General features: G+C 38.5%; 1 protein-coding gene and 3 pseudogenes across 3 annotated transcripts; 3 read left to right on the top strand and 1 right to left on the bottom strand.

Annotated features, from left to right (window-relative positions):
* Positions 1–30,371: 30,371 nt before the first annotated feature.
* On the bottom strand, positions 30,372–30,993 carry LOC123815526 (annotated as a pseudogene).
* Positions 30,994–39,165: 8,172 nt separating this feature from the next.
* Positions 39,166–39,382, top strand: LOC123815527 (annotated as a pseudogene).
* Positions 39,383–48,029: 8,647 nt separating this feature from the next.
* On the top strand, positions 48,030–125,202 carry ZNF382 (zinc finger protein 382). Of its 3 annotated transcripts, none has more exons than XM_045833804.1 (5): positions 48,030–48,187; positions 53,467–53,539; positions 58,970–59,096; positions 60,161–60,256; positions 123,120–125,202. In XM_045833804.1, exons 2-5 carry the CDS (start codon positions 53,531–53,533, stop codon positions 124,541–124,543), a joined length of 1,656 nt encoding a protein of 551 aa, XP_045689760.1. In that variant the 5' UTR covers positions 48,030–48,187; positions 53,467–53,530; the 3' UTR covers positions 124,544–125,202. The 3 variants fall into 3 exon arrangements, with proteins under 3 accessions (XP_045689760.1, XP_045689761.1, XP_045689759.1); XM_045833805.1 differs by having other exon boundaries at positions 48,030–48,209; positions 53,529–53,539; XM_045833803.1 differs by having other exon boundaries at positions 48,030–48,209.
* LOC123815524 lies at positions 50,839–52,139 on the top strand (annotated as a pseudogene).
* Positions 125,203–136,129: the final 10,927 nt, after the last annotated feature.

The following is a 136,129-nucleotide window of genomic DNA, read 5'->3' as shown; positions in this document are numbered from 1 at the left end:
ATTGCCCTGCTTAAATTTTCACTGACATGTAACATATAGAGAGAGTGTCTATTCTACTAATGTAGGGTATTATCAGTCTTTTGAATCTATCAGTCCAGTGGAAATTGTGGTTTTTTAAATGAATTACCTATGCCTAGGTTTCACTAAATGTAATAAAATAAGAGCTTCTGAAGCAAAAAGCAGAATTTAAAGAGAAGTGGTTTTGTAGTTAAAGAAATGTGGATTCAAAACATAGCTTTGCCATTTATTTTGAGCATATATGATTTCTTTTCCTTCATTTTTAATAAAACTTTTGTACAACACACAGCACAGATCTTAAAATTCTAGTTCAATGATTTGTGTTATAAACCCTTGCCACCACTTTTTGATAAAAATACTTTTCAACATCCCAGAAGAGTGTCCCTCATGTCTCATTCCTTTCATTATACCTCAGAGTTAACTGTTATTTTGACCTCTATCACAATAGATACGTTTTGTCTGGTTTTGAACTTTTTATAAATGGAATCTCACTGTATGTACTTTGGTGTCTGGCCTCTTTTACTCAACATTGTATCTGTAAGAGTCATTCATATTGTTGCACTTAGCAGTTGACTGTCATTTAACATTGTTATATAGTATTTCTTTGTCTGAATATACCATACTTTATCCATTCTCCTGTTGTTGGAATATTTCGGTTGTTTCCAGTTTGGGGCCATTGTGAGGAAAGCTGCTATGAACATTCTTGTGCCAGTCTTTTGAAGTACCTATGAAATCAGAATTGGTGGGTTAGAAAGTATGCATATACTTAGCTTTAATAGATATTGCAAAATAGTATTTGAAAGTGATTGTTCTACTATACACTCAGCTACAGTGTATGAGAATTCCAGTTGTTCCACATCATCGGCATTATTATTGTCAGTCTTTGGAATTTTAACCATTTTACAGGGTGTGCAGTGGCACATTTAGATTTAATTTCATTCCCCTCATGCCCAATGATGCTGCAAACATCAGTTTTTATGGACAGTGCAATAATTCCTTTAGCCACAGAACTGGAATGAAAAAATTGAAGTAATTGATGTTTCATAATGAAAAGTAAGTATATAGTTTGCCATATAACACAACAACTGCAGTCTTGGCTGTTTATCCCAGAGAAATAAAAACTTATGTTTACACAAATGTCTATAGATGAATGTTTATAGCAGCTTTATTTGTAATAACCAAAAACTGGAACTAACCCATATGTCCTTCAACAGGTAAATGGTTAAACAAAATATATACACCATGGAAAAACACTCAGTAATGAAAAGGAATGAACCATTAAAACACAATAACTTACCGTATTTTGCCATGTTTAATGAACACTTTTCTGCCCAAATTTTTGAGGGAAAAATAAGGATACACATTATTCATGGGTATAATGATCATATACCATGGGTATAATAACTCCATTTATAATGTGCACAAAACATAGGCTTACATTATACACTGGAGCACATTATACATAGCAAAATATGGTAGGTGGAACTCAAAGGAATTATACTGAGTGAGAAAAAGCAAATCTCATAAAGATACAAACTGCATGATTCCATTTATATAACATTCTTAAAATGACAAAAATACAGATATGGAGAACAGATTAGAGGCTGCCAGGGACTGGGGGAGAAGGGGTGAAGAGTAGGTGATGTGACTATAAAAGGATAGCAAAAGGATTCTTGTAAATCATGTTCTGAATCATGATGGGGGTGGTCACATGACCTGTACCTGTGATAAAACTTCATAGAACTAAATATACACAGACATACACAAATGGGTGTATGTAAAACTGGAAATATGTGAATAAGTTCTGTATATTGTATCAATATCAATGTTTTGGGTCATGACATTGTATGGTTGTTTTACAAAAAGTTAGCATTGAGGGAAACTGGATGAAGGTGATATGGGAATCTCTATATTACTTCTTGCAATAGCATATATATTTAAAATGATCTCAAAATAAAAAGTTAAAATATAAACATATAGATGGAAGCAGTGGTTTGACATTTGGAAAAAAAATAAAATTTTATCCAGAACTCACATCATACCACAATGATAAACTCCAAATAGGTCAGGGATATAAACATGAAAAATGAAACCATATAGGTCCTAGAGGAAATCATGGGTAAATTCCTGTTTAATCTTAGTGTAAAAAAGAACTTTCTAACTATAACTTAGAACAAAAGAGGCCATAGAAGAAAATATTGAAAAATCTGATATATTCAAAGATTACACTACATTAAAAAATAAAGTCAAAAGATAACTTACAAATTGGGAGAAAATATTTGCAAGCTATTATCACAGATAAAGTGCTAATTGCTGCGACCAGGGAGGGGAAGAGGTCCCTGAGGAGGGGGGGCAATGGGAGATTAAGAAAGACACAGACAGTTTAAGGAAAAGTGGGGACCAGGTGGGACATTGTCCTCTGATGGAGAGACAATGACCCTGGACATGGTCTCCGTGTTTATTTTATAAGAGTTAGTTGGATAAAGCTCAAAGACAATTTACAGACTCAGGGAAAAACTGCAGGCATAATTGCTCCATTCCTGGCTGTCTAAATGATAAATATTTCTGCAAAAGTCACAGCCACATTTAGCTGAAGCTTGTGGTTAACTCTCCTTCTTAACCCCTGCAGGTCCTGGCTGTTGTTGCTGCTGGCTTGATCTGCCTTGCAGATGCAAGCAGTTGAGTGTGGCCTTGCAAGCACTCAACCTTAGCTTTGACACCAGCCTTCACCGTTCTCCATATCTCCCCCTTTTTTGTTTTCTATGGTGTCATAACCAAAAGCATTGGTGCCGCTGTAATCAACAGGGTTATGCTAGGCAGAGCAGGCTTCAAAGGACAAAATATACATTCTTTCTCAAGCCAGATTGGTTTCTGGGAGCTGTTCAACCAGCACAAGGCTGCAATTGCCTCTGGCATTGTTTTCAGGCTGAGTCAGGCAGGGGGAACAACCATGAAATTTGGAGACCTTTTACAGATAGAATTAGGACTCAGGCTATAACAACGCTGAGGGGTAAGGGTCTTTCTGCCCCTTCCCTATAGTTCCCTAAGTCCTTCCCTGATGGTCCCCTCCCAACTGTGCCTGTCTTAGGTTGCCCCTCCTCTGAGGAGTCTTACCAGGTCATTGGCTAATCAGTCATCTGCCTGGGCCAAGCAGGGGGAAGTGAGGGAGGCAGGGAACTCCTGCCAGGAGGATATGTTCTGTCTCCTTAGTGGCTCATAACCCCAAGGCCTATTCACTTAGCCTTAGCCATGGGACTCTTATATCCATTATTGAGGCTACAGTCTCTGAGCAGGATAGCTCCCAAGCAATGTCTATCCCTTTTTTATTTCCTAAATGCAGGCGATGAACTCCCAATCGAATTAACTGGAGTTCTCTTCAGAGTTGTTGGCAGACTGACGTTCCAGAATGGCCATCATTGCCACAAACATGGTCTCAGAATTCTTACATGCTCTTTGATGATGAACCATTCTGTCGGCCTCATGTACAAGCTTCTTTAATTGACTCCATGTGGGGAGTTTGGCTTCTCAAGTCAAGCATGGCAATTGAGGCATTGTTACAGACAGTGTCAGTCTCGGCCTCTTCATCTAGAGTTCCATCTAGTTCACTGGGTCCATGACAATGTCTCACTGCTCTCTCAGGCACCCAGAGGGGACGACCCACACCTTCTGGAAAGACACAAACATGTCCTCTTCCCTGCATTAATGCTCGATCTGGACTCTTCCACACACCGGTGTTTAAATCCTTCCAAAATACCAAACCTGTAGGTTTTGTTGTGGCCCCCCGGATGATGCTTCTCTGCTGCAGTTAGTCCTTTTTCTTCACAACTTAAAAAATTTAAGGTATAGAGGATTAAATTGAGGCATCTCTGGGGAGAGGAGGAGAGTATGTCTCCACCTTTTTGTTTTTCTGCTAACTGCTTTAGTGTATTATGGGATTATTCTACTATGGCCTGTCCTTGTGCATGGTAGGGGATACCAGCCTTATGCTGAATGTTATACTGACGGCAAAAGGACTGGAAGGCTGCACTGGTATAGGCAGGCCCATTATCAGTTTTTATTTCCTGGGGCTTACCTATGCTGGCAAAGGCATTGAAGCAGTAATTAATGACATGTTTTGTACTTTCTCCTGTTTGGCAGGTGGCAGTAATATACCAGGAGTAGGTATCAACACAAACTTGTACCCACTGGAGTTTACCAAATTCAGGAATATGGGTAACATCCATTTGCCAAATCCATAGACCATGGGGGTTAACCCCCTCGGAGGGCACTGGGGTGTGTATAACACACTGAGGACATTGTTTTACCACTCGATGGGCTTGTTCTCTGGTAAGATGGAATTGTTTACGCAGACTTTTGGCATTTTGATGAAATTGGGCATGAGATTGCTGTGCTTGTAAAAGGGAAGTTTGTTGTATGGAAGCAACTAAAAGTTGGTCAATAGCTTGATTACCTTGGGCTAAAGGTCCAGGCAAAGAAGAATGAGTGTGGATATGACCTATAAAACAAGGATAAGCACACTGTTGAATTAACTTTTGCAAAGTTTGAAATGGATGGGAAAGCTTCTTAGAGTTTATATTTCCCAATATAGCAGTTTCAGTAATAGTTGCCACTCCTGCAATATACTGGCTATCACTGTAAATATTTAAAGGTTGGGAGGGAAACTGATTTGGGGCCATGCATAAAGCTTGGATTTCAGCACGTTGTGCAGAGACATGATAAGTTTGTTAAACTGAGGACCCCTGTGAGCTATAGAAGCCTGCAAGGCCACTACTAGAGCTGTCAGTAAAAACAGTCAAGGCATTAGCAATGAGTTTTTTAATTACAACCATAGGAAAAACAAAAGATGTGGTTATAGCAAGCTGTCTTAATTTATCCTGAGGGTGATGATTATCAGTTTGTCCTGGAAAATTTGCTAAGGCTATTTGCCAATTTGGGGAATTTTCCCATAACTGTCCTTGCTGAGTTAAGGTAAAAGGAACACTAATCTTTGCTGGTTCTTGGCCAACAAGCTGTTTGAGTCTGTAACGGGCCTTGGCAAGAAGGCTAGCCACAGCATCTAGATAGGGAGTGAGAGATTTAGATGGAGAGTGGGTTAAATATACCCACTCAATAATGCCTGTTGGTTGCCAAAGTGTGGGTGATAGGAAAAATTATAACCCAAATAGTAAGTTGCATCAACCCCAGAGGGCTGAGCCTGCTAAATTGCTTCCTGAACTAGAGTAAGGGCAGAACGAGCCTCAAGTGTAAGAGGTCGGGCTGAGGTGGGTTGGGGATTTCCTTTAAGTATGTCAAACAAAGGGCTAAGCTGACCTGTAGTAAGTTTAAGTGAGGGTCATATCCATTTGATATCTCCAATAATTTTTGAAAGTCATTGAGTATAAGCAATCTATTTGAATTTGAACCTTTTGAGGTTTTACTGTACACCCATCAATGAGCTGACCTAAATATTGAAAAGGGGCCTGATGTTGGACCTTCTCAGGGGCTATAATTAATCCATGATCCCTAAGGCACACTTTTAAGTCTCCAAAAATTTGTAGTAAAATTGTGGAGTTTGAACGTGCTATCAAAATATCATCCATATAATGTATAAACAGTTGGATACTGTTCCCTAATTGGGAAGATGGCCCTGTCTACAAATTTTTGACATAAAGCAGGACTATTAGCCATGCCTTGTGGGAGCAGTAGTGCTGCAGGGGTGCTTGGTAATTTATTGAGGGTACTGAAAATGCAAATTGTTCCCAGTCATCAGGGTGTAATGGAATAGTAAAGAAGGCATCTTTTAAGTCAAGTACAAACAAGTGAAAATCCCATAGTATGGCAGTGGGAGAGGGCAGGCCAGGCTGCAATGACCCCATGATTTGCATGGTTTTATTGACCTCTCGCAGGTCTTTGGACAAACGCCGTTTTCCTGATCTTTTGAGGATAACAAAAATAGGAGTATTCCAGGGGCTCATAGTTTCTTGAATGTGCCCTGCCTGTAATTGTTCTTGGACCAGCATCTAAGCTGCTAGCAATTTGTCTCCTGTTAGGGGTCATAGATCAACCCACCCAGGCTTATCAGAAAACCAGGTAATCTTATCAGCTATCTAATGGGCTGGAGATACAACCAAGGAGCCAATGGAAAAGGCTGAGAGCTGGATCCTGGAAATCCTAGCCCCTAGCCCCTGGTGACCTGGATTTCCTTGGGCCAGTATAGGCTGCACATGTCCTTGCAGATGTTTGCCAAGACCTATGACTGGCAAATATCCTTGGTTTAATATCATTTGTGTAACAGCAGCTTCAGGGCTTGAGAGCAACACTCCCATATCTGAGAGAATATCTCAACCCCATAAGTTGACAAGAAGATCTGGCAGAATATAAGGCTGAAACAATCCTGCTTGTCCCTCTGGGTTCTTCCATTTTAATACATGAGAACTCCTAAGAGGGGAATGAACTGACCCTACTCCTTGTAAGGCAGCAGACACCTTTTCCATGGGCCAGCTAGAAGGCCAGTGCCATTGAGCAATTACTGAAACATCAGCCCCTGTATCTAAAAGGCCATGGAAAGGTTTTCCATCAACCTGAAGTCGGAGCTCTGGTCATTCCCTCTTGATAAGCTGTGATCAGTAAACTGTGTCAGATGACCAAGTCCCTTATCTCCTCTCAGAGCATCCATTAACACCTGTCCCTGTTTGTTATAAGGGAGCAAAATGAGCTGAGAAATCCGGGTCTCTGGCAGCACCTGCACAATGTTAGAGGCCTGCGCTAAAACTCTAATTTCCACTGTAAAATCTTCATCAATAACTCCTGGTAATACCTGAAACCCTTTCATGGTAAGACTACTACGGCCTAAAACAAGTCCCACTGTTCCCAGCAGGAGCAGGTTGCACACTCCCATGGGGATGGCCTGTGGCCCCATCTCTAGGGTTAATACATGTCTGGAGGTGGGATGGAAGTCCAGTCCTGCATTGTCTGGGGTAGCTCAGAAGAGTTGAATGCTGGGCTTGTCTTGTTGCCACCCTGTGGAAGTGGTACAGGTTGGGCAAGGGAGAGTGCCCCCACTGTTTGCTGAGGCCGGGGTGGGCCCCTCTGGCTGTTTCCTGCCTGGGAAGAAAGGGGTGCACCACTAATGTCAGTTTGGGGCTTGCATTCACTGGCCCAGTGCTTCCCTCGCTGGCATCAAGGGCTCTTTGCCAGACACTAGGCCCCTACCACCAGCTGCCCTTTTTGGCACTGGTTGCTTTTGAGGGCAGTCTCTTGCAAAATGTCCAGGCCGCTGACATTGAAAACAAGTTCCTTTCCTGTTTTTGCCCCCCACAAAAACATATTTTAGGATAGCAGCCAAAGTGACTCCCTGAACATAAGATGGGTCAATATCAGCACAGATGTGAATGAAATCAGAAACAGTGCCAGTTGTCTGGTACAGGTGGAGGGTAGTTTGACATGTTTTGTTAGCATTTTCAAAAGCCAATTGCTTAACCAGAATATTACCAGCTCCTGAGTCCCCGATTATTCTACAGACTGCCTATTAAAGTCGAGATATAAAGTCCTGATATGGTTCTTCTGGCCCTGCCTGATCTTATTTAGATCCCCAGTCTTTTGTCCTTTAGTAGGTAGCCATCGCCATGCCCTAGTGACACAAATAGTGGCCTGCTGATAACCTTGCAAATTATATGTCAACTGCTGAACGAGAGGCTCATAAGCCCCCGTGCCAGTAAGCATGTCAAAGGTAATGGCCACATTATGAGCACAGTTGCGATCAGCCTGCTGACTACTCTCCTCAAACCAATCTGATTTCCACATCAGATAATCTCCGCCACTCAAGCATGCTTTAGCAAGGATTGTCTAGTCCTTTGGGTCAAGGCCCCTGTTCCAATAGTTTCTAACAATGCAAATGGAGAAGTTGGCCTATACATGCTGCAAGCAGTTTTCAACTCTTTAAGAGTATTAAAAGACAAAGGGTATGAACTCTTTGAATTTGATTGGGGTCATTTGGATCAGGTCTCTCAATCACTGGGTAGAAGGCAAAACCTGTTACATCTTCACCTTCCTCACAAGCCTTCTGCAAATGCCCTTTGTAAGGCAGATGCCTCTCTGGGCACAACAATCTCAGACCTAGCCAGTCTTTTTTCTCAGTCCCTTAGGTTGGGTGCTGAGAGCCATGGGGGGTGACCTGATGACAGCGTCAAGGAGGCCCATGTCCTCTATGGACAGCACCGAAAGTTGGAGTACTAGTTCCTGCATATGGCAGTTTCAGGGTCTAGAAAATCATCTTCCTCCTTCTCAGAATTATCCGCCTCTTTCTCCCTCTCCATCTTCCGAGCCTCCTCCCCTAGCTTCCTAACATTATCTGGTGGAAGAGGCTCATCTTCATGCTCAGCCGGAGGTGACAACGGAGCCCTCCAAAGTTTTGGCAGGAGGAAGGTGTATCCCTCCGCTGTCGATGCTAAAGTATCTACTATAGGTTTCTTTATGTTCAGTTCTTCCTTTTGTGGATCGAGCACATCATGAACGAGAGCCCACAAAGTGAAAGTAAAAATGGGCATTTTTGCCGGCCCTTCTGCAGTATACCAATCCTGCAATTTTTCACCTATTTTTGTGCAGGTGGTTTCATTAACAGTTTCCTTATCTGGAAACCAATGGCAAGTCTGCTGGGCAAAGTCCAGGAACTGTTCTAATTGAGAGCTACGCACCTTAGCTCCCCTAGCTATAAGCACAGATTTAAGCATTTGCTCATAAAGCCACCTCCCCGCGGACCCTGCATTCCCCATGCTTTACACCTGGCTGAAAACTTAATGCTCTCCTTACCTCACTTCAAGACTTGTGGCCACACTCAGAAGCATCTCTGTGTCTCAGGTTAATGAGTTCCCCTGTACTCAGGTCCCTGTTCCAGGTGCCACCTGCTGTGACCAGTGCAGGGAGGAGGTTCCTGGGGTGTGTGGGTGAGGGGGTGGGGCATGACGGGAGATTAAGAAAGACAGACACAGACAGTTTAAGGAAAAATGGGGACCAGGTGGGACATTGTCCTCTGATGGAGAGACAATGACCCTGAACATGGCCTCCGTGTTTATTTTATAAGAGTTAGTTGGATAAAGCTCAAGGACAATTTACAGACTCAGGGAAAAACTGCAGACATAATTGCTCCATTCCCATGCTGTCTAAATGATACATATGTCTTCTGCAAAAGTTACAGCCGAATTCAGCTGAAGCTTGTGGTTAACTATCTCCTTAACCCCCTGCAGATGCAAGCAGTCAAGTGTGGTCTTGCCAAGCACTCAACCTTAGCTTTGACGCCAGCCTTCACTGTTCTTCATAGCTAATATTCCGGTATTTGCTCAGGCTGCCATAACAAAAATACCACAGGCTGGGTGGTTTAAACAACAGAAATTAATTTTCTCACTGTTCTCAGAAGCTGTAAGTCCAAGATTAAGGTAATGGCAAGGTTTGGCTTCTCCTGAGGTCTCTTCTCCTTGGCTTGCAGATAGCTGCCTATCTGCAGCTATTGTCCTCATTTGGCCTTTTCTGATTATGCAGAAATCCCTGCTTTTTCTCTCCCTATATGTCCTAATCTCTTATAAGGACACTACTTAGATAGGAAAAGGTTCATCCTAACACCTCATTTTAACTTAATTATCTCTTTAAAGGCCCTATCTTCAAATATAGTCATTCTAAGGAACTGAGGATTAGAGCTTCAGCACATGAATTTGGGAAGTGTGGGAGGGGGGAGGATTCAATCCATAGAATTCCTAATGTTAAAAGAACTTCATTTCACTATTTTTAGAAATATTGAATCATTTGGTTTGTTCATCTGAAACTAATATACTGTTATATGGCAATTATACCTCAATTAAAATAAAAAAAACTTTTAAAATTGAGGGAAAGACCAAAGGAAACCTTGACAGGAAAGAAAGGATAAAAGAAATGAACTGACAATTCACAAAAAAATATGTACAAATGAAACTTAAATGTATAAAAAGAGAAATTCAAGTTAAAATGATTCTGAGACTGTTTCACCTATCAGAATGATAACAATTAAACAGTATAACATTTTGATGGTAAGATGGGGTGTAAGGGGCAGAATGGCAACCTCAAAAAAGATAGGTTCACATCATAAGCCCTGGAACTTGTGAATGTTACTTTATTTGGAAAAACAGTCTTTGTAAATGTAATTAAGGATGCTGAGGTGGGGAGTTCATCGTGGATTGTTTTGGTGGACCCTAAATCCAATGACAGGTATCCTTGTAAGAGTGAAGCAGAGAGAGAGATTGGACAGGTGGCAATGTGGCCATGGAGGCAAATATTGGAGTCATAAGCCCTTGCCTGGTTGCTCAGTTGATTATGGCATTGTTTCCAATACTCTAAGGTTTGTGGGTTCAATCCCTGGTCAGGGCACATATAAGAAGTAATCAGTGAAGCATGAGTGGGTGGGACAAGTAAATCTCAGTCTCTCTCTGTCTTTCTCTCCTCCTCTCTCTTTCTTTCCCTCTCTCCCTCCCTTCTTCTCGCTCTCTAAAAATCAAGGTTAAAGAAAGGTTACCTTCTATGCTAAAACATAATTTAGAAATGGTAATTGGAGTCATAGGGCCACAGGTCAAGGAATAGCTACAGTCATGAGGAGCTGGAAGAGATTCTTTTCTAGGGTCTCTCAAAGGAGTCTGTCTGGCCCTGCAGACACCTTAATTTTGGATGTCTAGCCCCAGAACTGTGAGAGAGAATAAATATCTGTTGTTTTAAACTATGCAGTTTCAGGGGAAGACCTGAAATGTGTTCTGGGAAGACAAAGAAAGCCCAAGCTTATGAAGGCAAACATAATTTTTTCCTATTGGCTGTCTAACTGGGTGTGATGAATAGTTCAAAAGCACTGGTCAGGTGCAGGAGATGAGAGTCTGAGGTAAGCCTCTGCACAACAGGGAGGCAAATTCCAGGATGGGCTTCAATGGCAAGCACAGAAGTCCAAACCTCATCTGGGTGTGGATGTGCCTGAGCCCGACTTTTCTAATGGTGTCTTTTTTTATTGTTTTAATCGTTGTTCAAGTACAGTTTTCTCCCTTTTACTCCCATTCCAGCCCACCCACCCATCCCTCCCCACTTCCTTCCATTACTACCCTCCCCTTAGTTTTTGTCCATGTGTCCTTTAAATTTGTCCCTGTAAACCCTTCCCATTCTCCCCCTGAAATTCCCTCTTCTCTCCCCTGTGGTCACTGTCAGCCTGTCCTCTATTTCAGTGTCTTTGGTTATATTTTGCTTGTTTCTTTGTTTTGTTGATTAGGTTCCTGTTAAAGGTGAGATCATATGGTATTTGTCTTTCACTGCCTGGCTTATTTTGCTTACCATAATGCTTTCCAGCTCCATCCAAGCTGTTGCAAAGGGTAGGAACCTCTTTCTTTCTGCTGCATAGAATTTCATTGTGTAAATGCACCATAGTTTTTTATCTATTCATTTACTGATGGACATCCAGGTTGCTTCCAGCACTTGGCTATTGTAAATTGTGCTGCTATGAACATTGGGGTGCAAAGGTTCTTTTGTATTGGTGTTTTAGTGTTCTTAGGATATAGTCCCAGCAGTGGAATTGCAGGGTCAAAAGGCAGATCCAATTTTAGTTTTCTGAGGAAGTTCCATACTGTTTTCCATAGTGGTTGTACCAGTCTGCAGTCCCACCAACAGTGCACTAGGGTCCCCTTTTCTCCACAACCTCTCCAACACTTGTTGTTTGTTGCTTTGTTTATGATGGCCATTCTCACTGATGTGAAGTGGTATCTCATTGTGGTTTTAATTTGCATCTCTCTGATAACTAGCGATATTGAACATCGTTTCATGTGTCTTTGGATCCTCTGTATGTCCTCCTTGGAGAGGTGTCTGTTCAAGTCCTTTGCCCATTTTTTAATTGGGTTGCTTGTCTTAGAGTGGAGTCATGTAAGTTCTTTATATATTTTGGAGATTAAACCCTTGTCTGAGGTATCATTAGCAAATATGTTTTCTCATACAGTTGGTTCTCTTTTTATTTTCTAATGGTGTCTTGACTTCAATTTAGGGTCCCCTCAACATTGTTGACTCCATTTTCAGATAAATCTGTTCACAATGGAAATGAGTCTTTGGGAACTCAGGCTTGAGGGACTTCTTTTCTCTCCTCTGGCCTCTCAGAAAAGAGCTTCTGAAACATTTTAAACTTTTGACTTTTTACACCAGCTGAACTGCAATGGCTTTCCTCTTCTTGGAGCTTATTTAGTCATTGCTGTCTCCACTATTGAGAGCTTTCTCCTTCCTGCATGAGGAAATCACATATGGCTTAGAGATACAAAGTCCTATGTATATTTTTTAAAGATTTTTATTTATTTCTTTTTAGAGAGAGGGGAAGGGAAGGAGAGAGGGAAAAAACCAGCAATGTGTCATTGCCTTCCCCCCCGCCCACCCTACTGAGGACCTTCCCACAACCAAGGCATGTACCCTGACTGGGAATCAAACCATTGATCCTTTGGTTCACAGTCCGGTGCTCAACCCACTGAGCCACACCAGCTAGGGCGAGTCCTGTATATATTAACAACAGTAATTGTTACCTGTCTAACTTCTACCAAACCCTACTCTTCCCCAAATATCTAAACTATGTCACAACCTATGCTCACTTATAGGAACTAAGGCAAACTGCTCCTGAAAGTTAACTACAGCACCTATAGACAACTCAGTCACAGAACCAGCCTGCCCTGTATTACTGGAAGATGGTATTCAGAGCCCACCCCCCACTTCCAGGGACTGTTAGGAATTTGTCTTCATTAACATAGTAAAAATCACTCTTGGGGAAGAAATGTACATTGCTAGGCACAATTACTGTTCTGTACAAGGGAGCCATCAGAACTGCACTTACTCCAGCTCTCCTGATCCTGCCTAGTTTCTTTAACCCTGTCCTCCAACTCTAACCATAGAGAGAAGGTACCTTTCTAGCATGAGCTCACCCTTCTCCATTCCTTGATCAAAGAAAAAAGTTTCTGCTCTGCTTTATTGAACTTACTCTCCCCCTACTAGCACTAATGGCACTTGACAGAAGGACCTTGATTTGGGCCCTTGACCCTAAAAGGTCAGCAACAAAATAGCACTTGGTTCTGCTGGGGGGGCTATCAATCAGGGAAGAGGAATAAAATGGCCAGAGGAAGACAAAGTCATATTAAATGTCAAGCAAATGAAGCCTCAGTCATGTCAACCAATGGTTGGCATCATCTCAGTGTCAACAAGAATCCGCAATTTGGGGTGCAGTGAAGAAGGAAACCTTATTCAGTGCAAAACCATGCAATCATGATACAGTATGGCTATGAAAACAACATGGCTGTAGAATGGCTCTGGGGCTAGACAGCCCTGGGGCTAGGCCTCTCTCTCTGGGTAGTCAGCTTAGCTCATTTCCTCCATGGTCTGCTCTGCTCTGCTCCTTGCCAGTCTGCTTTGTGCTGTGTTGGTCTGCTATGTTCATGGTTCGCTTCACTCTGGTGAGACATCTTCAGTTTCAGCTCATCCAGGAAGATGCTGTGTTCCTTCCTCTTTGGGAAGAGAAAGTGCACTCTCTGAGCCAGAGCAGACCTGACTTATGTGGACAGAAGTCCTCATCCCTGGTCCTTTGTTGGTCCATCCTCATGCAAATGAGGACTCTGAATTCTCACTGTTTGGTCCAAAAGCACTGTCCAGATTGGTCAGAATAAAACCACCCTGATTGGTAGGAGCTGTGCAACTTCAATTGTAGGAGAAATCCTCAGTCCCCCTGGTTGAAATAGACTCTAGGAACTCATCAGTGCTGGCTTAGATGGCAGAAACACAGTGCAAAATGCTCACAGAACTGATTGAGCTTGGTTGAAAAATGAAAAAACAAATGAAAGATACCCATAATGGAATAAAGCACAATATTCAGGGAACCAACAGCAACAGGAAGGAAACCAGGGCACAAAACAATTTGGAACAAAAGAAAAAAATAAACATCCAGCTGGAACAGAATAAAGACACAAGAATTCAAAAAAGTGAAGAGACACTTACAAACCTCTGGGACAACCTGAAACATTCCAATCCGAATTATAGGGGTGCCAGAAGGAGAAGAACAACAGCAAGAAATTGAAAACTTATTTAAACAAATAATGAAGGAAAACTTCCCCAGTCTGCAAAGGAAATAGATTTCCAGGAAGCCCAGAGAGTCTCAAAGAAGTTGGACCCAAAGAGGAACACAACAGGGCACATCATCATAAAGTTACCCAAGATCAAAGATAAGGAGAGAATCTTAAAAGCAGCAAGAGGAAAGGAGAGAGTTACCTACAAAGCCCATAATGCTATCAGCTGATTTCTCAAAAGAAATCTTGCAGGCAAGAAGAGGCTGGAAAGAAGTATTTGAAGTCATGAAAGGCAAGGACCTACACCGAAGATTGCTCTATTTAGCAAAGTTCATTTAGAATGGAAGGGCAGATAATGTGCTTCCCAGATAAGGTCAAGTTAAAGGAGTTCATCATCACCAAGCCCTTATTATATGAAATGTTACAGGAACTTATCTTAGAAAAAGAATATAAAAAATATGAACAATAAAATGACAACAAACTCACAACTATCAACAAATGAATATAAAAGAAAAGAAAAACAACAAAAACTAAGCAAACAGCTAGAATAGGAACAGAATCAGAGAAATGGAGATCACATGGAGGGATTTCAGCAGGGGAGGAATTGGGGGAAGGTACAGGGAAGAAGAAGGATAATTGGTAGGCATAAATAAAATAGATGGGGAGATAAAAAATGGCATAGGAAACAGAAGTCAAAGAACTTATATGTACAACCCATGGATATGAACTAAGGTGCGGGGGGGAATGCTGGAAAGTTGGGGGATCAGGGTGGAGGGGGGGGAAGGGGGAAAATTGGGAAAACTAATAGCATAATCAATAAAGAATACTTAAACAATTTTAGAATATATGTTTTAAGGTATTTTATTAAAGGTAAATTCTTAAAAATAGTTGAAAAAATTCACTGCAAGTTGTTAGATTCATAGTTTAGCATTTTCTAAATACAATTGGCTATTGAAACTAGGCAGGTATGACTGAAAGTCTGGCAGACAACCTTGTTTGCTCCCAGGCTCCTTTCTCTTTGGACTACATTTTCATACACACAACACAAAGCCAAAATCACATAATCTACCCCTGTGTTCATCATCATCACACAACCTCAGAAAAAGCCACCTAGTAAAATGAACAAATAACAATCCCCCCAAACCACTACTCTTATGCCTACTTAGTCCTCATCTCCAGCAGTTATCTGAGGAGCTCACACATATCACTAAGAATCATAGAAACATAGCTATGATGGACCATGAACACAGCCTACTCTACATCGTACTCAAGGTCACACAAAATTTGAGCTCCAAGGAAGGCCTGGTGTCTCATAATTTTCTTTACTTCACTACTTCTGCCATTCCCCTTAGAAACACCTAGGGGAGAAGGGAAGAATGGCACTGAACACATCCAAAATAGTGTCTGAGATGATTAGGGGCTGCTTCTTGCCTGAAATGCACATATAAACTTTTAAAATTCCTTAGTTATGTTACTTCATTTAAAGTAAGAGTCATAATTTTTCAACAATGCTGAACATTTTTTTGCAAATCCTTTTACCCTCCTTATATACATACATATAGACTTATGTACATATGGTCCCCCCCCCCACAAAGATTAGACTACAATACACACAGTGTGGTACTTCCCTATTAAAAGATATTTAGATTTTTTTTCTGTATTCAAAGATAAACTTCAGCAGACTTTACAGTATGCTTCCAGATGTGATTCTTTAATTCTTACCAGTACGCTAAATTAAAGACTTAAGTATTTATTTTGCTCTGGAAATTTTTGTTTCTATGTATTTCTTCTTTTCCATCTGTGTTATTTTAGTCTCTATTTTTCACATTTCTGTTACACATACATTAGGTCTTTTGGGTCATTTTCTGTTTCCTTGATCTTTTCATAATGTCCATTTCTTTTTCCCTTTAAATTCAGTGAGAACCTAGGCTGGGTATGTCTGAGCAGGTGGGTTCACTCAGTCAAAAGCAGGATAAGTAGACAAACTTCGCAGACAATTTAGAGGTCGTGAATCACATACTCCCTGAAATCTCCCTTATTAATGTATATTAAATTCTGTATCAATAAAATAGTGAATATGTTGTGATTTTAAGTGTCCATAAACATCCTAAAAAAAAACAAAATATTAGGCCACAGTAAAGTACAAAAAATAGAAATTCTAAACAAAGTGCTTTGAACATGGTAAAATACCACTAAGATAGCAAGATCAGAAAAATAAAGTTACTCTTAGTGGCAGTTTGTAAAACCTGTCTTAATAATTTCTGGATCAGAGAAGAAATATAACCTAAAAATGAAGAATTTCTAATAATCAATGATAACACTGGATATTGGCACACATGGAATTTAGTTAAAGCAGGACTCTAAGGGAAAGGTCATAGCTTTAAATGCTTTGAACAAAAAAATAATGAAAATATGTAAGTTAAAAAAATTAGAAGGAAATATGGAAGGAATTCACAAAGATAAAATTTGTAACTAATATGACATATCGATAGGACAAATCACTACCCTTGAATCAGGAAAGGGAGAGCACAAATACAAAATGAAAAGGGGAAAATCCACAGAAACAAAGAAAACTTTAAAAAATCTTGAAAAATACTTTATTTGATTCTTTACAAATACAGTTTGTTTATCCATCCATATATATATACCATTTTCAGTTGCTCTTTATGTAAACATGTCTTTATTACACCATAATTTATAAAGTAAGTCAGAAAATGCACCCTTTTCCTCAATTTACCAGTGAAGTCATCTGTGGCAGAAAGAATAATGAGCACACCCCATAAAGATATCTATGTGCTAATCCTGGAATCTGTTCATGTATTATCTTACATAGGAAAGGAGATTCTTACGTGGCAAGCGAGATTTTGCAGATGTGAATAATGGTTTTGAGATGGGGAGATTATCTTGTATTATTCAAAGAGTCAGGGTCAGAAGGAGACTTGAGTATGGAATATGCATACTTCTGTCAGAGAAATATAACATTACTGACTTTAAGGATGGAGATAGGGGACCACCAGCCAAGAAATGTCAGTGGCTTCTAGAGCTTCCAGAAATATACCTTGATTTAGTCTAGTAAAACCTTATTGGATTTCTAACCTACAGAACATATGCTGTCCTAAGCTACTACATTTGTAGTGATTTGTTACAGTAATAGTAGAAAAATATTATACCATCTGAATTTGGAGTTTTCTTTATAGGGAGGTTTGTTTCCTTAATATGGAGCTTTTGGGGGGTTTATTTCCTTTTAAATCAGTGTAGTAAATTCTGTATTTCAAGGAATAAATTTATTTCAACTTAGATATCAAATTTATTGTCATAAAGTTGTTCGTAGTATTGCCTTAGTGCCCTTTTAATAATTGTCAGATCAATAATGATGCCCCCTTTTCAATTCCTGATATTGATATTTATGATTTCTTTTCTTGATCATTATGCTAGCAGTTTATCAATTTTATTGATCTTTTCAAAGAATAAGCTTTCAGCTCTATTGATTTTTTACTATAGTTTGCCCTTGTTATTTCAACGATAACTGGTCTTATTTATTCTTTCCTTCCTTTGGCATAATTTGGTAATTTTCTCTTCTTTTTTTTTATTAGCTTAAAATTAGCTACATTTACCCATGTGTTATTTAGAAGAGTGTTAACTTCCAAATGTTTGAAGACTTTCTCAGATCTTTCTGATGGTTCATTTTTAATTTAATTATTTTGTGGTCAGGGAATATACTCTGTAATTTCAGCCCTCTTGGATTTGTTGAGACTTTATGGACCAATATATGGACTGTCTTGGTGAATGCCCCACATGCAGTTAAAAAAAAAAGGTATAGTATTTGGGGGTAGAGTGTTTACCAGTTAGGTAAAGTTGCTTATAGTGGTGATTGAACTTTTCTCTATCTTTACTGATTTGGGGGGACATCAATTGGCCTATCAAGTGTGGAGAAAGGACTGGTCAGATCTCCAAATATAATTGTGAACTTCTCTATTATGGTAGTGTCAGTTTTGCTTTATGTATTTTGAAACACTTTAATTAGGTGCATGCATATTTAGGCTTGCTATGTCCTCTTGATTAACTGACCCCTTTATCATGAAATGTATCTGTTGGCAATATTCTTTTTCTTGGATTCTGTTCTCTTTATTAATATAACTCTTTCAGCTTTCTTTCAATGTTGTTTCATGGCATATCTTTTTTCAGTCCAATTATTTTTGGTTAATTGTGAATCATGTGGTTTAGTCCTACTTTTTTTTTTAAATCTAGTCAGATAATTTCTACCTTTCAGTCTCTAGACCAACAGTTGGCAAACTATGGCACACAAGCCAAATCCAAACCCAGCCTATTATTAAAAAATATATTTTATTGATTATGCTATTAGACTTGTCCCATTTTTGTCTCCCCTTTATTCTCCTCCACCCTGTACCACCCTCCCATCATCATTCCCCTACCTTAGTTCATGTCCATGGGTCATACATAAAGTTATTTGGCTTCTCCATTTCCCATACTAGTCTTAACCTTCCTATGTCTATTTTGTACCTACCATTTATGCTTCTTATTCCCTGTATTTTTCCCCCACTCTATACCCCTAACCCTCCATGTGATCACTATTTCTGTGAATCTGTTCCTATTCTAGTTGTTTGCTTAGGTTTTTTTGTTTTTTAGATTCAGTTGTTGATACTTGTGAGTTTGTTGTCATCTTACTGTTCCTATTTTTTATCTTCTTATTCTAAGTCCCTTTAACATTTCATGTAATAAGAGCTTGCTGATGATGAACTTCTGTAACTTGACCATATCTGAGAAGTACTTTATCTGCCCTTCCATTCTAAATGATAGCTTTGCTGGATAGAGTAATCTTGGATGTAAGTCCTTGCCTCGCATGACTTTGAATACTTCCTTCCAGCCTCTTCTTGCCTGTAAGGTTTCTTTTGAGAAATGAACTGACAGTCTTATGGGAAAGCCTTTGTAGGTAACTGTCTCCTTTTCTCTTGCTATTTTTAAGACTCTCTCCTTATCTTTAGTCTTGAGTAACATAAATATGATGTGCCTTGGTGTGTTCTTCCTTGGGTCCAACTTCGTTAGGATTCTCTGAACTTCCTGGACTTCCTGAGAGTCTATTTCCTTTGCCAGACTGGGGAAGTTCTCCATTATTTTTTCAAATAAGTTCTAATTTCTTGGTCTTCCTCTTCTCTTTCTGGCACCCCTATGATTCAGATGTTGGAACGTTTAAAGATGTCCTGGAAGTTTTTAAGCCTCTCATTTTTTTAAAATCTTGTTTCTTCATTCTGTTCTGGTTGAATGTTTCATTATTCCTTCTGGTCCACAGTGTTGATTTGAGTTCCAGTTTCCTTCCCATCAGTGTTGGTTCCCTGTACATTTTCCTTTATTTCACTTAGCATAGCCTTCATTTTTTCATCTAATTTGGGACCATATTCAACCAATTCTGTGAGCATCCAGACTACCAGTGTTTTGAACTGTGCATTGATAGGTTGGCTATCTGCTCATCATTTAGGTGTATTTTTTCTGGACCTTTGAACTACTCTTTCATGTGGGCCATTTTTTTTCCTCAGTGTAACTATTATGTAGTAAGGGGTGGAACCTTAGGTGTGTAGTTCTTTTGCATATGGCCATTATTAGTTTGAGGAATGCTGCCTCTATTCCCAGTTTGCTAAGTGTTTTTATCATAAATGGGTGCTATACCTTATTAAATGCTTTTTCCCCATCTATTGATATGACCATATGATTTTGTCTTTGTTTTTGTTTATATCATGTATTACATTTATTGACTTGTGAATATTTTACCATCCTTGCATCCCTGAGATGAATCACATTTGGTCATGGTGTATGATCTTTTTACTGTATTACTGGATGAAGTTTTCCTATATATTGTTGAGGATTTTAGCATCTGTGTTCATCAGCGATATTGCCCTGAAGATTTCTTTCTTTGTTGTTATCTTTACCTGGTTTTGGGATGAGGATGATGCTGGCTTCATAGAAAGAGTTTAGGAGTATTCCATCATTTTGTATTTTTTGGAATAGTCTGTGAAGGATAGGGGTTAGCTCTTCCTTAAATACTTTGTAGAATTCTCCTGTGAAACCAGTGCTTTTTTGTGTTGGGATTTTTTGATTACTGGTTCAATTGCATCAGCTGTTTTTGGTCTGTTCAGGCTCTCTACTTCTTCATTCAGTAATAGATTATATTTTTTTCTAGAAATTTGTCCATTTCACCTAAGTTTTCAAATTTCTTGGCGTATAGTTCTTTGTATTTCTGTGGTATGATTTGTAATCTCTCCTCTTTCATTTCTGATTGTGTTTATTTGGGTCCTCTCATTTTTGTTCATCATGAATCTGCTTATAGGCTTGTCAATTTTGTTTATCTTTTCAAAGAGCCAGCTCCTGGATTTATTGATCCTTAGAATTGTGTTTTTAATCTCTATGTTTAATTCTGCTCTGATCTTGGTTATTTCCTTCCTTTTACTTGCTCTGGGCTGTCTTTCTTGTTGTTTTTCCAGTTCTTGTAGATATAAAGTTAGGGTGTTTATTTGAAATGTTTCTGTGTTTTCTAGGTAGTCCTGTATTTCTATGAACTTCCCTCTCAGGACTGCCTTTGTTGTGTTCCATAATTTTTTAGTTGTTTTGAGTTCATTCTCATTTGTTTCCAGAAACTTTATTTCTCCTGTGATTTCATTCTTGAACCATTCATTTTTTAATAGTGTGCTATTCAATCTCCATCAGTTGGAGTGTTTTTTACTTTTTTCCTTGAGGTTAGTTTCTAGTTTCAGTCCATTATGGTCAGAGAAAATGCTTGATATCATTTCAGTTTTCTTGAATTTGTTGAGGCTTGTTTTGTGTCCTATCATGTGGTCTATCTTTAAAAATGTTCCATGTGCATTTGAAAAGAATGTGTATTTAGCTTCTTTGGGATGGAGGGCTCTATATATATCAGTTAAGTCCATTTGATCTAGGGCATAGTTCAATGCCACAATATCTTTGTTGATATTTTGTTTGGAAGATCAGTCAATTTTTGACAATGGGGTGATAAAGTCACCCACTATAGTTGTGTTGCTGTCAATATCTTTCTTGAAGTCCTCTAAGATTTTCTTTATGTATTTGGGTGCTCCTGTGTTGGGTGCATATATGTTTACAATGTTTATGTCTTCTTGGTGGATTCTTCCCTTGAGTGTTATGTAGCGACCTTCTGGGTCTCTCTTTATGGCCATTTTTTGGAAGTCTATTTTGTCTGATATAAGTATTGCCACCCTGGCTTTTTTTTCCTGTCTGTTTGCTTGGAAAATTTGTTTCCAGCCCTTCACTTTCAGTCGTGTAGATCTTTTGTTCTTAGGTGGCTCTGTTGTAGGCAGCATATATGTGGGTCATGCTTTCTTATCCATTCAGTTATTCTATGTATTTTGATTGGAGCATTTAATCCATTTATGTTTAAGTTTATTATTGATAGGTACTTATTCATTGCCATTTATGTGCCTGTGTTTCTCTCTGTCTCTCTGTTCCCTCCTTCCCTTTAGCATCTCTTGCAGAACTGGTTTGATGGAGGTGTATTCTTTTAGACTTCTTTTGTCTGGGAAGCTTCTTATTTGGCCTTCTATCTTGATTGAGAGCCTTTCTGGATAAAGTCGTCTTGGTTGCAGACCTCTGGTTCTCATTACTTGGAATATTTCTTGCCATTCCCTTCTGGCTTGGAGTGTTTCCATTTAGAAGTCAGCTGCTAGCCTTATTGGGGTTCCCTTGTATGTTACTTCCTGTTTCTCCCTTGCTGCCTTTAAGATTCTCTCTTTGTCTTGAAATTTTGCCATTTTAATTATGATGTGTCTTGAGGTGGGCATCTTTGGATTCCTCTTGATTGGGGCTCTCTGTGTTTCCTGGATTTGTGTGACTTTTTTTCTCATCAAATTAGGGAAATTTTCCATCATTACTTTTTCAAATAGGTTTTCTCTCCCTTGCTCTTCTTCTTCTCCTCTGGTATCCCCATTATATGGATATTATTACGTTTCATATTGTCCTGCAGTTCTCTTCATCCCTCTTCATTTTTCTCAGGCTTTTTTCCTTTTCTTGCTCTTTCTGAGTGTTTTTTTCTATTTTGTCCTCTAGCGCGCTGATCCGATCTTCTGCTTCATCAATCCTGCTTTTCATTCCTTCTACTGTGTTCTTCAGTTCAGAAATTGTATTCTTCATTTCCTCTTGGCCCTTGTTGATAGTTTCTATTTCCTTTTTCATTTTGATATTGTTTGCAGTAAGTTCTTTGTAGTTTCCCTGTAATTTCTCGTAGCTCATTGTGAGTTCATTGAGCTTCCTGATAACCATTGCTTTGAACTCAACATCTGATAGTTGAGTTGCCTCTATTTCATTTAGCATTCTTTCTGAGGCTTCCTTCTTTCCCTTCATTTGGGGATTGTTTCTTTGTTTTCTAATCATTCGTGACATTTTTCTTGTTAGCCTCTGTTTCTTAAATTGATCTGTTCTAGTTCCCTGGGTTTATGGTGTGAACTTCTGTGGTAGAATACCTGTGAGATTCAGTGGTGCAGTCTCTTTTGAGTATCCTGGTGTTCACAGCTTCCCCCTACTCTTTTTTGTAATCAGTTGGAAGTGTAAGGCAAAATGGTTTAGGACAGAAGGGAGTATTCTATCATATTTACAGTAGCAGCCAGTAGAGAAGAGATAGGAGATCCTTTAGATATGTATTTTGTTAACCGTGATCTTCCAACCCACTGGCCACTTTTTAGAAAGGATGGAAAGAAGATAAGACTCTTGTTGGGGAGGAAAGGATTGTGAGTTGGATCTAGAAAGCAGTGAGGCTGTGGGATGACAGATTCTGAGGTAGGGTGAGAGTAAAGAATAGTAGATAGGTGTAGTGTGTGAGAGAATAGAGTTAACCACTACAGTAATAGACTTCGGGAAACTGAAGTGGGCTGAGATGTGGGAGGGGTGTTGTGTAGTATTTACAATTATATGGAATAGGTCTTATTTACAGTAATATTAGAGCAACAATCATATGACAGAATCTATGAGATCTAGATAACAAGAATAGGGAGTATAGAACCTTAAGTAGTGTACTAATGGAACACAAATGAAAGACAGTAAATTAGCAATATGCTATGAAATAGATAACAGGGGAAACCTGTCAAACAATACAGTATAACCAGGCAAGCAAAGAAGACTATACAGAATGAAGAGGAATACCAAAATACTATTAAAATAAAAAATGTAAGAATAATGAAAAAAGGTAATACAAATATGCAATAACTTGCAGGTTCAAAAAAACAGGAAAAAAAAGCAGAAGATGGCATGAAGAAAAGATAAATTTGGAAAGGAAGGAATAACACTAAAGTGAAAGAAAGGGAAGCATAAGGAATTGAGAGATATAAAAATAATCAGAATTAAAAAATAAAGTTACTTTAAAAAAGATAAAATCAAACAATCTAACAAACAAACAAACAAACAAACATCTCTTGTTGGTTTCTAACTGGCCAAACCAGTTTTTCTGGTCTTGCTGGCTTCAGCAGACTGAGGGGCGATTGGAGTGGCTTTTCTACCTTCCCAGTCTGAACTCAGTCAGTCTCTCGAGTACTGTCCCCAGGGCTAGCCGTGCGGTCTCCCCAGAGCTGGTCTGGTGCCTCTCTGCAGGGTCCTGTGTGTGGGTCTGGGCTCTCCTGAGCACACTCTCTGGAGCTCACCAGTCTGGGCTCTGGTATCCTGCAGAGCACTGGCACCTTTTCCGGATTCACTGTGTGAGCTCTGGAGATCCTAAGGGGCACACACTTCCCTTGAGTTCACCACCGTGGGCTCCAGGATCCTGCAAAGCCCCCACACCTTTTCCGGATTCAGGGCTGTGGGGTCTGGTTGTTCCACAAAACCACACTATCTCTGGGTTGTGGGCACAGGTGCATGACCAGGCCACCCTGGGTCACACAGGCTGGGGCTCACAATCTTCCCAGGGCTATGTGTGGGTGCTCGCAGGCCTTGTGTGATTGTCTCTCAGTCCTCACTTCCCTCTCTGTGCCTTCAAGCAACGAGGCCTCCCCCGGTGCTGCTCAATCCTTGTTTGGCTGTGGAGGGAGTGGTCGACCCAGGTCTCCGGAGTGCCCTGAGGCAGACCCGGGAGCGCTGGGCCTGGGGGCTGCAACCTCCCTGGTCCCCACGCTGATCTCTGGGCCCTTATTATCCTGAAGCAGTCTCCTTAGTGTCTGGTTTTTCAATGTCTGCTATAATTTTTTATCTCCAATTTTCATAAATGTTGTCATATTGTTGGCCTTTTTCTCTGTTTCTCCGTAGATCGGTCAGTTTTTCTCCCGTTTTTAGGGAGAAGAGGAGTCTGCTGCCTCCTACCATGCTGCCATCTTCCAAGTCCCCTGTTCTATGGTTTATAATGTGCTTATTAAAAAACCTTATCAATGTCTTCCAATAATTGTTATACAACTTCACATATAATGCAAATTATATTACATTATGATAAAAATATATTACAACATGATAATTCCATTTCCCTTTGCCATCTTTTTTCCTATTGTCATGTATTTTATTTCTAAATATGTTTAAACCACACATACTTTTCTTTCTTTAAATGGTCAATTATATATTAAAGGAATTATGAAATAAAAAATATCTTTTTATATTTACTTGCAGATTTACTATTCTGGCACTCTTCAGTCCTCTGTGCATTGAAATTTTTACCTAGTATCAATTTTTTTTCTGTGCTTGAAGAACCTTCCTTAACATTTTTGTATTGACTAACACAGCTCTGGAGTAGAATCCTTTCAGGTTTACTGCCTCAAAAACAAGCCAGAAAAAAGAAAAACTACAACTTTATTTCACCTTATTATTTTTTAAAAGATTTTATTTATTTATTTTTAGATAGATGGGAAAGGAGGGAGAGAGGGAGAGAAACATCAATGTGTGGTTGCCTCTCACGTACCCCCTACTGGGGACCTGGCTTACTAGCAACCCAGGCATGAGCCCTGACTGGGAACAGAACTGGCAACTCTTTGATTCACAGGTTGGCACTCAGTCCTCTGAGGCACACCAGCCAGAGCTTCACCTTATTTTGAAAGGTTTTACTTGCATAAAGAATTATAGTTTTATTCCAACATTTTAAAGCTACTATTTTGTTGTCTTCTTATTCATTGTTATTAATAGGAATTAATCTTTTATTTTATCTTTTTATTGTTCTATTACAGCTGTCCCAATTTCCAACATCCCTGTTGTTCCCCCTGCCCCTCCAACTCCACCCATGCTCCCACAGTCATTCCCTACCCTGTTCTCCATGTCCATGGGTCATTTATACCTGTTTGTTGATTAGACCCTTGACCTTCTTTACCTCTTATCCTCCACCCCCACCCCTGTGTCACTGTCAGTCTGTTCCTTGTTTCCATGACTCCGGTTCTATTTTATTCATTTTTTATGCTATTCATTAGATTCCATTTCTAGGTGAGATCATGGCTTTTGTCTATGGCTTCCTGGCTTATTTCACTTAGCATAATACTCTCCAGTTCTATACATGCTGTCACCAAAAGGTAAGAGTTTGTTCTTTCTGTCTGCTGTGTAGTATTCCATTGTGTAAATATACCACAGTTTATAGATTGTTTCTAGCACTTGGCTATTGTAAATAATGCTGCTATGAAAATAGGGTGCATAGATTCTTTTGAATTGGTGTTTCAGGGTTCTTAGTAGTGGAAATGCTGGATGAAAAGGTAGTTCCATTTTTAGTTTTTTGAAGAAATTCTATACCATTTTCCACAGTGGCTGCACCAGTCTGTATTTCCACCAACAGTGCACTAGGGTTCCCTTCTCTTCACAACCTCTCCGACACTTGTTTGTTGATTTGTTTATGATGGCCATTCTGACTGGTGTGAAGTGGTATCTCATTGTGATTTTAATTTGCATCTTTCTGATGGCTAGTGATGTTAATCATTATTTCATATGACTCTGGGCCCTCTGTATGTCCTCCTTGGAGAAGTGTCTATTCTGGTCCTTTGCCCATTTTTTTAATTGAGTTGTTTGTCTTTTGGTGTTGAGTCATATGACTTCTTTGTGTATTTTGGAGGTAAAACCTTTGTCCAAGGTATGATTGGCAAATATGTTCCATAATGTTGGTTCCCTTTTCATTTTCCTGCTGTTTTCTTTAGCTGTGCAGAAGCTTTTTAATTTGATATAGTCCCATTTGTTTAGCCTTTCCTTTATTTCCTTGCCCTAGATGGTATATTGGCAAAAATATTTCTGTGTGGGAATCTGACATTGTGGGAGGTGCCCCATCCAGCAGAGCACCTCCTGGCTGCCTCAGATGAGAAATAAATTGTCCCAGACAAAATCTTGCTGTTCTGGCAACAAAGAGGGTGGCAATTCCCTCTAGTGGGGAATGCCCCAAGCCCTTTTCCCAAATGGCCTTTATTGGGAATGGTATGTTTATGTGTACACAGCATACATGCATAACTCATCAATCAATGTCAAAAGGCTATAGTCATACAAAAACAGGTATTATCTATAGATAACAATTGAAGGAATACAGAGATTTGTCATAGGTCAGAATCTGTTAGTCATGCTGATACTAGAGGGTCTTTAAGACATATTTCATGAGATAAGGAGTTTATTCCATATGCCTTGAACTGAAAAATCCAGTTTATATCAACAGAGCTATACAAAGCAAAGAAGAACAGACTTCAAAGGATGCAATGTATTTATCAGGCCTGATTCCCACAGGAACCCTTGACATTAGAGTTGGGTTATGTCTGCCACCTGCATTACTTGGTTTTTCAGGGAAACTTACTAGCCCCTTTCAGAACCTGCTCTCGCAGGGCTGCAGCAATCTCTGAAACCACACAGAGTGTCCCCAACATGACATTTTACTGCCTATTATTATCTCTAGGACTTTTATGGAGTTGATGCTTATGTTTAAATCTTTTATCCATTTTGAGTTTATTCTGGTATATGGTGTAAGTTGGTGGTTTAGTTTCATTTTTTTGATGTACCATTTCACTTCTGCTAATACATTTGTTGAAGAGGATATTTTTACTCTATTTTATACTCCTTCCCTCTTTGTCAAATATTAATTGACCATGGTGACATGGGTTTATTTCTGGGCTTTTTATTCTGTTGTATTGTTCTATGTTTCTATTCTTATGCCAGTACCAGACTCTTCTGATTACAGTGGCCTTGTGATATAGTTTGATATCAGGTATTGTGATCCATCCTACTTTGTTCTTCTTTCTCAAGGTTGCTAGCGATGTTCAGGGTCATTTATGGTTCCATATAAATTCTTGAAATATTTGTTCTAGACCTGTGAAATATGCCATTGGTATTAAATAGGGATTGAGTTTATCTATATTGCTTTGGGTAGTATGGACATAATAATGATGTTCATTCTTCCAATCCATGAACATAGTATATGCTTCTATTTATTTGTATCTTCCTTAATTTCTTTCTTCAGTGTCTGTACTTTTCTGAATACAATCTTTTACCTCCTTGTTTAAGTTTATTCCTAGGTACTTTTTTTTGTTGTCGCTATAGTAAATGGGATTCTTTCCCCCAGTTTCTCTTTCTGATATTTCATTGTTGGTGTACAACAGTGCCCTTGATTTCTGAGTATTGACTTTGTATCCTGCTATTTTGCCAAACTGACTTAGTAGGTCAAGTAGTATTTTGTTGGAGCTCATAGGGTTTTTTATGAACACTATCATGTTGTCTGCAAATAATGACAGTTTTATTTCATCCTTTCCAATTTGGACGCCTTTTATTTCTTTTTCTTTTCTGAGCACTGTGGCTCCATCTTCCAATACTATGTTGAGTAAAAGTGGTGAAAGAGGGCTCCCTTGTCTTATGTGTGATGTTAGGGGGAAAGGTTTTAATTTTTTCCCTTTCAGTATGATGTTGATTGTAGGTTTCTCATATGTGGCCTTTATTATGTTGCGGTATGGTCCCTCTCTTCCCACTTTGCTGAGTGTCTTTATTATAAGTGGGTGCTGTACTTTATCAAATGCTTTTTCAGCATCTATTGATATGATCATGTGGGTTTTATCTTTCATTTTGTTTATGTGGTGTATTATGTTTATTGATTTGTGAATATTATACCATCCTTGTATCCCTGGGATGAATCCCACTTGATTGTGGTGTATGATAATTTTAATGCATTGCTGGATCTGGTTTGGCAATATTTGTTTAGGATTTTAGCATATATGTTCATCGGTGTTATTGTCCGGTAGTTTTCTTTGTCTGGTTTGGGAATTAGGGTACTACTGATCTCATAAAATAAATTTAGGAGTCTTCACTTTCCTGAATTTTGTAGAATATTTTGAAAAAGTTAGGAGTTAGCTTATTTCTAACTCCTGTAAAATTCTTCTATGAAACCATCTGGCCCAGGTTTTTGTGTGCCAGGAGTTTTTGATTACTGCTTCAATTTCCCTAGTTGTTATAGATGTATTCTGTCTTTCTGCTTCTTCTTGATTCAGGTTTGGAGTATGATATGTTTCTAGAAATTTGTCCATTTCACCCAGGTTTTCAAATTTCTTGGCATATAGTCATTTGTAGTCATTTCTTATAATACTTTGTATTTTTGTGGTATCTGTTGTAATTTCTCTTTTTTTCATTATCATTGAATTTCTTTGGGTTTTATCCCTTTTTTCTTGATGAGTCTGGTTAAAGGCTTGCTGATTTTATCTTTTCAAAGAACCAGCTCCTGGATTTATTGATTCTTTTCATTTTTCTTTTAGTCTCTATGTCATTAAATTCTGCTCTGATCTGGATTATTTACTTCCTTCTACTTGCTCAGGGCTTTGTTTGTTTTTGTTCCCCTAATTCTTGTAGATGTTGAGTTAGGTTTTTTATTTAAATTTTTTCTATCTTTTTTTCTTTTGGTACACCTGTATTGCTCTGGACTTCCCTCTCAGAATTGCCTTCACTGTGTCCTGTGGGTTTTGGGGCTGTTGTGTATTCATTTTTATTTGTTTCTAGAATCTTCTTCTTCTGTGATCTCATTGTTAACCCATTCATTGACAGCATCTCATTCAGTCTCCATGAATTTGAACGTTTTTGAGATTTTTGCTTTGGTTGGTTTCTAGTTTTAAGCCATTATGATCTGAGAGGATGCTTGATATGTTTCAATATTCTTGAATTTATTTTGTTCTTTTTTATTTTATTTTAATCATTGTTCAAGTACAGTTTTCTCCCTTTTACTCCCAATCCAGGCACCCACCCAACCCACCCCACTTCCCTCCCATTACCACCCTCCCCCTAGTTTTTGCCCATGTGTCCTTAAAATTTGTTCCTGTAAACCCTTCCCATTCTCCCCTGAAATTCCCTCTTCTCTCCCCTGTGGTCACTGTCAGTCTGTCCTCTATTTCAGTGTCTTTGGTTATATTTTGCTTGTTTCTTTGTTTTGTTGATTAGGTTCCTGTTAAAGGTGAGATCATATGGTATTTGTCTTTCACTGCCTGGCTTATTTCATTTAGCATAATGCTTTCCAGCTCCATCCATACTGTTGCAAAGGGTAGAAACTCCTTCTTTCTTTCTGCTGCATAGAATTCCATTGTGTAAATGTACCATAGTTTTTTTATGTATTCATTTACTGATGGGCATCTAGGTTGCTTCCAGCACTTGGCTATTGTAAATTGTGCTGCTATGAACATCAGGGTGCAAAGGTTCTTTTGTATTGGTGTTTTAGTGTTCTTAGGATATAGTCCCAGCAGTGGAATTGCAGGGTCAAAAGGCAGATCCATTTTTAGTTTTCTGAGGAAGTTCCACACCACTTTCCATAGTGGTTGTACCAGTCTGCAGTCCCACCAACAGTGCACTAGGGTCCCCTTTTCTTCACAACCTCTCCAACACTTGTTGTTTGTTGCTTTGTTTATGATGGCCATTCTCACTGGTGTGAAGTGGTACCTCATTGTGGTTTCAATATTCTTGAATTTATTGAGGCTTGTTTTGTGTCGTACTATGTGGTCTATCTTGAAAATGTTCCATGAGCATTAGAAAAGAATGTATGTTTTGTTTCCTTGGATGAAAAATTATGGGTATATCAACTAAGTCCATTTGATCTAGAGTGTTGTTCCATGCCACATTATCATTGTTGATTCCTTTCTTGGAAGATCTAACCAGTAGATCTTTGCCCTACTGTGAGTGTGTTTCTGTTGATATCTTTATTGAAGTCCTCCAAGATTTTCCTATATACTAGGGTGCTCCTATTTTGGATGCATATATATTTACAATGGTAATCTTTTTTTTATATATTTCAATTTTTCTTTAAAAGGACTGAGTTGTGTACAGGGGGGTTAAATGCTTTATAGGCAAGAAAAAAACTGCACTAGAACCAATTTATTCATTATCATCATCTCCTTCATCTTTCTCCTCCTCATCCTCTTCATCTTCTTCATCTTCCTCCTCCTCCTTCTTATTCTTGCTTTTTTTCAGCCTTGACAACTCCCTTTTTTTGTAGCATCAGGCTTTCCTTTAGCTTGGTATGCAGCAATATCATTTTTATTATTCCTCCTTCAGCTTAGCAGCCTTCTTTTCATAAGGCTGCTTGTCATCTGTAGCAATGTTATTCCACATCTCTCCCAGCTTCTTTGCAACATCACCAATGGATAGGCCGGAATATTCTCCTTTGATTTTTGGGCAATACTCAGTACAAAGTAAGAAAAAGGCTGAATGAGGCCTCTTGGGTGTATGGGGGTCCTTGAACTTCTCCCCACTCTTTAGGAGGAATATAAGTTTTCATTTCTTTCATAATGGGCCTTGTCCCCCTTTGCCATGTCTTCAAATTTTCCTTTCTCTTTAGCAGGCATGGTCTTCCACTTCTCTGACTATTCTTAGAAAACTCTGAGAAGTTGACTGAAATATCTGGGTGCTTCTTCTTGTGCTCCTCCTGGCAAGTTTGCACAAAGAAATCATATGATGACATTTTACCTCTGGGCTTCTTAGGATCTCCTTTCCCCATGTTTAATTAATTTTCCTCAGCGAGCACAGTTACCCAGTGTCTGTCCAGCTTGCACTTGCCCTAGTGCTGTCTCTATGGAGCTCAGTGTACTGCAATGGCTATCTTCAATGGTTATATCTTCTTGATGTGTTGTTCCCTTAAGTATTATGAAGTGTCCTTTATCTCTTTTTATGGATTTTTTGGTCATCTGTTTTGTCTAATATAAGTACTGCTACCCCAGCTTTTTTTATGTCCATTTGATTAGAATATTTTTTTCTTCCATCTCTTTACTTTTAGTCTGTGTAGATCTTTTGTTCTAATGTGGTATATTGTAGATAGCGTAGATGCAGGTCCTGTTTTTTATTCATTCAGCTCCTCTATGTCTTTTGATTGGAGCATTTAGTCCATTTACATTTAAGATTATTATTGATAGGTACTTATACACTGCCATTTTTTCCCTTTGTACTTATGGTCTTCTCTCTCACTCTCTCTCCTTCTTCATGTTCTTAAAGCAGTCCTTTGGCATCTCTTGCAATGCTGGTTTGGTGGAGGTGTATTCTTTTAGCCTTTTTTGGGGGGGGCGGGTGTCTGGGAAACTCCTTATTTTGCCATTTATTTTAAATGACCATCTAGCTGGGTAGAATAGTACCTTTCTGGCTTGTAGTGTTTCTTTTGAGTAATCAGCTGATAGCCTTATCAGAGCACCCTTATATGTTACAAGCTGTTTCTTCCTTGCTTTGTTTAAGATTCTCTCTTTGTCTTCAAATTTAGCCATATTAATTAAGATGTGTCTTGTAGTATGCCTCTTTGGTTTCGTCTTAATTGGGACCCTTGTGCTTCCTGGAGTTGCATGACTTTTTCTCTCATCAAGTTAGGTAAGATTTCTGTCATAACTTTTTCAAATAGGTTTTCTATCCTTTGCTCCTCTTCTTACCTTCTGGTATCCCTATGATGCAGTTATTACGTTTCATGTTGTCCTTCAGCTATCCTTACACCATCTTCATTCTCTTTGAATCTTTTGTCATTCTGTTGTTCTGTCTGGGAATTTTTTTCTATCTCATCCTCTAGCTTCACTAAGTGGATCATCTGCTTCATCTAGCCTGTTTTTAATTCTTTCTATTGTGTTTTTCATTTTAGATATTGTATTCTTCATTTCCTCCTGCCTCCTTTTTTTAAAGAAAATATTTTATTCATTTATTTTTAGAGAGAGAAGAAATGAAGGAGAAAGGGAGAGAAACATCAATGTATGGTTGCCTCTCATGCACTGCCCATCGGCGATCTGGCCCACAACCCAGGCATGTGCCCCAGCTGGGTATTGATCCAGTGACTCTTCGGTCCACAGGCCAGCACTCAATCCACTTAGCCACACCAGACAGGGCTCCTCCTGGCTCTTATTGATACTTTCTATGTCTTTTTTTATTCTGGTATAGTTCACAGTAAATTTCTTGTATCTTTCCTGGAGTTCTCTGTAGTTCTTACTGAGCTCATTGAGCATCCCTATAAACATTATTTTGAAATCAAAATCTGATAGTTTGCTTGCCTCACCTTCATTTAGCACTCTTTCTGGGAATTCCTCCTTTCCTTTTGATTGTGGGTTCTTTGTCTCCCCATTTTAGGTCACTCTTGTTTGTTTTTGCTTGTTAGACAGCCTGCTTTGACTCACTGTCTTTTTGGTGTAACCTTCTGTGGTAGGAGACCTATGTGATTCTGTGGTACAGTCTCCTTGATTTCCTAAACTTGAAGCTCTTGGGATGCCCTTTATGCCATTTATTTGGGCTCTCTGGATGTAATTGGGTTTTGATTATTGTTGGGTGGTTCTTTGGTGGGTCCTTTCCCCCTGCTGGTTGACTGAGCATAACTCTACCCACTGCATCTTGTATGCTGTTGTGCAGGTCCTGCTAGAACAAAAACAAACAGTCTCAGAAACAAACCCACAGCCACAAAAATTAAGCACCTCCCACAACCACACTATCAACAGCAAATAAACCAGTATTAATAAAGGTATAAAGGGATTAATACTATTATAAAAAAGGAGAGTGAATATGAGATGACCTACTGAAAAAAAATGATTTTGAGAGGGTGGAGGGAGAAGCAATAATAACAGTAGGGACAATAATAACAGTAGGGAATAGGGACAAGGTGAAGAGAGAAAGAAAAGTTTTTTCGTCATCAATTAAAAAGCGAGGGAAGAAGGTAAAATGAAGTAAGAGAAGGGAAGCATATAGGATTAGGTTTCAATATAAATTTTAAGTTTTTTTTAAAAGTAGTGAGAGAGAAAATTTTTTTAAAAAGGAACCAAATTGGAGAAAAACATTCACCAGAGTGCTATCAACAATGAACAAAGATTAATACAGGTTGGAGGGGAATAATTGGGAGAAAAGAAGGAATGAAAAACTTAAGAGATATCTAGAGGAAAGACATATGATTTGAGATGACAGAGGGAAAAGTAATACTAAGAGTTAGGAAGGAAAACCTGGCTAAGAGAGGGAACCATTAAAATTTAATGTGAAAAATCCAGGGCAGGAGGAAGACAAAATGGAGTAGGAGAGGGGAATGGCAAAATTGGAGATTTGAAATACAAAAATAATGAAGATCTAGAAATAAAATTGGAGAAATGCAACAACAACAACCATATCCACAAAAACAAGTAAAGTTTGATAAAGATGGAGAGAGAATAAGGGTATTTTAAGAATGGGAAAAAGAATGTCAGTGACTAATAACAAGAAAAGTGGTTACAGGATAGCGTGGGGAAAAATAGTAAGAGCATAGAATGGAAACAAGTATAGCATGAGAGAAAATAAAATTTAAAATGAAAAGAAGAAGAGGAAAGAAGATAAAATGGAGTAAAAGGAGAGAGGAGGAAAAGATGGGATTTGAAATAAACTATAATATAAAAACTAGTGACTTAATAAGCACAAACTTGAAGGATGATAAATGAATGTCAAAAAGTTATGCAGGAGAGAAAATAATGCAAATCATGAAGAATACCATAGTGTAATTTATTTCACTAATTTTTATTTCTGGATCTGCCTCTGGTGATGTCAGATGGTTTCCCAGTCTGACCCTTGGCAGCCTGTTTGAGGCTACCAGTGATCCACAGTGTGTGTCTGTCCTCCTCCATTGTTAATCCAGTCAATCTGTAATCAGCATTCAGGATTAAGCACCACTGGGTGGGACAGAGTCCCTCATGGGGATGGGGCTATTACTTTGCCTTAGGCCAGTGGTGTCAAACTCATTTTCACCAGGGGCTACATTAGCCTCTAGGTTGCCTTCAAAGGGCCAAATATAATTTTAGGACTGTATAAATGTAACTACTCTTTAACTAGGGGAAAGGAGCTTAGTGCTGTTATGCCACATGGGAGATAGCTAACATACTCAAAAATGCCAAAATCAATAAAATTATTGGTGAAAATGAAAAATGTGTCTTTTATGTTACAGAAAAAAAAATGGACTTTTAGGCCAGCCCAATATATGGTATGTTGCCATTTGTATAATAATGTGAAAAATAATACATAGATATACACTTGTGTTTGCTTTAAAACAGTTGAAAGATATACAAGAAGCTTAAAATTGGACTTCTGGCCAAGATGGAGGTGTAGGTAGACACACTGTGCCTCCTCGCACAACCAAAATAAGGACAACAATTTAGAAACAAAAAACAACCACTATCAACAGAAAATTGAAATGTATGGAAGTCTGACAACCAAGGAGTTAAAGTAGACATATTCGTCCAGACTGGTAGGAGGGGTGGAGTTGGGTGGCCAGGCAGAGAAGGGTTGTAACAAAGTGGCGGCTGGCAGACCCCAGGTGGGCAAGGCACCAGCAGGCGGGCCCAACAAGGTGCCAGATTGTGGAGGGGGGCAGCACACAAGGTGGCTGGCAGACCAGATGGTCCCACATTCACACACAGATACACCACGTAAAACTGGGGAATGAGACATCGTGAAACCCAGGGTCCCAGTGCAAGGAAATAAAGCCTCAAAACACCAAATGAAAACACCTGTGGGGGTTGAGGTGCCAGGAGAAACTCCCAGCCTCACAGGAGAGTTCATTGGAGAGACCCACAGGGTGCTAGAACGTACACAAACCCACTCATATAGAAATCAGCAACAGAAGGGCCCAATTTGCTTGTGGGAAGTGGGGGAAGTGACTGAAATTCAGCAGAGAGTGGAACAAGCACCATTGTTCCCTCTCGGACCCCTCCCCTATATGCAGCATCGCAACCCAGCAATAGGTATTGCATTGAATCTGTAAATTGCTTTGGGTATTATGGACATTTTGATGATGTTAATCCTTCCGATCCATGCACATGGTATATATTTCCATTTGTTTGTATCTTCCTTGATTTCTTTCTTCAGTATTATGTAGTTTTCTGAGTACAGGTCTTTCACCTCCTTGGTTAGGTTTATTCCTAGGTATTTTGTTTTTCTTGTTGCTATATCAAATGGGATTTTTTTCTTTATTTTTGCTTATGATGTTTCATTGTTGTTGGCATACAAAAATGCCTTTGATTTCTGGATATTGACTTTATATCCCACTGTTTTGTTCTGAAAGTTATATTCTAAGAACTTTGCATTTAACATTAAATATGTCTGAGAATAACTGTCACAGGAAGCTTCTTTTTCCTTTTAGAAAAACAAGGAAAACTTGCCCTGGCTGGCGTAGCTCAGTGGATTGAGCGCGGGCTGTGAACCAGGTATTGCAGGTTTGATTCCCAGTCAGGGCACATGCCTGGGTTGCAGGCCATAACCCCCAGCAACCACACATTGATGTCTCTCTCTGTCTCTCTCACTCTCTCCCTCTTCCCACTCTAAAAATAAAATAAATAAAATCTTTTAAAAAATGTTTAAAAAAAACAAGGAAAACTTATGTAAATTTAAATATCATTTTATCACCTATTTGTTAGTTTCTTATTGAGTTCATCTGAATATGAGTATTTTAATCCTTTCTCCTGTAGACCTCACTTATCAAGTACCGTTTTTGTCCTATATTTTTTTATTATTTTTAATCAATTCTGCATCACAGTATTCAGAATCAAAGTATTTGTATACTTTAATATTGATCTCATCTCTATTTCTTTTCCTATAACCAGGACTTTGTATTTCTAAGCCAGCTGTCATTTCCTCATTGAAGCAAGGGAAGGAGCCCTGGGTGTTTGTGAGGAAAGTGAAAGGAGGCTGGTATCCAGATGAGTGAGTAGTGATCAGGAAGCAGGAAACTATTGCAAAGACTAGGCCACCTAGTCAGAATGGTGGACTGAAAAGGTTGTTTTAGACTGAAAATATGATTCAGAACTTATTACAGCTCTGGCCAGTGTGGCTCAGTTGGCTGTAGCATTGTCCCATAAACTGAAAGCTTGTGGGTTTGATTCCCAATCAGGGCACATGTCTAGGATGTGGGTTTGGCCCCCAGGTGGGGGCACGTGTGAGAGGCAACTAATTGATGTTTCTTACATTGATGTTTCTCTCCCTTTCTCTCTACCTCCCCCATCTCTAAAAATCAATAAGCATGTCCATGGATGAGGATTAAAAAATAAATTACAATGTTACAGTAATCCAACAATATATACTAGCATAAAGACAGACACCTAGATCAGTGAAATAGAATAGAAAGGCCAAAAATAAACTCTCAGATGCCTATTACCAAATGATTTTAGACTAGAATGACAAGACCACTTAGTAGGGGAAAGGGCTGTATCCTTAACAAATGGTGATGGTAAAACTGGTAACCATGTGTAAATGAATAAAGTTGGATTCTCAACTTATGTCATATACAAAATGTAACTCAAAATGGATCAAAGAACCAAATTTAATACTCAAAACTAGGAAACGACTAGAAGAAAACATGAGAAAGATTCATGACATTGGATCTAGCAGTGATTTCTGGGATATGACACCAAGGCAAAAGTAATAGAAGCAAAAATGCGAGTACAACAAACTTAAAAACGTATTGTTTCGGCCAAGATGGAGATACAGGTAGAAACACTGTGCCTCCTTGCAAAACCAAAAGAAGGACAACAACAAATTTTAAAACAAAAGTCAACCAGAACTGACAGAAGATTGAACTGTATGGAAGTCCACCAACCAAGCAGTTACAGAAGAAAAATTTATCCATACTGGTAGGAGGGTCAGAGACTGGTAGCTGGGTGGAGAGGACTCTCAGTAAGCCATTGGCTGGAAAACCGGGGTGGGTGAGGCAATGGCTGACAGATCAGGCAGTCCCACATTCACATGCCAATAAACTGGAAGGAACAACTGTGGAGTGAGACAGACCGCACAACCCAGGATTCCAGTATGGGGAAATAAAGCCTCAAAGCCTCTGACTGAAAACGTGTGGGTGTTGAGGTGGCAGGAACTCCCATCATCACAGGAGAGTTTATTGGAGAGACACACAGGGTACTAGAGCATACACAAAACCCAGGAACATCCACTCACCCAGGAATCAGCACCAGAAGGGCCCAATTTACTTGTGGGTAGCCAAGGAAGTGACTGAAAACTGGCACAGAGCAAAGCAAGTGGCACTGTTCCCTCTTGAAGCCCTTCCTCACAAAGTCACAAAGCACGACATGGGTTGCCCTGCCCTGGTGAACACCCAAGGCTCTGCCCCTTACTACATTGTAACAGGCCCACCGAGACAGAAAAAAAAAATTTACCCAAATGAAAGAACAGATCAAAGCTCAAAAAAATATACAACTAAGCAATGAACAGATAGCCAACCTCTCAGATGCACTGTTCAAAACACTGGTAATCAGGATGCTCACAGAATTGGTTGAATACGGTCGCAAATTAGAAGAAAAAATGAAGGCTATGAAAAGTGCAATAAAGTAAAATGCACAGGGAACCAACAATGACGGGAATGAAACCAGGACTCAAATCAACAGTTTGGAGCAGAAGGAAGAAAGAAACATTCAACAAGCAAACAGAATAAAGAAACAAGAATTCAAAAAATATGAGGAAGGCTTAGGAACCTCCAGGACATCTTTAAATGTTCCAACATCCAAATCATAGGGGTGTCAGAAGGAGAAGAGGAAGACCAAGAAATTGAAAACTTATTTGAACAAATAATGAAGTAGAACTTCCCCAATCTGATAAAGGAAATAAACTTCCAGAAAGTCCAGGAAGCTCAGAGAGTCCCAAAGAAGTTGGACCCAAGGGGGAACACACCAGGGCATATCATCATTAAGTTACCCAAGATTAAAGATAAGGAGAGAATCTTAAAAGCAGCAAGAGAAAAGGAGACAGTTACCTACAAAGGAGTTCCCATTAGACTATCAGCTGATTTCTCAAAAGAAATCTTGCAGGCAAGAAAGGGCTGGAAGCAAGTATTTGAAGTCATGAAAGGCAAGGACCTACATCCAAGATTACTCTATCCACCGAAGCTATCATTTAGAATAGAAGAGCAGATAAAGTGCTTTCCAGACAAGGTCAAATTAAAGGAGTTCTTCATCACTCAGCCCTTATTATATGAAATGTTAAAGGGACTTATCTAAGAAAAAGAAGATAAAAAATATGAATGGTAAAATGACAACAAAGTCACAGCTATTAACAACCACACCTAAAGCAAAAAGAAAAACAAACTAAGCAAACAACTAGAACAGAAAAAGAACCACAGAAATGGATATCACATGGAGGGTTAGCAGGGAGGGGGAGGAGGGAGAATGGGGGGAAAGTTCCAGGAAATAAGAAGCATAAATGGCAGGTACAAAATAGACAGGGGAAGGTTATGACTAATATCGTAAATAGAGAAGCCAAATAACTTATATGTATGACCCAAGGACATGAACTAAGGTGGGGGAATGATGGTGGGAGGAGGTACAAGGCTGAGGAGAATAAAGAGGAGACATAAGGGAACAACTGTAATAGCATAATCAATAAAATATATTTTTATAAAATCTTGTTTTCATTAATAGATACAATCAACAATTGTTTTTTGATTCATTTTTTAAAAGAATACAACTTCCCCTGTTACATGATAGGAATACCATTTTTTTAAGTTTATAACGACATCTTCAACTTAGTAGTTAATCCAGAACATAAGAATAGCTGATCTAATAGAAAAATTAGGAAAAAAAATAAGCTTGGTTAGAAATTGGAGCAGTGTGAAGAGGAGGTGAGAACGTTCCCTGGACTGACCAAAGCCCACATGCTTCTGAATATCTGGGTCCAGTCCATATGTGCTGCCACCATCACCTTCATGCCCAAGAGAGAGGCTGAAGGAGATAAAGCCAAGATGAAGGACAAAAACCTTGCTCCTCCAAAGCTCTAAAAAGGCCCCTGCAAAGGGAGAGAAGGTACCCAAAGAGAAAAATGGAAAAGCTGATGCTGCCAGGAATGGAAATAACCTTGCAGAAAATGGAGATGCCAAAACAGACGAGGTACAGAAAGCTGAAGGTGCTGGAAACGCCAAGTGAAGTGTGTGCATTTTTGATAACTGTATTTCTCTGGTGACTAAACAGTTTGAAACACTTCTTAAAATCAATTTTTATAAAAATACACAATTTTGTTTTACTTTTTTTAAAGCTATGTTGTTAGCACTCAGAACACTTCATTGTTTTGTTGTTATTGTTGTTTGTTTGTTTGTTTCAGGGAAGGACATATAGTACTAATAGAATGTCTCCAAAGCTGGATTGACATGGGAGAAAAACAACTTTCCCTTCTCATTCTGAGACACTTCCTCTTCATTCCTGGGAGAACAACTCCCTTAATATTGACACGCATTAGCTGCCTTGCCACAAACACCTTGTGGTGTGGGAAAACTAAAATTCATTGACTCCCTTAAGCCCATAGACTTGTTAGGACCTGATTCCCCCCAAAATGGTTACCAGTGTTTTGGCAATCTGGACTTTCCAGTATTACCATTGAGAAGGAACCCCTCAAAAGAGTAGCAGTTCCCGTTTTAGATTATGGATCTACAGATTGATAATTTTGCCATTTTTATTTCATTTTCTGAAACTAAGTCTCGACTTGTGAAAAGTTGCTAAACAATATTCTTAATGTGAAATGTCAACCTTCACTATAAACTTTCCTTGTTCAGAGCACCAGATGAAGACTTCATTGGGTTTTATAGTGGTTTTCTGATTTTGGTAGTCCATTGAAGATGGGAGTTTGAAAGTTATTGTATACTGCTTCCTTTTTTTTTATTGTTGTTCAAGTACAGTTGTCTGCATTTTCCCTGCATCACTTACCCCAACCCCACCTTCCTCCCCTGATCCCACCCCGCCTTGGTTTTGTCCATGTGTTCTTTATAGTTGTTCCTGAAAACCCTTCACTCTTTTCCCCCCATTATCACCTCCCATCCCCCTTCTAGTTACTGTAAGTTTGATCTTAATTTCAAGGTCTCTGGTTATATTTTTGCTTGTTTGTTTGTTTGTTTTGATTAGGTTCCACTTAAAGGTGAGATCATATGGTACTTATCTTTCACCACCTGGCTTATTTCACTTAGCATAATGCTCTCCAGTTCCATCCATGCTGTTGCAAAAGGTAGGAGCTCCTTCTATCTTTCTGCTATGCAGTGTTCCATCCTGGAAATGTACCATAGTTTTTTGATCCATTCATTTACTGATGGGCACTTCCTTGCTTCTAGAACTTGGCTATTGTAAATTGTGCTGCTATGAATATTGGGGTGCATATGTTCTTTTGGACTGGTGTTTTAGGATTCTTAGGATATAATCCCAGCAGTGGAACTGCAAGGTCAAAAAGCAGTTCCATTTCATTTTCTGAGGAAATTCTATACTGTTTTCCACAGTGGCTACACCATTCTGCATTCCCACCAACAGTGCACTAGGGTTCTCTCTTCTCCATATCCTCTCCAACACTTGTTGTTTGTTGATTTTTTTATTATTTGGCATTCTGACTGGTGTGAAGTGGTATCTCATTGTGGTGTTAATTTGCATCTCTCTGATGGCTAGAGATGCTGAGCATCTTTTCATATGTCTCTGGACCTTTTGTATGTCCTTCTTGGAGAAGTGTCTGATCAAGTCCTTTGCCCATTTTTTAATTGGATTTTTTGTCTTCCTAGAGTGGAGTCATGTGAGTTCTTTACATGTTTTGGAGATCAAACCCTTGTCCGAGGTATCATTGGCAAATATGTTTCCCTATATAGTTGGTCTTTCCATATATGCTGTTTTCTTCAGCCATGCAGAAGCTTTGTAATTTGATGGGATGGCATTTGTTTATTCTTTCCTTTATGTCCCTTGCTCTAGGGGACATATCAGTGAAAATATTGCTCTGTGGGATATCTGAGATTTTCCTGCCTATGTTCTCTTTGAGTACTTTTATAGTGTCACAACTTATAATTAAGTCTTTTATCCACCTTAAATTTACTTTTGTGTATGCTGTAAGCTCGTGATCAAGTTTCATTTCTTTGCATGTAATTCCAGATCTCCCAATAACATTTGTTGAAGAGGATAGTTTTACTCCATTTTATGCTGCTACCCCCTTTGTCTAATATTGACTGTGGAGACAGGGGTTTATTTCTAGGCTGTCTATTCTGTTCCATTGGTCTATATGTCTCTTCTTATGCTGGTACCAAGCTGTTTTGATTACAGTGGCCTTGTAATACAGTTTGGTATCAGGTATTGTGATCCCTCCTACTTTGTTCTTCTTTCTCAGTGCTGCTGCAGCTATTTGGGGTTGTTCATGGTTCCATATAAATTTTTTAAATGTTTGTTCTATATCTGTGAAATATGCCATTTGTACTTTAATAGGTATTGCATTGAATCTATAAATTGCTTTGGGTAGTATGGACATTTTGATGATGTTAATTCTTCCAATGCATGAACTGGTACACGTGCCCATTTGTTTGTGTCTTTCTTCATTTCTTTCTTTAGTGTCATGTAGTTTTTTGAGTACAGGTCTTTTACCTCCTTTGTTGGGTTTATTCCCAGGTACTATATTTTTCTTATTGCTATATGAAATGGAATTTATTCCCTGATTTTGCTTCTGGTATTTCATTGTTGGTGTACAAAAGTGACTTTGATTCCTGAATATTGACTTTGAATCCTGCTGTTTTGCCAGATTCACTTATTAGGTCGAGTAGTATTTTGGTGGAGTCTAAAGGATTTTGTATGTACACTATCATGTCATCTGCAAAGAATGATAGTTTGGCTTCCTCCTTTCCAATTTGGATGCCTTTTATTTCTTTTTCTTGTCTGATTGCTGTGGTTATGACTTCCAATACCTTACTGAATAGAAGTGGTGAAAGTGTGACTGCCGCCAAGATGGAGGCGTATGTAGACCACTGTGCCTCCTTGCACAACCAAGAGACAACAACAATTTAGAAACAGAATAACAACCAAAACTGACAGAAAATTGATCTGAATGGAAGTCAAACAACGAAGAAAATAGACATGTTCATCCAGACCCATAGGAGGGGCGGTATCAGGCAGCTGGGTGCAGGTCACAGTGCAGAGAGCAGACAGCGTTGGGACTGGGCATGTGAGGCATCTGGAGTGTGCAAGACCACAGCAGGTGGAACCTGAACGCACAAGTGGCAGCTAGCAGACCCTAGCCAAGGGGTGGTAACTGGCAGACCCAGCGAGGTGGCGATTTTGAAGCAAGGCACTGTGTGCAACCCAGGATCACAGAGCTGGGAAATAGAGCCTTGGGGCACTGATTGCAGAGCAGGGAGGGACTCCCAGCATCTCAGGAGAGGTTCTTGGAGGGTCCCACAGTGTGCACAAGCCCACCCACATGAGAATTGGCACCAGAGGGGTCCAGTTTGCTTGGGAGAAGCAGGGAAAGGGACTGAGGTCTGACAGAGAGCGGAGCAAGTGCCATTGTTCCCTCTCAGACCCCGCCCCCACATACAACGTCACAACCCAGGAACTGGGGTGCCTGCCCTGGTGAACACCTAAGGCTGCACCCCTTATACTTAACAGGCATGACCAGACCAAAGGTGGGGGGAGATGGCTCAAACAGAATTGAAAGCCCCAGAACCAGTACTTTTAATTGACTGAGAGACAGCCAACCTATCAGATGCACAGTTCAAAGCACTGGTGATTAGGATGCTCACAGAATTGGTTGATTCTGGTCACAAATTAGATAAACAAATGAAGGCTACAATAAGTGAAATGAAGAAAAATGCACAGGGAACCAGTAGTGATGGAATGAAAGCTGGGTCTCATATCAATGGAGTAGACCAGAAGGAACAAAAAAACAACCAACCAGAAAAGAATGAGGAAATAAGAATTCAAAAAAATGAAGCGAGGCTTAGGAACCTCCAGGACATCTTTAAACATTCCAACATCCGAATTATAGGGGGACTAGAAGGGGAAGAGGAAAAGCAACCAGTGGAAAATTTATTTGAACAAATAATAAAGGAGAACTTCCCCAATCTGGCAAAGGAAATAGACTTCCAGGAAGTCTAGGAAGCTCACAGAGTCCAAAGAAGTTGGACCCAAGAAGGAACACACCAAGGCATATCATCATTAAGTTACCCAAGATTAAAGATAAAGAGAGAATCCTAGAAGCAGCAAGAAACAAGGAGACTGTAACCTATAAAGGAGTTCCCATCAGACTGTCAGCTGATTTCTCAAAAGAGACCTTACAGGCAAGAAGGGGCTGGAAAGAAGTATTCCAAGTCATGAAAGGCAAGGACCTACATCCCAGATTGTTCTATCCAGCAAAGCTTTCATTTAGCATGGAAGGGCAGATAAAGTGCTTTTCAGATAAGGTCAAGTTAAAGGAGTTCTTCATCACCAAGCCCTTATTTTATGAAATGTTAAAGGGACTTATCTAAGAAAAAGAAGATAAAAAAGCATGTATAGTAAAATGACAGCAAACTCACAATTATTAACAACTACACCTAAAACAAAAACAAAAAGAAACTTAGCAAACAACTAGAACAGGAACAGAACCACAGAAATGGAGATCACTTGGAGGGTTAGCAACAAGGGAGTGGGAGGAGGAGAGAGGGGGGAAAAGGTATGGAAAATAAGTAGCATAGATGGTAGGTAGAAAATAGACAGGGGGAGGGCAAGAATAGTATGGGAAATGTAGAAGCTAAAGAACTTATGACACATGGACATGAACTAAAGCGGGGAATGTGGGTGGGAGAGGGTGTGCAGAGTGGAGGGGAATGAAGCGGGGAAATGGGACAACTGTAATAGCATAATTAATAAAATATATTAAAAATTAAAAAGAGATTTTATTTATTTATTTTTAGAGTGAGGGGAAGAGAGGGAGATAGGGAGGAAGGAGAGAAACGCTGATGTGAGAGAGAAACTTTAATCAATTGCCTGTAGTATATGTCATGACCAAGGACCAAACCTGCAACCCAGGCATGTATGTGCCCTGATGGGGAATTGAACTGGTGATCTTCTGGTTTGTGAAACTGCACACAACCAACTGAGCCATGCCAGTCAAGGCTGAGTTTCCAGTTTCTTATGTATTCTAGATATGTGACTTAAATATTTTTTCAAAGTTTGTAATTTGTCTTTTCATCCATTTAACAAGGCCATTTGCAAAGCCAAAATTTTTAATTATGGTGAACTCTAATTTATCCATTTTTATCTTATAAATTATGAGGGTTCTTTTTTGTTTGTTTTTGGTATCAAGTCTAAGGACCCTCAACTTATTCCTAGGTCCCAAAGATTTTCTTCTATGTTTCTTTTCTAGAATTTTTGTAGTTTTACATTTTTTATTTAAGTGTGATTTATTTTAAATTCATTTTTGTAGAAGATGTGAGACTTTAGATGGGTTCCTTTTTTCTCAATGCATGTCCAGTTGCTCCATCACCATTTATTTCAAAAGTTATCCTGTTCCATTGAATCACTTTTTCACCCTTGTCAGAAATTAGTTGGACACATTTGTCAGGCTCTATTTCTGAGTTTTCTGTTGTGTCCATTGATCTTTATGACTGTCCCTGCCAGTACCATACTTACTGCAATTATATAATAACCTTAATAGTGGAGTAGTGCTTTCTACTTCATTATTTTTCAATTTTTTGACTACCCATGGGGTCTTTTTCTTGAATATAAAGTCTAGAATAAGCTTGTCTGTGTCTATAAAAAGCTTGCTGAGATTTTATTGGAATTATGCTAAACCTATAGATGAAGTTAGAGAATTTATATCTTTAACTCTGTTGAGTCTTCCAGTCCATGGACACAGCATGTTCCATCAGGTATTTTTCTTTCATTTGTGTTATTAGCATTTTATAATTTTTACCATAAAAAATCTGTATTTTGTCAGTTTTTTAACTAAGTATTTATTTTTTTCTTTGGAGCCCTTGTAAATGATATAGTATTTTTATTTTGGTTTCCACTTGCTTGTTGTCAGTATATAGAAATTCAGTTGACTTTGTATGTTGATCTTGTATTCTGTAACCTTATTCAGCTCACTTAAAGACTTGAACCTGAAACCATAAAATTCCAAGAAGCAAACAGTCAATAAGCCATTTGACATCTCTCCTAATATTTTTTTAATATATATATTTTATTTATTTATTTTTAGAGAGGGAAGGGAGCAAGATAGAGAGAGAGAGAGAGAAACATCAATGTGCGGTTGCTGGGGGTTATGGCCTGCAACCCAGGAATGTACCCTGGCTGGGAATCGAACCTGGGACACTTTGGTTCCCAGCCCGCGCTCAATCCACTGAGCTACGCCAGCCAGGGCTTTAATATTTTATATTTGTTTTATATTCTTGTTTTACATTATTTTATAATATTCTTATTGGATATGTCTCCCTGGGCAAGAGAAACAAAAAAAAAGGAAGGAAAGAAATGGGACTACATCAAACTTAAAAGTTTTTACACAGCAATGAAAACCTTGAAAAGGTTTACAAACCAATGAAAAGACAACCTAGTGAATGCAAAAAGATATTTGCCAATGATATATTTGTAATGGATTAATATCCAAGGAATATAAAGAACTCTTACAACTGAACACCAACAACAAAAAAATCAACCCAGATTAAAAATGGACAGAGGACCTTTTATAGGACCTTGAGACATTTCTTCAAAAAGGACATACACATGGCCAATAGACATATGAAAAGATGTTAAGTGTCATTAACTGTTAAAACCACAATGATATCTAACATCACACCTGTCAGAACTGCTATCATGAATAAATCAACAATCAAAAGTGTATTTAATAAAACAAAGTAGAAGCTCAAAATGACCTCTAGCTTGGCTTTGAGATGAGCAACTCCAATGTTTTTCTCCTCTACTGGCTCATCTTTTGTAGCATAGCAAAACTTGTAAGGAAAAGGGAATCATGATATATAGGCCTTTCTTAGAGGCCAAACTAAAAATATGAACACATTCTTCATTACTAGTGCAAACAATAATAAAAGAGAGCCGGGTTAAAATGGAGTTGGAGCTGCTACACCAAAGGAACTGCCTTGTAAGTCTTAGACCTCAAATCTTGGAATGTTAAAACAGGGCAAAATAACCTCTGGACTGGGCATAGGGAACATTGTGTCCCAGAGAACCGTTTGCAAAGATAACAATAAAGCAGTTACTACTGGACTGAAAATTTAAAATATTGTTTAGCATTAACATCATTATGTTATCTGTGCCAATAGAAATGATGTAATCATTTCCCTCCCCTTTCTCATAAATACTCACTCATTGCCTCTGTTTCAGAATCAGAACATTACTTGGCCTTCAGCTTGAATTACTGATTCCCAAATACCTATTCTTACCTGAAGTAAATGCTTTTTGCATCTCACTTTGACAGGTCTTTTATTTTTAGGTTAGCACTAGCAAGCCCTATTATCCATATTAAACATCCCAAAATGGAAGTATGAGAAGGATTGGAATACTGTTGACCTTTCCCTGTGTCATAAAGAGTCAGGTGTACTGAAGTCAGGTGTACTGAAGAATCTGTTTCTATGTTCTCAACAGTTTTCTGTCAACAAAGCTATGAAAGTGTTGTGGATCTACAATATACAGCTTGTCCCCACATAACTTTGAAGGGGAACCTTAAGAGGAAGGAATCTGTTCTTGGTCCTGTCCCTCAGTATCACATTTTCTCTGCCTTGGAGGAAATTCCAGCTCTAAAATTTTCATAATAAACACAGGGCTGTGCTTTTTATTTAGAACTGTCATTCTAGGACTCATATTTGACTTCCCTTTCACAGCCATTTTTGTGCAGCTAGCATTTCTGTGCAGTGTGGCTATACAGGTGAAATGGCAGAAGCATAAAAACAAAACAAACAGGAAAAAAAAAAACCAGTGCAAATAATTTCACAAAATCATGGCACCTACAATTGACTCCAGAATAGGCAATACTTAATGTACTGCATGCCTACTATGTATTAAGCACTAGCCTGGACAGTGGATAAAGGGTGCACTGAAGAAGGCAACAGAGGTCATTCTTGGGAACTGGGGCCTCTGTGGTTAACAAGGGCCTAAGAGTCTTTGACAGGCACAGACTGAGTTACATGGGGATCTTGTCTACAGACTCCTCAGCCCCAGAACTGCAAAAATGCAGCTCTACCCTAAACATTCCAAGATTTTAAAAATAATAAAAGCTAGACCAGGGCAATCCTAATCATTCTCCAGTCACAATAGCGCTTTCACAGGATCACTTGGCCACAGCACAACATACTTCAGTCACAGCCTAATCAGGGCCAGTCAAGGCCTCCCCACCACACAGACACTAGACACCAGACACCTGCCCCCCCAACACACACACCTTACTCTACATACACACATACATTCATAATCACATCCCATGCTGATGCAGTCACACAATCAGTACACGCACCCACAGTCACCTTCCTCAGTACGTGACTCATATAGGCCCAAGAATCTTGCTTCCAGTTGTTGCTTCCGTACTCAAACTCCCAGTATTCTGCACCCTTTCTGAACCCGATCCTGCAGTCACCTCAGTTCACCACACAGACAACAGTGACCGAAAAGCTAGCATAAAACGAACCATCGGTCAAAGTTCATTAGCTTCCCCAGGGCCTAAAAGGAGTGGTACACCCGAGCCACCAAAGCTGGGATTTCTACAGCTCCCAAGTAGCAGCCGAACCAAGTGGTCTGCTGGGAGCTCCAGCTTTGGCGGTAGTGCGCAGGCGCAAAGGACTCACGCTAAGCTGGTGGAAAGGCGTGTGGATCTTAGGGACTCTGGAGGGGGAGGGAACTGGAAGCTCATGGCTCGAAAGTCAGACTAGGGAAGCGGGACCCAGCGGGGAGGCCAAGGAGGAACCAGGAGTCCAAGCCGGACCTGGTTCTTCTGGGAAGGAAACCGGACCCAGGACTGCGGTAACCACACGCTCGGATCTGTGTGAGTGAGACCTCAGGCATGGCCAGTGGGCGCGACCCTGAGGTTGCCAATCGAGTGCGACCTGGAGCGAACTCCGAAGGGGGAATTTTGTGTTTTGATTCTGAAGAAGCACCGTCACAGCGAAAGCGACCTCACAAAGAGGGCGGTGTGTGTGTGTGTGTGTGGTGTGTGGTGTGTGTATCACATGTGTCGGTCTTCTGTCCCAAATAACAGCATTTGGGTGTGTGCTACTCAGTGAGATGTTAGGGAAGATTGTGTGTGAAAAGTGGACGGAGTAGTACTGCCGCCTTTGTCTATTTTGAGATTAGGTGTGAGTCGTATTTGAGGCTGTAGGTAATGACGAAGTGAAAGTGGTTTGTAATGTGATTTTGTGACTTTACCTGGCATTATGTAATTAACGTGCTATCTGAAGTTGTGAATGATATGTGGGTGTTATAGAATACTGGTTTTCTGAAGTAAGTTTGATTGAATATAAACTATGCATGTGTTTGTAATCTGTTATTTTATTTTTATTTTTTTGTGATGGAGAAACTGCATGACCACTGTCTAGTTGGATATGTAAGATTTAATGATCTGAGTAGTTTATTAAGTCTCCCTCCAAAATTGTAACTCAATAACAATTTAGAAAATAAAACAGAGGTATAAGTATTCAAAAGGAAGAGGTAACAGTTATGTAATTCCCAGATGGTAATATTTATGCAGGGAAACACCATATAAACTAAAACCAATGTGTTGAAATGAATAGTGTTCCATAGATAACATGCAGGAAAAAACCAAATTATTTTTACCCATAATTAGCGCTTTCAACACTGATATGTAAGTGAGGTTTCCTGCTTCTGGATGAAATTGATGGCAAGGTTAATAGCTTCAAGGTTAAATGAATAGTGTTCCATAGGTAACATGCAGGAAAAAAACAAATTATTTTTACCCATAATTAGTGTTTTCAACACTGATATATAAGTGAGGTTTCCTGCTTCTGGATGAAATTGATGGCAAGGCATTCTAAGATAATAAAGAATATTTGGTACACTTAATCACAAGGCCAATCTCATTTTAGAAATTAACAGTTATTTTGCAAATTAAAATATTCACTGTATCAGTCAGTACTTCAGACTTTACTTAGGAGAATATCCTTTCTGCCTGGAAGCCTACAGAGTGGAAAGATCAATTTCTTCTCTATTTCTACTAATTTTCTATTTCCTGTACTACTAAAGAGTGTTGCTTACTAGTTAATATTTAAATCAGTTATTCAGAAATTAATAATAAATGATTAATTTTCTATCATTAACTGTGTATATTAAGTAGTGTTAGATGAATCAATAAAGAGATGAAGTAGAGAGGAAGTCCAGATATTCTCAAGAAGATAGATACGTAATATGTGATAAAGATGGCATTTCACATCAATTGAGAAATATGGATTATATGTTATGTAGTATTGCTAAACAACAAGCATGGAAAAAAGTCTTCACAAAACAAAAATACTATTTTTTTAAGAAATTTTTGCTTTTTTAATTTAATCATTTTTGTAGTTTTTTCATTACCATTTAGTCCCCTTACACCCCCCAGCAATCATCACACTGTTGTCCATGTCCATGAACGCTTTAATAGTCATATGAATAGCTAAGAAAAATTATTTGCAATTCTGAGTAGATAAAGGGTTAATTTACTAAATTTTTAAAATGACACTATCAACCATTAGGAAATAAAAACCCATGAGAAAAAGGGACATATTAAAAAAGATGCCATCATGAAAAAGAAATAGAAGCTTCTTTAAACTTATTTTTTTAAAGTTTCATTTATTGATTTTTAGAGAGAGAGAGAGACATCAATTTGTTATTCATTGATTCATTCTTGTATGTGCTATGACTGGGGATAGAACCCACAACCTTGTTGTACCAGGATGGTGCTCTAACCAACTTAGCTGTCTGGCCAAGGCCACCTTTCAACTTTTTAAAAGGACCTTATTCTCCCTCATAATTAGGAATGTGTAAATTCAAATTATAATATTGATATCAGAAATTGAGAAATTATGTCAGCTAGGAGTGCAGCAGAGTGGAGGCTGCACCTGGGGTTTGCTGAGGTTGACTCTCTTTCCCATTCCTTCTTTGGGAGCAAAGCAACGGGAACCCAGAGGACGGGGGCCGGGCAGAGATGGGTGGGGGTGGGGCAGGCAGGGACAGGGGAACCTGCGTAGCTGGACCATGAGCCAGTATCCAGCCTGTGCCACCCCTCCTGGCCCAGCCCTATCCCAACCATTCCTGGTCACTGGTCTCTCCTTCTGACTGATTGCTTGGCTTTGGTAAACCACCACCAGCTCTCTAAAGCTGAGGACTCTTCTCTACTCCAGGCTCACCTCCCCTTTAGAGATGTTTTACTTCCCTCTCAAACAGCCAGCCTTCAAAACTGGAACTCCTGGACCAGCACCTGGTCCTCATTCCCTCCACTGAGACCCCACTCACCTTTAACCCACTTCTTTCTCAGATTGTTGATTCTCTTCCTTAGTTGGAGACTTATCACTTACCTTTCAGATTAATCCCTGATTCCCCCAGCCCCCCAATTTTTTGGCAACCTTGCCACCTCCCTCAACTGGGAGCCAGACTTCCTTTTGACTAACCTCTATAGCCCCATGATGGAGGCTGTGTACCTGATTGTGAATGGTGTGGGCCTGGTGCTGGACATGCTGACCCTGGTGTTGAGCCTCAACTTCTTGCTGGTGTCCTCCTTCCTGGCTTCCCTGGCCTGGCTTCTAGCCTGCATCTACAACCTACCATATACTGTACTGACTAGTCTTATGCACTTGGGCCATGGAGTACTATTTTCACTGCTGGCCTTGATTGAAGTGTTGGTCCAGTTCATTTTGGGGGGCTTTCAGGCCTTGTGTACCCGGCTATACAGCTGCTGCTCAGGCCTGGAGAACCTAAAGCTTCTGGGACACCTAGCCTCTCATGAAGCATATTCTGGGGAGCCAGAATATACTGCCCTGAGGTATCCTCGGTATGGTTTCCAATGGCCATGCTTTGCTGTGTCAGGCCTGTGACATCTGTGCCATTGCCATGAGCTTGGTGGCCTACATGATCAACAGCCTGGTTAACATCTGCTTCATTGGCACTCAGAATCTCTTCTCCCTATTGCTGGCCCTGTGGGATGCAGTGATGGGACCACTGTGGAGGATGATGGACATTATGGCTACCTTCATAGCTTACATTTCCAGCAGTGCGGTAGCCATGGCCATCCTTCTCTGGACCTCCTGCCAACTAGCACTGGAACCCCTGGCCTCAGCTGCCCACTTCTTGGCCAACTTTGTGCTTGTCAGTCTCACTGGCCTGAGTTGCTGGCTTGCATGCTGGCAGTAACAGTGACCATGTTGTACCCAGATCTCACCATGAGGCTGGCTACCTGGGCACTCAGCCAGCTCCATGCCCAGCCATCCTACCACCAGCTTCAAGAGAATGTTGTGAGGCTGTCTCACCTAGCACTGGGCTTGGATACTTGGTGCCAATTCTGGAGCTGCAGCCTGCATCTGGCAAGCTGGCTGAACTGGGGAGGGGCACCTGGGGCTTCCCAGGTTGTCCCTGGGAGGGTGCCCTCAGCCAGTGTCCTGGCAACAGGACACTTCCTGAAGCAGGGACCAGATCAGAGGCAGAAAAGAAGGAAGTCAGAATGGCCAGAGTAACAGCTGCCTAGGGCAGGGAGAGACTCAACAAGGAGGAGCCTACAGGTGGTCAAGACCCATGGAAGTTGCTGAAGGAGCAGGAGTGGAATAAGTGCGTTATCTGCCAGGACCAGAGCAGGACAGTGCTGCTTTTGCTCTGTTGGCACCTATGTCTCTGCCAGGCCTGCACTGAAATTCTGATGCGCCACCCAGTCTACCACTGCAACTGCCCACTCTGCCTCTAGGACATTCTGCAGACCCTCAGTGTCTACCTCTGAAAACTCCCACCCTCCTTGCCCACTTCTCCAGCTCCATGTTTCTCACAGGCACCTGTGTTAGGACAGCATTAACACCTGATCTCTTGGTCCTGGCTTGAATCCTCTTCTTCCCCCATGGCTGTCATGCTAAACCTCCAAGTCATACATCCAGGACATTGAGATGGGATACCCTGGAAGACTGTGACTTGGATGGGGGCAGGGTAAAAGCTTCTCTTGACTCTGCGTCCCTGTGACGTTGAGGGTGTGTCACTGTGCCAGACCCTGAGACTGTTTGCTGTGGACACCTCGCCAGTTTGCCAAGGCCTACCCAAATGCCAGCCTCTGGGGCTCCCCATCTCTGCTTGTTTTTTTCTGTTGGGGATTTGCAGGTCCTCTCCCTGCAAATCCCCTTTCCACTGCCTCCCCATCTTTTTCAGCCACAGCACATCAGTGTCATTTGGGATTTTTAGCAACTCAAGGGCCTTGGAATGATCTTGAATCTTTGCTTTCAGGCAGAGTTCTTGTGCCTGGTAGGTTTTGGGTGTCCTTAGAGCTACCAGTTTTGCCTGTCATGATCTTATAAGGCACCTTCCCAACATGATCCAACAGCTGGGGGGAGTTTATCCCTGAGGGTGGGGCATGTATCTACATCTGGCTTTGGGACAATGAACCCTCACCCCAGCTCCACTTGGGAGCCTCAAGAGAGAGAACCAGACTTCTATTTCTATTCACTCCCTTTCACTCCCCACATCACAGAAAAATGGCATTCCCCTTGTTTGTCTCTCCCTGGCATTGGGGAGGGTAGATTATGTACACTTCACTAGGGTCCAAACACAGTAGGGACCAGGACCTAGGAGCATTCAGTTCCCTGAGGGGTCTCCTGGCCCAGTTTCCAGGGAGTAAAGTTTTGCTTACAACTGACAAAAAAAAATTGTGTCAGCTAGCAGCATTCATCAAGGTGTAGGGAGGGAGGTATTCTTATGCACTTCTGGTGGCAGTGGAAATTGGTAGAAAGTACATGAAGAATAATTTGGAAATATATAGTAAACCCATCCAATATAGGAGATGAAGGTAGATCTGTAGAGGGAAAAGAACAATGTTCTCTCTTTCCAGCCACAAGAGTCCAGAATTTATTCTATCCAAAGAAATTAGGTTTCTGGTGTTGATGAGAGAGCAGGGTTTGCCCAATTTTCCCATTATTCTATGTCCTGGATTTGTGTGGGATATACAGAGTGGATAAATGCTGAAACAGTGAAGTTGATGTAGATTTAACTGAGTTATTCTGGGAGATCTAAGTCAAATATGGTTTCACATCGTTCCTTGTATCTTTCTATCTCTGCCTTCCAAGGACTCTTCCCTTTCCAAAAGAAGAGTTCAGAAGAGAAGGTTCATCTCTTGCAAATTTCACAGATATGTCTCAGGTAAGATGATGTTTCTTCTTTTTCTGAAATAACATGTTTTCAGGTTATATGATCATTTATTTCCCCATCCTTAATTTTCCTGGATGTTGAGACTTGCTTCCATGAAACCAGTCTCCAGTAGGACCCAGGTTGGGTAAGGCAAGTAAGTGGCCCAGGTGCAAAATTTAAGGAGTACTTTTAGAGCTGTGCATCCCTAAATTTTGCACCATAGGTGACTGACTGGCCTGCTTCACTCTAGTTGCAGCCCTGTTCCCAATTTCTCTTATTCCAACCAGAAAAATTTAAGCCTTCCCTAAGTGTACCTTCTAGTTATAGAAGGTACTCCTAGTGTTCACATATAAAGTTTGTATATCATCATCATTTCCTTCCTGTCTTCTCAAATAAGTACTGCTGGAACAGAAATGTATTATCTTGATTTAAATGAGAATATATTACTTGAATAAATCTAGTCTACACACTGATTTGGGATCTAAGTTGTAAGGAGTAAAGGTGCAGAAATGGAAAAACCTTGATTATCCCTACTGACCTAGGTTTTGAAGTTAATGGACCACATTATTAGTTTATGGTAAGGTCTCCTGTTTTGTGAGGCTTTCAGGATAGAGATTTACTTGCAAGCTTCTCAGAAAACTGAGATTTTGCATATCTCCTTTCTAATTCTCTTATTTTATCTATGTCTTCCTGCAATTTCTACAAACTGTGGCCTGCCAGTGAAAACCTTTTCAGTATTGCAGTGCTGTTATAATTATATTTTTAGTTTCTTCTAATTTTTATATATGGGTACAAGAGAAGGAAATGCATATGCTAGCCCATTCTTGAAATATTCTACTCTTGAATAAAAGGTGGACCATTGCCTTATTTTCATTTTTCTTTCAAAAATTTATCTTCATTAATCAATCTTTAAAATATTGGTTTTCCAAAGATTCTAAGTGATATTTTCTCTTCACAGTCTGTTTTTCTCTGTTCACAATCAGATTAACTCTAAAGGTTATATTGATGTGATCCTAGTGACTCTCAATGCCTCTCTCCATCCTAGAACCTCATATCCAACCTCCAATAGCTATCACCACCTATATGTTCCATGGTCACTTCAAACACATTTCCAAGGCTTACCTCATTACCTTACTTACAACAGTTTATACTTTCTTCTGATTACCATTTCCATCTCCTAGTTCCAACACCTACCCAATTGCTTACGCAGATAACTGAAGAGCCGTGCCTCTCTTTTTCCACTCTACAACCAATTTATGACCAATTCTTGTGCAACTCATTATAGCAACCAGTGGTCCCTGTCTAGACCACTAATAACACCAAATCTATGAAACATCTCTAACTGTGATTGCTTAATTGTTTTTCTCACCTAACGTATCTCAAGCTTTCTCTAGTCAGAGTATTGCCTCTACCCCTAATTAGTGTGGCTCATTTGGTTGGGCGTCATCCCACAAAATAATAGGTCACTGATTTGATTTCTAGTCATCACATATGCCTGAGTTGTGGGTCAGTCCTTGGTTGGGGCATATGAGAGAGGCAGTTGATTGCTGTTTCTCTCTTATACCCATGTTTCTCTCCATCTCTTTCTCCCTCCCTTCCCCTCTCTCTAAAAATAAATATTAAAATCTTTAAAAACATAAGTAAAATCTTTAAAAAAGACTATTGCCTCTAAAGTATAAAATTTATCACATATGTGTTGACTTAATATTTTTTCATTTTCTTTTTACTCCATAAAGCAGCAGACCTAAAGTGGAGTTTGTATTACAGTGGAATGTACAAGACAGTATACTGAATGGGAGGAAAATATTACAGTTTACATTCAGGAGCAGTAGTCATTAACAATGTGGATTGCCATTAATGCCTACTGATGATTTATTTTTAAAATATATTTTATTGATTATGCTATTACAGTTGTCTCATTTTCCCCCGTTCACTCCCCTCCACCCTGCATACCCCCTCCCACCCACATTCGCCCCTTTAGTTGATGTCCATGGGTCATACATATAAGTTATTTGGCTTCTACATTTCCTATACTATTCTTACCCTCCCACTTTCCATTTTCTACCTACCATCTATGCTACTTATTCTCTATATCTTTTCCTCCTCTCTCCCCTCCCACTCCCCTGTTGATAACCTTCCAGGTGATCTCCATTTCTGTGGTTCTCTTCCTGTTCTAGTTGTTTACTTAGTTTGCTTTTGTTTTTGTTTTTGTTTTAGGTGTGGTTGTTAAAATTGTGAATTTGCTGTCATTTTACTGTACATGTTTTTTATCTTCTTTTTCTTAGATAAGTCCCTTTAACATTTCATATAATAAGGACTTGGTGATGATGAACTCCTTTAACTTGATCTTATCTGAAAATCACTTTATCTGTCCTTCCATTCTAAATGATAGCTTTGGTGGATAGAGTAATCTTGCATGTAGGTCCTTGCCTTTCATGACTTGGAATACAGTGATCTCTCACCTATTGCAGGAGTTACATTCCAGAGACCCCCAAAATAGGTGAAAATCCATGAAGTAGCGGCATTGTATTTATTTTATTATTTATATATTTTTGAAAGCTTTATAAACCCTTCCCACACTCCTATAAACCTTTCCCACACTCTTATAAACACTTCATATGCTCTTAAACACTTTCTATGCTTTTAAACCTATGTAATTTTAACAGCATATACAATTCTATATGGGTACTCACCAGTGAAGTATACAGTCGTCCCTTGCTATATTGTGTTTCACTTATTGCAGCCTCACTGTTAACCCGCAGTATTGTGAAGCCGCAATAAGTGAACTGCGATGTAGCGAGGGATGACTGTACTTCTTTCCAGCCCCTTCTTGCCTGTAAGGTCTCTTTTGAGAAATCAGCTGACAGTGTGATGGGAACTCCTTTGCAGGTAACTGTCTCCTTTTCTCTTGCTGCTTCTAGGATTCTCTCCTTCACTTTTATCTTGGGTAATGTAATTCTGATGTGCCTTGGTGTGTTCCTCTTTGGGTCCAACTTCTTTGGGACGCTCTGAACTTCCTAGACTTCCTGGAAGTCTATTTCCTTTGTCAGAATGGGGAAGTTCTCCTTCATTATTTGTTCAAATAAGTTTTCCACTTGTTGCTCTTCCTCTTCTCCTTCTGGTATCCCTATAATTCAGGCGTTGGAACGTTTAAAGATGTCCTGGATGTTCCTAAGCCTCTCCTCATTTTTTTTTTTGAATTCTTGTTTCTTCATTCTTTTCTGATTGGATGTTTCTTTCTTCCTTCTGGTCCACACTGTTGATGTGAATCCCAGTTTCCTTCCCATCGCTATTGGTTCCCTGTACATTTTCCTTTATGTCACTTAGCATGGCCTTCATTTTTTCATCTAACTTGTGACCATATTCAACCAATTTTGTGAGTATCCTGATTACCAGTGTTTTGAACTATGCATCTGATAGGTTGGTTATGTCTTCATCACTTCGTTTTATTTATTTATTTTTTTGGAGCTTTGATCTGTTCTTTCATTTAGGCCATTTTTTTTGTCTTGAAATGCCTGTTACATAATGAGGGGTGGAGCCTTAGGTATGCACCTGGGGTGGGTAACCCATGTGGCTGTGTTGTGATACTGTATGTGGGGAAGGGGTCCGAGAGGGAACAAGGTGCTTGCTCTACTCTCTGCCAATTTCAGTCACTTCCCCCACTTCCCACAAGCAAATTGGGCACTTCTGGTGCTGATTTCCAGGTGGGTGGGTTTGTGTATGTTCTAGGACCCTGTGGGTCTTTCCAACAAACTCTCCCATGAGGCTGGGAGTTTCTCCTGCTGCTGCCTTAACCCCCACAGGAGTTTTTAATGAGTGGTTTGAGGCTTTATTTCCCCACACTGGGGCCCTGGGTTGTGGAGTCTGTCTCCCTACCCAGTCATTTCTCCTGGTTTATCTGCGCACGTATGTGGGACCACCCAGTCTGCCAGCTGCTGCCTTGCCAGGTCTGCCCGCTGTTGCCTTGCTGGCCAGCTGCAGCCTTGTGCACCCCACTCCACAATCCGCAGCCTTACTGGGTCTGCCAGCCAGCACCTTGCTGGCCCTGGTCCTCCAGCCACTGCCTTGCCTCGAGTCCTCACCACCTGGCTGCCTGTCTCTGCCCCTCCTACTGGTTTGGATGAATATGCCTTCTTTTTTTTTTTGACATAATATTTTTTAATTTTTTAATTTTTAAAGATATTATTTATTTATTTTTAGAGAGGGAAGGGAGGGAGAAAGAGAGAGAAAGAGAAACATTAATGTGCGGTTGCTGGGGGCTGTGGCCTGCAACCCACACATGTGCCCTGACTGGGAATCGAACCTGCGATGCTTTGGTTTGCAGCCCATGCTCAATCCACTGAGCTACGTCAGCCAGGGCTTGAATATGTCTTCTGTAACTCCTTGCTTGTTGGACTTCCATACAGTTTGATTTTCTGTCAGTTCTGGTTGTTTTTTGTTTTTAAATTTGTTGTTGTCCTTCTTTTGGTTGTACAAGGAGGCACAGTGTATCTACCTAAGCCTCCATCTTGGCAGGAAGTCCTGCCTACGGATAATTTATAAATAAATACTAATTTCTCTGTAGTGTGTTCAGTACATTTTTAAGACCATTTCTGTATAGAAAAAAATCCATACTGTTCCATAAATATATCCACTGCCTACTTCCATATACCTTTTTCTTCTTAGGGCTCAAATACTCTTCCTTTCAGATTGTATTTATTTATTTTTAGAGAGAGGGAAAGGAGGGAGTAATGGAGGGAGAGATACATTGATGTGTGAGAGAAACATCTATCCATTGCTTCTTGCATGCATTCAGACTGGGAACCAAACCTGCAACCCAGACATGTGCCCTGACCAGGAATCGAATTGATGACCCTTTGCTTTGCAGAATGATGCCCAACCAACTGAGCCACACTGGTCAGGGCTCAAAGACTCTTTCTTAACAAACTGTGTGTTTTGCTACTTCCTGAATTTACTACCTGGTTTTTCTCTCCCCATGAATTTTAAAAGCTGATGCCTGTATTCCTACAAAACAAGTTCATTGTGAATTCAAAATTTTTATGTACTCAATGAAGACTTGGAATACAAAATGAAATTTTTCTTCACTTTGTAGCACTTTTCTTTGTGCATATTTCTGTTCTTGCATATGTGATATCTATTGAGTATATGTCTTTATATGCAATACCTCTCTCTTAGATTGTAACTTCTTGTTATTGTGGTCAGAGTTATATTCATTTTGGTCCACCAGGCAACTGGTCACATTCAAGGCAAATAGTATGTTCTTATGTATTTTTAGCATGAGGTAAGTATATACAGATGAATGTATTTTCAAGAGAATGTCTGCAATGTAAAACAAAATAAGAAAACTAGTTTGACCACTGATCATGGTCATAACTAGGTCTCCAATATCTAGTTTTCATTAGTTTCAATCACTTTACGATTAACTGGAGTATGTTCTTACAGGGATCAGTGTCATTCAAGGATGTGACTGTGGACTTCACCCAGGAGGAGTGGCAGCAACTGGACACGGATCAGAAGGCCCTATACAGGGATGTCATGTTGGAAAATTATTGCCATCTTGTCTCTGTGGGTAAGAAAAACCCCTTGAATCTTTTAGTGTCAACATCTCCTTTCAAGAGTTTCTGAAACTTAATGGATTTGAATTTCAGGGACTAGAGGTGATGAATCTCTTTTTGTTAGCAGAAAGATATGGCTGCGTTCTCACTTGCCTAATGCAAGGTATTAACTTGCATGGTATATGAAGGTATATATATGAATGTATACAGGTCTGCTACCTTGAAGCTATCTTCCTCTTCCTTCAATGGTTTTTAAGCCCAAGGAGGTTAGATTAAGTCTCATTAAAAATTTTTTATTGAATTTAATGGGGTGACATTGGTTAATAAAATTATATAGGTTTCAGGTATACAATTCTATAATATATCATCTGTATATTGTATTGTTTGTTCACCACCCCAAGTTAAGCCTCTTTCCATCACCATTTATCTCCCCTTTACTTTTGTCTACTGCTCCCTACCTCCCTTTCCCTCTTGTAGTCACCATATTATTGTCTGTATCTGTGAGTTTTTCTTTGCTTAATTCCTTCACCTTTTTCACTCAGCTCCCCAACCCCTTTCCCCTCTAACAGTGGTCACCGCCTGTTCTCTGTATCTATGAGTCTGTTTCTACTTTGTTACTTTTGTTCATTAGATTCTACATATAAATGAAATCATATGACACTTGTCTTTTTCTTGCTGTCTTATTTCACTTAGCATAACACTCTCTAGGTCTTTCCATGCTGTCATAAAAGGTAAGATTTCCTTCTTACTCATTCCATTGTGTAAATGTACCACAACTTTTTATCTTCTCATCTACCATCTGATGGACTCTTGGGCTGCTTCCAAGCTTTGGCTATTGTAAATAACTCTCTAATGAATATAGGGGTGCATATATTCTTTCAAATTAGTGTTTTGGATTCCTTTCAATAAATTTCCAGAAGTGGAATTGCTGGATCATAAGGTAGGAATCATGCCACCTGGTATCAAACTACATTACAAAGCTAAGTAATCAGAGCAGCATGGTACTGACATAAAAACAGACATAGATCAATGGAACAGAATAGACAGCCCAAAAATAAGTCTTATTTTTTATCATTAGGGTTTCACATGACTAAGCCTGATATGATCCGCAAGTTGGAAGAAGGAGAAGAATTGTGGACAACAGAGAGAATTTTTCCAAGTCAGGGCTATCTAGGTGAGTCTGTACAGGTAAAGACCAGTTGACTCAGGTAGCTGACACCTTTGAATGTTTTTAGGGATATGTATGTTTTTTAATTGTGGTAAAATACATGTAACATAAATTTACCGTCTTAACCATTTTAAGCATATAGTTCAGTGGCATTAACTACATTTATATTGTGTTGTGCAACTAGTATCACCATCCATCTCTAGAACTCTTTCTATCTTTTATAAGTGAAATTCTGTAATCATTAACAATAACTGTTATCCCACTTTGTCTCTGGCAACGACCATTCTACTTTCTGTCTCTGAATCTGATTACTCATAGGTATCTCATATAAGTGGAATGACATGGTATTTGTCCTTTTTGTGACTGGCTTATTTAACTTAACATAATGTCCTTAAGGTTCACCCATGTTGTAGTATGTATTTCCTTCTTTTTAAGGCTGAATAATATTCCATTGTATGTATATACCACATTCAGCTTATCCATTCATTTTTCAGTGCACACTTGGGTGGCTTCTACTTTTTGGCTTCTATGAATAATGCTGCTATGACTGCGGGTGTACAAATATCATTTGAGTCATTGTTTTTAGTTCTTTTGGATATGTAACCGGAAGTAGAATTGGTAGATCTTATAGCTCATTGGTTTAATTTTTTTTAAAAATTTTTCTGGTTGTTCAGTTACAGTTGTCCCACTTTTCCACCATTGCTCTCCCCTGACCCTCAAACCCCATCACTCCCACACTCAATCCATACCCCATTGTCCTGGCCCATGGGTCCTTTATAAATGTTCCTTGATTTGCCCCTTCTACTTCTTTCCCCCATTATACTCTTCCCCACCCACTCTGGTTACTGTCACTTTGTTCTTTATTTTAGTGTCTCTGGTTATATTTTCCATGCTTGTTTTATTGATTAGGTTTCATTATAAGTGAGGTCATATGGTATTTGTCTTTAGCACCTGCTTCACTTAGCCTAATACTCTGCAGTTCCATCCATGCTGTTGCAAAGGGTAGGCGCTCCTTCTTTTTTTCTTCTGTGTAGTATTCCATTATGTAAATGTACCATGGTTTTTTGATCCACTCATTTACTAATGGGCGCTTAGGTTGCTTCCAACACGTGGTTATTGTAAATAGTGCTGCTATGAACATTGTGATATATAGGTTCTTTTAAATTGGTGTTTCAGGATTCTTAGGGTATATCCAAGCAGTGGAATTGCCAAGTCAAGAGGTAGTTACATTTTTAGGTTTTGAGGAAATTCCATACTGTTTTCCACAGTGGCTTCCCTAATCTGCGTTCCCATCAACAGTGTATTAGGGTTCTCTTTTCTCCACAACCTCACCAGCACTTATTGTTTGTTGATTTGTTTATAATGGCCATTCTGATTGGTATGAAGTGGTATCTCATTGTGGTTCTCATTTTCATTTCTCTAACGGATAGTGATGCTGACCACCTTTTCATATGTCTCTGGGCCCTCTGTATGTCGTCCTTGGAGAAGTGTCTGTTCAGATCCTTTGCCCATTTTTTAATTGAGTTGTTTGTCTTCCAGGGGTGGAGTTGTGTGAGTTCTTTATATATTTTGGGGTCAAACTCTTGTTTGAGGTATCATTGGCAAATATATTTTACCATACAGTTGGTTTCCTTTTCATTTTGTGGATGTTTTCTTTAGACGTGCATAAGCTTTTTATTTTCATGAAGTCCCATTTGTTTATTTTTTGTTTTATGTCCCTTGGTCTAGAACACATATTGATGAAAATATTGCTGTGTGGAATATCTAAGAGTTTCCTGTCTATCTTCTCCTCTAGGACTTTCATGGTGTTGCAACTTATATTTAAGTCCTTTATCCATTTGAGTTATTTTTGTGTATGTTGTAAGTTGGTGGTTGAATTTTGTTCTTTCCATGTAGCTGTCCTGATCTCCTAACATCATTTGTTGAAGAGGTTACTTTTACTCTGTTTTATGCTTCTGCCCCCTTTGTTGAATATTAATTGATCATGGAGTCATGGGTTTATTTCTGGGGTCTCTATTCTGTTCCATTGATCTATGTGTCTGTTCTTATACCAGTACCAGATTGTTCTGATTATAGTAGCCTTCTAATATACTTTTATATCAGGTATTGTGATCCCTCCTATTTTTTTCTTCCTTCTCAAAATTGCTGTGGCCTGTAGCTTTAGCCTGTAGTTTTCTTTCATTGTTGTGTCTTTATCTGGTTTTGGGATTAGGATGATGCTGGTTTCATAATAAGAGTTTGGTATTCTTACCTCTTATTTGGTTTCTGGGAATAGACTAAGAAGGATAGGGGTTAGCTGTGCCTTAAATGTTTTGTAATATTCTTCTGTGAAACTGTCCAATCTAGGGCACTTTTGTGTGCCAGGAGTTTTTTGATTACTGCCTCAATGTCACCAGCTCTTACAAGTCTGTTCAGGCTTTCTGCTTTTTGTTGATTCAGTTTTGGAAGATTATATTTATCTAGAAATTTGTCCATTTTTGTCCTGGTTTTCAAATTTCTTGGCATATAGTTGTTCATAGTAATTTATTAACATTCTTTGTATTTCTGTGGTATCAGTTGTAATTTCTTCTCTTTCCATTCTGATTTAATTTATTTGGGTCTTCTCCCTTTTTTTCTTGATGTTCTGGTTAAAGGCTTGTTGATTTTGTTTATCTTTTTAAAGAAACAGCTCCTGGATTTATTGATATGTTAATTGTTCTTGTAGTCTCTATGTTATTCAGTTCTGCTCTGATCTTATTTCCTTCCTTCTACTTGCTTTGGACTTTGTTTGCTGTTGTTTGTCCAGTTCTTGTAGATGTAGGGTTAGGTTGTTAATTTGAAATGTTTCTATCTTTTTTAGATAGGCTTTTATTGTTATGAACTTTCCTCTCAAGACTACCTTCACTGTGTTCCATGGGTTTTGAGCTGTTGTGTGTTCATTTTCATTTGTTTCCAGAAACATTTTGATTTCTTCCTTGATCTATTATTTATCCATTCATTTTTTAAAAAACATGCCATTCAGTCTCCATGAATTTGAGTGGTTTTGAGGTTTTTTTCTTGAGATTGGTTTCTAATCTAAAGCAGTTGTGGTCCATGAAAATGCTTGTTATGATCTCAATTTTCTTGAATTTTTTGAGGCTTGTTTTGTGTCCTATCATGTGGTCTTTGAAAATGTTTCATGTGGAGGAAGTTGGGCTGTATGAAGAGCCGGGCACCTATCAAGGACAATGGGCTTAAACAAGAGGATTTTACTTAGAAAAAAAAAAGGCTTAGCCATTGTTTAAGGAACTCTCCAGCAGTGAGCAGCTTTTGTGTCCTATCATGTGGTCTTTGAAAATGTTTCATGTGGAGGAAGTTGGGCTGTATGAAGAGCCGGGCACCTATCAAGGACAATGGGCTTAAACAAGAGGATTTTACTTAGAAAAAAAAAAGGCTTAGCCATTGTTTAAGGAACTCTCCAGCAGTGAGCAGCGGTTGGCAGGTGCTGCTCACCCAGCAGCTAATTCACGCCACTTGCCTGGCAGCTGATTCACACTGCTCCAAGAGGCTGATTTGGGCCACTAGCCTGTGCTGGACTTGAGCAACTAGCCTAACAGCTGTTTTGTGCTTCTTGGCAGTAGGCTGACTGGTGCCAGTTGCTCAGCAGCTGATTTGTGCTGCTCATGCCAGCGACTGACTTGTGGTGGGCTCTGGCCATGGTGGGCTCACAAAAAGAAAGGAGGAGGCACATTGCACCAACCATGGCACAACTGGTGGATTAAAGGTGCCAGCCTGGTGCAGATGGACAGTGTGGGCCCCGCAGTTCACAGAGGACCTGGGCTGGCAACTGGGCAATTGTGAATATTGCGGCCTAGACCTGGCCCACGTGCTTGCAAAACCATAGGAAGGTAGAAAAGCAAAGCCCAGCTCCCCTCTTCCTATGGCATCCAGGAAGACCAGCAGAACTGGCTCTGCAGTTTTAAAGTCGGCAGGAGGCTTTTTTTATCCTCTCTTTTTTTTTTCTTTTTGTTTTTTTTATTTCTTCCCCAAAGTGAGACAATAAGACCTGGAACTATGAAAGATCCAGAGACAGACCCAAAGAGGGACACAAGGCTAACCCCAAAATACTGAGAAACTGAGACAAATTTCACTTTGCTATCCTATAGAACTTGCATTTTATTGTTTATTTGTATTATTATTATTTCTTTGTGTTTTTTTACTTATTTTATTAGTTTATTTTTTATTTCTCTTCTGTTTATTTTCTTCATTTTCCTTGTTTGTTTAATTGCATTCTTTGACTGGTTTTCCTTATTCTCTCTTTCATATTGTATTTTTATTTCCCTTCTTTCACTTCACTCATATTCCAATGACACACTACTCTTGATGTGTACTTTCTACTCTTTGTACAAATCATTTATTTCTTGTCATATATTGTTGTTTCAGTACTATTACAAATAATTGTTGTTCCATATAATAGTAACACTACATAGCACCCCTCCCTGATCTTAACCCATTTTACTGTCTTCCTGAGCTTTGTTACTGTTGTGGTTAACTCTATTCTCTTGCATACTACACCTACTTTCTATTCTTTACTCTCACTATATCTCATTACCTAACCTTCCACAAGTGCTCTGTTTTCTGGATTGAGCTCACAATCCTTTCCCCTCTAATAAGAGTCTTGTCTCTTTTTCACCTTTTATAAAAAGTGGCTCACTGGGTGAAATATCATGGTGAACACTATACTTATCCAAAGGATCTTCTACCTCTTCTGTACTTGTTGGTACTGTAAATCCCATAGAATACTGTCCTGCTGTCTTAATCCATTTTGTCTTCCCCCTGCCACTGATCACATACAAGATTAGGTGGGAGTTGTGAACATCAGTATACCCGCTGGAGGAGAGAACCCACCAACAAAGGAACCACTGAAAGGGAATAACCCAAGTACAAGAGAGCCCACAAAAACAGAAGAAAGGGTAAACCCTCAGCATCCAGACAAGGAGTTCAAAGAAACCACTGAATCTCATAGAATTCTACCATAGAAGTTTACCCTACAAAGACAACTAGCAAAGTGAAACATCAGGAAGTACAGAAACAAACAAAAAGAGTCACCTAAAATGGGGAGACAAAAAAAGCACCTGCAATCAAGAGGAAGGGCAGATTCCCTACAGAAAGAGCTGAATTAAGTAGAGGTAAGCAAACTATCAGATATAGAATTCAAAATAATGGTTATAAGGATGTTCAAGGAACTCACAGACAACTACAAGGAACTGAGTAAGAACTACAACAGTATGAAAAAGGAAATAGAAACTATAAACAAAAGCCAGGAGGAAATGAAAAATAGAATTCCTGAAAGAAAAAACACACTAGAAGGAATTACAAGCAGGCTGGATGAAGCAGAGGACCAAATTAGTGAGCTGGAAGGCAAGGTGGAAAGAAACACCCAGGTAGAGCAACTACACGAAAAAGGCAAAAAATATGAAGATAGCTTAAGGGAACTCCAAGATACGAAAGGCAACAACATTCAAATCATAGGAATACCAGAAGGAGAAGAAAAGGAACAAGGGATAGAAACCCTGCTTGAAAAACTAATGACAGAAAACTTCCTGAACCTAGAGAGGGAAAAACCATGCAACTTCAGAAAGCATAGAGAGTCCCAATCAAGGTGAACCAAAGAAGCCCATTCCAAGACATACCATAATAATAGTGCCAAGTTTTAAAGGAAAAGAGAGAATCTTAAAAGCAGCAAGGGAGAAACAAGAAGTAACATACAAAGGGGCTCCAGTGAGGCTAACTGCTTATTTCTCAACAGAAACTCTCTAACCCTGGAGAGAATGGCAAGAGATATTTCAAGTAATGAAAAACAAAGGACTGCAACAAAGATTACTCTTGCCAGCAAGGCTCTCAATTAAAATGAAAGGAAAAATAAGGAGTTTCCCAGACAAAGAAGGCTGAAAGAATACATCTCCACCAAACCAGTACTTCCAGATATATTAAAGGGACTACTATAAGAGGAGAAAGGAAAAGAGTGAGAGAGAGAAGAACATAGATACAAAGGGGAGAAATGAACAAATACATACAAATAATAACATTTTGGATTAAACGTGAAATGTTTGGATTAAATGCCCCAATCAAAAGACATACAGTAGCTGAATGGATAAGAAAACATAACCCATACATATGTTGCCTACAAGAGACCCACCTCAGAAGGAAAGACCTACACAGACGGAAAATGAAGGGTTGAAAAAATTTTTCCATGCAAATGGACAGGAAAAAAAAGCTGGGGTAGCAGTACTATATCAGAAAAAATAGTCTTCAAAACAAGGGCCCTAAAATGAGAAGGACACTTTATAATACTCAAGGGAAGAATCCATCAAGAAGACATAACCATTATAAACATATATGCACCCAACATAGGAGCACCCAAAATATAAGGAATATGTTGGAGGACTTCAAGAAACATATTGAGGGCAACACAATTATAGTAGGGGCTTTTTTATGAAGGGGATATTTAATACCCCACTGTCAAATGGATAGATATTCCAAACAAAATATCAACAGATATTGCAGCATTGAACAATGTTCTATATCAAATGGACTTAACTGATATATATAGAACCTTTCATCCCAAAGAAGCAAGATACACATTCTTTTCTTTTTTAAAATATATTTTATTGAATATACTATTACACTTGTCCCATTCGCCCCCTTTATTCCCTTCTGCCCTGCACATCCCCTCCCAGCCGTATTCCCAACCTTTAGTTAATAATGTCCATGGGTCATACATATAAGCTCTTTGGCTTCTACATTTCCTATAATATTTTTAACCTCCCTGTGTCTATTTTTTACCTACTATTTATGCTACTTATTCTTGGTACCTTTCCTCCTTCTCCCCCCTTCCATACCCTCACTAATAACCCTCTATGTGATCTCCATTTCTTTGATTCTGTTCCTGTTCTACTTGTTTGCTTAGTTTGTTTCTTTTTAGGTTCAGTTGTTAATAGCTGTGAGTTTGTTGTCATTTTACCATTCATGTTTTTTATCTTCTTTTTCTTAGATAAGTCCCTTTAACATTTCATATAATAAGGGCTTGGTGATGAAGAACTCCTTTAACTTGACCTTATCTGGGAAGCCTTTTATCTGCCCTTCCATTCTAAATGATAGCTTTGCTGGATAATGTAATCTTGGATGTAGCCCCTAGCCTTTCATGACTTGGAATACTTCTTTCCAGCCCCCTTTTGCCTGCAAGATTTCTTTTGAAAAATCAGTTGGTAGTCTATTGGGAATGCCTTTGTAGGTAACTGTCTCCTTTTCTCTTGCTGCTTCTGAGATTCTCTCCTTCTCTTTCATCTTGGGTAACTTAATGATGATGTGCCTTGGTGTGTTCCTCCTTGGGTCCAACTTCTTTGGGACTCTCTGAGCTTCCTGGACTTCCTGGAAATCTATTTCCTTTGTCAGATTGGGAAAGTTCTCCATTATTTTTTCAAATAAGCTTTCAATTTCTTGGTCTTCCTGTTCTCCTTCTGGCATCCCTAAGATTTGGATGTGGGAATGTTTAAAGATGTCCTGGAAGTTCCTAAGCCTCTCCTCATTTTTTTGAATTCTTGTGTCTTCATTCTGGTAGCTGGTTGAATGTTTCTTTCTTCCTTCTGCTCCAAACTATTGATTTGAGTCCCGGTTTCCTTCCCATTGTTGTTGGTTCCCTGTATATTTTTCTTTATTTCACATAATGCAATCTTCATTGATGCCTGGGTCTTTTTTATGCTGTTGAAGTCCCCATTGAGTTCCTAGAGCATTCTGATAACTAGTGTTTAGAACTGTGCATCTTATAGGTTGGCTGTCTTTGTTGCTTAATGGTATTTTTTTCTGGAGCATTGAACTGTTCTTTCATTAGGGTCATTTTTTTTTTTGGTCTGGGCATATCAGTACTTAGTAAGGGGCGGAGTCTTAGGTATTAATCAGGGTGGGGCAAGTTGCTGCCTGTGATGCTGTATGTGGGAGAGGGGTCTGAGAGGGAACAGTGCCACTTGCTCCACTCACCACCAGTTTTCAGTTACTTCCTTGGCTACCCACAATCAAATTGGGCCTTTCTGGTGCTGATTCCTGTGTGAGAGGGTTTGTGTACACCAAACAAACACAAGGAACTCTCCTGTGAGGCTTGGAGTTTCTCCTGCTGCTGCCTCAACCTACACAAGTGTTTTCAGTCAGAGATTTTGAGGCTTTATTTCTCTGTACTGGAACCCTGGATTGTGTAGTCTCTCTCTTCCTAGTTCCTCTCAGTCTATCTGCACACGAATGTGGGACCATCCAGTCTGCAAGCCACCACCTAGCCAGTCTGCCAGCTGCCACCTTGCCCGCCCTGGTTCTCCAGCCACTGGCTTTCTGTAAGTCCTCTCCACCTGGCTCCCAGCTCCTCCTCTCCTACCTGTCTGGATGAATGCTTCTTCTTCAACTTCTTGGTTGTCACACTTCCATAGAGTTTGATTTTTCTGTCAGTTCTGGTTGTTTCTTGTTTTTAAATTTGTTGTTGTCCTTCTTTTGGTTCTGCAAGGAGGCACATTGTGTATGCCTACACCCCCATCTTGGCCAGAAGTCCACATTCTTTTCAAATTTACATTTATAAAGATGGACCACATGATAAGACACTAAACAAGCCTCAAAAAAGTTCAAGAAAATTTAAATCATATCAAGCATTTTCTCTGACCACAAGGGACTGAAACTAAAAACAAAACTCAAGGAAAAAACTCAAAAACACTCAAACTCATGGAGATTGAATAGCATGCTATTAAACAATGATTAGATTAAGAAGGAGATCAAGGAACAAATCAAAAAGTTCCTGGAAACAAATAAAAATGAATTAACAACAACCCAAAACTTATGGGACACAGTGAAGGCAGTCCTGTCAGGGAAGTTCATAGAGATACAGGCCTATCTAAAAAAGACAGAAACATTTCACATAAACAACCTAACTCTACACCTACAAGAACTGGAGGAACAACAACAAAGACAGCTCAGAGCGGGTAGAAAGAAGGAAGTACCAAGATCAGAGCAGAATTAAATGACACAGAGACTAAAAGCACAATCCTAATGATCAATAAATCCAGGAGCTTGTTCTCTGAAAAGATAAACAATGTTGACAAGCCTTTAAACAGACTCATCAAAAGAAAGAAAGAAAGAAGGGAAGGGAAGGGAAGGGAAGGGAAGGGAAGGGAAGGGAAGGAAAACCTAAATAAACACAATCAGGAATGAGAGAGGTGAGATTACAACTGATACCACAGAAATACAAAGGATTGTAAGAAATTACTATGAAAAAATATATGCCAAGAAATTTGAAAATCTAGGTGAAATGACAAATTTCTTGAAAATTATAATCTTTCAAAACTGAATCAAGAAGAAGGAGGAAGCCTGAACAGACCAAAAACAGTGGACAAAATTGAAGCAATAATCAAAAAACTCCTGGCCACAAGGGACTGAAACTAAAAACAAAACTCAAGGAAAAAACTCAAAAACACTCAAACTCATGGAGATTGAATAGCATGCTATTAAACAATGATTGTTCTCTGAAAAGATAAACAATGTTGACAAGCCTTTAAACAGACTCATCGAAAGAAAGAAAGATGAGTGTGCTCATCTTTGTGTTCATTCTCATCATTGTGTGCTATCCTGGCACACAAAAGCCCTGGATAGTGTCACAGGAGAATTTTATGGAACATTTAAGGAAGAGCTAACCCCTATCCTTCACAGACCATTCCAAAAAATCTAAGAAGATGGAAGACTCCCAAACTCTTTTTATGAAGTCAGCATCATCCTCATCCCAAAACCAGATAAAGACACAACAAAGAAAAAAAAAACTGTAGGCCAATATTGCTGATGAGCATAGATGCTAAAATCCTCAACAAAATATTGGCAAATCACATCCAGCAATACATTTAAAAGATCATACACCATGATCAAGTGGGATTCATCCCATGGATGCAAGGATGCTACCATATTCGCAAATCAATAAGTATAATACATCACATAAACAAAAGGAAAGGCAAAAATCACATGATCATATCAATAGATATGGAAAAAGCATTTGATAAGGTACAGAACCCATTTATGATAAAAACACTCAGTAAAGTGGGAACAGAGGGAGCATTCCTCAACATAATAAAGGCCATATATGAGAGACCTACAGCGAACAACATACTCAATGGGAAAAAACTAAAAGCTTTCCCACTAAGATCAGGAACAAGTCAAGGATGTCCATTTTCACCACTCCTATTCAACATGGTATTGGTAGTCGTAGACACAGAAATCAGACAAGTAAAAAAAAAATAAATAAATGGGATCCAAATTGGAAAGGAGGAAGCCAGACTGTCATTGTTTGCAGATGACCTGATAGTGTACATAGAAAATCCATAGACTCCACCAAGAAACTACTTCACCTAATAAATGAATTTGGCAAAACAGCAGGATACATAGTCAATATTCAGAAATCTAAGGCATTTGTATGCCCACAATGATAATATATAAGAAACAGAAATGAGGGGGAAAAATCTCATTTCATATAGCAACGAGAAAAATAAAGTACCTTGCAATAAACCTTACAAAGGAGGTAAAAGACCTCTACTCAGAAAAATACATGAGACTGAAGAAAGAAACTGAGACACAACCAAATGGAAACATATACTGTGTTCATGGATTGGAAGAAGTAACGTCATCAAAATGCCCATACTACCAAAGCAATTTACAGATTCAGTGCAATACCTGTTCAAGTACCAATGGCATATTTCACAGATATAGAAAAAAACACTTAAAAAATTTATATGGAACCATAAATGATCTCAAATAGCTGCTGCAATTTTGAGAAAGAAGAGCAAAGAAGGAGGGATCGAAGTACTTGATATCAAACTGTATTACAAGGCCACTGTAATCAAAGCAGCCTGTAACTGGCATAAGAACAGATGCGTGGACCAATGGAACAGAATAGAGAGTGCAGAAATAAACCCAGTCTCCATGGTCAATTAATGTTTGACAAATGGGACAGCAGGATAGAATGGAGGAAAAATAGCCTCTTCAGCAAATGGTGTTGAGAGAGCTAAACAACTACATGCAAAAAAATGAAACTTGATCACCAACTTACACCATACACAAACATAAATTCAAGGTGGATAAAACACTTAAATAGAAGTCGGAAGACACCATAAGAAGACACCATAAGAGTCCTAAAGGAGAACTAGGCAGTAAGATCTCAGATATTCCACAGAGCAATATTTTCACTGTTATGTCCCCTAGAGCAAGTGACATAAAGGAAAGAATATACAAATGGATTCATATCAAAATAAAAAGCTTCTTCAAGGGTAAAGAAAAGAGTATTAAAATGAAAGGAGAACCAAACATAAGGGAAAACATATTTGCCAATGATACTTCAGACAAGGGTTTGATCTCCAAAAAATATAAAGAATTCACAGGACTCCACTCTAAGAAGACAAGCAACCCAATTAAAAAATGTGCAAAGGACTTGGACACTTCTCCAAGAAGGACATACAGAGGGCCCAGAGACATATGAAAAGATGCTCAGTATCACTAGCCATCAGAGAGATGCAAATTAATATCACAATGAGATACCACTTCACACCAGTCAAAATGGCCCTCATAAACAAAGCAACAAACAACTATTGGAGAGGTTGTGGAGAAAAGGGAACCCTTGTGCAGCGTTGTTGGGATTGCAGACTGGTGTAACCACTATGGAAAACAGAATGGAATTTCCTCACAAAACTAAAAATGGAACTGCCTTTTGACCCAGCAATTCCACTGCTGGAATTATATCCTAAGAAACCTGAAACACCAATCCAAAAGAACCTATGCACCCCAATATTCATAGCAGCACAATTTACAATAGCCAAGTTCTGGAAGCAACCCAAGTGCCTATCAGTAAATGTATCAAAAACTGTTACATTTACATGATGGCATACTATGCAGCAGAAAGAAAGAGCTCCTACCCTTTGGGACAGCATGGATGGAACTAGAGAGCATTACACTAAGTGAAATAAGCTAGGTGGTGGAAGACAAATACCATATGAATTCTCATTAAAGTCGAACCTAATGAACAAAACAAACAAGCAAGCAATATACAACCAGAGAAACTGAAATTAAAAACAAACTGACAGTAATCAGAGGGGACGTGGGAAAGGATATTGGGCATAAAAGAGGGAAAGGTTTTCAGGAACATGTACAAAGGACATATTGATAAAACCGAAGAGGAGCAGGACCAAGGATGAGGAGTTGGAATGGCTGTGGTGGGGGAGAATGGTGGAAGTGAAATGGAGAGAAGTATACTTGAACAAAAATTAAATTTAAAAAAATAAAAAAGAAACTGTTCCATGTGCATTTGAAAATAATGTGTATTTTTGCTTTTGGGGGATGAAAGATTCTGTACATATTACTTAAATCCATTTGATTCTAGAGTGTCATTCAGTGCTACAATATCTTTGTTGATTCTTTGTTTGAAAGATCTATCCATTGTTGACAGTGGGGTGTTAAAAGCGTCTACTGCAAGTGTGTTGCTGTGTATATCTTAAAGTCCTCTGAGATTTTGCTAATATATTTGGGTGCTCCTATGTTGGGTGTGTATATGTTTATAATGTTTATGTCTTCTTGATGAATTCTTCTCTTCACTATTATGAATTTTCCTTCTTTGTCTTTTTTATGGCCTTCTTTTGAAATCTAGTTTGTCTGATATATGTATTGCTATCCCACTTTTTTTTTTTGTCTATTTGCTTGGAATATTTTTTCCAGCCTTTCACTTTCGGTCTGTGTAGTTCCTTTGTTTAGGTGGGTTTCTTGTATACAGAATGTATGTGTGGTATGTTTTCTTATCCATTAAACTACTCTGTGTTTTGATTGGAGGTTTTAATCCATTAACATTTAAGGTTATTAATGATTCTCTCTTACTCTTTTTCTTAAAGTAGTCCCTCTAGGATATCTTGAAGTGATGGTTTGGTGGAGGTATATTCTTTAGCTTTGGTTTTTCTGGGAAGCTCCTTATTTCACCTTCCATTTTAATTAACAGCCTTGCAGGATAGAGGAGTCTTGGTTTCAGGCCTTTGTTTTTCATTACTTGGAATATTTCTTGTCATTCTCTCCTGGATTGGAGCGTTTCCATTGAGAAGTCAGTGGCTAGCCATATTGGAGCTCCCTTCTGTGTTACATCCTGTTTCTACAGTGCTGCCTTTAAGATTCTGTCCTTGTCTCTAACATTTGGTATTTTAATTATGATGTGTCTTAGAGTAGGCCTGTTATGGTTCTTCTTGATTGGGACCCTCTGTGCTTCCAGAACTTGTGTGGCTTTTCCTCTCACCAAGTTAGGGAAGTTTTCCATCATTATTTTTCAAAATAGATTTTCTATCCCTTGCTCCTTGTCTTCTCCTTCTGATATTCCTATGATGCAAATGTTACATGTTGTCCTGAAGTTCCCTTAAACTATCCTTGTTCTTTTTGAGGCTTTTTTGTTTTGTTGCCATGCTTTGGTGTTTCTTCTACCTTATATTCCAGCTTGCTGATTTGGTCCTCTGTGTCATCTATGCTTTTATATTTTATTTATGTATTTTTAAAAGTTTTTATTTATTTTATTTTTAGAGAATGGAAAGGATGGCAAAAGGGAAGAGAAACATCAGTGTGTAGTTGCCTCTCCATCCTACTGGGAACCTGGTCTGCAACCCAGGCATGTGCTCTAGACTGAGAATTGAACTCTTGATCCTTTGGTTCACAGGCTGGTGCTCAGTCTCCTGAGCCACACCAGCCAGGGCTCATCTAGCATGCCTTTAATTCCTTCTAGTGTATTTTTAATTTCAGATATAGTATTCATTTCTTCCTGGTTCTTGTCCATAGTTTATTTCCTTTTTTATGCTGCTGTAGTTCCCTCTAAGTTCCTTGTAGTTGTCACCGAGTTCCTTGAGCATCCCTATAACCATGATTTTGAATTCTATGTCTGATAGATTGCTTGCCTTCATTTCATTTCACTCTTTTTCTGGGAATCATCCATTCCTTTCAATTGGGGGTTCTTTCTTTGTCTCTCCATTTTGGGTGACTTGTTTTGTTTGCTTCTGTATCTCAGGATGCTCTGCTTTGCCTGCCTTTCTTTGTGGGTTAGACTGCTGTGGTAGGAGTTCTCTAGGACTCAGTGGTGCAGTCTCTTTGATTTCCTGATCTGGATGCCCTAGTGTTGTCCTTTATCCAGTTTGGGCTCTCTTGTTGTACTTGGGCTTTGGTTATTGGTGTCTCACTTGTTGGAGGGTTCTCCCCTCCAGCTGTCTGACTTTTAGTCCCACCCCATCTTGTATGCTGTTGTACAGGTGTTGGTTGACAATGTATTACCAGAAACCAAAATCCATGCTAGCAAAACAACAACAACAACAACAACAACAACAACAACAACAAACACCTACCACATCAGTGATATCAACAGCAATCGAGGAAAAATTAATAAAGGTGGAGAGAGATTAAGAAAATTATGAGTTAGGAAAAAGGGAATATGAGGTAACTAAAAGAGGGAAAAATGATTTGGAGTGGGAAGATGGAGGAGAAATAAGAGTATGGAGTAGAAATGAGGCGAAGAAAGGAAGAATAAGTTTAAAATTTAGGTAAAACATGGAATGGTGATGGCAAAAATTGAGTAAGAAAAGGGAAGAGTATGAGGTGTGATATAAAATTAAAAAGTTGTTTAACCAATGGGGACAAAATTGCTGAAAAAACCATAGCATGGTCAACAACAATGACAGCGGAGGGAAGATTAATAAAGGTGGAAAGAATATTGTATAAAAGAAAAAAGAGAATGTGAGATATCTATATTAAAGAAAAATGATTTTGAGAGAGGATGGGTGGGAAAAAGTAATAAGAGTAATGAATAGAACACAGGCTAAGAAAGGGGGAAAAATAAAATAAAATGGGGGATTAAAATAAGATTCCTAACTCAACTGATCAAGAGCAAGGGGAAGGCAAAATGGGCTAAGACAGGGAGAGTGTCCTGTGGGTTTTAAAGTACAAACAAGTAGTGAACAAACAAGAATTCCATTGGAGAAGAATAGCAATAATTGTGACATTCTCACCCAACTTGTCACACTTTATAAGGTTGGAAAGGAAATAAGACAATTATAAGAGGGGAAAAAGAAAGTGAGCTGACCAAGGGAATCAAGAATGCTTTTGCAAGGACAGATGGAGGAGAAATAGTAATAGTACAGAAGAGAAACATAGCATAGCTTGGGAGAAAGTAGTTTGCAACAATAAGAAATGTCAGGAAGAAGGCAGAATGGAGTAAGACCAGAGAAGGGTGCTTAGTGGGATTTGAAATGGCAATAATATGAAAAAAATAAAATAAAATAAAATCTGAATGAAAAGAATAAAAAAATAATGACCAAGAGTAATGAGTTAGTAGTAATATGATTGAAGCAAAAGAAGAACTATTAAAAGGCTATGTGAAAGGAAAAAAGATGAAAGAAAGAAAAAAGCATTTAAGTTATGAGGAAGAGCATGGTGAAATTCTTCTCAGCTACTGGTGTTCGCCTGCTGACTTTCTGGATCCATCTCTGTTTTTCTTCAGCTCAAGGTCCTGGGGTTGTTTGTCCAACTTCTGGCAACACCGCCTATATCTCCTTCATCTGCCTCTGAAGGGAGCTTCTGTTGCTATTGAAAGGCTGAGACCTCCATGTTTCTCCTGGGAGACACTGTTCAGTCTTCTGGGAAAATTGTGGGTGTATTCCCCCTGCCTCTACACCTCCCGTCTTATTCTGCCCCAGTTTATTTCCAGTAACACACAGTTTCTGATTAAATAGCTGTCCATTTCATGGGGGCAGGTCACAATCTATGTGTCAGCTCTCTCCTTCCTGGTGTAGACAGTAGCTCTGTGTGTGAGCCGAAGCCAGGCAGCACCCTGAACCCCCCTTGCTGCATACTTTCTGAACTCCCTGCTTTGATGGCCTCAGTGAAATAGGGCCCTAGGACCCAGTGTACTTTGTCTCCCTGTGAGGAATTCAATGTGGTCTTTTTTAGGCCTTCTTCTTGCTGTCTTACTCTAGTGGAAATGCCTCCTGCAGAGTTGTTTAGTCTGCCCAACCAGTTTTGGAGATCTTCCCCTACTCCTGCAGGAGATGGGGGCTGGGCTCAACCTTCCCCTCTGGGAGGTTCCATCCAGGAAGCGGGCCCAATCTGGCCTCAAATAATCTCAGGTTCCTGTCCTGAGATCACACTGAGGCCTGCACTCTCCACTCTGTACTGCTAAACCCGGGCTGGGGTCACCTGGAGCCGAGAAAGCACCTTCCTTTGTACCTCTCTGATCAATCTGCCCAGCTGACAGAGTGGGAGCAAATTGCACCCACAAAGCTCCCTTCTAGTTGGCAAGGCAGCAGCGTGTGCAGGGTCCCTGCCCAGCACTCCTCAGCTCCCCTTTAAAAAAGTCTCTCTGAAGTGAAATAAGCCAGGCAGTGAAAGACGAATACCATATGATTTCACCTTCAAGTGGAACCTAACCAACAAATCAAACAAACAAGCAAAATATAACTAGAAACACTGAAATTAAAAACAATCTGACAGTAACAAGGGGGGAGGGGGAGGGGATAATGTGGGGGAAGGGTTTTCAGGAACAACTGTAAAGGACACTTGGACAAAACCAAGGGGGAGGGGTGGGGTGGGGGGATTGTGGTAGGGGGGTAAATACAGACAACTGTACTTAAACAACAATAATATAATTTTTTTTAAAAAAGTCTCTGGATTCTCCCACTGCAGCGCCGAGCTACTGTCCAGCTTTCCACACACTCTACCTCTCTAAAAACTCAAGAGTCTGTCTCCATCATGGCCAGCTATGGCCCTCCTCCTCCCCCAGATCCAGGCACAAACGGTATCTCTCTCACTTTGGCATTCTCCCAGTCAGCATTGGCCACCAATGCTCGGGTGTGCCAATAGCTATGTGTGTGTAGCCTGGTTCTCTCCGAGAGCTGGGTGTATCCAAGTCACTTCTGGCCTGCTCTTGGGATTCCCTGCTCTGGGAGGGAAGGTAGCCACTAGGCTGCTATGTCTGACCAGGCTCTCCATGGATGCTGGCAGGGTGGCTGCAGGTGCCACAGCTCCTGGCACCATAGCTGCTGGCTGCACACCTGGGGACTTTTCCTGTCCATTTATAAACCTCCTTACTGCCTGTTTTGAATCGTCCTCTGAACTGTTGGGCTTCCAAATTTTATATCAGCTAAGATTCCATTGACTGTTCACTTTGTTTTTTGGAAGGTCAGCAAAGTGTCTGAGTTGGGTGCAAGAGAAAGTGGACTCAGCTCTCACCTATTTGATCACCATCTACTGCAGCTAGCCTGTTTAATTTTTTGAGGATCTGCCATCCTGTTTTCCATAGTAGCTGCACTATTGAACGTTCCTACTAGCAATGTATAAGGGTTCTAGTTTCTCCACATCCTCACCAACACCGAGTATTTTCTGGTGTTTTCTTACAGTAGCCATCTTATGAAAGGCCTGAGGTCTTTGAAGAGCCTATACATGACTGACTTCCATACTTATAAAATCTAAATTTAGTTTGAATATTATTCCCCATGTAAGTCCTTTTTTTGTTGCCTTATGTTTATAGAGATATTAGCTGCTATTACTTTACCAAGAATCCAGTTTATGTTTTGTAGGTATAATGTACATAAAGGTCTTAAGTGTAGAGTTCTGACAGAAATATAGTGCCATGTATCTCACACCCCAGTCTAGATAAAGGATACTTCCATTAACTATTAAGTTCCATCAACCTCCTCCAAGTCAGTCCCTCCCTCTAGGACAATCACAGTTGTGATTTCTACCAGCATAGATTAGTTTTGTCTATTTTAGACCTTTTTCATGTCTACTTTCTTTCACTCAGCTTAATGTCTGAGAGATTTATACACATGTTTTTGCATATATAAGTAGTTTATTTAATAGCAGAATAGTGTTCAATTAAATGAATACACCAGCTTATGCCTTTCCTGTTGATAGACATTTTGAAATGTTACAGTTTAGGCCAGTTATGAATAAAGCTACTGTGAACATATTCTGATGTCTTTTTATGGACATGTTTATACTTACCCTCAGTAGAAACTTAGCAGTTGGTATTGTTCATTCAAAAGGCAGGTATATAGTTCACCTTTTTTTAAGAGACAGCCAGTTTTTAACAGTTCCAATATCATTTTAAACTTTTACCAGCAACGTATGAGAATTTTGCTTATTATCAATATTTTCATTTTGGTCATTTTGTAGGGTATGATAATATATTTTTTGCAGTTTTTGTTTATCTCTTATAACCAATGATGATAAAAAAAAACCTTTTTAAGTGCTTTTTATAGCTTCTTCAGGGGTACCTGTTCAAATGTTTTACCCATTTCTTATTGGGTAATATATTCTTTTCCTTGAGTAATATGAATTTTTCATGTATTCTGGATAGAAATATTTTGTTATAGGCTTTTCAAATATTACTGTAGTCTGAGGCTTGACTATTCATTTTAATGGTGTCTCTCAATGAACACAAGTTTTTAACTTTGATAAAGTCCACTTTATCATTTTTATTTATAATTATTTCTTTGACCTCTCAAATATTTGCTTTATCTGGAGTTGTGAAGATAGTTTTCTGTATTTTCTTACAAAACTGTTAGTTCTACAATCCATCTCATGTTAAGAGTTGTTTATAATGTAAGGTAAGGGTACAGGGTCTCTTTTCTGCCATATGGATATAAATTTGTCCCATCACTTGTTGAATTGAGTGAAATTGCTCTATTGAAGTTATCAAAAGTTGTTTGATCATGTTTTTGTCCATCTATTTTTAGACTATCCTTTCTTTTGATATGTTTTAAATCCTATTACCAGTGCTATGTGGTCTTTGCTTGTTTTACCTTTATAATAAGTCTTGAAGTCAGAACAAGTCCTCTTTCTTCTTTTTAAAAATTGTTTTGTCTATTCTAGGTCATTTTCTTTTTAAAATATATTTTAAACTCAACTTCTAGATTTCTTTGAATAAATGTCCTAAGATTTTTATTGGTGAAAACTAACATTTTAGCAATATTGTCTTCCAATCTGTGATTATACCTTTCCATTTGAGTTAGCTTCTCTAATTCTTATATACAGTGTTTTATTATTTTTAGTATAGCTGTCTTATGCATCATTCATTATATTTATTTATTTTTAAAACAAAAATATTTATATTTGTTACTTATTAATTTTTTATTTTTAAATTACAGTTGACATTCAATATCACATTAGTTTCATATGTACTACATAGTGATTAGACATTTATATAACTTGCAAAGTGATCACCCCAATAAATCCAGTACTCATCTGACACCATACATAACTATTACATTATTAACTATATTCCCTATGCTATATTTTACATCCCCATGACTATTTTGTATCTACCAATTTGTACTTCTTAATCTCTTACCCTTTTTTACCCAACTACCAGTCTCTGTCCCCTCTGGCAATCATCAGTCTGTCCTCTATGGCGAAGAGTCTTTTGTTTTGTTTGTTTTTTAAAATACATATATAAGTGAAATCATATGGTATTTGCCTTTATCTACCTGACTTATTTTATATAATACCCTCTAGTTCCATCCATGTTATTCCAGATGGCAAAATTTCATTCTTTCTTATGGTTCAGTAATCTTCCATTAATTTAATTTAATTAATTTAGATGTACCACTTCTTTTTAATCCATTCATGTATTGACAGACACTGAGGTTGCTTCCATATCTTAACTATTGTAAATAATGCTGCAGTGAACATATGGATGCATATGTCTTTTTGAATTAATGTTTTGTGTTTCTTGGGATAAATACCCAGAAGTGGAATTGCTTTTAATGGAGTATAGCCTTTATTTTACCATCTCTTTTGTCTGATATAAGTATTTCTACCTCAGTTTTTTCTTAATTTCCATTTTCATTAAATATCTTTTTTCATCCCTTTACATTCAGCCTGTGTGTGTCTTTTGATCTCAAGTGATTATCTTATAGGCAGCATATTTAAGGGTCTTGTTTGCTTATCCATTCAGGCACCCTATGTCTTTTGATTAGAGCCTTTAATACATTTACACTTAAAGTGATTATTGATAGGTATGTAGTTATTACCATTCTATTATTTATATTTTTTGTTTTTTTCTTAAAGAAGTCCCTTTAGCATTTCTTGTAACACTGGTTTGGTGGTGATGAGCTCCTCCAGCTTTTTCTTGTGTACGAAGCTCTCTATCTGTCCTTTCATTATAAATGATAGCTTTGCTTGCTAATCTTGGCTGTAGGCTTTCATCACTGAATATTTCATGCCAATCCCTTCTGGCCTGCAAAGTTTCTATTGAGAAATCAGCTGACAGTCTTATTGAAACACGCCTCTAGGTAACTTCTGCTTTTCTCTTGTTGCTTTTAAGCTTCTCTCTGTCTTTAAACTTTGGCATTTTAATTATGATGTGTCTTGATGTGGGCCTCCTTGGATTCATCTTACTTGCAATTATCTGTGACAATCTGTGGCTTTCTGGGCTTGTATGTCTATTTCCTTCACCCAGCTATGGAAGTTTTCCATAATTATTTCTTCAAATAGCTTTTCCATCACTTGCCATCCCTCTTCTCCTGGTAACCTAATGACAGGAATGTTGTATGCTTGATGTTGTCCCAGAAGCCCTTTAAACTATCCTCTTTTGCTTAATTTGTTTTTTCTTTTTGCTGCTCTGATTGGGTATTTTCTGCAACCTCATCTTTTAAATTGCTGATTTGATCTTCTGCTTCATCTAATCTGTTGACTTTCTCTAATATAGTCTTCATTTCAGTTATTGTATTTTTCAGTTCCGACTGGTTCTTTTTTATATTTTTTATCTCTGTTTTTGTTTCCCATCTCTTTGTTGAAGTTCTCACTGAGATTCATTGAGCACCCCATAACCAGAACTCTGCATCTGATAGATTGTCTCCTATTTTACGTATTTATTTTTTTGGAGTTTTGTTCTGTTGTTTTGTTTTTGTTTTTTCATGTGGTCTGTGTTTCTTTATCTCCTCATTTTGATGTCTTCCTGTGTTTGTTTATATACAGGGTCTGGCAGAAGTTATACCTGCTTGAGTGTGGTTGGTAGGGTAATAATATAGGTGTAATAGTTTATAGTTTTAATTTGAACATTTCCCCTAAAATGTCATATGGTGTGCTTGAGTGTGATATTGTTGTGTTACAGAATTACGTGCTTGTGATTTTGTAATAAAAGATCTTGTACCCTGACTGGTGTGACTCAGTGGAATCGAGCACTGGCCTGTGAACCCAGTCAGGGCACATGCCTGGATTGCAGGCCAGGTCCCCAGTAGGGGGCATACAAGAGGTGGCCACACATTGATGTTTCTCTCCCTCACTTTCTCCTCCTCTCCCTCCCTTTCTAAAAATAAATAAAATCTTTTTAAAAAGATATTGCAATGAAAAAGGGGTGTTATTTGTGCCAAACCCTATATATTAGGTACACCTGCTACATCTTTCAGTGTTAGTAGAGGGCTTTATGTAGTAGGTATTCTGTGGGGCCCAGTGGTGCAGTCTCTCTTGTCACCTGAGCTGGGTGCTCCAGGTGTGTCTCTTTTGTGGGTTGTGTGCCTTCCTGTTGTAGTTGACCCTTGATTGCTGTTGGCATTTCAGTGGGAGGGACTGATCAGTCTACTTGATTGTGAGGATGGGCTGTGACTACAGTGGAAGAGCTGTTGTGCAGTGGCTTACTACAGAGCAAGATTTACTTTAGTGGAGCTTTGATGCCTGCTGAGTCCTCCTTTGGGTATGTCATTTGTGGAGTTGCTTGGGTGGTGCTCTGGTGTGGTTTGAAGCTAGCTACAGTTGTGTTGGTTCTGGAGCCACTGAGATGGACTCTGGTCAATTGTTGCCAGTGTCTTTCCTGGGGCCACTCAATATCAGCTGCAAAGTGGTCTACAGATGGTTTCTACTTGTGCTGGGCTTGGGGCTGCTTAGCAAGAGGTATGGAGCAAGCTGAGGGCAAATGATGCTTGTTTGGGGTTTGTGAACATTTCAGAGATTTTTAGGAAAGTCCACAGAATGAGCCAAGACAGACCATTTCTCTGGCAAAGCCACTGGAAGTGGATTGGGTAGGCTTGCTAGTTTGGTGGGATGGGAATCTCAGGGAGTCACCAGGGAAGGGCCACAGATCTTAGCTGGTTGATGGAGATTCAGATATTGTACTCACTTGTACATACAGACTGGGCATGGGAGGAGTTTAATAAAGGAACACTTTATTAAACTGCCAGCACTTCTCTCTGGAAGAAAGCTGTCCCTCCAGCCCTCACCCTAAAGCCAGACAATTCAGTTCCATCCTGTATATCCCTGTCACCTTTTGAGATGCTACACCACCACTGGAGCTCAGAGCAAGTGCCTCTGTGTACAAGTATGTCCATGCGCAGTCCCTATAAAAGGAACACCTGGGACTCCAGAAGCCCTCTGTCTCACTGAGCCACAATCTCCTCTGGTTTTCACAGACAGAAATTACAGGGATTTTTCTTCCTGGCACTGGGACCCCCATGTGGGCTGGGACGTCTCACTCCTCAAGGGGTACATCTGCAGCTGAGCTATCCCTCCCAATTTTTAACCACCAGACATGAATGAGAGCACTAGTCCATTTCGTGTCATTCTGGACATGGCTTCTTCTGTATATTCTTAGTTATAGAACTACTGTTCAGCTAGAGTTCAGGTGGTTCTCAATGATGGTTGTTATGTAATTTAGTTGTTGTAATTTTGGTGTGGTTATGGGAAGAGGTGAGCACAGCATTATCCTACTCCACCATCTTGATCTGAAGCTTATAATAATATTATTGATATATTCCCTAAGCTGAGCTTTACAGTCCTGTAACCATTTTTGTAACTATCAATTTGTACTCCTTAATTGCTTTCACCCTTATACCCACCTGTCCCCAACCCACCTCTTACATGGAGACTATCAGTTTGTTCTATGAATTTGTTTCTGTTTTATTTAGCTGTTGTTGTTGTTTTTTTTTAGATTTCACATACAAATGAAATCATGTGGTATTTTGCTTTCTCTGTCTGACTTATTTCACTTAGCACTGCACCCTGTGGGTCCATCCATGTTTTTTGTGAATGGTAAGATTTCACTCTTTAATGGCTTTATGTAGGTGCTACATCTTCTTTATCCAATTCTTTATTGATAGACATTTAGGTTGCTTCTATATTGACTATTGTAAAAAAAAATGCTGCATTGGACATATAGGTGCATGTGTCTTTTTGAACTAGTGTTTTGGATTTCTTGGGTTAAATACCCAGAAGTGGAATTGTTGGGTCATATGGTAGTTCTATTTTTAGTTTTTTGAGGAAACTTCATACTGTTTTACATAGTGGCTGCACTAATTTACAATCCCATCCCCAGTGCATGAGTTTTCCCTTTTTTGCACTTCCTTGCCCATACTTGTTCTGTTGATTTATTGATGATAGCCATTCTAACAGGTGTGAGGTGGTATTGTGGTTTTAATTTGCATTTCATAATGTTTAGTGATGATGAGCATCTCTCATGTCTCTTGGCTGTCTTTATACCCTCTACAGAGAATGTGTATTGAGGTCCTTTGCCCATTTTTTAATTCCATTTTTTTGGTGTTAAGTTATATGAGATCTTTATATCTTTTTATATTAACCCCTGATCAGATATATTATTGGCAAATATCTTCTTTCATTTAGTACATTGTCTTTTTGCTTTGTTGATGGTTTTCTTCGCTGTACAATTTTTTTTTAGTTTTATTTAGTCCCATTTGTTTATTTTTTCTTTTGTTTCTCTCACCCCTGGAGACATATCAAAAAAAATTATTACCAAGGGCAATGTCAAAGAGTTTACCACTGATGTTTTCTTCTATGATTTCAGGTCTTAAATTTAAGTTTTAAATTCATTTTGACTTTATTCTTGTATATGGTGTAAGAAAGTTGTTTAGTTTTATTTTGTGAATGTAGTTCTCCAATTTCCCTAACACCATTTTTCAAGAGACAGTTTTTACCACATTGTATATTCTTGCCTCCTTTTTCATAGATTAATTGACCATATATGTGTCAGTTCATTTCTGGGCTCTCTATTCTGTTTCACTGATTCATATATGTCTGTTTTATGCCAGTACTATGTTGTTTTAATGACTATAGCCTTGTAGTATAATTTGGTATAGGTTATTTTGATACTTCTTTGTTCTTTCTTTGTCAAGATTGCTTTGACTCTTCAAGTACTTTGTGGTTCCATATAAATTACAGGATTTTTTGTTCTAGTTCTGTGAAAAATATTGGTATTTTGGTAGAGATCTTTGATTCTATAGATTGCTTTGGGTAGTATGGACATTTTAATGATGTTAATTCTTCCTCTCCATGAGCACAGTGTATCCTTCCATTTATTTGTGTCTTCTTAATTTCTTTCTTAAATGTCTCATATTTTTCTGAGTATAGTTCTTTACCTCCTTGGATATATTTATTCCTATGTATTGTATTCGTTTTGAATTAATTGTAAGTGGGATTATTTTCTTAATTTATCTTTCTGATAGTTGCTATTTATGTATTAAAAATGCAACCAACTCAGCTTTTGAGTGTGGGGTAAGGGTAATCAGAGATATCAAAACCAAAATTGGGCACCTGTAAAAGCCATGCATAGGTAAAGGTGGGGAGTGGGTACCAAGGAGACGACCTCCTGGACTAAGTAGGTCAGGGACACCCACTTGAAATCCAGGTCATCCTAGCAGACTCCTGGCATTAAAGTCACTATTTCAATCTGGAGTAAGGAGCTTACTTTGGGTCTCCAGAAAAGGTGAGAGAGGAACTATGATACCCATGATAACAGGAATTTCAGGCATCTCCTCAGTGTTCAGTAGCCAGGTTCTGGAGATCGAAGCTAAGCAGGATGAAAGGGTTAAGAGGACAGCCAGTATTTTGGCCCTTTCTCTGCATAGTTGGCCTGAAAGCAGTGATGACAGGGCCCTTACAAAAGAGACTCTACAACCCTTTTATAGGGAATAATAACTTGGATCCATCACACCAGGGTAAGATAGGTGGCAGGCTCAGAACCTGAGGCTCTTTGGAACTCACAATACGCCTGTGAGCCTATATTAGACCTCAAGCTACTGTTCCATAGGAATGCCAACCAAGATAAGTAACATTATCATGCCTTACAAGCAAATTCTAATCCTAAGACTTTAATACATCCTTGTGCTGTACCTGAAAGAGAGAAATCTCATAGTTTGCTATTCTACAGTTATCTGCCAAGACATACATGGAATTCACAGAGCTCCTCCTTCTCCCTTTCAGTCTTTCACCACCCAATTTTGCTCTCCTACCTTGGGACAGCGACAGTTTGGTTAACATCTTCCAAACAATAGCTGCAGAGGGAAATAAAAAACATTGCTAGGTATATCATCGACATCCCCAAACATCCCCTTCTCCACCTGTACTCAATGAGTGTATCCAAATAACCCACTCTCAATCTGACCTCTCTTCCATTGGCTCCACCCTGCCCAGCCATAAATGTCCTATTGCACCAACCCCTTTTTTGATGTGGGTGTGTGTAAACCTTACAGGCCAGGGAACCTGGGCTATTTTTTTCCTAAAGTGCCCAAAGAATGGTAACACATTTAAGCTATCCACAGGGGACCTCAACCAGAATGGGTATGCCCTTGGCTAGAACAATCTGCTACATACCCCAAACAAGTTTCCAACTCCATGCTTCTTTAGTGATACCCATTGGTGTCTGTAGGGGTCAGAACAGATTCTCTTTATGGGCTGGTCAGGTACTACCCAGTTGACCCCTACAAGGGAGCAGAAATACACATCTTTTTCCAATCACAACAACAATGTTCTTTAGACAAGATTGGCTAATTATTCTTAGTGGCAGGTTGTGGGGGTGGCCCACTGCCAGAACCATACAGCCTTGCTTTTCTGAACTGAGTAGGTTCTAGCTGTAAACCAGTGGATAAAGCTGCCCAAAAGAATATGTGCCCCAGCTGGGTGTGTTTTCTCATGTGGTTACGCCTATAATGCTGAGAGAAGACTAGATGTAGTCTGCCCCTGCCTGGAAAACACCTAGCACCAGGAAGAATGCACCCTCAGTCACTTAATCTACAAAGAGTTCATAACCTAGATCATCGGTAACCAACCCAAGACAAAAAGGAATGATTACATTTACTTTGGCAGGAATGGGAGCAACAATAGGGGCCCTAGCTTTATGGGGGAAGGGTTCACATGAGTCAGTTGTCACTTCTCTTTCATTTCTTATTTTGTTTATTTGATCCATTTCTCCTTTTTTTCCTGAGGCAACTGTCTAATGGTTTATCAATTTTATCTCTTCAAAGAACATCTCTTGGTTTCATTGATCTTTTCTGTTTTTTTAAAGACATTATCTTATTTATTTCCACTCTGATCTTTATTATTTCCTTCCTTGTAAACACTTTGGGATAAGTTTGTTCTTCATTTTCTAGTTCCTTTAAAGGTAAAGTTAGACTGTTTATGTGAGATTTCTTGTTTCTTGAAGTAGACTGTATTGCTACTGATTTTCCTCTTAGAATTACCCTGGCTATGTTCTGTAGATTTTGGGTCTTTGTGTTTTCAATTTCATTTGTCTCAATGTATTTTTTTAACTTCTTCCTCAATCTCATTGTTAACCTAGTCATTATTTAGTAGTATGGTAATTAGCCTGCCCATGTTTGTGTGTTTTACTTGTAACTGATTTCTAGTTTCATACTATTGTGATGGGAAGATGTTCATATGGTTACAAATCTTCTTAAGTTTATTGAGTTCTGTTTTGTGTCCTAACTTGTGTTCTGTTATGGAAAATGTTTTCATGCACTTGAAAAGCATGTGAATTCTGCTGCTTTTAAGTGAAATGATGCCCCTGAAATCACTTAAATCCTTATTGTCTAATACATCATTTAAGGCCACTGTTTCTTTATTGATTTTCTCTCTTAAAGATATACCCATTGATATCAATGGGATATTAATATTCCCTACTACAACTGTATTACTATAGATCTCTCCCTTTATATCTGCCAATATTTGCTTGATGTATTTTTGTGCTCCTATGTTGGGTGCATAAATGTTTACAAGGGTTATATCTCTTACTGCATTGATTCCTTTAACATTATAAAATGCCCTCCTTTGTTTCTTGTTATACTTGTTTTAAAGTCTGTTTTGTCTGGTATAATATTGCTACCTCAGCATTTTTTCCTGTTTCCATTGGTATGAAATATCTTTTTTTATCCCTTTACTTTCAATCTGTATGTCTTTCAATTCTCTTGTAGGCAACATATTTATAGGTCTTTAAAAAAAAACCTATTTTGCCACTCTGTCTTTTGGTTGGAGCACTTAGTTCTTTTACATTTAAAGTAATTATTGATAGGTATGTGGTTATTGCCACTCTATTGTTTTCTGATTCTTTTTGTAGTTCTCTATTTTCTTATTCTCTAGCTCTCTTCTCCTGTATGTTGATGACTTTCTAAAATAAGTATGTGCTGTATTTGGATTCCTTTGACCTTATTTCTTGTATATGTCCAGTAATTGTTTTTGTTTGTGGTTACCATGTGCTTCATATATACCAAGGTATGTTTATAGCAGTCTATGATGGTCACTTAAGTTTGAACACATTCAAAAATTGTTACAATTTTTATTCAACCATTCATGTTTATGATTTTGTCATTTTTTTTACTTCTTTTGTGTTATATGCGTTTGTGTGCATCTCTTAATTTATTCTTGTAATTATACACAATCTTCCTACTTTTGCCTTTTAATCATTGTACTACTGGATTTATTGTTGGTCGATGCTCTGCTTTTACTAAATGTTTGTCTTTGCTAGTGAGAATTTTTTTCTTATATATTTTGTATTTAATTTTTCATGTTTTCTTATTTAATTTTTATTTTTTAGTAAATTTATTATGGTGGCTTTGATTAATAAAATATGTATATAGATTTTAAGTTTATAATTCTATGATACATCATGTGCATATTACATTGTGTGCTCACCACCAGTCATCAAATCTTGATACCCTTTACTATCCTCCACTTCCTTCTCAGTGGTAACAACCATGCTGTTGTCAGTGTTTATGAGTTTTTGTTTGTTTTTCTTTGTTCATTTATTGCTTCTGGTTTTATATCCCACTTAGGAGTGAAATTATATGATTCTTGACTTTTCTGACTTATTTTGCTTAGCATGATATTCTCAGGATCCATCCATGTTGTTGCAAATGGCACTATTTCAACATTTCTTTCCTTTGTATATATATATATATATACCACCTCTCCTTTATCCAGTCACCTGTTGAAGGACTTTTCAGATGTTTTTATATTTTGGTCACCATGAATAATCCTGCAGTTAATATAGGGGTGCATATATCTTTGCAAATAAATGTTTTCAAATATTTTAAAAATATATTTTATTTATTTATTTTTAAATATATTTTATTGATTATGCTATTACAGTTGTCCCATTTTATCTCCTTTATTCCCCTCCACCCTACATACTGCCTCCCACCCACATTCCCTCTTCATCTTAGTTCATGTTCACGGGTTATACATATAAGTTCTTTGGCTTCTCCATTTCCTATACTGTTCTTAACCTCCCCCTATCTGTTTTGTACCTACCATTTATGCTACTTATTCCCTATACCTTTTCCCTCATTCCCCCCTCTCCCTGCTGATAACCCTCCATGTGATCATGATCTTCCTTTCTGTGGTTCTGTTCCTATTCTAGTTGTTTGCTTAGTTTATTTTTGTTTTCTTTTGTTTTAGGTTCAGTTTTTAATAGTTGTGAGGTTGTTGTCATTTTACTGTTCATATTTTTGACCATCTTCTTTTTCTTAGATAAGACCCTATAACATTTCATATGATAAGTGCTTGGTGATGATAAACTCCTCTCACTTGACCTTATCTGGGAATCACTTTATCTGCCCTCCCATTCTAATGATAGCTTTGCTGGATAGAGTAATCTTGGAAGCCTTTCATGATTTCGAACACTTCTTTTCAGCCCCTTCTTGCCTACAAGGTTTCTTTTGAGAAATCAGCTGACAGTCTTGTGGGAACTCCTTTGTAGGTAACTCTCTCCTTTTTCCTTAAGATTCTCTCCTTATCTTTAATCTTGGGTAATGTAATTATGATGTACCTGATAGGTGCTACCTTGGGTCCAACTTCTTTGGGACTTTCTGAGCTTCCTGGACTTCCTGGAAGTCTATTTCCTTGGCCAGATTGGGGAAGTTCTCCTTCATTATTTTTTTAAATAGGTTTTTAATTTCTTTCTCTTCCTTTTTTCCTTCTGGCACCCCTATGAGTTAGAACATTTAAATGTTGGAGCATTTAAAGTAGTCTTGGAGGTTCATAAGCCTCTCCTCATTTTTTTGAATTCTTGTTTCTTCATTTTGTTCTGGTTGAACATTTATTCCTTCTGGTCCAAACTTGATTTTGAGTCCCAGTTTCCTTCCCTTCACTGTTAGTTCCCTGTGCATTTTCCTTTACATAGCTTTCACTTTTTCCTCTATTTTTTGACCATGCTCAACCAATTCTTTGAGCATCCTGATTACCAGTGCTTTGAACTGTGCATCTGATAGGTTGACTATCTTCTCATCGCTTAGTTTTATTTTTTCTGGAGCTTTGATCTGTTCTTTCATTTGTGCCATTTTTTTTTTTTTGTCTTTGCATGCCTATTATATAGTAAAGGGTGAGGCCTTAGGCATTTGTCAGGGCAGGATACCCAAGTTGCTGTTTTGTGGTGCTGTATGTGGGGCAGGGGTCCAAGAGGGAATGGTGCCGCTTGCTCAGCTCTCTGCCAACTTCCAGGCACTTCTACTTCCCACAGGGAAATTGGGCCCCTCTGGCGCTGATTCCTGGGTAGGTGGGCCTGTGCACATTCTAGGACTCGGTGGTTCTCTCCAATGAACTCTCCTGTGAGCCTGGGAATTTCTCCCACTGCTGCAATCCTCGATAGTTTTTTCACTCAAGAGGTTTTTTGAGGCTTTATTTCCCGATACTGGAAACCTGGGTTGCTCAGTCTGTTTCACTCCCCAGTTTTTCCTCCTGGTTTATCTGCACGCAAATTGGGACTGTTCATTCTGCTAGCCACCCACCATAGGCCCTGGTCCTCCAGCCACTGCTCTACCATGAGTCATCTCCACCCTTCCTACCAGTCTGGACAAATATTTCTTCCTTAACTCCCTGGTTGTTGGACTTCCATACAGTTTGATTTTCTGGCAGTTCTGGTTGTTGTTTTTTTTGTTTGTTTTTAAATTTGGTGTCCTTCTTTTGGTTGTGTGAAGAGGCTCAGTGTATTTACCCTTGCCTCCATCTTGGCCATAAGTATTTTCAAATTTTGGGGGTAGATACCCAGAAGCTGTTTGCTGGGCCACATGGTAATTCTGTTCCTAATTGAGGAACCACCAAACTCTTTTCCCTAGCGGCTGTACCAGTTTACACTCCCACCATCAGTGAATAAGGGTTTCTTTTTCTCTTCAACCTCTCCAGCACTTGTTATTTCTTGTCTTATTGATAATAGCCATTCTAACAGATGTGAGGTGGTTTATCATTGTAGTTTTCATTTTTATTTCCCTAATAACTAGTGAAGTTGAGCGTCTTTTATATCTTTTGGCCATGTGTCTTCTTGGGAAAAATGTATGTTTATGTCCTTTGTTCATTTTTTAATTGGATTGTTTGTTTGGTGTTGAGGTGTATGAGTTGTTTATATATTTTGTATGTTAACCCTTTGTTGGAGCTGTTGTTTGCAAATGTCTTCTCCCATTCAGTTGGTTGTCTTTTTGTTTTGTTTGCTGTTTCCTTTGCTGTGCCAAAGCTTTTTAGTTGGATATATTCAGTAGTACCATACATTTCTTTTTTACTTTACTTCCCTTTTCTTTCAGGTTACATTCATAAAATACTCTCTAAGACCAAGGTCAAAAAAGTCCATTTAGTTTTTTCCATAAATAAAGGACACATTTTTTATTTTCACCAATACATCTATTGATTTGGATATTTTGAGAGTTGGCTATCTCCCATGTGGCATAACGTTGATTGTTCTCAATGTCTCAGTTTTATTGCTGTCACCTTCAGCTGATCTACCTGACTTTGTAGCATTGTCCATCAAAAATCTCCTGCAGGAAACCTTGCAAACCACTTTTGACTGATTTGATCAATCACAGCATTTTTTCCATACACTGCACAAAACTTTTTGTGTGTGTTTCAGAATACAGTGGGATTTTGTACATTGATTTTGTAACCTGCAACATTATTACACTTGCTTATTGTTTTCAGTAGGTCTTTTTCATGAAATCTTTAGGGTTTTCTGTATAAAGAATCATGTAATCTGCAAAAAGTGACACATACTTCTCACATCCAATTTGGATGCTTCATTTCTCTCTCCTGATTGCTCTGGCTAGGACTACAAGTACTATGTTGAATCAGAGCAGTAAAAGTAGATATCTGTCTTGTGTCTGATCTTAGAGGCAAAGTATTCAGTATTTCATCACTGATTATGATATGAACTGAGGATTTGTCATATATGGCTTTTATTATGTTGAGTTTTTTCCTTTATACCCATTTTATTGATCATTTTAATTCATTATAATTGGGTGTTGTATCTTATCAAATGTTTTTCTTGCATCTGTTGTAAGATCATATGATTTTTAGCCTTTATTTTGTTAATGTGGTTTACTACATTGATCAATTTGCATATGTAGAATCATCCTTTTGATCCTCGAATATACCCCACTTGATTGTAATGTATTATTTGTATTCATATAATTTTTATAATATATTAATCCATATTTGTATAATGTATTACTGTAATGTATTATTGCATTTGATTTGTTAGTATTTTGGTTAGGATTTTTGCACTTGTATTTATCAGAAATACTGGCCTGTAGTTTTGTTTGTATGTGTGTGATCCTTGATAGGTTTTGCTTTCAGTGTTATGTTGGCCTCATAAAATGTGTTAGAAAGTATTGCTTCTTTCAATTTTTTTTGTAAGAGTTAGAGAAGGATAGCTATTAAATCATATTTGAATGTTTTGTAGAATTTACTAGTAAAGCCATCTGATCCTGGACATTTAAGTTTTTGATAGTTATTTCAAATTCCTCACTGTTTATCGGTCTATTTAGATTTTCTGGTTCTTAATGATTCAGTCTGAAAGGCTATATATTTCTAAGAACTTATCCATTTCTTACAGGTATTCAATTTGATGGCGTATAGTCTTTCATAGTATTCTAGTATGATTCTTTGTATTTCTGTGATGTCTTTGGTAACTTCTTGTCTTTCATTTTTGGTTTTATTTCTTTTCTTTTTTTCCTTAGTGAGTCTAGCCCGGGTTTTGTCAATTTTATGAATCTTTCAAAAGAACCAGCTCTTCATTGTATTAATTGTTTGTAAAGTCTTTTTGTTTTCTATTTCATTCATGTTAGCTCTAATTTTTATTATTTCCTTTCTTCTGCTGAGTTTGGGATGCTTTTGTTCTTCTTTTTCTATTTCTTTAAGATGAAAATTTAGGTTGCTTACTTGAGATTTTTCTTATTTCTTTAGATAGGCCTGTAAATGATATAAACTTTCCTTTTATTACTGCTTTTGCTGCATCCCAGAATTTTGATATGCTGTATTGACATTCTCATTTGACTCTATATATCATTTGATCTCAACTTTTATTTCTTCCTTGACCCAGTCATTTTTATAGTGTCATATTGTTTAATCTCTGTTGTTTTGTGGCTTTTTTCACTTCCTTTTTGCAGTTGATTTTTAATTTCAAACCATTATGTTCAGGGAATATGCTTGTTATAATTTTAATCTTAAATTTGTTGAGACTGGTTTTGTGTCCCAGCATAATGTCTGTCCTTGAGACTGTTCCATGTGCACTAGAGAAGAATGTATTATCTAGTGGTCTGAGATGAAAGTGACTGTAAATGTCAGTTATATTCAGCTGATCAAACATTCCATTTAAGGCCAATATTTATTTATTGATTTTCTGTTTTGGTGATCTATCTATAGCTGTCAATGGAATATTTAGGTTCCATGCATGATTGTGTTTTTGTTGGTTTCTCCCTTTAGTTCTGTTTGTAGTTGCTTTATAATTTTTGGTGCTCCCTGATTGGGTACATATATATTGAGGAATGTTATGTCTTCTTGATGTAGTATCCCCTTTATCTTTATAAATGCCTATTTTTGTCTTATGTTATCTTGAAATCTGTTTTTCGATATATAAGTATGGCTACATCTACTTTACTGTGGATGCCATTTGCTTGGAGAATCATATCCAACCTTTCATTTTGAACTGATATTTGTCTTTGCAGCTGAGATGTGTCTCCTGATGGCAGTGCATGGTTGTTGTTTTTTTCTTTTTAAATCCTTACCTGAGGATATGTTTACTGATTTTAGAGAAAGAGGAAGAGAGAGCGAGAGACATCAATGGGAGAGAGAAGCATTGATTGGTTGCCTCCTGTATGTGACCCACCTAGGGACTGAACTTGCAACCTAGGTATGTGCCCTGGCAAAGAATCAAATCTGCACCCTTTGGCATATGGGATGAGGCTCCAACTGAACTTCCCCAGCCAGGGCAGGTTTTAGTTTTTGATGCAGTATGCCTCTCTATTCCTTTTTATTGGTGAATTCAGTCTATTTACTTTTAGGGTGATTATTAATGTAAGAGGATTTTTCATAGCCATTTTATCTTTTGTTTTCTGGTAATTCTGTGCTTCCATTATTTCTTTTCCCTTGTGTTTCTTTCTATTGTTTTAGTTTGGTGGTATTCTATAATTTTTCTTCTGTTTTCCTTTTTATTTTTATTTTTTATGCCCTACAACCAGTTCTGAGAAAATTCTGCCCAGAAAGGACTGGCAAAAATGTGAAACAATTGTTTTCACATTTGACCTTAAACAGAAAACCAGGTATTTCTCTAGCAAAATGAGTTCATTTGAGAACAACAAAGAATTGCAATTTTGGACATGTGTTCTAATGGTGAACCATGCACAAGTCCCAAGAAACAGAGCAAAGGAAACTCTTTTATAGAGGAGAACAGGAAGTTAGGAAAGGCTTTATAAAAACAGAATTCTTCCTGTTGGATTCTGTGATCCATGTACTGCATAGAGCTCCCCCTTCTGACCTTCTGTTCAGTTCTTTCATTTGGGACAAATTTCTTCATGTACTCATTTTGGCTGCCTCCTTATGTTTGTTTCTATATATTAGGTAGAGCTGCTACATCTTCTGGTTTTGGTAGAGTGGCTTTATGTACTAGGCATGCTTTCCAGCCCAGTGGCAAATTTTCCTAGTTTATTGGAGCTGGGTGCTCCTGGTATGCCATTTGTGTGAGTTATGTGAATGCACCTATTGTAGATGAGCTTTGATTGTTGTTGGCATGTCATTGGAAGGAATTTATGCCCAGGCCAATTAGCTGTGAGCACTGGCTATGATCACAGTGGAGGATATGTTGTGCAGCACTGATGCCAGCCAGCAGTACTTGCTTCCACAGGGCTGTGTTGCCTGATGAGTCTACCCCTTGAGTGTATCACTTGTGAAGGTGGTTGGTAGTGCTTGGGCATTGCCTGAAGTTTTCTAGTGGGTGTGGTGGCTTGGGGGCTTCTTAAAAGTTGCAAGCCAAAATCAGCCACTTCCTATGTTCTGGTCATGGCAATTGGGCACGAGTGATCTACAGATGGCTGCTACATGTGCTAGGCTTGGAGAAGCCAAGCTTTGAACCAAGACTGGCTGCCACCACTCTGAGGCCTGGGGCCACTAAGGAAATGGTATAGGGCTCATTAAGGCCAGATGCTGCTTGTTTGGGGTTTGTGAACCTTTAAGAGATTTCAGGAGAGGCCACAGCATGAGCCAAGACAGGTTGTTTATATGCAAAAGCTACTGGTTGGCCTGCATGCTGGGTGGGGCAGGGGTTTCAAGGAATCAACGTGGTGGGTGAACACTGTTAGTCAGGTTTATGGAGACTCATATATGGCACCAGTCTGATGGCTCTGTTGGGTGAGAGATCAACAAAGAAACAATGGACTGTGCCAGCACTACTGTCTTGGAGAAAACTGCCCCTCCAGCCCTAGACCTGAAGCCAGACAATTCAGTTCCTCCTGGTGTGTCCCTGGAGCTTTCAAACTGCTACACCAGAGCTGGAGCTCAGAGGAGTGTGTCTGAGTGAGTCCATGTGTGAGTCCTTTAAGAGGAACTGCCTGGGACTCCAGTAGCCCTCTGTCTCACTCAGCCACAATCCTCAATGATTTTCACAGTTCAGTGTTATGGGGGTCTCTCTTCCTGTCACTGAAACCCTGGGCTGGGGGGACTGGTGTGGGGCTGGGACCCCTTGCTCCTCAGGAGGGACCTCTGCAGCTGAGATATCCCTCCCAATCTTTAACCACCACAGGTGGGTATGCAACCAGTGCATTCTCTATCTTCCCCCTCCTAACAGTATCAATGTGACTTCTGCATATCCTTAGGCATAGGACTTCTGTTCAGCTAGACTTGAGGCAGTTCTGAGTAATGGTTGTTCTGTAGTCTAGTTATCATTTTGATGTGGTTATGGTAGGTTGTGAATACCATTTTACCTACTTGGCTATTTTGACCAGAAGTCCTCAGGTGTGGATTTTTTTTTTTTTAATTACAAGAGTCTAAAAATCCATATGCATTTCCGTTTGTTTAAAGTCATGTTTTTGAGTCTTGGGTTTTTGTGTGTGTGTGTGGCTATTACTAGGTTTAGACAAAAGAAAGTTTCATATGTATAATAGTATTTTTTCTTCTAAATGCATCTAATCTCCACACCTTTTGAGAACTTTATACCTCCTCTTTTATGTTTTTGTTGTCACAAATTATTTCTATTTGTACTGTGAGTTTAATTTCAAATTGCTTTAGCTATTGTCTTCTTCCTCTCTCTTTTTAAATGTTATTACCTCCTTTAACCTTTATGTGATATTTGAATGCGTAGTACCCTATTCTGAAAAAGGGTTGTAATATTCTGCTTCTGTTGCTTATTTGGTCATCTTACTCATAGTTTTGTGTACTTTTGTTCTTTTTTCCAGGTATAATAGCACTTTTGAGTATCTCCTGCAAAGGAGGTCTTTTGGTGGTAAATTTCCTCAGCTTCTGTGTATCTGGAAAAGTCTTTATTTCTTCTTCATAGCTAATGGGTAACTGTTCTGGATATATTATTCTTTGCTGGTAATTTCTTTCAGTAGTTCAAATAATTGATTCTACTCTTTCTTACCTTGTAGGTTTTCTGCTGAGATATTTGATGATGATCTAATGGGATTTTCTTCATAGTTCACTGTCTTCTTTTCCTGGCTGCCTTGCAAATTCTTTCTTCGTCATTAATTTTTGACAGTTTAATACAATGTGCCTTGGGGAAGGCCATTTTGGATTGAGATAATTAGGTTCTGTTTTCTTTTTGGATTTGAGGATCTAGCTCTTTTCATAAGTTTGGGAAATTTTTGTCAACTTTTATCTGAATTGGCTTTCTGTTCCCTTCTCTGTCTATTCTTCTGGTATGCCTGTTACTACTGTATTACTCCTAATGGGGTCAGATAGTTCTTGGAGAGTTTCTTGGAGAATTACTATATATTTTGTAATTATGTTGAATCTATCGATTGCTCTGGAATGTGTGGACATTTTAATGATGTTAATTCTTCCAATCCCTGAATATGGAATACACTCCCACTTATTTGTATCTTCCTTATTTTCTTTCTTCAAAGTCCTATAGTTTTTGAATACAGGTCTTTTACCTCCTCCATTAAGTTTATTTCTAGATACCTTACTTTTTTTGTTGTAAGACTTAATAGGATTGTTTTCTTAATGTCTCTTTCTGATGGTTCATTATTGGTGTAAAAATACCACAGACTTCTCAATATTAATTTTGTATCCTGTTATTCTGCCAAGTTCATTTATTAGATATAGTATTTTTTTGTTGGAGTCTTTTTGTTTTTTTATGACAACTCATTTGACAATATCATCATCTGCAAATGAGTTTTACTTTCTCCTTTCCAATTGGATACCTTTTATTTCTTCTTGTTGTCTGATAGCTATGACTAGGACTTCCAGTATTATGTTGAATAACAGTGGTGAAAGCAGGTATCCTGTCTCGTTTCTGATCTTAAGGGAAACACTTTCAGTTTTGGCCCATTGAGTATGATGTTGCTCTAGGTTTTTAATATATGGCCTTGATTATGTTGAGGTATGATCCCTCTATTCCCACTTGGCTGAAAGTTTTTATCATAAATGGGTACTAGATTTTATTGAATGCCTTTTTCACATCTAGTGATATGTTTATGTGTTACTTATCTTTCATTTAATTATGTAATGCATCACATTTATTTATTTACAAATGTACCAACCTTGTATCCCAGAATAAATCCTACTTGATCATGTATGATCTTTTCAATGTATTGCTGCATCCAGTTTGCTAATATTTTGTGGAATATTTTAGCATCTATATACATCAGGGTTATTGGCCTATACTTTTCTTTCTTTGTGGTGTCTTTGTCTGGTTTTGGAATTAGGATAATGTTGGCCATTTAAAGAGAGCTTAGAAGTCTTCCCTCCTCTTGAATTTTTTAAATACTTTGAGAAGCATAGATGTTAGTTGTGCTTTGAATGATTGGTAAAATTTGCCTGAGAAGCCATCAGGTCCAGGACTTTTGTTTGCTGGGATTATTTGATTACTACTTCAACTTCATAGGTTGTTGTCAGTCTATTCAGGTTTTCTGATCCTTACTGATTTAGTTTCAGAAGATTGTGTGTTTCTAGGAATTGATCTCATTCTGCCCTTTGTTCAGTTTGTTGGCATATAGTTGTTGGTGATATTTTGTTAAAAATCCTTTGTATTTCTGTGATGTCAGTTGTTACCTTCTTTTTAAAGTATTTTTTACTGATTATGCTATTATAGTTCTCCCAATTTTTTCTCCCTTTTAACCCCCTTCTCCATGTACCCTGCAACCTCATGCATCCCTGCCCCCTTAGTTCTTGTCCATGGGTTGTATATGTAAGGCCTTTGGCTCCATTTCTTCCATTTCCTATACTATTCTTTTTTTTTTTCATTTATTTAATTTACTTTTTTATTGCTGTTCAAGTACAGTTGTTTCATTTTTCCTCCATTACTCCCTCACCCCAGCCATCCCCATTTCCCACTCTTGATCCTGCCCTCTCCTTGGCTTTGTCCAAGTGTCCTTTGTGCATTTTCCTGACAACCCTTTACCCTCATTATCACTCCCAGCTCCCATCTGCTTACTGTCAGTTTGTTCTCAATTTCAATGTCTCTGGTTATATATTGCTTGCTTGTTTGTTTTGTTGATTAGGTTCCACTTATAGGTGAGATCATACGGTATTTGTCTTCCACTGCCTGGCTTACTTTACTTAGCATAATGCTGTCTAGATCCATGCATGCTGTTGCAAAGGGTAGGAACTCCTTTCTTTCTGTTTTGTAGTATTCCATCATATAAATGTACCATAGTTTTTTCATCCATTCATTTAGTGATGGACACTTAGGTTGCTCCCAACACTTGGCTATTCTAAGTTGTGCTGCTATGAACTTCAGGGTGCACAGTTTCCTTTGAATTGGTGTTTCAGGATTTTTAGGATATAATCCTAGTAGTGGAATTGCCAGGTCAAAAGGCAATTCCATTTTTAGTTTTCTGAGGAAATTCCAAACTGTTTTTCACAGTGGTTGCACCAGTCTGCATTACCACCAACAGTGTACTAGGGCTCGCTTTTCTCCACAGCCTCGCCAGCACTTGTTCTTTTTTTATTTGGTTATGATGGCTATTCTGACCAGTGTGAAGTGGTATCTCATTCTGGTTTTAACTTGCATCTCTCTGATCGTAAGTCTCTGGTCCCTCCGCATGTCCTCCTTGGACAAGTGTCTATTCAAGTCCTTTGACCATACAACGAAGTATGTCTACCTGGAGTAGAGTTGTGTGAGTTCTTTATATATTTTGGAGATCAAATCTTTGTTTGAGACATCATTTGCAAATGTATTTTCCAGTATCATTGGTACCATTTTCATTTTGCTGATGTTTTCTTTAGTTGTGCAGGAGCTTTTTATTTTCATGAAGTCCATTTTGCTTATTCTTTCCTCTAAGTCCTTTGCTCTAGGGGATATATCAGTGAAAATATTGCTGTGTGGAATATCTGAGATATTCCTCCATATGTTCCCTTGTAGGATGTTTATAGTGCTGTGATTTAATTTTAATTATTTTATCCACCTTGAATTTATTTTTGTGTATGGTGTAAGTTGGTGCTTGAGTTTCATTTTTTTTTACATGTACCTGTCCATATCTCTCAACACTATTTGTTGAAGAGGCTATTTTTACTCCATTTTATTCTTCTTCCCCTTTTGTCAAATATTAATTGACCATAGATACTTGGGTTTCTTTCTGAGCTCTCTGTTCCATTGATCTATGTGTCTGTTCTTATGCCAGTACCAGGCTGTTTTGATTACCATGGCCTTATAATATAGTTTGATGTCAGGTATGGTAATCCCACCTACTTTGTTCCTTCTCAAAATTCCTGTAGCTATTCAGGGTCATTTAGGGTTCCACATTAATGTTTGAAGTGTTTGTTCTGTATCTCTGAAATATGTCATTAGTATTTTAATAGGGATTGCATTGAATCTATAAATTGCTTTGGGTAGTATGGACATTTTGATGATGTTAATATTTCCATTCCATGAACATAGTATATGCTTCCATTTATTTGTGTCTTCCTTAATTTCTTTCTTCAGTGTTGTATAGTTTTCTGAGTACAGGTTAACCTCCTTAGTTAGGTTTATTCCTAGGTATTTTATTTTTCTCATTGCTATAGCAAATGGGATGTTTTTCCTGATTTCTATTTCTGGTATTTCATTGTTGGTGTACAAAAGTGCCTTCAATTTCTGAATATTGAGTTTGTATACCATTGTTTTGCCAAATTCACTTATTACTCAAGTAGCTTTTTATGGAATCTGTAGGATTTTGTATGTACACTACCATGTCATCTGCAAACAATGACAGTTTGGCTTACTCCTTTCCAATTTGGATGCTTTTTATTTCTTCTTGTCTGGTTGTTGTGGCTAGGACTTCCAATACTCTGTTGAATAGAAATGGTAAAAGTGAACATCCTTGTCTTGTTCTTGATCTTAGTGGGAAAGCTTTTAGATTTTTCCCATTGAGTATGATGTTGGTGATAGGTATCTTTTATATAGCCTCTATTGTGTTGAGGAATGCTCCCTCTATTCCTACTTTGCTGTGTGTTTTTACCATAAATGGGTGCTGCATCCTATCAAATGCTTTTCCTGCATCTATTGATATGATCATGTGATTTTTCCTTTTGTTTATGTGATGTATTACATTTATTGATTTACAAATGTTGTACCATCCTTGTATCCTTGTAGTGAATCCCACTTGACAATGGTGCATGATCTTTTTAATGTATTGTGGGATGCGGTTTGCCAATATTTTATTGAGGATTTTGGCATCTATGTTCATTAATGACATTGGCCTGAAGTTTTCTTTGTTGTGTCTCTATCTGGTTTTGGGATTAGGATGATGCTGGCTTCATAAAAAGATTTTGGGAGTCTCTTTTCTTGTACTTTTTGGAATAATCAGCAAAGGATAGGGGTTAGCTCATCCTTAAATGCTTTGTAGAATTGTCCTGTGAAACTGTCCGCTCCAGAGCTTTTGTGTGTCAGGAGGGTTGTTTTTTTTTTTTGAGAGGGAGGTCAGTTTTTTGATTACTGCTTCAATTTTGTGAGTTGTTATTGGTCCATTCAGGATTTCTGCTTCTTCTTCATTCAGTTATGGAACATTATATTTTTCTAGAAATTTGTCCATTTCACCTAGGTTTTCCAACTTCTTAGTATATAGTTAGTAATTTCTTACAGTCCGTTGTATTTCTGTGGTATCAGTTGTAATTTCTCCTCTTTCATTTCTGATTGTGTTTATTTAGGTACTCTTTTTTTCTTGATGAGTCTTATTAAAGGCTTGTTGATTTTGTTTATCTTTTCACAGAGGCAGCTCCTGGACTTATTGATCCTTAGAATTGTGCTTTTAGTCTTTATGTCGTTTAATTCTAGTCTGATCTTGGTCATTTCCTTCCTTCTTGCTCTGGACTATCTTTGTTGTTTTTCCTCCAGTTCTTGTAGGTGTAGGGTTAGGTTATTTATTTGAAATATTTCTATTGTTTTTAGGTAGCCTGTAGTGCTATGAACTTCCCTCTCAGAACTGCCTTCTCTGAGTCCCATAAGTTTTGGATTGTTGTGAGTTCATTTTCATTTGTTTCCAGAAACTTCTTGATTTCTTCCTTGATCACATTCTTGAACTATTCATTGTTTTATAGCATGCTAGACAATCTCCGTGAGTTTGAGTATTTTTGAGTTTTTTCCTTGAGGTTGGTTCCTGGTTTTAGTCCATTGTGGTCAGAGACAATGCTTCATACTACTTCAATTTTCTTGAATTTTTTGAGGCTTGTTTTGTGTTGTATCATGTGGACTATCTTTGAAAATGTTCCATGTGCACTTGAAAAGAATGTGTATTTTGCTTCTTTGGGATGAAAGGCTCTCTATATATCAGTTAAATCCATTTGATCTGGGGCATTGTTCAATGCCAAAATATCTTTGTTGATATTTTGGTTGGAAAATTTGTTCATTTTTGACAGTGTGGTGTTAAAATCCCCTACTATAATTGTGTTGCTGTCAATATGTTTCTTGAAGTCCTCTAAGATTTTCTTTATGTATTTGGATGGTCCTATGTTGGGTGTATATATATTTACAATGTTTATGTCTTCTTGATGGGTTCTTCCTTTGGGTATTATGAAGTGTCTTTCTGGGTCTTTTTTGGCCCTTGTTTTGAAGTCTATTTTTTTCTGATATGAGTATTGCTATCTGGCTTTTTGTTGTTGTTGTTCGTGTCCATTTGCTTGGAATATTTGTTTCCAGCCCTTCACTTTCAGTCTGTATAGGTCTTTTCTCCTGAGGTTGGTCTCTTGTAGGTAGCATATGTGTGGGTCATGTTTTCTTATCCATTCAGCTACTGTATGTCTTTTGAGCGGTACATTGAATCCATTCACAGTTAAGGTACTTGTTTTTTTTTCTCATTTTACTCCTTCTTACCTGTGTTCCTCTCTCTCTTACTCTTGTTCTTCCTTTTTTGTGGTGGACTCTGGCCAGCAGAGTCCGCCTGTTGTGACTGAACGAGAAAATAAATGTACTGGAGACAGCAATCCTGTGGAAAAAAAGGGAACAGCACTGCTACTCTCTCAACAGGAGAGTGCCTATGAATGCCTCAGCCACTCTCTCAAAAGGAGAGCACCTCAACCCTTGCCTAGACAGATTTTTATTGTTTTTTCTCAGGTCTTACATCAAAGAAGGATTTTTATTTATTACATAGAATATTATAGTCTATATTTTAGGTACATTCAAGGAAATGAAAATAGCATTCAGAGGGGAATGGTGGTGAGCTGATTAGCTCTGTCCTTGGGAAAATTTACACAGGCTTTGAAAATTACCTTGAAGATAGACAATACACATTTGTTGTTTTATACCAGAATGATGGAGTTTCATCAAAAGCAAGTCATAACAGTCTGCATGCATTTTCTAGGCCGGATTCCCATGGGGAAATTCGGTTTGAAGGTCTGGCTCCTGCCCACCACTTCGCTTCTGTAGGTTTTCCGTACAGAGCTTTGTCATTTGCCAGACTAAAACAAACTGGCCCCTACACTTTTCTTAAAGCAGTTCCTGTAGAATATCTCACAGTGCTGGTTTGGTGGAGGTGTATTCTTTGAGCCTTCTTTTGTGTGGGAAACTATTTATTTTGCCTTTCCTTTTAATTGAGAGCCTTGATGGATAAAGTAGTCTTTGTTGCAGGCCTTTGCTTTTCATTAGTTGGAATATTTCATGCCATTTCCTTCTGGCTTGTAGTGTTTCCATTGAGAAGTCAGCTGCTATCCTTATTGGGGTTCTCTTGTATGTTACTTCCTATTTTCCCCCTGCTGCCTTTAAGATTCTCCATTTGTCTTTGAACTTTGCCATTTTCATTATGATGTGTCTTGAAGTGGGCCTCTTTGGGTTCCTCTTCATTGGGACCCTCTATGTTTCCTGGATTTATGTGACTGTTTCTCTCATCAACTTAGGGAACTTTTCCATCATTACTTTTTCAAACAGTTTTTCTATTCCTTGTTCTTCTTCACCTTCTGGTATCTCTGTTATACAGATATTATTACATTTCATGTTGTCCTGCAGTTCTCTTAACCCCTCCTCATTGTTTTTGAGTCTTTTATCCTTTGTTTCCTTTTTCTCGGAGTTTTTTTTTCTATATAGTCCTCAAGCTCGCTGATTCAATCCTTTGCTTTCATGTAGCCTGCTTTTGACTCCTTCTGTAGTGTTCTTCAGTTCATATTTCAGTATTCTTCATTTCTTCTTGACCCTTCTTGATATTTTCTATTTCCTTTTTCATACTGATATAGTTTGCAGAAATTTCCCCATAGTTTCCCTGTAGTTTTTTGGTAATTTTCTGTGAGCTCATTGAGCTTCTTTATAACCATTGCTATGAACTCAATATCTGATAATTGACTTAACCTCTATTTCACTTAGCATTCTTCTCAAGTATTCCTCCTTTCCTTTTGTTTGGGGTTTGTTTCTTGTCTTCCTATTGTTTGTGAGTCTGTTCTTGCTAGCCTCTGCTTATTAAATTGATCTGGTCTGACTCCTTGAGTTTGTAGTGTGAACTTCTATGGTAGGAAACCTGTGAGATCCAGTGGTGGAGTCTCCTTGATCTCCTCAACTTGTTCCTTTTGGGATGTCATTTGTATCAGCTCCCTTGATTGTGTCGGGTTTTGATTGTTGGGTCCTTGTTTGGTGGTTCCTTCCCTCCAGCTTGTTGACTGAAGGTCAGTCTGCCCACCATATTTGGTATGCTCTTGTACAGGTGCTGCCAGAAGATAACCACAAAGCCCAGTGAACAAACCCACATCTGCAAAAATATCTCCCCCTCGTGGTCTCAGTATCAACTGCAAATGAAGTAGTATTAATAAGGGTGTAAAGAGATTAAGACTATTATAAGAAAGGAGAGAAGTAAACTATAGTATAATATCTAATAACAATATACATAAACCTGGTAGCATAAAATGAATGTTAATAAGGTATGCAGGAAAGAAAATATCGTAAATCATGGAAAAGACCTCAGTGGATTTCGTCTCGGTAGCCTGTAGTATTTACCACTTTCTTTTCTTTCTGGATCTGCTTCTGATGATGGCAGATGTTGACCCTGTCTGAACTTAGGCAGCCTGCTCTGAGAGTGCCATGGATCTACTGTCTATGGTTGTCTCTTTCTGTTTTTAATCTAGTCACTTTGCACTCAGCAGTCAGGCTTTAGCCCCATAGGGTGGGGCAGAATTACTCCTGAGCTGGGGGCTATTGTTTCCCCTCAGGCTGCTGCTGCTCAGAGGGGAGTGGTCTACCTGAGCAGGATGGCTGCTGCTGTATGAGTGACAACTCAGCACCAGGATTCTGGCAGCCACTCTGTCATTTATCTCCCCAAAGCCTCCATCCCCAGTCTCTCCTCAAGTGTCTCCATTCTACTCTTCCCCTGCCCCCACCCTTATCCAGGGATCTGCTGTCTGTGGCTGTCTCCTTTAGTTGTTAATCTTATCAGTCTGTACTCAGCAGTAACACAGAGCTGGGGCAGAGTCTCTCTTGAGGGTGGGGCTGTTATTTCTCTCCAAGCCACTGCTGCTCAGAGGGGAGTGGTCTGCCCTCTCACAATGGCTGCTGCTGTATGGGGGAAGATTGAGCACCACGATCTCAACAGCTACTCTCTCGGCTCTATCCCCTGAGCTTCTGTCCTCAGTCTCTCTTCAGGAATTTCTGTCCCACTTTGCTTCTGCCTTTGCTGGAACCCATGGTAAGTGACAACCATTGAAAATTTGTGCATTGGCCCTTTTAAATGGCTCTTTGCATCACCAGCCATCTGTCTCTGGTAGAGAGCAACTGTACTGCTTTTCGGTGCTGGTTGTTATATGTGTACTTTTTGGACTCTGGTGTTCTAGGCTGGAGATCCCAGCTTAGGGTTTAGACCCCATTCTTCTCAGGAATCTAACTGGTTGCTTTATTATCCTTCTGGTGCTACCACCGGTGGTTGCCCAACCAGCCTTCTCAAGTCTCCACCACACTCCTTACCAACACATTGTGCTGAAACTGATTATTGTGTCTGTCTGAGGTTATAAGGATTCTCTCTCCCTATTGTTCAATTGTTTGTTCTGGGTGATTTCTCAGCGATTTAGTTGTAATTCCAATTGGTCCTGGGAGGAAGTTAGTGTGGCTTCCATTCACTCTTTTGCCATCTTGCCAATCTCTCCTATGCTATTCTTAACCTCCCCGTCTTTTTTGTGCCCACCAATTATGCTTCTTATTTTCTGTACCATTTTCTCACATTCTACTCCTCCCCCTCCCCACTAATAACCCTCCATCTGATCTGCACTTCTGTGATTCTGACCCTGTTCTAGTTTGCTCATGTTTCTTTTAGGTTCAGTTGTTGATAGTTGTGAGGTTGTTGTCATTTTACTGTTCATAGTTTTGATCATCTTTTTTTTCTTAGATAAGGCCCTGTAACATTTCATATAGTAAGTGCTTGATGATGATGAACTCCTTTAACTCTACCTTATCTGGGAGGCACTTTATCTTCCATTCCATTCTAAATGATACCTTTGCTGGATAGAGTAATCTGGGATGTAGGTCCTTGCCTTTCATGACTTTGAACACTTCTCTCCATCCTCTTGTTGCCTGCCAGGTTTCTTTGAGAAATCAGCTGCTGGTCTGATGGGAACTTCTTTGTAGGCAACTCTCTCCTTCCCTCTTGCTGCTTTTAAAATTCTCTCCTTATCTTTAATCTTGGATAATGTAATTATGAAGTACCTTAGTGTGTGATTCCTTGGGTTCAACTCTTTTGGGACTCTCTAAGCTTCCTGGACTTCTGGGACTTCCTAGAAGTCTATTTTCTGTGCCAAATTATGGAAGATCTCCTTTGTTATTAGTTCAAGTAAGTTTTCAATTTCTTGTTCTTGTTCTTCACCTTCTGGAAGCCCTATGATTCAGATATTGGAATGTTTAAAGTTGTCCTGGAGTTTCCTAACCCTCTCCTCATTTTTTTGAATTCTTGTTTCTTCATTCTGTTCTGGTTGAATGTTTATTTCTTCCTCCTGCTCCAAGACATTGATTTAAGTCCCAGTTTCCTTCCCATCACTGTTGGTTCCCTGTACATTTTCCTTTATTTCACTTTTCATAGCCTTTACTTTTCCTCTATTTTGCTATCATACTGAACGATTTCTGTGAGCATCCTGATTACCAGTGTTTTGAACTGTGCATCTGATAGGTTGTCTATCTCTTCATCACTTAGTTGTATTTTTGTCTGGAGGATTGATCTGTTCTTTTATGTGGGCCATATATTTTTTTTTTTGTCTCAGAACTCTGGTCTGGATGAATGTTTCTTCTTTAACTCCTTTGTTGTTGTATACCTTACCGTTCAATTTTCTGGCAGTTCTGGTTATTTTTGTTTTTTGTATTTGTTCTTGTACTTCTTTTAGCTGTGTGAGGAGACAAAGTGTATCTACCTACACCTCCAATTTGACCAGAAGTTGGGTCATTTTTCTTTCTCCAAAAATTGCTGAGTTTTAGTGTGATTGGTAGTTAAGTTAATGGAAGCTCATGTTGATTCCTTTGCCAAATTGTTTTTAAGTTTTTTAGGTGATTTCTGTTTCAGTTTCAGCCTTTCCTTTAGTCTTATGGTGTTTTCTGAGTCCTGAGATGCAGTCTTTACTCCTACTACACAGCTATTCTGGGGTTTCAGTAGAAATATCAAGGGTTTAATGAGGTTTCTCTAACTTTGCACATGACTATAATTAAATGCTGGGTTTTTTCAGAGCCAAGTAACTATTGCACAATTTCCTTATTTCTTTCAGAAGTCCAGGTTCTTTTCTTTTTGTGCTCCTTTTAGTCTTGCCCAGCAGTAATGCAGTTAAACCAAGGTTGGAGGAGGGGTTATGCTAGCTTTTGGGCTCTCTTACTATGACTTCCCCATTCTCAGATTTTTGTCTTCAATTTATGGCCACTCTCATAGCCCAGAACTATGATCTCTGATATTTTTGCACAGAAAACCCCTGCTTTCACCTTTAGGTCTATTTTCTGTGTGCCATATGAACTACCAGGGCACACAGTGGATATCCTGGATAAATGTAGATCTTATGCAGTGTGTTTTCTTTCTTTCAAAGGTTGTATGAACTCCAGTTTTTCCTGCTTTTGATCACTCTCTTTTTAAATTTTATTATTATTTTCATTGTTCTCTGAAAGTGCCCTGGTTTTCCCTCTTTATCCTTTTCCACCCACCCCAACCCCTGCTTCCAGTCAGTTTCCACACTGTTGTCCATGTCCCTGGGTCATTACCAAATGATTTGTTTATTTTTTCATTTGGCCCAGAGTTCATCACTTTATCAACTGGAAGGTTGTTTTGATACAAACTTACATTATCAGAATCTGGATATGTAGACCAATTTTTTAGCCATGGAACTTGCTTATATTCTCAAAATTATTAAAGATTAAAATAACTCTGTGTGTATATACCCTATTAGATATTAAAATAAGGATTTTAAATATTCACTTATCAATTCATTTTAAAACAATATAAAAATAGAAGTTCTGGCCAAGATGGAGGTGTAGGTAGAAATGCTTCACTTCCTCGAACAACCAAAAGAAGGATAACAACCAATCTAAAAAGAGTAAACAAACAGAAGTGCCAGAAAATCAAATTGCTGGAACCCCAACAACCAAAGAGTTAAAGAAACATTCACCCAGACTAGTAGGAGGGCCTGAGACAGGAGACAGGCAGCCGAGCAAAGAGGACGCTATAGAAAGGCAGAGGACTGTGCTGGCAAGGCACAGCTGGCTGAGAGGGCTTGTGACAAGGTGGCAGACCCTATAGGTGAGGCAGTGCTGTCTCACCTATAGAAGGTGAGTATTCAGGAAATTAAATACTCAAAGCTAGGTATAAACTATTTTAGGTTTTGCCACGGTGGAAGAAACTCCAAGTCACACACAAGAGTTCATTCGATAGTGGGGCTAGAGTGGAGCAAGTGCCCCACTCAAGGGAATCCTCTGATCCCTCTCTCACAGACACCACCAGAATAAAAGAAACAGGGTTGTCTCACCCTGTCAAATACTTAAGACCTCACCCCTTTACAATGTAACAGGTGTGTGGAGACAAAGAAATATAGCCCAAACGAAAGAATAGGCCAAAACTCCAGAAAAAGATCTAGGCAATGAGGAGACAGACAACTTATCTGATGCAGAGTTCAAACACTGGTAATCAGGATGCTCACAGAAGTGATTGAGCTCAGTCACAAAAAGGAATAATGAAGGCTACCCAAAGTGAAATAAAGGAAAATAAACAGGGAACCAAAAGTGACAGGAAGGAATCTGGGACTCAAACAATTTGGGACAAGTAGGAGAAATAAACATCCAACTGGAAAAGAATGAAGAAACAAGAACCAAAAAAAAAAAAAATTGAGGAGAAGCTTAGGAAACTGGGACAACTTGACGTACTCAAATACCAGAATCATAGGTCTGCCAGAAGAAGAACAAGAACAAGAAATTGAAAACTTACTTGAACAAATAATGAGGGAAAACCTCTCAAATCTGGCAAAGGAAATAGACTTCCAGGAAGTTCAGACAGTCTCAAAGAAATTGGACCCAAGGAGAAACAGAATAAGGCACATCATCATTAAGTTACCCAAGATTAAAGATAAAGAGAAAATCTTAAAAGCAGAAAGAGGAAGGGAATGAGTTACCTATAAAGGAGTTCCCATAACACTGTCAGCTGATTTCTCAAAAGAATCCTTACAGGCAAGAAGGGACTGGAAAGAAGTATTCAAAGTTATGAAAGAGAGGACTTAAATCCAAGATTACTCTATCTAACAGAGCTGTCATTTAGAATGGAAGGGCAGATAAAGTGCTTCCTAGAAAAGGTTAAGGTAAAGGAGTTCATCATTACCAAGCCCTTATTATATAAAATGTTAAAGGGACTTATCTAAGGAATAGAAGAAGATCAAAAACTATGAATAGTAAAATGACAACAAACTCACAACTATCAACAACAGAATCTAAAAAACCAAAAACATAAACCAAACAAAGAACTAGAACAGGAACAGAATCAGAGAAATAAAAATCACATTGAGGTTTTTCAGTGGGAAGGGAAAGAGGAAGAATTGGGGGGTCAAGGTACAGGGAATAAGAAGCATAATTGGTAGGCATAAAATAGATGGGGAGAGGTTAAGAATGATATAGGAAACAGAAGTGAAAGAACTATATGTACAACCCATGGATATGAACAAAGGGGGAGGCAATGCTGGAGGATTGTGGGGTGCAGGGTGGAGGGGGGATAAAGAGGAGAAAAAATTGGCAAAACTAATAGCATAATGAATAACATATACTTAAAAATATTCTAGCCCTGGCTGGCGTAGCTCAGTGGATTGCACATGGGCTGTGAACTAAAGGGTTGCCGGTTTGATTCCCAGTAAGTGCACATGCCTGGGTTGCAGGCCAGGCCCCCATTGGGGAACACAGAAGAAACAACCACACATTGATGTTTCTGTCCCTCTCTTTCTCCTTTCCTTCCCCTCTCTCTAAAAATAAATATAAATAAATAAATAAATAAAATCTGGTTATAAAATGATGTCGACCCCAGCTCATGGGATCTGCGGCACTATGGATGAGATATGAGACAAATTCACATGGACTACTGAGTCCTGTGGAGGAAAAGGGACAACACGGTTACTCTCTCAAGGGGAGAGCACCTCAGAGCACCTTGACCACTCTCTCAAGAGTGCCCCAACCCTTGCCTTGACAAGCTTTTGTTGCTTTTCTGGGCATATTACAATGAAGCTGGTCCTCATTTACTATGCATAGATTTGCTTTAGGTGGTTACCTTTTACAGGAAACAAAGGAAAGAATGTTGCTAATTACTTCAAAGAGAACGATGTTGCAGACCAAGGGGAAACATGGTTGAACGGGTTACACTCCATAGTGGGGAGGTTTAGCACAGACTTTAGAAAGTTACAGTAAGCACTTGCTGCCTCAATTCAGGGTGAGGGAGTTCTAGCAAAAAACAAGTTTCAAAGTGGCCCAGGTACAATGCAGGCCTGATTCCCCCATAGGAGAACCTATCCGTGGGTGTGGGTCCTGTGCACCGGACCTGACTTTCCACTGGCCTTTCTGAGTGGGAGCTGGGCCCACGCCACACAGAATGGTCTCCTACAGTAACAATCAGAATCAGAAAGTAATAAATTATTTTTTTAAAAAATATAAAAATGATAAACTCACTAAATGTTGACAAAAATCATATTTTTACATAGAAATAACTGTTTTCCAGGAGGAAAAAAAATTGTGAGTTAGGTGTCATTGGTGTATAATTGAAATTTATAGTGTCTTCCTTAATAGGAGAGAGCTCATGTTCACATCTGACTCTGCATTCAATCTGTTTTGTTTTTCTTTTTTAATTTAACTTTTATTATATTTTATTCCATTGCCATTTAGTCCCCTTCTGCTCCCCTCCCCCCAGCAGTCACCAAGCTGTTGTTCATGTCTGAGTTCTTTTTCCTTTTTGCTCAATCCCTTCCCCCTCCCCATGTATGAGTGTGTCCCCACTTTAAATCTGTTTCAACTGTTGTTTTAATTGAAGCATATGAAGAAAAATATCTTCCTTCATGCATATGTGTAATTTGAAAGAAGTATTTTAAAAGTCTTTTCACACTTTTCATATTTTTCATTAATACTAGACTTAAACATAATTCACAATTTCTAAACAGTTAGTTTCAATATAGAATCTGAAACCATAACACTCAACTTTTTTACACTGTTACAAAAAAATTCAATGGTGTACTTAAATAGATATTTTTACCCATGAATTTTTTTGGTAATATTGTTTGTTTTTTAACAAAAGATTTTATTGCTTTATTTTTAGAGAGTAGAAGGGAGGGAAAAAGAAAAGGAGAGAAACATCAAAATGTGGTTGCCCCTCACATGCCCCCTACTGGGGACCTGGCCCGCAACCCAGGCAATATGCCCTAGACTGGGAATTGAACTGGCAACCCTTTGTTTTGTAGGCCTGCGCTCGATCCACTGAACCACACCAGCCAGGGCTTTTTAGTGATATACATAGGTCATTTGTAAAGGAACAGTTCACTGATGTGTACGGGTCTTTCAGATTTTTCCACATCACCATATACAGTATGTAAACAACAAACCCAAACCCTCATTTGTTAATATCACCAATAATCTCATCAGTAATGTCTTTAACGTATTAGAAGGCTAACACAATGGCTGCCAAAAGCTTTTCAATGTAATGGCCTTTAGTTGAAAGCTTGAATTTTATTGTTGGTAATAAATATTGGCAGATGTTTTCTTTGAATTGACAGGCTCATAGTGTTCAAGAAAATGTCTGCCAGATACTCAAGTCCATTGTGCCTCGCCCTGACTGGTGTGGCTTAGTTGGTTGAGCTTCATCCCTCAAGCCAAAAGGTCCCTGGTTCAATTCCCAGTCAGGGCACTTGCCTGGGTTGCAGGTTTGGTCCCTGGTCAGAGTGCATGCAAGAGGCAACTGATTGGTGTTTTTCTCTCACATATATATTTCTCTTACTCATTTTCTCCCTCCTATTCCCTCTCTCTAAAATAAATAAATATAATCTTTTTAAAAATCTTTTTAATAAAATCTTTTTTGCCGTTCTGCAAAAAGTTGTTACTCAATTCTCCACTCAATAATTATACCAGCACTGCTCTCTTTGCCACCTCTACTGCGAGGTTGAAGACCATTCTTAGCAATCCAACTGTCAACGTCCCGAAAAATGTTGACATCACTCTGAAGAGGTGCACAGTTACTATGAAGGTCCCCAGAGGCACCCGGTGGAGGATTGGAGGAAAAAATTATACCAGCACTTTTTTTTTTCCACAAAATACCTTATACTCTGGTATACAACAAAAGTGTTTTATGCATACTTCTTTAATCATTACACAAAATATTTAAAATATGTGTCCTCAAGGGTGGAGATCTAATAAAAATAATGATAAATTTCTGTTCTATCAAGAACAGTTTTAAGTGAAACACTTTTTTCCTGTTTGTGCCAGTTAGAGATGCAGTGATTACTATTATAGCTTGGTGCCAGTGCTTTGATTTGTGCTAATGTGTCAACATTTTACCCACTGTATTAATCATATTTTTTATTTTCTATATTTTATGATGATTTGAATTTGGGGGGGACCTTGCTAGTTGGGGAGAGACTGCTCTTTCCAGAGCTAGCTAATTCCTAGAGACAGGAAACAACTTATTGTTTGAGCCCACCTTTCATATACAAACCAACCAATCCAAGACAATAATACCTTCAAACACTTTCTTTATCTAACTCTCACATACCAAGCCAATATATCCCCTGCTCTAAGTCACCTAGGATCATGTACTAGTCAAACAGAGACCAACCCTGTGACCCATAGACTGCCAGCAGTATTCAAACTAGCCCATCCTAGCTGTTTCCCCTGCCTTGCCTTTTTTTTTTCTTTTATTCAGAAGCAAGCCCTAATAATGGCTCTGGCCTAGACTTTCCCCTCACTTCTTTCTGTCTTCTGACCACATGTGGACTTGCATGGCATGGCAAGTCCCCTCTTCTCAGGAACTGAAGATAATAATAATAATATCCTTTTAATGGCATTAGCTTCTGTGTCATCATTAAGTCACCTTCCATAAGTTAAAACTTCATGAGTACAAATAAGACACTTACTATTGATTTTACTCCATTAGTGCAAATACGAACACAGTTAAAAAGATAATTGAAGTGTTATTATTAACAAGACTAGTTTTGATTTTGTGGACCTCCCATAAAGATGTCAGTTAGTACAGAATTCATGAACCACACTTAAGTGGTTTTGGTCTTTCTTATTTTTCATCTCTTTTTTTAAACATTTCAGTCTTATTTCTTCTTTCATTGTAGTCTCCTGTTTATTGACATTCTTCAACATAGCTAAAAGATAAAAAGAGAATCATTGTCTAATACTTGTCTTTCTCTTCATTTTTTTCCTTCCTTATCCTGTGCAATACCTTATACTTGCTTTCTGTACTCAGTCTCACTTCCCATTCTCATCATGAGACCTGCCATCAGATTTTTTTCCTTTTTTATTTATTATTGTGCAGTTACACTTGTCCCCAGATTTCAAAATCCATAGGCCTTGAAACAAAACAATAATACCAGTATCACTGTTTTTCCAATAAATTTCCATGTGTCATATCATAATGCTCAGATTCTGGATATCTATCTACACACCTTGATTTGGGTGAAAAGTACTAACTCATTCGCATTCTATTTTCCTACATATCCATTCACATCATGGTTGCTTTTTCTTCCTTTATTTGCATTGCCTGGAAAAATAAATATTTGTTGAATAAATGGATTTTATTTCCATATGCTTTGAATGTTCTAAAGGATCTTTCTTTATCCTCAGTTCTTGTCTCTATAAAAGTCACATCAGCTATAATAATTTTATCCATTCTTAAGTGTACATAGCTTTCAAATAGACATTTGTTTGGCCCATTTCCCCCACCCAAACTCCAGTGGTATATTTAAATCTACCTACAGCAATACAGCAATCAGTTGCCTCATCCTTTTGGTTATTTATATATCAGAAGTAATTGTATAAACGATGTGACAGACACTGGATCCACTTAGTCATCCTGTTTCACTTTGGGGCCCAAGGGGAGGGGGAGAGGAAGCAGGCTGAGAAAATTGGAAGTTCTTCCTGAGGTGCTAGGAGCTGAGAGAGCGGCACTATCAGGCAGAAGGCACCTGGTGAGAGATTTTTTTGGAGAGATATCTGCACTGGACTTCTGAGCAGGAAATGAACATTTTCCATGTCCAGTCGCCTGTACTGTGGACTTTCCTCTTTACCTCACCATAGTGAGGAAGATGGCAGCGAGATAGGAGGGAGTGGATTCTACTTCCCCCTACAAATGGAGAAAAACCAAGCCAATTGATGGGGGAACAAACAGCCAACAGCACCTCAGAATATATAAAAATAGGAGACCAACAATTGGAGTGGACATTGAAAAACCAGACGTAGGTGGAAGCTGTGAACACCAACCAGGATACCTGCTGGAAGAGGTAACCCAACAACAAAGGAACCCCCAACAGATAACAACAGGAGAAGGTGAAGAAGGGAATGGAAGCCACACTAACCTCAATCCAGGACCTATCTGGAAATACAACTAAATAGTGGAGAAATTACCTATAACAAACAGCTGAACAAGAGCAAGAGAGAATCCTCAAAACCTTGTACACACGAAAGAGCCATCTTCAACACAACCTGCCCACATCACACAACAAAGTACAAGAGGTGGTGGACAGAGAGACCCTCATTTAACCAGCTGGTGGAAAGGGCCCACCAAAGAAAGACCCAACAACAATCAAAACCCAAAGACAAACACAGAGCCAACTTAAATGACAAGACCAAGACCAAGACCAGTGAGCTTGAGAGATCAAGGAGACTGCACCACTGAATCTCACAGGTATTCTACCACAGAAGTTCACACAATAAACCCAGGGAGCCAGAACAGATCAAATTAAGAAGATAACAAGAAGAGTCTCACAAACAATGGGAAGACAAAGATACAATCCCCAAATGAAAGAAAAGGAGGAAGCCTCAGAAAGAATGCTAAATGAATAGAGGCAACTCAACTCTCAGATACTGAGTTCAAAGCAGTGGTTATCAGGAAGCTGAATGAGCTCACGGTGAATTACTAGAAACTACAGGGAAACTACAAAGAACTCACTGCAAACTATACCACCATGAAAAAGGAAATAGAAACTATCAATAAGGACCAAGAGGAAATGAAGAATGCCAATTCTGAACTGAAGAACACAGTAGAAGGAATCAAAAGCAGCCTATATGAAGCAGAGAACAAGGTAGGAAAACACACCCAGGAAGAGCAAGAAAAGGAAAAGAGGATCAGAAAGAATGAAGAGGGATTAAGAGAAATGCAGGACAATCTGAAACATAATAATATCCATATAATGGGGATACCAGAAGGAGAAGAGCAAGGGATAGAAAAACTCTTTGAAAAAGTAATGATGGAAAACTTTCCTAATTTGATGAGAGAAAAAGTCACACAAATCCAGGAAACACACTGAATCCCAATCAAGAGGAACCCAAAGAGGCCGACTTCAAGACACATCATAATTAAAATGGCAAAATCCCAAGACAGAGAGAGAATCTTAAAGGCAGTAAGGGAGAAACAGCAATTAACATACAAGGTAGCCCCAATAAGATTAGCAGCTGACGTCTCAATGGAAACACTCCAAGCCAGAAAGGAATGGCAAGAAATATTTTAAGTAATGAGAACCAGAGGCCTGCAACCAAGGCTACTTTACCCAGCAAGGCTCTCAATCAAGATAGATGGCCAAATAGAAGCTTCCAAGACAAAGATGTCTAAAAGAATACACCTCTACCAAACCAGCTCTGCAAGAGATGCTAAAGGGCCTGCTGTAAGGAAAGGAAGGAAAGCAGAGAGAGATAGAGAAGAACACAAGTACAAAAATGGCAAAGAATAAGTACCTATTGATAATAACCTTAAATAAAATGGATTAAATTCTCCAATCAAAAGACATAGAATAGCTGAATGGATAAGAAAGCATGACCCACACATATGCTACCTACAAGAGACCCACCTCAGGACAAAAGACCTACATAGACTGAAAGTGCAAGACTGGAAACAAATTTTCCAAGCAAATGAACAGGAAAAAAAAAAGCTGGGGTAGCAATACTCTTATCAAACAAAATAGACTTCAAAAAAGGGCCATAGGGAAACACCCAGAAGGTCACTTCATAACACTCAAGGGAAGAATCCACAAAGACCACATAAACATTGTAAATACATATGCACCCATCATAGCAGCACCCAAATACATAAAGAAAATCTTAGAGGACTTCAAGAAACATATTGACAGCAACACAATTATAATAGGGGATTTTAACACCACACTGTCAAAACTGAACAAATCTTCCAACCAAAATATCAACAAAGATATTGTGGCATTGAACAATGCCCTAGATGCAATGGACTTAACTGATAATATATAGAGCGAGCCTTCCATCGCAAAGAAGCTAAATACACATTCTTTTCAAATGCACATGGAACATTTTCAAAGATAGACTACATGATAGGACACAAAACAAGCCTCAACAAATTCAAGAAAATTGAAATCATATCAAGCATTTTCTCTGACCACAAGGGACTGAAACTAGAAACCAACCCCAAGGAAAAAACCCAAAACACTAAAATTCATGGGGATTGAAAGGCTTGCTATTAAACAATGAATGGGTCAAGAATGAGATCACAGAACAAATAAAAAAGTTCCTGGAAACAAATGAACATGAACTCACAACAACCCTAAATTTATGGGATGCAGCAAAGGCACTCCTGAGAGGGAATTCATAGTGATACAGGCATTTCATAAAAATAACATTTCAAGCAAACAACCTAACCTTATGCCTACAAGAACTCAAGGAACAACAACAAAGACAGTCCAGAGCAGATAGAAGAAAGGAAATAAGCAAGACCAGAGCATAATTAAATGACATAGAGACTAAAAGCACAATTCTAAGGACCAATGAGTCCAGGAGCTCGTTCTTTGAAAAGATAAACAAAATTGACATGCCTTTAAGCAGACTCATCAAGAAAAAAAGAGAGAGAACCCAAATAAACACAATCAGATCAAAGAGGGGAGGTTACAACTGATACAAAGAAATACAAAGGATTGTAACAAATTTGTATGAAGATGTATGTATGCAAAGAAATTTGAAAACCTAGGTGAAATGGACAAATTTCTAGAAAAATATAATCTCCCAAAACTCAATGAAGAAGAAGCAGAAAGCATGAACAGACCGATAACAGCAAAAGAAATTGAAGCAGTAATCAAAAAACTCCTGACACACAAAAGGCCTGCACCAGATGGTTTCACAGGAGAATTGTACAAAGCATTTAAGGAAGAGCTAACCCCTATACTTCACAGACTATTCCAAAAAATACAAAATGATGGAAGACTCCTAAACTCTTTTTTATGAAGCCAGCATCACCCTCATCCCAAAACCAGGTAAAGATACAACAAAGAAAGACAACTTCGGGCCAGTATCACTGATGAACATAGACGCTAAAATCCTAAAGAAAATATGGGCAAACTGCATCCAACAATACATTTAAAACATCATATACCATGACCAAGTGGGATTCACCCCAAGGATGAAAGGCTGCTACAATAGTCACAAATCAATAAATGTAATACATCACATAAACAAAATGAAAGTCAAAAATCACATGATCACATCAATAGATATGCAAAAGGAATTTCATAAGGTAGTACAGCACCCATTTATGATGAAAACACTCAGCAAACTGGAAATAGCAGGAACATTCCTCAACATAATAAAGGCCATACAGGAGAGACCTACAGCCAACATCATACTCAATGGTCACAAACTAAAATCTTTTCCACTAAGATCAGGAACAAGACAAGGTTGTCCACTTTCACCACTTCTATTCAACATAGTGTTGGAAGTTTTAGCCACAGTGATCAGACAAGAAAAGGAAATAAAAGGCATCCAAATTGCAAAGGAGGAAACAAAACTGTCATTGTTTGCAGATGACATGATAGTGTACATAGGAAATCCTTTAGACTCCACCAAAAAAACTGCTCGGCCTAAAAAATGTGTTTGGCAAACCAGCTGGATACAAAGTCAATATCCAGAAATCAAAGGCATTTTTGAATATTAACAATGAAACAGCAGAAGCAGAAATCAACAAAAAAATCCCATTTGATATTGAAACAAGAAAAATAAAATACGTAGGAATAAACCTAACCAAGGGGGTAAAAGTCCTGTATTCAGGAAACTACACAACACTCAAGAAAGAAACCAAGGAAGACACAAACAAGTGGAAACATATACCGTGTTCATGGATTGGAAGAATTAACATCATCAAAATGCCCATACTACCAAAGCAATTTACAGATTCAGTACAATACCTGTTAAAGTACCAATGGCATATTTCACAGATATAGAACAAACACTTCAAAAAATTTATATGGAACCATAAAGGAACCCAAATAGCTGCTGCAATTTTGGGAAAGAAGGGCAAAGTAGGAGGGATCACAATACCTGATACCAAACCGTATTACAAGTCCGCTGTAATCAAACCAGCCTAGTACTGGCATAAAAACAGGCACATGGACCAATGGAACAGAACAGAGAGCCCAGAAATAAACCCAAGGCTCTTAAGTCAATTAATATTTGACAAAGTGGGCAGCAACATGAAAATTGAGTAAAAATAGCCTCTTCAACAAATGGTGTTGGGAGAACTGGACAGCTACGTGCAAAAAAATGAAACTCCAGCACCAACTTACACCATACAAAATAACAAATTCAAAGTGGATAAAATATTTAAATATAAGCCAGGACAACATTAAAGTCCTAGAGGAGAACATAGGCAGGAAAATCTCAGATATTTCACACAGCAACACTTTTACTGATATGTCCCCCAGAGCAAGGGACATAAAGGAAAGAATAAATAAATGGGATCTCATCAAAATAAAAAGCTTCTGCATGGCTAAAGAAAACAGTAATAAAATAAAAAGAGAACCAACTGTATGGGAAAACATATTTGCCAATGATACCAAAGGCAAGGGTTTAATGTCCAAAATAAGTAATGAACTCACAGGACTCCACTCTAAGAAGACAAGCAACCCAATTTAAAAAATGGGCAAAGGACTTGAACAGACACTTCTCCAAGGAGGACATACAGAGGGCCCAGAGACACATGAAAAGATGCTCAATATGGCTAGCTATCAGAGAGATGCAAATTGAAACCACAATGAGATACCACTTTACACCAGTCAGAATGGGCATCATAAACAAAGCAATAAACAACAAGTGTTGGAGAGGTTGTGGAGAAAAGGGGACCCTAGTGCACTGTTGGTGGGATTGCAGACTGGTACAACCACTATGGAAAACAGTATGGAATTTATTCACAAAACTCAAAATGGATTTGCCTTTTGACCCAGCAATTCCACTGCTAGGATTATGTCCTAAGGAACCTGAAACACCAATTCCAAAAGAACCTGTGCACTCCAATGTTCATAGCAGCAAAATTTACAATAGCCAAGTGTTGGAAGCAACCTAGGTGTCCATGAGTAAATGAATGGATCCAAAAACTATGGTACATTTACACAATGGAATTCTATGCAGGAGAAAGAAAGAAGGAGTTCCTACCCTTTGCAACAGCGTGGATGGAACTGGAACTCATTATGCTAAGCAAATAAGCCAGGCAGTAAAAGACAAATATCATATGATCTCTCCTTTAACAGTAAGTAACCTAAACAACAAAACAAAGAAATAAGCAAAACATTACCAAAGACACTGAAATAGAGAACAGGCTGACAGTGACCAGAGGGAGAGGGGAGGGAATTTCAGGGGAAAAGGGGTAGGGTTTGCAGGAACAAGTATAAAGGACACATGGACAAAAATAAGGAGGGCTGGAAATGAGAGGGAGGTAGGGAGGGCTGGGGGGGGTGGGTTGGGATGGGAGTAAAAGGCAGAAAACTGTACTTGAGGAACAATTAAAAAAAGACATGTCATTATCTTTACCTTACTCTCATTTGTTTCTTTTTTTAACTTTATTTTTGTTGTTTACACTGTTACAGATGTCTTCATTCCTGCCACCTTAGCACATCTTATCCCCCTGCCATAACTCCCTCTTCCCTCTGGCCATCACCACACTGTTGTCTCTCTGGGTTATTCATGGATGTTCTTTGGCTTATTCCTTCACCTTCTTTTGTCAAGTATCATTTTGTCCCCCAAATAAGCCCCATGTAGTAGAAGGTCAATTCCATCATCTCTATTATACTTTGTTAATGATCTCTCTATGGTTTGTGTTATGTTATTTTACACTGTGAAATATCCTTACAGATTCATATTTTCATTTGCCACTGACATCTAAAATGAAAGCAATGTTATTCGAGGCATGGACTAATGTAGTTAGTATTTGGATTTGTCATGATTTTTTCCTTTCTTTCAATTTATATTGTCAATATGCTGAAACAATATCACATAAAAATTTAAATCCTTTTTTTCCCAAGGGCTGACAGAATTATATCCCAACTGGTCATTCCAAATGTATTTCTCTCTGTGACTGAGAATTTGCACTAATCTCTATTTTTTCTAGTCTCCCAAATGTCCTCCATGCAATTGATTTTATTCTTTACCATTGGGCCTTTCATTATGTGACAGCTACTTTGTGTCCATATGCATATTTGCAAAGTTGTCCAACTACAAAGTTTAAGGGTACAGTAGTACAGACAAGACCACCCACATTTCTGACACAAATTATAAGTTCAGGGGTCCCCAATACTACTATTAGTATCAATAATTTGTTAGAAGGACTACAGAATTTACTGAAAGCTATAACCCTCACAGTTATAGTTTGTTACAAAGGAAGAATACAGATTAAAATCATTCCAAGCACATAAGGCAAGTTCAGGAAAGTACCAAATATGGAGCTTCTAGTACTCCTCTCACTGTGGAGTTTTGGACAGTATTACAGAATATTGCCAACCAGGGAGGCTTCACCTGAATTTAGTATCAAAAACTTATATTGGGTTCAATCACATAAGCTTGATTGATTGTTCATATGCCTGATCTCAGTTTTCAGCTCCTAAGAGGTCAAGCTGATACTGTGTGACCCAAAGCCCCCATCTTAAATCACATTGTTGGTGTGACTCAAAGACCCCACCAGTTCACTCTGAAATCACACTGTTACTTTGTAGCTCACCACGGGCTGCCAAGCAAAGAAATACATTCCTGTTAAGCATGACATTCTGTGGATTCAGAGATTACCTCCAGAAGCCAAAGGCAAATGTCAGACCTCTTATTGGACAAGGTTATATTCTTTACCACACAATGCTACATACCCTTTAGTTAAAAGATCGGGTTACACTTCCTGCATGAAATGTGTCTTGACTACTCCAAACCATGTTACTTCCTTTTTTCTGCACTCTCATTCCACTGATTGTAACAGGTAAACAGTCACATCCTCTGATATGATCTAATAATTTGGTATGTGATTCAATGTTGTTTTATCTGAGGCTTATTTCCTCATCTGATTAACAATTCCTTCAAAATAAGATCCCCTCTTTTACTTTTCCTTACTGTAGTTTGTAACAAAGTCTAGACATAGTAGTTACCTGATTATCTAAGGTACCATACAGGGAAAACATCTTTCTCATCCATTCAGAACTCATTTAATGGTAAGATATCATGCCAAGATTAATACCTTTGCCTCATATAACAGTATATTAATGTATGTATATTAATGTATGTTCAAAAGGTTTCAAAGAAGATAATAAAATATTGACTTTCAAGAGGATAAGTTACAGTTGGGAAGGCAATATTCTCAAATTTAGCATTTTATATAGAACGTTCACATTAAAATAGCAGGTTGTTGAAAGACATCTTGGAGTGAGTAGTCCAGACTATAATTATATTCTAATTTCAGACAGATTAGACCTTGAAGGAGAAAAAGGATATGTGAAAGCTTAGATAAATTGGGTAGTAGCATGTCCCTGAATGTGACTGAGGCACTTAGGAAGGCAATGTAACTCCAGTTACCAATACAGATAAGTTCTGCATGTTCTAGAAGTACACTAAATGGAATTGTGCAATATTTACTCTTTTGTAAAGTGTTCATTCTGAAAAAAGTTTTAGCTGCATCCTTTTGTCATTAGTAGGGTTTCTTTTCTTTTTTTATTGCTGAGTAGTATTACATTGTGTAATTACATGACACAATATTACCTATTTATCTCTTGATGGATAATTGGACTGTTTCTAGTTTAGGGCTATTGTAAATAAGGTGCAGGTTATGGTTAAGAAGAATCCATCTTTAAAATTGCTCTACTAGATATGGGTTGTAGTAAGATTTAGCCGAGAATTTGTAGGAAAAGTAATAGGTAAGGTCAGTCAGTGCTATACACATACATTGAGGAATCCAGTCCTTCACAGTACCAAAAGGGAATAGTAGAGTTTAAGGTAGGAAAACTTGAACCCATTTTTTTGCGACACTGAAAAAGTAATTCAGCAAATTCAATGGGGAAAAATTATAATTGATGGTCAAGAGAATTTAGTTATTGACTATCCCCTGGAAGAATAAATTGATGTAGCAGTAGTCACTGATTATATGCATGTTTCAAGTATGCTTTGACCTCTGGTTTATTTTATAATTCCTACTGAAAATATTTTCCTAATTCTTCCCTTTCAAGAGAAAATAAATCACAATTATATGGAGAGCTAGGGTTTAAACTGTAGACTACTGTTTCTCTCAAAACTAGGAATGAGTAGTTAATAAAGTTTATTTGTCATGGATAGGCTAAATGCAAGTGAAAAAGAAACAAACAGAAGTATTTTATAAAACTTAGTTAGGCATGAGGAAATAAATACATAGGCTTTAATTTCTACCTAAACAGTGTTCCTTGCTTACTGGTTAGTGTTCTTGATAGACTCACTCCATTATTTCTGAATTCTAAGAATAATGCCACTTTCACTATCCTGTGCTTACTTGTCCTTGTGTTTATTAGACCTGCTCAGTTTAGCTTATAATACAAAATGGCAAAGATATGAGTGTTCTTTTCTTATGCCAATTTATCCTCATTTCAACAATATAGTAGGATTTGTGTTTATGTTCTATGCATTTTTCCCTACCAACAGTTAATTTATCCTGGCCTTTCTGTAGATCACAATAGTGAGACAGATGGTCCCACAATGGGTTATTTGTATATATATATATCGAATTCATAATGTTTATGTGAAGTCTTACAGTGTTCTTTATTTTTTTTCTAGAAGAAGATGGGAAAGCTGAAGGTGTTTTAATGAAGTTCAAAGAATATCAAAATAGGCATTTTAGATCAGTTGTATTCATCAACCACAAAAGACTAACTAAGGAAAGAAGTAATATTTGGGGGAAAACACTTACTGTAGGCAAGAACTATATTATTTCAAAAACAACACTACATGAATATAAACCTGATGGAAAGGTTTTGAAAAATATTTCAGAATTGGTCATTAGAAATATAAGACCTGTAAGAGAGAAGTTTGGTGAGAGTAATGGATGGGAGAAATCACTCCTCAATACTAAGCATGAGAAAATTCATACTGCAGTGAATCTCTATAAACAAACAGACTGGAGTCTGAGTGATGAACAGGAACTTATTCAACATCAGAAGGTTCAAACTGAAGAGCAATCATTTGAACAAAATGAGTGTGAAAATTCCTTCCTTGTGAAAGGAATGTTATTTACACATACTAGAACTCACAGAGGAGGAGAAAGACTCTTTGAATACAATAAAAATATAATGCCTTTCATTAAAAAGTCAAATCCAAGTGTCCATCCACAAAATCTTATAGAAAAGAAGCCCCATGCATATAGCAAATATGGGAAATTCCTCTGCAGGAAGTCCATTTTTATTATGCATCAGAGATCTCAAACAGAAGAGAAACCCTTTCATTGTCCTTACTGTGGGAATAGCTTTAGAAGGAAGTCATATCTCATTGAACATCAGCGAATTCACACAGGTGAGAAACCTTATGTTTGCAATCAATGTGGAAAAGCCTTCCGTCAAAAGACAGCCCTCACTCTTCATGAGAAAACACATGTTGAGGGGAAACCCTACATGTGTATGGATTGTGGGAAGTCCTTCCGCCAGAAGGCAACCCTAACTAGACATTACAAAATACATACAGGGGAGAAAGCTTATGAATGTACTCAGTGTGGGAGTGCTTTTAGAAAGAAGTCATACCTCATTGATCATCAGAGAACTCACACAGGAGAGAAACCATATCAATGTAATGAATGTGGGAAGGCATTTATCCAGAAGACAACGCTCACTGTACACCAAAGAACTCACACAGGAGAGAAACCCTATATTTGTAGTGAGTGTGGAAAGTCCTTCTGCCAAAAGACAACCCTTACTCTCCATCAAAGAATTCATACAGGGGAAAAACCCTATATTTGTAATGAATGTGGAAAATCTTTTCGCCAGAAGGCAATCCTCACTGTTCATCAGAGAATACATACAGGAGAGAAGTCCAATGGATGTCCTCAATGTGGGAAAGCCTTTAGTAGGAAATCAAACCTCATTCGCCATCAGAAAACTCATACAGGAGAGAAACCATATGAATGTAAAGAATGTGGGAAGTTCTTTAGTTGTAAGTCAAACCTCATTGTCCATCAGAAAACTCACAAGGTAGAAACCATGGAAATATAGTAAATGATGTGACTTTATTCTTATAAAAGCTTTGAAAGTCATAGTAAACCCTGTATTGATGTTGCTTGCAAATGTAATAATATTCAATAGTTTAAGGTACTATAAACATACCTATTATTTACTAGATGATAAAATACACAGAATTACTAGACAAATTAAATGACAAAAGTCATTGAAAATACAAGTCCCAATTTTTATTAGAGTCACAAGAGATAAACTTTCTCAAGTTGCTTTACACATTTAAAATTGCTTGTTTTCAATTTCAATACCTACCTGGTTGTAAACCAGTAGTACAGAGTTGGTATATGAACCATACTATAAGCAAAGGACTTTAAAAAAGAAAGTAGTTGTGAACTGTATTTTTCATTGCAAATATGGAATAAAAATTAGCTGCTACCTCCTCAGAGTTAACCACAGTTCTAACTTCTAACATTATAAATTAATTTTTGCATATTATACTTTATACAAATTGGATTATATATCATGTATTGATATTTTTTACATTTGGCTTATTCCATAATTATGTCTCTGAAATTCATCATTAGTGCATTTAGCAGAAATTTGTATATTCTGTGTAGAATCTCATATGAATATATCACAGTTTATCCATCTATTTTTGGTGGACTTTTTCTTTGTTTATAGCTTAGGGTTATAATAAATAATGCTTTTGTGAATATATTTGCTTTTGGTATACATATATTTATTTCTCTTGTATATATACTTAGGAGTGGATTTTCTAGTTCCTGAGGCATATTTGTGTTGGTTGGCTTTGGTAGATGCTACCAAACAACTCAGAACTTTCACAGTATGAGATAATTTATTCTGAAGAGAAACAACTGAATATTATCAGTATGGTGATGGTTCAAACCAGAAAATTCATGGTAGAAGGAAACTCTATGAGTGTTGTGAAAACTGGGAATCTGAATGTAATACATGTATAAAGGCTTTAGCCACAGCCCACATTTTAATATACCTAACACCAAATAAATGTAATAAATGTGAGATTACCTCTAGCCCCAATAATGCCTTATGTGAAATCAGAAAGTTATACTACAGAAAGGGAGGCACTTAGCAACTTCCTTGCTCATTATGAGAGAATTCTAACTGGAGAAAAACCCTATGAATAAAATGAAGGGTTTGGGGGATAACCTTTACTTATAGCCCATATCTTACCAGTCATATAAAAATGATGAATATGGAAAAGTTAGCCATAGCTTAAATGTTAATACAACACCAGAAAATTCACATTATATGGGAACTATTCAAATAGAATTTTGTAAGAATAACTTTAGCCATAGCTCACTCCTTATACAACACCAAACAATTTATACCGAAGAAAGGAAAATTAAATGAGGATCATATAAAGTTTTTAACTTTAACTCCAGGGAATTCTGCTTCCATGAAAGAAGTCCAACCATACTGAGATCATTGTGCTAGAGACTATGCATAGGCACTCTGGGCAATAGTTCCTAGTGATCATCCAACTGAGCCATCTTGGACATCCCATCAAGTTTTCAGATAACTGTAGTCCACTGGCATCCAACTGGTACCACATGACAGACCCTAAGCAATCACTGCTCAACTGAGATCTAAAATTTCTGACTCACAAAATGGTTACATCTTTTGAATTAAATTTGATAATCAAAAGAAAAGGGAAAATCTTGTTTGTATCTATATATAAGAATAAAAGTATGAATACTTGGATTCTAGAGTTAATGAGCAAAAGTGTGGTGACTACTAGGTGATTTTGGCATGAACAAAAACTAGCACTGAAATTCAGTGTAAGATCAGTCTTATTACTTTGTTTTACAATTATATACCTAAATAACAGCTCAATGAAAGGTCCATATATGTATTTTATTTCTCATTTTCTGAAAGGAAATTAGACTTATCAACTTGGTTAGCTTATCTGTACAAATGTATACTTACAAATTTTTGAAAAATGAAAATAGCCCCAAACTTGATGGCTCAGATGGCAACACAGAAGGAGCTTAATTTCTAGGTTGCAATTCTATTAGATATAACAACTAAAGAAAAATGTAAGTAGAAAATGGAGTAATGAATGGAATGAAGTCTTCTCATTTGTTTAGAAATTTTACATCCAAATTTTTCTAGAGTATTTCTCTGGAAGTATCTAGTCAAAACAATCAGGCTTTGAGTTTCACAAAATCCTCTTGAAGTTCTTCCAGTGAGGACTGAACATAAGTATAAAACACATTCTTTCCAAAGCTACCACAGGCTGGTTTTAAGAACAAGGTCAATAACACATCACCAACAATAGTTCTGGATATTTCACTTCTCCCCGCCCTGAAATAACATTCATGAATCTGGTCCCCAAACAACTGACTAAAAACTGAGTATTTTTAACATGAGTCTGTATCTGGATTTTGGCAGTTTTGCTTAAAGTATTTCATGATGAGCAGTGATGGTGTTTCCCCTTGACATTTCAGGGTCAATATATTTTAAGCTTCAATGTGTTAATTCTAATGTTAGTTTTATTTTTTGAAAATTTAAAGTACAGATGTTTTTTTTTTTTGCAGTGTTCCAAAATCAGTTATTCTGTCCATAAAATCAGCTGAATACAGTTCTTCGAGAACGAAGGAACCTTAGTATGTAACAGAAAGCACTCTGAATGGCCTTCAGATCTTCAAAAGCAAAGGCAAAATGGATTCAAATATACTGTTTTTGACAATGGTTAGGCTGACAATAAGGCTGAAGTTTTCCAGTATACTATGGGAAGGTCATGGAAGTCGATGCTTGCTGGTGATTGCTGAAGTACACTTTTTGCAAAGAAAAAAAAACCCCAAAGCTAAAACATGCCACTGATAACACTTCAAAACTATAATCTTCAGTGGTCAAGTAACAGCCTTGTGAAAATAGGACATCCACAGTTTTTAAAACCTAATTGTGATTATAAAGGAAAGTGCTATGTTCTTCATTAGTAGACTCATCAACAGCAAAGGAGGAGGAGCTGATGTTTCATTTTTGTTTTTGTTTAAATATTTATTTCTTAATTTTATTGGGGTGACATTGGTTAAGAAGATTATATATATTTCAAGTGTACATTTCTATGATACATGATCTGTGTATTGCCTAGTGTGCCCACCACCCAAAGTCAAATCATCATCTGTCATCACATGTTTGACTCTCTTTACCCTTTACTTCTGCCCCCACCTCACCTACCATGTTTTCTGTATCTAAGAGCTTTTGCTTGCTTTGTTTATTTGTTGCTTTCAGTTTTATATACCACAGATGAGTAAAATCATACGGTTCTTAACTTCTATCTGACATCTCATTTAGCATGATATTCTCAAGATCCATCCATGTTGTTCCAAATAGCACTATTTCATCTTTTCTTGTGGCTGAGTATTATCCACTGTGTTGTGTACCACATCTTTATCCAATCATCTATCAAAGGACACTTCAGTTTCCAGTTTTGGCCACTGTAAATAATGCTGCAATGAACTTATGGGTGCATATATATTTGTGTAAATGTTTTGAATTTGGGGGGATAGACACCTAGGAGAGGAATTGCTAGATCATATGGTAACTCATTTTTAATTGAGGAACCACCATAACATTTTTCATAGTGGCTGAGATTCCCACCAGCAATGAAGGGGGTTTCCTTTTTTTCCAAAACCTCTCCAACACTTGTTATTAACAGTCTAGTTGATAACAGCCATTCTAACAGGTATGAGGTAGTATCTCATTGTAGTTTTGATTTGCATTTCCCTAATAGCTAGTGAAGTTGAACATTTTTTTCATATATCTTTTTCATTTGTATGTAGTCTTGAAAGAAGTATTTATTCAGGTCATCTGCCCATTTTTTTAATTGGATTGTTTGTTGGGTGTTGAGTTACATGAGTTGTTTTTTTTTTATATATATTTTGGATATTAACCCCTTGTCAGAGCTGTTATTTGCAAATATCTTTTCCCATGTGGTTGGTTGCCTTTTTGTTTTGTTAGCAGTTTCTTTTGCTGTGCATAAGCTTTTTAGTTTGATATAGTACCATACATTTTCTTTTCCTTTATATTCCTTTCCTTTCAGGTCAATTCATAAAATCCTCCATAAGACCAAGGCCCATAAGTTTAGCACCTATGTTTTCATACTTGTACTTTCTTATTTCAACCTCTGATTCATTTTGAGTTAGGTTTTAAAACTTTTTTATTGTTGTTTAAGTATGGTTGCCTCAATTTCCCGCACACACACCCCCACCCCAGCCATCCCCACTACCCACTCTTGATCCTACCCTGCTTTGGTTTTGTCCATGTGTCCTTTATAGATGTTTCTGAAAACCCTTCCCCCTTTCCCCCCATTATCCCCTCCCCCTCCCCTCTGGTTACTGTCTGTTTGTTCTTAATTTCAATGTCTCTGGTTAAAATTTGCTTTCTTGTTTTTTTTCATTTTTAAAAAATATATTTTATTGATTATGCTATTACAGTTGTCCCATTACCCCCTATTCATTCCCCTCTACCCTGCACACCCTCTCCCACCCACATTCCCCCCATTTAGTTCATGTCATGTATCATAAGTTCTTTAGCTTCTACATTTCCCATACTATTCTTGCCCTCCCCCTATTTTCTACCTACCATCTATGCTACTTATTCTCTGTACCTTTTCCCGCTCTCTCCTTCTCTCACTCCTCTGTTGCTAACCCTCCATGTGATCTCCATTTCTGTGGTTCTGTTCCTGTTCTAGTTGTTTGCTAAGTTTCTTTTTGTTTTAGGTGTGGTTGTTAATAATTGTGAGTTTACTGTCAATTTACTATACATGCTTTTTTATCTTCTTTTTCTTAGATAAGCACCTTTAACATTTCAGTATAATAAGGATTTGGTGATGATGAACTCCTTGAACTTGCTCTTTATCTGCCCTTCCATTCTAAATGAAAGCTTTGATGGATAGAGTACTCTTGGCTGTACGTCCTTGCCTTTCATAACTTGGAATACTTCTTTCTAGCCCCTTCTTGCCTGCAAGGTCTCTTTTGAGAAATCAGCTGACAGTCTGATGGGAACTCCTTTGTAGGTAACTGTCTCTTTATCTCTTGCTGCTTCTAGGATTCTCTCCTTCATTTTTACCTTGGCTAATGTAATTCTGATGTGCCTTGGTGTTTTCCTTCTTGGGTCCAACTTCTTTGGGACTCTCTGAGCTTCCTGGACTTCCTAGAAGTCTATTTCCTTTGCCAGAATGGGGAAGTTCTCCTTTATTATTTATTCAAATAAATTTTCCATTGGCTGCTCTTCCTCTTCTCCTTCTGGTACCCCTATAATTCGGATGTTGGAATGTTTAAAGATGTCCTGGATGTCCCTAAGCCTCTCCTCATGTTTTTGAATTCTTATTTCTTCATTCTTTTCTGATTGGATGTTTCTTTCTTCCTTCTGGTCCACTCCATTGATGTGAGACCCAGCTTTCATTCCATCACTATTGGTTCCCTGTACATTTTTCTTCATTTCAATTATTGTAGCCCTCACTTTTTCATCTAATTTGTGACCAAAATCAACCAGTTCTGTGAGCATCCTGATCACGAGTGCTTTGAACTGTGCATCTGATAGGTTAGCTATCTCTTGGTCACTTAAAAGTACTGATTCTGGGGTTTTCAATTCTGTTTGAGCCATCTTTTTTGTTTTTTGTTTTTTGTTTTTTTGCTTTGGTCTGGTCATGCCTGTTAAGTATGAGGGGTGAAGCTTTAGGTGTTCACCAGGGCGGGGCACCAGTCACTGGGTTGTGACGTTGTATGTGGGGGCAGGGTTCGAGAGGGAACAATGGTGCTTACTCTGCTCTCTGTCGGACCTCAGTCCCTTTTGCTGCTTCCTCCGAACAAACTGGGCCCTTCTGGTGCCAATTCCCGTGTGGGTGGACTTGTGCACTCCGTGGGACTTTCCAATGACTTCTCCTGTTAGGCTGGGAGTCTCTCTGTGTGCCTCAATCACCACAGGTGTTTTCAATCAGTGCCCCAATGCTCTGTTTCCCAGAGCAGTAATCCTGAGTTGAGCACAGTGCCTTGCTTCATAATTGCTCCCTCACTGGGTCTCCTGGCTGCCACCCCTCAGCCGGGGTCTGCCAGCTGCCGCTTGCGTGCTCAGGGTCTGCCCAGTGTAGTCTTGCACACCCAGGATGCCTTACGCCTCCAGTCCCAATGCTCTCTTGTCTCCATGTAGTGCCTGGCACCCAGCTGCCCAGATGAACTTGTCTATTTTAACTTCTTGGTTGTCCAACTTCCATACAGTTCAATTTTTTTGTCAGTTCTGGTTGTTATTGTGTTTCTAGATTGTTGTTGTCCCTATCCTGGTTGTGTGAGGAGGTACACTGTGTCTACCTATGCCTCCATCTTGGCCAGAAGTACCCCCTTTTTTGTTTTGTTGATTAGGTTACACTTATAGGTGAGATCATATGCTATTTGTCTTTCACCAGCTGGCATATTTCACTGAGCATAATGCTCTCCAGATCCATCCATGCTTTTGCAAATGGTAGTAGCTCCTTCTTTCTTTGTGCTGAGTAGTATTCCATTGTGTAAATGTACCACAGTTTTTTTTGTTCACTCATTTACTGATGGGCACTTAGGCTGTTTCCAGTATTTAGCTATTGTAAACAACACTGCTATGAACATTGGGGTGCATAGGTTCTTTTGAATTGATGACTCAGGATTCTTAGGGTATAGCCCCAAGTAGTGGGATTGCTGGATAGAAAGGCAGATCCATTTTTAGTTTTTTTTAGGAAATTCCATGCTGTTTTCCACAGTGCCTGCACCAGCCTGCATTGCCACCAACCATGTACAAGCATTCCCTTTTCTCCACAACATCACCAGCACTTGTTGTTTTTTTGGTTTATTAATGATGGCCATTCTGTCTAGTGTGGAGTGATATCTCATTGTGGTTTTAATTTTCATCTCTCCAATGTATATTGATGTTGAGCATTTTTTCATGTGTCTGGGCCCACTGGATGTCCTCCTTGGAGAACTGTCTGTTCAGGTCCTTTGAAACCACAGCCAATATACTCAACAGGTAAAAACCAAAAGCTTTCCCACTAAGATCAGGAAGAAGACAAGGGTGTCCACTCTCACCACTTCTATTCAGCATGGGATTAGAAGTTCTAGACACAATGGTTAGACAGATTTAAAAAATGGAAAGTAAAACAGTCAATGTTTGCAGATGGTATGATGATATACATAGCAAACCCTATAGACTCCACCAAAAAACTACTCGATCTTACAAGTGAATTTGGCAAAATGGCCGGATACAAAGTCAACATTCATTCAGGTTTATTTCTTTCTTTCTTTTTTAAATTTTGTGTCTTATTTCAAGTTGCTCTAACAAAATACCATAGGCTGGATGGCATAAAAAATGGGCATTTATTTCTCACTGCTTTGGACATTGGGAAGTCTAAAATCAAGGTGCTGGGAGATTTATTTCCTAGTGAGAATCCTCTTCTTGCCCTCTCATAATAGAGAACAAGCTCAGGTTTCTTTCTCTTTTTATAAGGACACTAATCCTATCACAGGGGTCCATATTAGTGATATTATCTAATCCCAGTTATCTTCCATATACCTCTACATACCATCATATTGTAAATTAGGACTTTAACATGAATTTGAGGAAACACAAACATTTAATCCATAATATTCTACCCTGGCCTCCCAAATTTATGTACTGATCACATGCAAAATAAATTCACCCCTTCCCAACATTTCCAAAAGTCTTAAATTGTTCCAGCATGAACTCTAAATAGTAAAGTCCAAAATCTTATCTAAACATATAAGTCGGGTATAGGTAATACTTGAAGTATCATTCATTATGAAGCAAAATCCTTCTCCAGGTGTGAACCTGTGAAAACATGTAAGTTGTGTGCATTCAAAATCAGTTTTGAAAATCAGAAATGTTGGGACAGATGTAGAAAAGATGTTCCCATTCCAAAAGTGAGAAATAAAAAGGAAAAAGAAAAAGAAAGACAGGACATGTCCCAAGTAAGACCAAAACTTAACAAGGCAAATTCGATGACATTTTCAAGATTGAGAATAATCTAGTTTGGCTCAATGTCTCACCTCCTGGATCCACCAACATAACAGTTCTGCCTTTGTGGTTCTTCCAGATGGAGGCCCTGCCTGGCAGGGCATCTCACTTATAAGGCTGGGGCAGCTTCACCTGCAAGGCTCCAGATAGTTGACATCTACGCTGTTTACACCACGGTAACAGCCTCCCCTTTTGAAACTGAGGAGGAATCCCTGGTATCTCTAAATAACTTTGAGGTCATTCTTCCTTGTCTTGAAGAATAGCACATTTGCAAGCAAATAGCTTTATGGTCTGGTCTTGTAGGAGCTACAACTTCTGACAGAGTTCTTTATTTGATCCCATTTCTGTCCCCTAATTTCAAACTGATAATATTTCTGCTGTGGTGGCTTCACACTCATGCTAATATTGTTATCAAATGGTTATGATGGTAACACCTTTAGTGTTTTCTTCAAAACAAGCTTGTGCTCTCTCTCTTCATGTGAATAGGCAAAGATTTTTCTAAACATTTAAGGTCTAGTTACTTTTTGATTAACAATTTTAACTCCTACCAAGAAAGCACAACGTTTTATATCTCCCCACATTCTCACCAATATTTTTGCACATTTTTTGGAGGGTAGCTGTGTAGAGGGGACTCCACCTGCAGATCCCCACCCATGCCACTGCAGATGAGAATAAGTCTACCAAGACATAATCTTTTAGGGGAGGAAAGGCTGACCAGTCTCTCAGAGGAGAAAGGTGTCAAGCCTCTCTCTCAATGGGCTTTTATTGAGTTTAGCTTTCATAGGGATGTGTATCAGAGAGGCTTGGTTTCTGATAAAGAAACCAAAGAAAGGAGGTATGGTTTACAGATAACATTTCTGGGATCATCGGGGTCCTTTTGAGTCAGGGTCTGGTAGACAGGGTAACAAAAATCAGCTGTAAAACCTTGGGGAACAAACTTATTTTGTACTTGAATCCTTAACATTTAAAATGAGGACATTCTTAGCAAAGCAGGTTTCACGGGACTTCATGCATTCTTTCCTAGGCCTGATCACGCCCCACGGGGAACCACCCATTCCGGCACAGTGCTGCATCCCCCTTCAGAATTGGTTTAGGCCTGAATCAGGCAGGGGAAGCAAGGCAGCCAAGAGGAAATAGTCAACTTTTTACAGATAGAATGAGGACCCAGGCTATGATAAAGCTTAGGGTTGAGGGTCTTTTGTCTATCCTCCACAAGCCCCTAAGTCCTTCCCTGTTGGCCCCTTTGTGGCTGTGCCTGTCTTAGTTTGTTCCTTCCTTGAGGAATCGTACCTGTCATTGACTATCCAGCCATCCTCCAGAGGCCAAGTAGGGTGAAGTAAAGGGGCAGAGGCTGCATCCCTATCAGGAGGATAAGTTCTGTCTACTTAGTGGCTTATGGCCTCAAGATCTTTTTATGCAGACTTAGCCATGGGGAGTTACAGCTTCTGAAACCAGGCAGGGTGGTTCCCAAGAGGTAGCCATACTAATGGGTGCATCTGTTTACTTTTAAGCTATGTATGTTATTTGAAGAATTTCTTATACACTGACTACATTCTGATTATTTTCAATATACATTTTTATAACAATTTTGGTGTTTATCTAATTTACATTTAACATAATTACGGTGTTAAGATTTAATTCTACCATTTTATTATTTCTGCTCTGTTGCTTTTTACTGTCTTATTTCTGTTTTTCTTCTTTACTGTGAGTTTTGTGAATGCTTGTTAGTATTCCACTTCAATTTACTTATATAGCTCATTACTATGTTTATTTGTATAGTGGTTATTCTATGAATAATGATATACATATAGGCATACTTCAAAAAAATTAGAGTGTGACTCCAGATCATTGCAATAAAGTGAATATAGCAATAAATTAGTCATAAATTATTTGGTTTTCCAATGCATATAAAAGTTATGTTTAACTATATAGCCATCTATTGGTCATGTAATAATATGTCTAAAACAATGTATATATCTTAATTTAAAAATAATTTATAGAATTCAAGAGATGGTGGTGAGGTAGCTGGAAGTAAAGTCCACTTCCCCCACCACATGGGTGAAATACCTAGCCGATCTTCTGAGGAACAGAGCTAACAGCCAATGGTATTCCAGAATATATGAAGACTGCAGACCCAAAATTATAGAGGACATTGAAAAATCGGACAGTGAGACAATAATACCTGGAGTCGAGAAAAGACCAGAGTTAGACCCAAACAGGGGTCTTACCAACCACAGAGAAAGTGAGACAAATTTCACTTACTCCAGAGAACTTGCAAGGTGTGATAAATGAACACCAGTACAACTGCTGGCAGAGGAAACCCACCAACAAAGGAACAACCAAAAGATAACAAAGGAAGAAGGTGGAGGAGGGAGTGAAAGCCACACTAACCTCAATCCAGGACTGATCTGGAAATATAACTAAAAGGTGGAGACATTACCCACAACAAACAACGGAGCAAGACTGAGAGAGAGCCTCAAAATTTTGTACCACAGAAGAGTCAGATTCAAAAACAACCTGTCTTCACCTGCACAACAGAATACAAGATATGGTGGACAGAGTGATCCTCAGTTAACCAGCTGGAGGGAAGGACTCAACAAAAAAAGACCCAACAACAATCAAAACCCAAAAACATACAGAGAGCCAACATAAATGACAGCCCAAGACCAGGGAACTCATGAGGCTAAGGAGACTCCACTGTTGAATCTCACAGGTATTCCACCATAGAAGTTCACACAAGAAACCCAGGGTCTCAGAAGAGATCAATTTAAGAATCTGAGGCTAACAAGAAGAGTCTCACAAACAATGGAAAGACAAAGAAATACTCCCAAAATGAAAGGAAAGAAGGAAGCCTGAGAAAGAATGCTAAATGAAATAGAGGCAAGTCAACCATCAGATATTGACTTCAAAGCAGTGGTTATCAGGAAGTTCAATGAGCTCACAGAGAACTACCAGATAGTACAAAGAACTCAGTGCAAACTACATCAACATGAAAAAGAAAATATAAACTATCAACAAGGGCCAAAAGGAAATGAAGAATGCTAATTCTGAACTGAAAAACACAGTAGAAGGAATCTAAAGTAGGCTACATGAAGCAGAAGATTGAATCAGTGAGCTGGAGACAAGGTAGAAAAACACAACCAGAAAGAGCAAGAAAAGGACAAGAGGATCAGAAATAATGAAGAGGGACTAAGGGAAAGGCAGGACAACATGAAACATAACAATATCCATATAATAGGAATACCAGAAAGAAAAGAAGAGCAAGGGATAGAAAAGCTGTTTGAAAAAGTAATGATGCAAAACTTCCCTAATTTGATGAGAGAAAAAGTCACACAAATCCAGGAAACACAGAGAGTCCCCATCAAGAGGAACCCAAAAAGACCTACTTCAAGACACATCATAATTAAAATGGCAAAATTCCAAGACAAAGAGAGAATCTTAAAGGCAGCAAAGGAGAAATAGGGAGCCCCAATAAGGTTAACAGCTGACTTCTTCATGGAAACATCCAAGCCAGAAGGGAATGGCAAGAAATATTCTACATAATGAGAACCAGAGGCCTGAAACCAAGGCTACTTTACCCAG

Source organism: Phyllostomus hastatus, unplaced genomic scaffold (genome assembly GCF_019186645.2).
Source record: "Phyllostomus hastatus isolate PE091 unplaced genomic scaffold, TTU_PhHast_1.1 phas_contig_194, whole genome shotgun sequence".
In the NCBI taxonomy this organism is placed as follows: domain Eukaryota; kingdom Metazoa; phylum Chordata; class Mammalia; order Chiroptera; family Phyllostomidae; genus Phyllostomus; species Phyllostomus hastatus.
Note: the sequence above shows the minus strand (reverse complement) of the source record. Positions and strands in the feature narration are given on the sequence as shown.

Excerpts from the sequence above, each read along its gene's own strand:
- ZNF382 (XM_045833804.1), top strand. Across the intron at positions 59,097-60,160 it reads TTGCCATCTTGTCTCTGTGG|GGTTTCACATGACTAAGCCT; the intron begins GTAAGAAAAACC and ends TTTTATCATTAG. Across the intron at positions 60,257-123,119 it reads TCCAAGTCAGGGCTATCTAG|AAGAAGATGGGAAAGCTGAA; the intron begins GTGAGTCTGTAC and ends TTTTTTTTCTAG.